This window comes from Haliotis cracherodii, unplaced genomic scaffold (genome assembly GCF_022045235.1).
Source record: "Haliotis cracherodii isolate W230 unplaced genomic scaffold, xgHalCrac1.p SCAF_10, whole genome shotgun sequence".
NCBI lineage: Eukaryota > Metazoa > Mollusca > Gastropoda > Lepetellida > Haliotidae > Haliotis > Haliotis cracherodii.
In genome coordinates, this window is record NW_027266265.1 from 51,252,798 (window position 1) to 51,396,976 (window position 144,179).

General features: G+C 40.4%; 9 protein-coding genes and 1 pseudogene across 11 annotated transcripts; 7 read left to right on the forward strand and 3 right to left on the reverse strand.

Annotated features, from left to right (window-relative positions):
• LOC139452156 (methyltransferase-like protein 27) overlaps window positions 1-1,338 on the forward strand; it is a 16,695-nt pseudogene extending 15,357 nt beyond the window's left edge.
• A 932-nt stretch (window positions 1,339-2,270) lies between these two features.
• LOC139453881 (piggyBac transposable element-derived protein 2-like) lies at window positions 2,271-3,214 on the forward strand. Its single transcript, XM_071235330.1, has 2 exons — window positions 2,271-2,370; window positions 2,469-3,214. The coding sequence occupies exons 1-2, from the start codon at window positions 2,271-2,273 to the stop codon at window positions 3,212-3,214; spliced, it is 846 nt and encodes a 281-aa protein (XP_071091431.1).
• Window positions 3,215-19,821: 16,607 nt separating this feature from the next.
• LOC139452177 (DNA-directed RNA polymerase II subunit RPB3-like) lies at window positions 19,822-33,836 on the reverse strand. Its single transcript, XM_071233541.1, has 8 exons — window positions 33,680-33,836; window positions 32,892-32,941; window positions 31,827-31,948; window positions 30,669-30,797; window positions 23,596-23,644; window positions 22,219-22,387; window positions 20,754-20,791; window positions 19,822-20,080 (listed from the first exon to the last, which is right to left on the reverse strand). Exons 1-8 carry the CDS (start codon window positions 33,763-33,765, stop codon window positions 19,899-19,901), a joined length of 825 nt encoding a protein of 274 aa, XP_071089642.1. The 5' UTR covers window positions 33,766-33,836; the 3' UTR covers window positions 19,822-19,898.
• Window positions 23,891-28,048, forward strand: LOC139452171 (serine/threonine-protein kinase Nek6-like). The gene is made up of 4 exons (XM_071233529.1): window positions 23,891-23,967; window positions 25,588-25,720; window positions 26,846-27,017; window positions 27,429-28,048. Exons 1-4 carry the CDS (start codon window positions 23,891-23,893, stop codon window positions 28,046-28,048), a joined length of 1,002 nt encoding a protein of 333 aa, XP_071089630.1.
• A 307-nt stretch (window positions 33,837-34,143) lies between the features above and the next one.
• LOC139452186 (regulation of nuclear pre-mRNA domain-containing protein 1B-like) lies at window positions 34,144-46,694 on the forward strand. 3 transcript variants are annotated; one of them, XM_071233554.1, is made up of 7 exons: window positions 34,144-34,303; window positions 39,407-39,536; window positions 40,147-40,262; window positions 41,217-41,341; window positions 42,140-42,275; window positions 43,727-43,902; window positions 44,902-46,694. In XM_071233554.1, exons 1-7 carry the CDS (start codon window positions 34,153-34,155, stop codon window positions 45,046-45,048), a joined length of 981 nt encoding a protein of 326 aa, XP_071089655.1. In that variant the 5' UTR covers window positions 34,144-34,152; the 3' UTR covers window positions 45,049-46,694. The 3 variants fall into 3 exon arrangements, with proteins under 3 accessions (XP_071089655.1, XP_071089672.1, XP_071089664.1); XM_071233571.1 differs by having other exon boundaries at window positions 42,140-42,266; XM_071233563.1 differs by having other exon boundaries at window positions 40,147-40,256.
• Window positions 46,695-55,752: 9,058 nt separating this feature from the next.
• LOC139454505 (alanine--tRNA ligase, cytoplasmic-like) lies at window positions 55,753-81,412 on the forward strand. The gene is made up of 23 exons (XM_071236257.1): window positions 55,753-55,811; window positions 56,199-56,251; window positions 57,051-57,216; window positions 57,717-57,905; window positions 58,971-59,308; window positions 59,616-59,760; window positions 60,520-60,665; window positions 61,477-61,585; window positions 62,481-62,519; window positions 63,104-63,215; window positions 63,841-63,965; window positions 65,427-65,571; window positions 70,572-70,741; window positions 71,751-71,864; window positions 72,226-72,363; window positions 72,991-73,131; window positions 73,717-73,829; window positions 75,210-75,318; window positions 76,604-76,729; window positions 77,252-77,371; window positions 78,145-78,231; window positions 79,114-79,227; window positions 79,838-81,412. The coding sequence occupies exons 3-23, from the start codon at window positions 57,073-57,075 to the stop codon at window positions 80,009-80,011; spliced, it is 2,898 nt and encodes a 965-aa protein (XP_071092358.1). The 5' UTR covers window positions 55,753-55,811; window positions 56,199-56,251; window positions 57,051-57,072; the 3' UTR covers window positions 80,012-81,412.
• A 2,834-nt stretch (window positions 81,413-84,246) lies between these two features.
• Window positions 84,247-88,557, reverse strand: LOC139452200 (large ribosomal subunit protein mL52-like). Its single transcript, XM_071233584.1, has 5 exons — window positions 88,489-88,557; window positions 88,070-88,148; window positions 86,900-86,967; window positions 85,863-85,927; window positions 84,247-85,115 (listed from the first exon to the last, which is right to left on the reverse strand). Exons 1-5 carry the CDS (start codon window positions 88,538-88,540, stop codon window positions 84,987-84,989), a joined length of 393 nt encoding a protein of 130 aa, XP_071089685.1. The 5' UTR covers window positions 88,541-88,557; the 3' UTR covers window positions 84,247-84,986.
• Window positions 88,558-94,097: 5,540 nt separating this feature from the next.
• Window positions 94,098-121,092, forward strand: LOC139453882 (ankyrin repeat and SAM domain-containing protein 6-like). Its single transcript, XM_071235331.1, has 17 exons — window positions 94,098-94,937; window positions 101,440-101,484; window positions 102,473-102,680; window positions 103,101-103,198; window positions 103,650-103,779; window positions 104,889-104,919; window positions 105,454-105,597; window positions 107,127-107,255; window positions 107,628-107,798; window positions 110,130-110,379; window positions 114,301-114,379; window positions 116,059-116,239; window positions 117,310-117,364; window positions 117,741-117,808; window positions 118,693-118,809; window positions 120,224-120,299; window positions 120,548-121,092. The coding sequence occupies exons 1-17, from the start codon at window positions 94,244-94,246 to the stop codon at window positions 120,631-120,633; spliced, it is 2,562 nt and encodes an 853-aa protein (XP_071091432.1). The 5' UTR covers window positions 94,098-94,243; the 3' UTR covers window positions 120,634-121,092.
• A 16,749-nt stretch (window positions 121,093-137,841) lies between these two features.
• LOC139452207 (uncharacterized) lies at window positions 137,842-143,695 on the forward strand. The gene is made up of 3 exons (XM_071233598.1): window positions 137,842-137,961; window positions 140,039-141,030; window positions 142,460-143,695. The coding sequence occupies exons 2-3, from the start codon at window positions 140,082-140,084 to the stop codon at window positions 142,645-142,647; spliced, it is 1,137 nt and encodes a 378-aa protein (XP_071089699.1). The 5' UTR covers window positions 137,842-137,961; window positions 140,039-140,081; the 3' UTR covers window positions 142,648-143,695.
• LOC139453883 (serine-rich adhesin for platelets-like) lies at window positions 138,063-139,124 on the reverse strand. Its single transcript, XM_071235332.1, has one exon. It carries the CDS (start codon window positions 139,122-139,124, stop codon window positions 138,063-138,065), a length of 1,062 nt encoding a protein of 353 aa, XP_071091433.1.
• Window positions 143,696-144,179: the final 484 nt, after the last annotated feature.

Sequence of the window (144,179 nt, forward strand, 5' to 3'; positions counted from 1 at the left end):
CCTCCCGCACCAGTGTCATGTGTACAGTGGAATCCGGATTTCTATCAATACAAGACCACTACTTCCATAAATATTTTTTTCTTCCATCTTTACCTTTATGTCCTATTTCTTTATTTCCAGCTATAATCTCACTAATCCGAATCCCTGTCTAAACCGGATTGACCTCTTTTTTTTGTGTGTTCATCCCCACACAAGTCCGGTTTAGTGATTCTGATGTAGCGTCAGATATGGGTAGATAAGGTATCAATTATTTTTGGTTTCATCTGTTTCAGACACGTACGACGCAATCACGATTTGCGCATTGAACGAATCGGTTATGAAGAGACTGCCCATCAAGGCATACGAAGAAATGATCAGGGTGGTCAGAAAAGGTAGGTGCATTCACATGCAATGAAAACTTGTTATGTTCGTGTTCGCGAACACCCTGTGTCATCTCTGCTTTTCAGGGATCCGTTCTTATAATTTTCACCACAATTTTGCCTTTTACGCCCAATGGAATCTGTTTCGTCTGTAAATCTATTTTTTATCTATTAATGCTTGGGGACTTCCTTTACTGATTGCATATATTAGATTATTTTTGCAGTCACTGCCAAAAGACAAAGTATTTTTTCTGGAAAATATTATTCTTTTGTTTAAAAGGTCCCACGTCCAATCCGCCGACTATTAGATTTTCTGTCCCTCAATATTTTTGAAAGTAATATAATATTGGAATAATTTTGTCATCTTAACTTGAAAAAGAATTTTCGCTGGACAAAAAAATGAAAGGATGTTCTAAATGAAATGCGTTAAACTTAAATTGTCCGTTTTCCACCTTCAGAAAATAACTGTATATCTCGAATATTATTGTTTGTGTATGTAACAAAACTCTCAGAACGACAGCAATCATATTTTTAATATCTCTACATGTTGTAACAATATTTAAAACTAACTCGGAATCAGATACTCAAGTGGCGCTTTTTGTTGTGTTTCTTCCAGGAGGATATATTATTTGGGTCAGTCACTACCACGTGTTTACTGATGCCGACCCCGAACGGGAAGACATGATGAGACACGTCACGAGTTTGGAAGCAAAAGGAAAATGGAAACGAGTGGAACTACGTAAGTTCCTAAACTTTTTGCGAGGAAGTGACGGTGACATTTCAGTCCATGAGATCTGCTAGTTTTTCGGCTGCATTGATCTTCATAGATGTTTTGTCTGCTCTATGGCAATACTAGTATTTGAAATAGACATTTCCACTACACGCCCATATATTATATATTTGACCAACTGCATGCTTCATTCATGCTCAACGCATTGCAATCACTGAACAATGACGTCACCTGTCAGTCGCGCAGCTCCATACATACCCACATGTATCAGTTATAACAGAGTTTTGTTTTATGCTCAACATTGTGAACCTTCAATTGTTAACCTGCATACCTTATACAAGTGAAGCCTAACTGTATAGTGCAGTGCATTGCCGTCAATAACTGAAACGACTGTGCTTCAATAAAACAAATGAAACCTTTGATTGCTTACTTATTTATTTACTGATTATAACCACATGCATGCACACACGCACGCACGCGCGCACCTCGAAAGGTGAGTGAGTGAGTTGGGTTTAACGCCGCTTTTAACAGCATTCCAGTCATATCACGGCGTGTCAGCTTAACCCTCTAGTAACCAGCGTATCACCAGTGATACACAGATTCTAAATTCTTCTGAGTCAGCTTAATAAACATATGAGATGTAAACAAATCCTTCTGTAGTTTCACAAGTTGATATATTTTCAGATCATATTTCATTTTGTAGTGAAGTCCTAATTTTAAATCTAACTTGGCACTTCCTGTTTTGGTCTTCTTGACATGTGCTCATGGTGCCAAAAAGGGTATGTCGTCAATCCATCAACATCCAGGTAAAGGCAACTTAAATGTGTATATAAAGTATTGTTTTCGATTCTTGAATAGTTTTGTTTATAAGTAGATGTCATTATTTGGTGAAAATAATTGTATTTTGTGACATACAACCAAATAAAAAACATCTGTATCACCAGTGATACAATGGGACATGTTATTTTTCTTTGTATCAGCAGTGATACATTTTGGATATTTAAAGAATCTTAGATTTATTTGCTTCGAAGCTACGTCCGTGGCTGGAGGCCTTGAAAGAGAGATGTAAGGAGATCCCACAAGAAGAACATAGTGCTGTGGATGAAGTTATGATCCCGTTCAAAGGGAAGTCCTCGGTGAAACAATACATGAGGAACAAACCTCACAAGTGGGGGTTCAAGATGTGGGGCAGAGCTGGGGCCTCAGGAATACTGTATCAATTTGAGGTGTACCAAGGAGCAGCCATGAATGTTACGGAACGCTCCCCACTTGGCATGACAGGTGAGGTAGTCATACGTATGACATCAACAATTCCTGAAGGTCTAAACTACAAGGTTTTTGCAGACAACCTTTTCACTTCCCTAGATTTGGTGGACCAGTTGAACAAGCGTGGAATCCTCTATGTTGGAACAGGCTGAAAGGGTGTAAACTGAAAGACCAGAAGACCCTAAAGAAAGAAGGTCGTGGAAGTATGGACTCCAAAGTAGAGTTCAACACTGGTGTGATTGCACTGAGGTGGTATGACAACCGCACAGTTGATCTGGTTTCATCCTATGTTGGACAGGAACCTGTGCGTGAAGTGAAGCGCTTTGACAGAAAGGAGAAGAAGAATATCATGGTCACCTGTCCCAAGATAGTACAGGAATATAACACATTCTTTGGAGGAATAGACCTGCTGGATTCTCTGACATTTCTGTACAAACCTGGAGTCAAATCAAGGAGATGGTACATGTACATCTGGTTTCATACCCTCCACATTGCATTGGTTAATGCCTGGCTTCGCTACTGCAGACACAGCAAACTTCTTGGTGTCCCCCATCACATGAAGATATGTACATTTCAAGGACGCATAGCTGGCAGTTTGGTGTCCAGGAAGCAGACCGTTGGCCGTCCTCGAGCTACTGACTTCAGTCCTCCACCATCACGCACAGTAAGACGTGGTCTCTTGCCTGCAGAAGTCTGTTTGGACCAAGTGTCTCACCATCCTGAGTGGGCTGTCAAACGTGGACGATGCAAGAACAGGAACTGTGCACCCCTCACATATGTGATGTGCTCTAAATGCAGAGAGTATGCAGGCTTTGTCAAAGAGAGGAACACTTCCACATTTGTAAAGAGACTCTTGTAATTGATCAAAGGAACTTGTTTCAGTGAGAGAAATAACCTGCATGAGTTTTGTTACTGTTTGGAGTCAGTCAGTGACTGTCTTTGTGCTTCTGCAAAGTGTTTTAGGATTTGTCGTTAATCACTGAAAGTGATTATACAGTTTGTATTTCATTCAATTATTTCACTGTATTTATTTTTCATGTTGCTCAGGATTTCTAGAGGAAAAATGGTTGTGTTCATAAAAATAGAAAATGATAGAATAATAAGCCAAAATAATCTCTTATCTATGTTTTAGTTGTTATTATTTAGATGTTTGGCCTGAGTGCTGAGTTCCAGTACGTATCACAGGTGATACATGGCAAACCCAAAACACTAATACCCATCGTATCACTTGTGATACAAACAATATTTTGTAAACAATTGAACAAACAGTGGAAATCAACACATCTCTGTCTTAGTTTGAACACAGGTGTGTCAAATTAGGATTTTAAGAATTTTTGGACAACTAGAAATAGTTCTGGTTACTAGAGGGTTAATGTGGGAGGAAAGCCCGAAGTGATGCAGACGTTTACCACTTCGGTGAAACCCACGAGCACGGGTATGGTGCTGACAAACCTAGAAACATAAATGGGAAGAACCGGGATTGGAACCCACAATCATAGGTTTCTGGCGTGCCCAAGGGACGCAACTCTGCACAGCGAATCGCGGCGCCTGAGACGACTGGGCCACCCGTGCCCCCTCGAGACATATTGTTTTTCCCAGTTATTTCCAGTTCCCATCGGCGTCGGCGTTGCCACCCTATTAAATCAATTTTGACTTAGTCCCAAACCTTTCAACATTTTTCGAAGAAACTTGGCATATGGATTGCTCATTAGCCTAACCCGTGCCTCTTTCTTGTTTATTTTTTTTCTAAATTCTATTTTTTATGTTTCCACGGAAACAATTTGGACTCCAGGCTTTGTTTTCGAGCAATAACTATCAAACCAATTTTCCTTTCTTTTTTTCATGGAAATAATTAATAAGTCCCAAATAAGTCTCAAATAAGTAGCTTTTGTTTCTACAGCTGATGTGTGAGTGAGTGAGTTGGCAGCGTTAGAAATTGGCACTAGTCCAATAGTCCTTGCCAAATTATCAAAAGGACTAGTAGAAATTTGCCATTTGTAAAGGTTTTGCTACATGTTATCATTATAAGGACTAGTTGACTAAAAATGTTAGTTTCTTTCGCTGGTTGGGTTAAACGCCGCTTTTAACAGTATTCCAGTTATATCACGGCGTGTCAGCTTAATGTGGAAGGAAAGCACAAATTGATGCAGGTCTCAGACGTTTGCCACTTCGGTGAAAGCCATGAGAACAGATATGGTGCTGACAAACCTAGAAATATAATTGGGGCGAACCGGAATTCGAACACACAATCATAGGTTTCTGGCGTGCCCAAGAGACGCAACTCTGCACTGCGAATCGCGGCGCCATATACGACTTGGCCACCTGTGCCCCCTACAGCTGATGAATATTTCTGGAGGAAACTATTATTTTTCCAGACAAAAATGTGCTATTATTGTTATTCAGACTTAGTAACCACTTGAACTAATGGAATGAACCAAAGGAGGGGAGAGACAAGTTTTTTCGTTAATTAATAATCTCGATATTTCGTGATTCTGTTTCACTTGGCGAGGACTATATCGCGATATATTGTCTCTCGTCGCTTGCAGTTTACGCCGCTCGATTAGTTGTTAATGTGTTCTTAAAAGCCGACCATTTGATAATCTGTTCCCAAAAATGTTTTAAAAACTCATGTGTTGCGTGTCTCTAAAAATGGACTCCATTTTTTATGAAAAATAAATTGTATGTTTGGGTATATGCATAGAGGTGAGGTGAAATTGGGTTTAACGTCGCGTCCAATTAAGATTATTGCACTTATAAAGAGACGTGCATGCATGTGTGTGTGTTTGTGTGGCTGCTTGTACTAGTCCGGCCTGATGCCGATTTATAGTGCTAGCACACTTGGATACCATGCCGCAGTTTTAACATGAATACCCCACTCGGACACAATATACTGACTCCGAGCTGACCAGTCCTTGTTTTAGCCCCTTAATGCCGAGCGCCAGGATAACAACAAGTACCATCTTTAAACGTCTTTTGGTATGACGCGGTCGGGGATCGAACCCCGGACCTTCCGCTCTCCAGGCGGACGCTCTACCACTAGACCACGGAGGCGGTCGTATATGCATAGAACTGCACCCATCTTCATACCATCACACATTATTTTATATTTATCTTGCAGTGTGTGGGGAGTGTTAAAGTGAGTGAGTGAGAGGGTTGGGTTTAACGCCGCTTTTAACAGTTCAGTTATAACACGGCGTGTCAGCTTAATGTGGGAGGAAAGCCCGAAGTGATGCAGGTCTAAGACGTTTACCTCTTCGGTGAAACCCACGAGCACGGGTATGGTGCTGACAAACCTAGAAACATAATCGGGGCGAACCGGGATTCGAACCCACAATCATAGGTTTCTGGCGTGCCCAAGGGACGCAACTCTGCACAGCGAATCGCGGCGCCTTAGACGACTGGGCCACCCGTGCCCCCGGGGAGTGTTAAAGAGTGAGATTCAGGCTGTGGCGAAAAAAGATTGAGCCTCGCCACGACTGAGCGGTCCTTTTTGTCAGCTGACACTTAAAAATAGTTGAACGCAAGCAGTATTCCATGACGAATATTCTTCTGACGTCACAATATTGATACGATCGCACGAGATCGTCATAAGCCACAGTTAGAATAGCCATGAATATATCTCATAAACTAGTGCTGTTGTCGGTTTCTAAATGTGAAAAAATTAAGTTTACAAAAGTGGAATTACATCCCGCGACTACATCAAGGTAGAAAGTTACTGGTGACGTCATATGTCTGTGACGTCACAACAATAAGAACAACCGAAGTCACGCAGTGAAAAAGGTAAGCCTGCGTCTCGTTTTGTTTCAGCAAACGCCACACTACACCAATACATAACCAATCGTTGATAGCATGCAGCAGGCACGTAGATTGATCTGATTGATATGATACAATGACTTTTAAAATGAGTAACCCAAGTCTGATTAACATGACTAGCAGTTCTAACAAGACTTTATATTTAGCCTGTGTATTGTTTTGCGCCACCGTTAGCAAAATTAAAGATGTTTCACCGCGGTCTGTAAATAATCAAATGTGGGCCATACTAACTAGTGGTTGATATTATGAACGACCTCCTTCGCCAGACGACTAACTCCATATTAGCCGTGAAGATCCGGGTAGAGACTAGGTCGATCTTCAGTGACCCAGGTTAACCCATCCTAAAGAGTCGACTATGCTTGTCGTAAGAGGCCACAAACGGGATCGGGTGGTCAGGCTCGCTGACTTGGTTGACTTGCATGTTATCGTATCCCAATTTCGTAGATCGACGCTCATGATGTCAATCACTGGATTGTCTGGTCCATACTCGATTATTTTACAGACCGCCGTCAAATAGCTGGAATACTGCTCAGTGCGGCGTTAAACAACAAACAAACAAAACATATTAGTCCCCATTACGACAAGCAGAGCTTGCTCGAACATGAGCTCTTAGAAAATTCGGTACAAGTGCAGGGCCTGGATCCACAAAGAAATCTTAGCGCTACGACTGCCGTAAGCCGATGTTAAAATATGGGAGTTACGATCACCTTGGCGCTATTAAAGATCTCTTTGTGGAACGGGACCCTGTTTATGATTTTCAACACCCACTCCCACCCTACCCCACCCCACCCAAAGAAGTACGAGAATCTGTACTTTACTCAGAAAGTGTTATCCCAAATATACGATTTGTTACATTTGAGCACTTTCTAAATGGCATTGTGTGTTCATATATAGACTTTGCCTTATTTGCGGCTCATGGCGACAAAACGTGTTTTGGACACAAACATGCAAAGGGCGCTTTTCTGAGATGTACTTATCGAATCGCAATAGAAACATAAAAAGGAGGATGTTTCTGCCTTTTAAAATTGTTTTCATCAATCTTTTGTTTGTTAACGCTCACACTTTTCAACTGATTGTAAGACAAAGGAATGACCATTCGTTTGTTTAACGCCACACTCAGCAATATTCCAGCTATTTCAAATTCAAAATGGGCAAAGAAGTGGTCAATTACCAGTCAGCCTTACATCTAATCTTCATGGCAAATTCTGGGAGGTTTTTCCTTTTCAGTGGTTTCACAACCGTCGTATTATGGTTATTATTCGGGGACAAAAACAGGAAATGTCGTGTCCGAATGTGTGTTTATTTGTTGTTTAACGCCGCACTCGGCAATATTCCAGCTATATGACGCCGGTCTGTAGCTGGACCAGTCACTCTGGTGATTGATACCATGAGCATCTACACAATTTGGATACGGTGATATGTATCAACCATGTCAGCGAGCCTGACCACCCGATCCCGAAAGTCGCCTCTTACGACAAGCATAGTCGCCTTTTACGGCAAGCATCGGTTGCTGAAGGCCTATTCTTCCCCGCCTCTTCACGGGTCTGGAATATGGCAAGTATTGGTCTAGGTCTATATGGACTCGGGAGTATGTAATTATACAAACTCACAGAGTTTGAATGATAAATACATTAAGTGTCCGTGGCCTGTTTCGAAGAATACAAAGGTTTCAAAGTGTTATGTGTTCGTTTGAAATGAAATGAATGTACATACTACATTATAACTGAAAACGTCGTGTCCACGATGCCTGATAGAAAAAAATATATTTAAGCCGCATTTCCTGATAATGTTGATGTATACGGCGAAAGAAACTATCCAGTTCCAACAGAAAGTGTGTTGTGAGGTTACGGGTGACAGTCGGGCGCTGTGGAGGAGTTTTCGAGATCTCCGCGAACGGGTATCGCTATGAGGAGCCTATTACGGAGCTCCGCGAACTATCGCTGTGAGGAGCTGGATCTCTTGTCTTGTTTTCATCATGATCGTCTGCTTTGCGAAAGTGTCGACATGAACAGATGAAGCTACTTCTAAAGTATATGAAAAACAGCCAGATCGGCCAAAAAGGTAACTAGATATATATGTCAGTTTTTTAAAAGTGACAAATTTTAACCGCCAAGATCACGTTGCATATGTGGTACCAGAGATCATATATTATATATATATATATAATATATAGAAAGCGAGAGTCCGCACACGTTTTCGATGAGGAATTTCAACATTAGTTCAATGTAAATGTATGTTGGCCAGTCGCGGTCTTGCAAATGCCGTAAATCATTGAATAGACGCTAGGCCCAGTGCATCTATTTATTTCAGAGAAGTCTTCTTACACCCCACGCCTTTTCAATGGACAGTCGACCCAAAAGAGCCGGGGTAGAATAGGTCTTCAGCAACCCATGCTTGCCGTAAAAGGCAACTATGTTTGTCGTAAAAGGCGACTAACGGGATCTGGTGGTCAGGCACGCTGACTGGTTGATGCATGTCATCGATCCCAATTGCGTGGATCGATGCTCATGATATCAATCACTGGATTGTCTGGTCCAGGCTCGATAATTTACAGACCGCTGTCATATAGCTGGAATATTGCTGAGTTCAGCGTAAAACAACAAACTAACCAACCAATCAATGACAGTCTGCCCCCAACCTGTTGAGGCTAGATCTACTAGACTCTAGATAGCTTATCTTTTCTCTCACAGGTACTTCTTTGTAAAAACAATAAAAGCAAAAACCCTAACATGATATTTAGTAGAGTTTAGTGTATCTTATATAGACTATTCAGTCAGTCTATTCAAGGATTTACGGTACATACTGTTTGATTCGATCTTACTAATGCTTGGCATCACTGTTGCCATGCTAAAAGTCTCATGGCGGCCACACATACTAGATCTAAAAGGCTATACGTATTGTCTAATGGCAGTCATAATGCTATTTTGTCACACACAGATATTTCACAAAATATAAGTCTTGCAACTGGTGTGAACTATCATAATGAAAATGTCAGTCTTGTGGTGTAGAAGCCCTTGCATCTCATAAATCACGCACTGATATCATAAATTCAGTTTTTAGACTTCAATAAATGAATTTATGATATCTAAAAATGTGTTTTAATATATTACTTAAACAATATAATTTGTTATATCAATTATTCATTCTGTTGCTATCAATTATTCATTCTGTTGCTATCAATTATTCATTCTGTGCCTTCCCATTTTGTGAATAGATAGTATCAGAAATATATTTGTCACCGATCCGATTTAGTGATATCAATAATTCATAGCTTAACCTATTGCAGCTGTCTATGCCAGAGTCTATTTCAATTCTGTTTTGTCTAGTAAACTCAGGTAATAATAGTCCATATTTAAAACTATACACACTCACTCACTCTAATATCACTGTTGCGTTTCTTATTTTGCAGAGTATGTATGATAGATTATTGTGTTTATAAAAAATGTGCTCAACAGAAAAAGAAAACAAACATTAAGCAAAACTGAAAAAGATTATGGCATGATATCAAACTCAAACATTCACTTGAAATCTCAAGCAATTTCAAATACATTGCAACAGCAACAAATATTATTTTAAACGACCCACTGCTAAGTGTATAAAGACAAAAAAGACAGAAAACTGTTTCATATTCATACTCTAAAGACAAGTTTTGAAACATATCTGTAAATCTAATATAACATTAAAAAATCGAAAGTTTGGCCAAAGGCTATTTTAATTTATTTTTTTTCAACTTAAAATACAAGAAATTTAATTTCCAGCTTTGGTACCCAGAAGACTGGTTCTTTTATAACCAGCAATACATGTGAAATATTCAAGCACAACATGCTCAAGAGAAGACACATCCTCGACTATCCAGTGTATCATACATGTATCTCCATTCTGTTATGATAAATACCCAGGATCCATTTGCTAGAATAACTTTGCTTTCACTACAGTTATTGGGCATGATTCTAAGCTTAGTTGTGCAATGCAATTACAGACAAATCAAATATAATGATATGTGCTGCTTAATCTAAAACTCAGTGCCAATAAATAAAATAGTTGTCAAATTTCCTGCATCATATGAAGCATACTCAGTTATCCATTAAATAAAATACTTAGCAACTGGCCGATTATATTAAAGGGCCAAGTTCAATGTTTGCCCAGTTGTGTTTGTTGGTATTCTTGGCAGGAAGAAATGAAAAGTTTTCCTCTCCACCTCTTTTGTTGTCAATAAAAAAATTTTTTAAGTCCAACCGGTCCATTCACTTTTGAGAAAACTGTGCCCAAGAAACATTTAAAATGTGTTTGTGGTTGTGTGAGGCTAAGCGGTGTCATCTGCCCCCCCCCCCCCCCCCCCCCCCCCACACACACACACACACATAAAAAAGCCAAACATAAAAAGGCGTCAAAGTAAACATCCTCCTTTATGTCTCTCCCTGACACTACTACTACTACTGACACCAGACTACCTACCACCCCGAAGACTAGGGGTGTGCGACTTCATGGAGGTGATCTTGCGATACGTTTGTCTGCAATACATTTATCGCAATTACAACCCTTGTGTATCAATATTTTCAATACAGTCACAGAAGAATTAATATGTACATGTAATTATAGAAATTATATCTACTATTTTGGGGCATTCCTATCTCAACCATGTAAAGACCACATGCTTAAATCTGTTTACATTAACATTCTATATTAAGCATAATAAGTAGTTTCATTTGTCCATACTACCCATCTTGCAATCTGATGTCTGGATTATTGAATAAAGAAGTACCATTTAAACAGTACAAATATATATAACTTGGGCCCCAATACGTTTTGCACTATGTATCGCAATACCGATACTTTGCTATACGATTTGTCTGCCAATACGCCAACCCTAGTGAAGACATCCCTAACTGCAGCATGTTGGAGCAGCTATTTGCACAACAAAAGTCTGTTATGGAATCGCAGTTTAATTCCTGCCTCTCAGCTTTATTGACGTAATTGGAACAACTGAAGAAAGTCTCAGACTCAGGTTCAGAATAATCCCCCGGCCAAGAGGCGCATGGGGGAACGCATCCTGCAGAGCCTCATCCTTCTATCAGCTAGGTCCTCCTCCATATGGTCATTGGATGGAGACAGCTGAATCAACCAATCAGCAGGGCAGTGGCGACCATGCCTTACCTTTATGGGACACCCAACCGTCACGGTCTCCACTCCATACACACTGATCAAGCCAGAGTTATCCACAGTCTCCTCAACACATTTATCCATGTGCAGGAAAACTTACTCTCCACACAAGCCTGGAAGTCATCACAAATTCTCTTGATGCAACACCAACAGCACTTAGCACAGATAAGATCCAAATGAAATGAGGATTTTTCCACCTTTGCACACGAAACAGCTGTATGCTACAAGGGCTAGGAGGAAAACAACAGTTTACTGATAATGTATAGTTGACAGTGAAAAGGACTTCTGTTTGAAATTTGAAAAATCTAGTTATGGTATGATTGCAGCCAAAATACAGGATTTTTGGCAATGATGTAACAGAGGTAAGTATTCTTAGAATTATTAACAATGATAACTTTTGTTTTGATTTTTGAACATAATCATTTATTCAGGCAATATGTAACCAATGTTACTGCTGTGTGGTTTTGAAACCATGTGTACCATATTTGGCATAGAGAACAGCCAGACTCATCTCACACTCGTTTTATAGTAAATTCTTATCACAAATTGATTCAATAGTAATAACTTCTCAGATTGCTCATTTAATCCTTAACAGAAATAAAAGTGTAGTCAAAGATGCAAAATTAGTGACATTGTTAAGCCCAATAATGCAACACAAGCCCTGCCAACTCTAGTTTCAGCCAATCAGGCAACAGTGGGTGTGGCCTATTATTTTTTTATGGAAACATAAACATGAAAACATTTGCTTATTTAGCCAATCAAATGCCATGGAATCACTTGCAGTTTATTATACTAGAGTGTCAAACAAATATAATGATCATGTTCATAATAACATTTGCTGAATATTCTATTCAATGAAAGATTTTTCTTTCTTTGCAATATCAAAATGTTAAAAAAACCTCATTGGTCGTTATAATAGCATCCATATTCAATTTCAAAATTAATGACATATATTCTCATATTACAACAAACCTAAAAATACAAACACTACAAACAAGGGCAAGGCTGAAGTTATATTACGTTTCAGAAATTATTTGGAAAATGAAATAAGCCAGACATCTGTGTCATCTACTATGTGGGATAGAACATACCGGTAATCAGCAATTTCAGATGTTAGGGTAAGTTTAATTATCAAATTGTTGTAGGTTAAGCATGGTAAATTAAACTCAGTTCAATCTGCTCTGCTTTGTGAGGTGAACATGTTAACATACCTGAGTTGGCCCTCTGTGGAGTACCACCTGACGTGATGACCTCCATCGCCTTGTCCTCAAGGTCATCCTGTGTCCGTGACACGCGTGTTTAACATGCCGCAGTTTAACATGAATACCCCACTCAGACACAGTATACTGACTCCGAGACGACCAGTCCTTGTTTTAGCCCCTTTATGCCGAGCGACAGACAGGGTAACAACAAGTACCATCTTTTAACGTCTTTTGGTATGACGCGGCCGGGGATCGAACCCCGGACCTTCCGCTCTCCGGGCGGACGCTCTATCACTAGACCAGGGAGGCGGTGTGTATTCCATAGCTGCTCTCTGTTGGTTTTCATTGGTAGGGCAGACTGTGCAAGTTGATACTTGTAACTGCAAGAAAATATGCATTAAAACGTGTGTAGATTTGGTATTCAGAGGACCCTCGTGATTGCAAATCAGGTACAGTTGAATTTAAATGTCTCAAGCGCATTGGTCCAAATTACAATAAAAGGTAACTAATCTACAGTTAGACTACCTCAAATGTCAAACACAGTTGGGTCATCTCCATTCTACCATGACAACAAGAGTGCTTTGAAAACGGTGCTCTCTTGGAACCCGTATTCACATGGGCAAATAGGACACTCGAAAATTGGGTCACAGATAGTTACACACATTTTCCTATTACTCAAGTTCAAGATTAATTACCAGTTCAAAATAATGGTTACAAAATACATAGTTTTTCAAAAAGAATTGATGAAGTAGCCCTCTGTAGATACATCTTTAAGTAAGTTCATCGCAACCCCCTTCATATTTGCACTGCTTGGACTGAACCAACTAATTTCTTGGAAATCAACATGGCATCTTCCATTGTAGGGGGGACAGGCTATTGAAAAAGTGTAAAAGAATATATATATATATATATATATATAAAACTGATATATTTCTCAAATAAATCACAGTGCTTTAGTTATTTTCATGTTGTACTTACGACTAGTTGGTTTGAAACAATTTCTTAGTAACAGCAGAGACCATAAAACAGAATTATAAAACAGAATTTTATGGTTCTCTGGTAACAGTGATACATACTTTAGAATGACTATCTCTCCACCCTGAACATAAGCACAGCTGAATTTGACCTACTCTCGTTTCTCTTCATTGTACATAGCTGCCAAAATAGGTGTTCATGGTGACAGTGCTGTTTAGAATGGACACAGAGGACAACCTCCATCTGTTCATTTTGTTCACCATTAGCGATGATTTACTGGTAGAAATGCGCCTGCTGGCACCTCATTGCCAATGGAATCACCCTGACGTATGTCTAAATAGCACTGTTTTTAACTGACGACAATGAGCCATTGTATGACTCAAGAGAAAGTCGAAGAGACTGCTCAATATTTTTATGGATGATTGCGTGGTCCTGGCACAGTGGTTGTGATTAGTGTTGGTTGGTTTGTTGTTTTATGCTGCACTCAGCAATATTCCAGCTATACGACGGTGGTCTGTAAATAATCGAGTCTGGACCAGACAATGCAGTGATTGATATTATGAGCATCGATCCACGCAGTTGGGATCGATGACATGCATCAACCAAGTCAGCGAGCCTGACCACCCGATCCCATTAGTCGCCTTTTACGACAAGCATAGTCACCTTTTACGGCAAGCATGGGTTGCTGATGACCTATTCTACCCCAGATGGTGATTATGTGTATTCTGAAATAGATTTCATCAGGTTTGATAAGCTGTTATCAATGTTATCGATATTATTGATCATTCTGATATCAAATGTATAAAATTCTAATGGGTTATCTGCAGACATTATTATATGTATCTATGTGTAGGCTATCAATACATCCATGCTTGCATATGCAAGGTTTTTGTGTTTTTGTGTTTTTGTTTGTTTGTTGTTTAAAGTTGCACTCAGCAATGTTCCAGCAATATGATGGCGATTTGTTAATAATCGAGTCTGCACCGGAAAAACCAGTGATTGACATCATGAGCATCGATCCACGTCAACCAAGTCAGCAAGCCTGACCACCTGATCCCGTTAGTTGCCTCTTTGGTTTTTGTGTGAAAAGGCATGTTAATTTTGAGGCATGGAATACCTGATATTAATCTTATTTGTACTATTCAGAATCAAGTATTCTCCAGTGACATGGTAAAATTGAGGTTATCAAAAGTCACACAAGCATGGGGATTCGAGGTTAGAACAGGTCCTCAGCAACCTATCTTGGTCGAAAGAGACAACCAAATGGATCAGATAGTCAGGCTCAGTGACTTTGTTGATTGCGTGTCATCATACCCAGTACACATAGATCATTGCTCAGAATATCAATCGCTGAAAAGGTCTGACCCAGACCAGATTATTTACAGGCCACCATCATATAACTCGAATACTGCCAAGTCAGCATTAAACAACAATCAAACAAACAACACAAAAGTCAAAACTGATTATAGGGTGTTTGTGATCAGTTGAATATCCTATTTTGTCAACCACATGCTTACTGTACTTGTCAGAGTTAACATACTCTTAGAGCAATCAGGAACCTAACGTATTGTAAAGTGATTATCAGGCATATGAGTAATTTTTTATGCTTCTGACTTGACATGATATTCGCCAAAGTAGGTATACTTGACTTCCCAGAAAGGTTATAGTGAAGTCAATCCTAATGCAGAGATAGTAGATGTGTATGAATACCAAAAAGCGATATGTTCATCGAACCTCCCAATTAGTTGGTTTCAGTGTTACAGCATTCTGGTGACATGTGACGACCCAGTAACATGTTTCAGCCCTAACAGCATCAAGTACCTTGTGGTTTTAGAGATGTGGAAAATGTAAGGATTCTACCGTGTGTTTACAATCAATTCAATTCACCACCTTGTGGTTTTAGAGATGTGGAAAATGTAAGGATTCTACCGTGTGTTTACAATCAATTCAATTCACCACCTTGTGGTTTTAGAGATGTGGAAAATGTAAGGATTCTACCGTGTGTTTACAATCAATTCAATTCACCACCTTGTGGTTTTAGAGATGTGGAAAATGTAAGGATTCTACCGTGTGTTTACAATCAATTCAATTCACCACCTTGTGGTTTTAGAGATGTGGAAAATGTAAGGATTCTACCGTGTGTTTACAATCAATTCAATTCACCACCTTGTGGTTTTAGAGATGTGGAAAATGTAAGGATTCTACCATGTGTTTACAATCAATTCAATTCACCACCTTGTGGTTTTAGAGATGTGGAAAATGTAAGGATTCTACCGTGTGTTTACAATCAATTCAATTCACCACCTTGTGGTTTTAGAGATGTGAAAAATGTAAGGATTCTACCGTGTGTTTACAATCAATTCAATTCACCACCTTGTGGTTTTAGAGATGTGGAAAATGTAAGGATTCTACCGTGTGTTTACAATCAATTCAATTCACCACCTTGTGGTTTTAGAGATGTGGAAAATGTAAGGATTCTACCGTGTGTTTACAATCAATTCAATTCACCACCTTGTGGTTTTAGAGATGTGGAAAATGTAAGGATTCTACCGTGTGTTTACAATCAATTCATTTCACCACCTTGTGGTTTTAGAGATGTGGAAAATGTAAGGATTCTACCGTGTGTTTACAATCAATTCAATTCACCACCTTGTGGTTTTAGAGATGTGGAAAATGTAAGGATTCTACCGTGTGTTTACAATCAATTCAATTCAGTAAAGCTAAAAGTGTTATGAGAATGCGAACCTTTGCTGATTAATATCACATCCAAAATTATATAGACATACAATCCATTATATAACTCTAATAATCATGATAATGAATCAAGAAACTATCAAATATGATACTCACTGTAGATCTGCTGCAAACAACTCCCTGTCCTATTTTTTTGTGTTTTTGCTGGAATGTGTCAGGTCGGGCATAAAACAGTGGGATACACCTGTTAATAATTCAATAACCAGGATCCGAAATTGCCTACAAACCGGTTTTTAAAAGTAGATAGTCAAGGTTGGGTAGCCATTATCAGTGTAGTTGAAATTTTATTTGGAAAAGAAAATCATGGTCAGTATGTTGTGGAACAAGTAAAGAAAAGATATAATTCAGATTTTAAGCTTAACCCTGACTGACCGTCAGAGGAAACCTGTATGCCTTGAAGCAGGAACAGTAAATATTCTGTCTGTTAACAAAAATCTCAGCCATTAGTTCTTTTGCCATGCTCATCAGCAATCAGATTGATCTGTTTTAATTAATGATGTAATGTTCTATGTTTAGAACATCCCAAGTACCCATATGGCAGACAAAACATTGGCCTTGGCTGTAGTCATCGTGTTGGGTATATGTAGGAATGCAGTGATTTTGACACAAAAGGCTGTATATAGGTCAATGACTTGGACCCAAGAAATGTAATAAATCAATGGCAAAACTCAATAAGTCAAATAAACAAAATTGGCGGATGAACCATAAAAACAAATCAATGCAATACCGTTTGTGATTGGATGAAAATATACAATCTGGCATTAAACATCTCCAAGTCACGTTAGCTCCTGACAGTGTTTCCCAATTATACAGAAAGTATGATGTAAAGACACACGCTGCTCAGAATTTCATTATAATTTTGATGGCTGCGCATTTTTGTATTTTTAATCCAGTGATAAACCTAGGATTTTTTAAGGTCGGCCCTAGGGCCCATAGACCTTGAAAAGTGTTGGCCCTTCCATGAATGTTGTGGGGCAGGTAGTAAATGGAACGCCTGTAAACATAAAAACATAAAAATGCTGCAAAATGTATTTGTTCAAACATCACATTAAAAAATTAAGTAAACTTCTGTGCATCTGTCAGTGTGGCATACTGCAGTAAAAATTCAAGCTAAATAAGTACAAAATCGGACATAGCTTTGGCACACCCAGCTACACGCCAGGCCTAGGAGCAATACTGCCTTGAACTTCACATTGTAACTGTTCTACATAGTTTTCTCCTTGAGGTGAGGTGAAATGGGGTTGTACATTGCCTTCAAGACTATTGCATTTACATATGAATGTGCATGTGTGTGCATGCGTCTCTGCTTTTACTAGTCGTGTCTAGTGCCAGTTTTATAGTGCCAGTTCACTAACATATTAGGCTGCAGTTTGTACATGGATACCCAGTATAACATTATACACCGAGCCTACCAGTCCTTATTTTATTCCCTTAATGCCAAGCACCAGGCAGGGTAACAACAAGTATCATCTTTAACCTCTTTTGGCATGATGCAGCAGAGGATCGAAACCATGAACCTTCCGCTCCACCTGGGGCGACGCTCTATCCACTTGACCACAGCAAGTCCATGAACAAGTGAAGGTTGCAGACAAGGATCATAATCAGATTGAATCTGCTTTTTTAAACTATGGGCAGCAGATCCTGGCACTGCTTAGGAAACAACTCTGCATAGTGATTTTGGGTTCCTCAGAATGAGACCAGCGTTAGAAATTGCCACTTGTCCTGTAGTCCTTGTTAAATAGTTAACATAACATAAGGACTAGTAGATATTTGCCATTTTTAAGGGCTTTTCTATATGTTATCGTAAGGACTAGTGTACTAAAACTGTTCGTTTCTACCGCTGCAGGGCTATCCATACACCCTATATGACTGAAATATTATGCTGTATAATGCCAAATACATCTTGCCCTGACACTAGAATCTCTCGGATAAAACCAATAGCATATATTTCTGCAGACTCCAAGATCAATGTCATTTTGACAATATCTGTCCTATCAAACCATCATGATGACGTCATGCTATTCTTGTTGCAGTTGATTGTGAGCCAGGAATACACTGGCCTGACCTACTGACAGTTTTATTACAAAACAAAATACTTCTATAATGGGACATTTTCAGCGAATTGCACTGGAGTATATCTTAATTTTTGTCAGGAGTTAATGGGGCACCTGAAATCTCCATGAGGAAGTTGCTGTATTAAGCGTCCTGCTCCACTGACCAACTTGTTGTCCAATCTGTAAGTTATCATAATAAGCACTCCCTACTAACATAAAACATTTACATGGCAATGCAGATTTTCTTGCCTTATATCACATACTTATTTGAGAGAAAATAGAAAAGAGATATATACTTGCCAAGTAATTATAAGTTTAAATTTGTTCATTATCATCTCTGTGTATGGTTTTAATAATGAGTGAGTGAGTTGGGTTTAACACCGCTTTTAACAATACATGTATTACAGTTATATCACGGTGTGCTGAAAAACCTAGAAACATAATTGGGGCGAACCGGGATTTGAACCCACAATCCTAGGTTTCTGGCATGCCCAAGGGACGGAACTCTGCACAGCAAATCGTGGCGCCTTAGACGACTGGGCCACCAGTGCCCCCTATGGTTTTAATAAGTGCCAAGGAGCTTATTATGGTGAATATGATGTAAGAAGGAAGAAAAACATACTTTATAAAATGCTTTATTGTACAAATGGAAATATTTATTTTACAAGACATGTCCCAAAACATCTACATACAAATATGAGGATGAAATTATTTTTTTATGATTCAATGGTTCAATTTTTAATAACATCCTTATTCTGTTCACAAACCAAAGGTTTACAAATCAACAATTCTTCATGGGTATACAATGAAACTGTTATTGTTCATGTACATCATCTAACATGTCTAAAAAGACATAAAAAACATAATTTACATATCCTTGTGAGAAAATGAGGTTTAATGTCAGTCAGCAATATCTCAGCCATGAAGACAAACTGGGCCAACCAATGGTCAATAGTGTGAGCAGCATGTCATGCTGTTTTGAGCACTGAGTGTGGATTATTTCAGTTATGTAATGTGGCAACAACACACAGTGACAAAGGTCGTAGATTATATCACTTCGTTGAAACACAAGCAGGGGGCAGGGTGCTGACAAGGATCATACTCCGGACAACAAGGGCCTGCTTATCCTTGTATTGGCTACATTTGGGCTCCTAAGAGCATGACAACTGGTCAACGGTGCACCCTGTTAGACTGAAATATTTAGATGCACAGCACAATGCAAAATACATCTCGAAGATGGATGTCATTGTGACGACATACAAATTGTCCAAGACCACATCCAGGAATATGAGGAATGTCACATCATATGGCGTCTTTTCTTTGCTACCTTATGTCATGTCGGGGTTGTTCATTGATACTTGTTTCAATGAAAGACCTTTATTCATAACAGTTTGGCTATTATTGCAAACTGTTTACTGCTATTTCAATTGATGGTTCTTTTACGGAATGGCCGCCCGTAGGCCAAAACAAATTAACACATCCATGGATGATCAGAATATTTTATGAAACCAACAGTTCTCATATGATCTTCAGATGATCACAGGTTGAAAATGATGATGATGTTGCAAAAATGTCTGCCAGAGCCCTAGCTGATGGTGAGAACATCATTCTGTATCTCATGACTCAGTTGTGTCTGTAGGTCGCTCAACTTCTTCTTGATGATCGAAAGGGCAGAGAATATGACAGTTTCTGGCTTGAGGGAGCCACACACTTCAACATTGAAGTAGAACTTGTTAGGCCTTGCATTCACATCAAAAGCACCTTGAGCTGCAATCAGAGAAAACATGGATGTAAGTTATATAAGCTTACACAGTATGAGCAGAAAGTGGCTTAAACTTGAACCCATAATTTAAAGGATTACTAGGCCGGATGGATTTAGTTTAACAAGCTCTATAAATGTGAAGTTGGATGAACTGACTGGTTTCTCATGGTTTACTCCCATGGTGTTCGTTTTCTGTTAATACATCAAAAGGTTTCTAATAGTCTGAGGAAATAACTCAAAAGATATTACTAAGAAAAAAAACAAAAATTTGAAAACCTCAAATTTTAATGCGTTATCATAATTAAATTTCACATAACATCGTCATACATGCAAAACTGACAATGTGTTGACACAAATAAGACGTGTTATAGACAGCCATGTGATTGGCAGAGGTTATGAGAGCTGAGGTTCACAATATTCCAAACTGGAAATTTCACTGTATTTATGATTATACTTGGGAAAGGTGCTCCAAATAATCAATGATCTTTGAAATATGTTGGAGAATATACCATGTATACTAGTAAGGTCGGACTGAGTGTTTGAATCATTACTTGACCACCTACAATATCACTTGCCATGGAATAAGAGAGAGGGCTGTGAAATACAGGGAATCCCTTACAAAGTGAAAAGTTAAATGAGTGAATATTGTTTAATGTTGCAGTCGGCTTGTTTACTTACTCTGATCTTCATCAATTTCTGAATATTCACTTTTAGGCCTGAAAAATAATACACAAGCATAATGATAACAGTTAACAAAGCACAAAGTAGAAATCAAAGATTGAATGAAACATAAATACAGATCATGATGCACACCCTGAAATGGCAATCATTAGTTGTCATGATTATATGTTTACAAAGTTCTATCACTGCCAACATAATCAGCTTACTATACATCGTGAAAATTGTAATCATTCTATGAACAAGAGTTAACCAACTCTATGTACAGGTAAATACTTTCCTACCTGTTTGTGTGATTAGAAGAATCATAATTAGGAAGTTTGGAATCTCAGGAAGACAAACTAAACTTGATGAACATCATTTAAAAAAAGGATTCCTTTAACACAAAAAACATAAACATAAACCTTTGACATCGGAATTCATTACCCTATATGATAAGTGAAGTAATAATATTTTCTTTAAAACATATCTAATTTTACCAAGAACAAATCTTATGATATCAGATCTCAAACTGTCAAGATTTGACAAACCCTCGAGAGGAAGTCATGTCACATAAACTTTGACCGCCAAATAAAAAAAACAGTGACTGTAGCCACTAGCCTGATGGCCAAGTCTGGTAAAATTCTGTTTGGTCTAGTAAGCTAAGGTAATAATAGTCCACATAATAACACTAAAATCAACTTAAAAACGGCTAAATGTTCATAAATAGAAAGAGATCTTACGAGAGCAAGACTCCATTCAAGATGGCTACGCCAGGCCAGTGATTGATTTGGTGTGGCCAGGGTAACATATTACAATTGGTAAATAATGGTCTATGTGATAGTACATATGACGTAAGGGAGGAAAGTTGTTGGGGGGATGACATTAGTCTGGTTCAGAGTGCTGCTATGTGTGTACATACATGTCTTGTTATCACATATGTAACGAATAAACAACCTCGACTAAAGATACCATCGTTGTGTCATCTGGGCCATATTTCGATCAAACATAGCCATTTAGATGTCAGCCTTCTAACTGGGGGCCATGGGTGGAGCTTTAAAGGTAGTTTTAATTATGTTTGGTGAAAGAAATGTGATGCCACAGCTTAGGGATAGTCTATGTCTATGATTGCAAGACGTGACTGAAACAACAGGGTGTGAAACATCCACAACATTGTGTGGCCATTACCATTCTCCTTTCTCAATTCCCAGCTGATGGTCGTTTTCAAGATACAGAAGTCTGATATGCTCTCCAAAATGCTTTGCTCACGAGCACCAAATAGTTTAGAAGTTCACCTGACACTACCTCATGCAGAGGATTTGTCAGATCTTGAGTGGAGAGAGTTATTAGATCGTATCAAGAGAACTAATTTTAGTATCATTCACCAAATATAACTATTTCTGATTCATTCATATTTGCTGGAAATATATATCAGTTCACTGGTTGCCCTATTAAAAATGTCAATGATGATTAGCATCAGACTCACCATTCCTCCGGTTTGGGATAGAGTGTGTGCCTCATGGTATTGTCAGGGTCGTACTCAAATGCTACACCTGCAGTAGGATTCCATTTGGCATGTTCTTTGGCGAAACCTTTCCTGGCGAATGCTCGAATCTTTAACTCTTGCCCTTTGCGTAGCTTGGCAATCAGAATGTCTGAAATTCAGTAACTACACTGAAGGAACCTGAAGTTGACCATATGTGTGATCACTCGGTTATCATATATTTAGATAAATAACCTTCCATTTGGTCAATCATTTAAGCTCACAAATAATTTACCATCTCATCAGCAATATTTCAGCCATATGGTCAAAAGCCATAAACAACGGTGATCGTTATTAATCATCAGGAAATGACTAAACTAATTTTTCTGATCAATGAATGAATAAATAGTCTGAGTGAGTGAGTGAGTGAGTTGGGTTTTATACAGCTTTTTGCAATATTCCAGCAATATCACTGCGGGGGACACCACAAATGGGCTTCACACATTGTAGCCATGTGGGGAATCGAACCCGGCACTTGGCGTAATAAACAAACACTTTTACCACTAAGCTACCCCACTGCCCCATGAAGAGTCTGAAATGTTAAATGTCATCATCATCCAAAACTGGCTCCCACAGGAGATATCGCTTGGGTGAGATCAAGCGATATCTACACTGTAGACATCACTGCAATGAAATTGCATCACAATGCTTTGCAGACCATTGTGATGTCATTGGTCACCATGACATCACAATCAAATGACATCATTAATTGCTCTGCAACTGAAGCTGTTAGCAGTACTTTTTTTACACTTAAGACACTGCTTATTACTGTCTACAAACTGAAAAAGTTGGAAGAATGATGTTGGATGATAAAATCAAATCTCGACCTCGTGTCTTTTGATATCAAATATATCAACACTCGTTGAGAAAATTTGAAAAAATCCTCAGCAAGCCTCGGGAGTTTTCCCTTTTTTATCAACTTGTGTTGATATATTTGATATCAAAAGACACTCGGGTGAGATTCTCTATTTATTTAATCATACAACATCTAATCAGTTAATAGAGATTGAGAGAATTTGGGGTACTAGAACAACACTTCACTTATCACCTGTCAGCTTGATTTTCCATGAAAGAACAAAGTGCCATGGATCATAGACATTACCACTTTGGGGTAACTCACAAGCACCGTTTTGACAAACCACGGGTCATAATCAGGGAGAATCTATGACACAACCAGGTGACATGTCAATCCCAGCTAAGAGACATACCTCTGCACAACAAATAGTTGCATCATAGGCGACTGGGCCTCAAATTATTAATAAGAAAAACATTGACCTCCACAGATCTGAAAGTCTAACATCAGGACAGAGGTCAACCTACCATCTGTGTCCTCATATTCACTTGCCTCTTCTCTGTGCCGTGACGTCACCTGTAACCATGGCAACAATTTTTTTTTAGTATGCATCAGGTGTACAAATTGGCACTAGTCTGTGTCACTTTGTCTATTGTCAAAGGTATCCAAAGGACATGTAGAATTTCAGCCCTTTCTCAAGCTAGTAAATGATTCAGGGTTATTTGTTTCGCAGCACATACTTTGCATGATCGTGAAGACGTGAGACTACCCATCAGATGATTATTCCTTGTTGTTGCAGGTATTAAATAGCAATGGATATACATGCTATTCTCAAACTCAATCAACAACATCCTAACTTGTGCTGAGAAATCAAGTTCGAGACAAGAAAAAAATCAAAGGTCAGAGCTCCATATAAGCTTTTGGTGTTGTGGGTATTTTACCCATGCATTTAAAATTATTGGGTATCAGTAATTCTATTGGAGTATTCAAATTTCTGTTACCCATTAGTTTTTTACGCATGTGGGTATTTAAGTTAAATATTTAAAAACACTATTCATCTAGTCCCTGCAAACTGGTGTCGTGTGGGTTCGAGAGCTTTGTGGGACTAAAAAATACCACGATACTTCCACAAGAAAGTGTGATGGCAAATGATCATGATGTACCTGTCATCGTGGAGTTTGACAAGGTTGACGGAATGCCCGTTTATAATTTCAAAATAAGTTGCTGATTTGCGAATCAAATATGCAGGGTTACTTCACAATATTTTGATGATACGCACAAGTTTTATTTTTGTAGCGTATCTGTAATGTTCGTTGCGTGTTTGATACGCTTGGATTTTATTTCACTGCGTATTTCTGATGCGTATTTTACGCAGATACGCAGCTTATCTGGAGCTCTGAAGGTACAAGAATCTGAATGTGATCAAATATGTACATCGCCAATGACAGATTTGATGTTCCCAACAATAAAGACATGTAACAGCAGTCTGTGATAGTTCAATGATCAGACTATCATGACTATAGGATGCTTGGTACCATGAACTATTACCAACATTGATAATCATTATAGTTCACAAGCAGCCAATCCGAATTCAAACTGGCTGTCAGAACATGCACTTGCATGTCGGGGTGAAAAAATACATCAATCTTGAGCGTTCATGCAATGATACAATACACAATGTTTTTTTCTGTATCAATACAAGACGATACTCTTGCTAAAATAAGTTACTTACTACTCGTTTAATGACACACAGCATTTCCTTCAGTCAAATATCGCGAAATGTGTTGTAAATAGGGTTTCACGTTCACTACAAAAAATAGCCACTATGAATAGCTAGTTTTACCTTTTGAACCTGCTCTGAAATAACTAGTCAAGAGGTTTCCATGTGACTTGAACCAAATATGTGTATTGCGATACTTATTGTATCATGATACATATCGTATTCGGACCTTGTTGTATCGTTTCACCCCTACCTGCTTGCACCCAAATCCTGAAAGAAGTGCAACAGACAGACCTATTTCAGAGAGAACTTTGATTCTTTACCACTAAGCAACGTTAAAACTTGCTAATTGTTTGGGTTTTACATCCCTCGATATTTCCCTGGCACCCTATTGCTGGTCAAGTGTGTCATAAGAGACAACTGAATTGGATCAGATGTAGACTAACATCTGGTCTCTGAAATGAACACATCATACCGAAAAAAACAGTTGTTCAGTTATCTTAATAAAAATATAATAAAAGGGAGCCCGGAGACTCTCTACATTTTCAGATACAGCCGTAATCTAGACTTGCCAAACATTATAGACTTGCATGGGCTGGATTTGATATATTTGTATCAGGGTCTGTAAGACAGACTAGATTGGAGGGTGAAGTTTGGTGACCTGGTTGATTGCCTCATATCTCAACAGTGTCGGACATAACTCAAAATATCAATCACTTTGCCTAGCCCAGACTCGCTTATCTACAAGGACTAGTGCCAATTTCTAACGCTGCTGATTGCATGATTGACTCTGTTGCAGAACTATGCGCCACTCCTTCAACCCAATCACCCAGACTGTGATCCAACTTCACAGCAACACATGTTGTCCCACCCTCAACCACTGGTGCAGGAACACCATCCTACAGTCCGTCACACTCAAGCGTGTCGACCAGGTAACACATGTCTATATACTCTCTTCAACAACATTGCCTCAAAACTTGTCAGTATGTTACATACTCTTGCACAAGTAGAATCCAAGTTGATCTATATTTGCATTCAAGACATACTTGCCCTCATGCTCAATTCCCCAGTGTATCAGGTGTATTGCTGCATTACATCCCTATTCTTCTATGATAAATACTGGAGCCATTTGCCACTACAGCTTTGTTTTGAGCCTGATTTGACAGACATCACACAACAAAAAACTGTCCACACAGGTCATACCCATGAGCAAGTTTTCTGAGCTTAGTCAGTGATAAAAGATATGTAGATGAGATCATTTCCAAAACAAAGCTATAGTGATGAATAGGTTCAGGGTATTTATTACAATAGAATGGAGATATAGTACCCTGGATAATCGAGGATGATTTGACCTCTCATAGGCCGTAATGCATGTGTCGAGGTCACAATTGTCTCTAATTTTCGTAAATTCCATATGTTATTACAGAAAACAATGTTTATAACAATCGCACTCATAACAAACTGATGGACATAACTGATTTTTGGTCCCGGCTATTTGCTGTATATATGCTGTATACATGCTCATAACAAACTACGATTGTAAGGAAACAAAACTAGTGGTCCCGTTGAGTTCGTGATAACCGTAGTTTACTGTAGTTTTCCCTAACACCACACAATATTTGACTATGACATGTTCATGCTTGGACTCATTTTACAGACTATATTTTCTAAAAGAAAATAAGAAGCAAAAAAGACATGTATAACTAGATCAAAAGAGAGCTCATTTCAAATCATTGTTTTCATTTATATTTGAAACAATTGTTAGAGAGCACATACCATGATTCCTGTGAGTCAATTGGAACTTTCAACACAAAATCTTCAGTCGTTAACTTAACTTAGGTTTATCATATTTATCTTGATTATTGACATCCTCAATAACTTCTACTGACTACTGTTGGTCCTCCCTTCATATTTTAACACTTCATCACAGACAAATCGTAAAACGAAAATTCATTGTTCTGTTTTCGTGAAATCCACAACTGTAAAATGACTTAATTATCACACATACATATGTAGTTTCATATGATAAGTACTTTGACAAAACCATTTTTCCCTAGATGCTGACACTACCTGTGCCAAGTAAAATTGCAAACAACATCAGCAAGATCGGACTCAGTGATTTCCTCATCGACCCTGCCTCCCTGAACGGTTCCAACCACCTGAACAGGACATACCCAGCAACCTGTCTGTTTGACAACAGTAAAGTCATCCTCAAGATACAGCCATCCGGTAAAAGCAGGATCTGCTTCATAGTGAACCCATCATACTTTAGTAATAATCACAATAATAATAGTCATATTACCGGTACTAGTGACATCCGTTTCCATTTTATCACTAATTACAATAATATAACAGTTCTATTACTAATGACAGTTCTGTTTCTACTTTATCACTAACCATGCTAATTATGATAAGACTATGGTATTATTACTACCGGTATGGATGAAATCCATTTCCATTATCTAACTAGTTGTGATAATCAATTCTATCTTATCATTAACTACGACTTTTACCAGCTTACAATATAACATTTCTGTTTTTCTGTTTCATCACTATTCCTGTTTCATCGGTAAATATGATAACCATTTTTTCGCCACTACTTAGGACAACTCTTTAAATATCTAACTGTTCTGCTTCAAGGATCTCAGATCAACACAAGCCATCCTAGTTTCCTCGCCTCGTTTGAAGAAGGGGAATACCAGTGTTCCATCTACCAAAAAACAGAAAATTTGCAAGACATCATTGAAGCCTGCAAGCAGAACGGCACTCGCATCAGTGACGAAGTTTCATGGAAGGTTGTGTGTGAATTCTGTCGCTGGGTCCTCATTAATGCTTCCGGTTTTTCTGGCAAGCTAAGCACAGCCGTTATCAACTTCACATGTGACGGCAGGATCTTCTTTGACTTAACCGAAAGTCAGCCAGATGAACAGGACATCACTGCCCTCAACATGGGCACGCCATTACCAGTCTATGAAGCCCCGGAGATTCTTACGCGGAACAACCCCGACGAACAAGCATTTGTCTGGTCACTTGGCTGCGTCGTTTATGAAATGCTTGCCCTAGAGCCAGCCTACTTTGATTCAGATGGCTCCAACCCCTTTGCTGTCTACATGAAGATCATCCAGGGGGAACTACCCCCCGACATTTTGAGAGGGGGACAGGCTCTCATGGACCTGGTGTGGTTGTGCCTTGTGGTGGATCCAACAGGCAGGCCCACTATCAAGGACATTCTCAACATGGCGGAGTTAAAAGTAGGATAATGTTATCATTAGCTACTCAGCTGGTCAATATGGATACTGAACTATGCTACCCAAACTCGATTTCTCATTTGTTAATGCTATGTACGCTGTAGTTTACATAGATGTGTTCTGCATGTTAAATCATATATGTTTTTGATAATTGTTATTTTTCTGAAAGCTATTTTTGCAACATTTACATTGAAACCAATTTTATCATTATCGTTCCCTAAGCTATTTTTGCAACATTTACATTGAAACCAATTTTATCCTGATCATGCTTTTTTCAATATATATATTTTTTTCATTTTAAGACATATTTCTATATCATTATATATTTGTGATCAGATTCTTCCTAACTTAATTGTTATTCACATTTTTACAAGTCATGTTACAACTATAACATTTCCTGGGCCCGGGGACATCTTACTTCATGCACAACTGTTGCATCACATTTACATTTGTTACAAGAATAAACTATTTTTTTTTTTACAAAACCTGTTTTGTTTTTATTTTTCAGATCTCACCTTAAATGAATTATTGGATTTTTTACTTTTCAGATCTCACCTAAATGAGTTATTAGATGATCATTTTTGCAATTTCATGTCTTGAATAACATTGAAACAGTCTGGGTTAACAATAGGGGTCAATACTCTCAAACATATCGGGGTTGGTAGGGGTAAACATCGTAAATTATTCATCATGACCTTATGTTTGAAAATTTCCAGTTGGATTTGTTTGTTTGTTTGTTGTTTAGCGCCACACTCAGCAATATTCCAGCTATATGACGGCAGTCTGTAAATAATCGAGTCTGGACAAGACAATCCAGTGATTGACCTTATGAGCAACAACCCACAGAATTTGGATATGATGACATGCATCAAGCAATGATACTGATTGCTTTTTTAGTTTATGGCAATTCTGTGTGATTTTCATCTGACAAAATGATCTATGAACAAATTCATGTTGCATCAACAGGAGTCAGGTTTTTCTCTACAGCCATTAAAAGAAGTCTATTGGCAGGCCTAACTAGATTGATTTAAGTCATTCAAACATCAACTTGGTGAGGTGAGGTGAGGTGAGGTGAGGTGAGGTGAGGTGAGGTGAAATGGGGTTGAACGTCGCGTTCAAGATTATTGCACTTATATAGCAACGTGCATGCACGTGTGTGTGAGTAAGAGGCTGCTTTTACTAGTCCGGACTGATGCCGATTTATAGTGCTAGCTCACTGAGATACCATGCCGCAGTTTAACATGAATACCCCACTCAGACACAGTATACTGACTCTGAGCCGACCAGTCCTTGTTTTAGCCCGTTTTTTAACATTATTCCAGTTATATCACGGCATGTCAGCTTAATGTGGGAGGAAAGCCTGGAGTGATTGAGATCTCAGACATTTACCACTTTGGTGAAAGCCACGAGCATGGGTATTGTGCTGACAAACCTAGAAACATAATCGGGGCGAACCAGGATTTGAACCCACAATCATAGGTTTCTGTCGTGCCCAAGGGACGCACCTCTGCACAGCGAATCGCAGCGCCTTAGATGACTGGGCCACCTGTGCCCCCTTGACACCAGTATAGGAAAGTGAATGTTGTTAAATGCCTTAGTCAACAATATTCAAGCTACATCACAGCAGCCTGTAAATAACCTGGACCAGGCAACATGAGCAACAATCCACGCCAATTAGCCCAGTCAGAATCTGAGCACCTCTAGTCGCCTCTTACAATGGGAGAATGGGTCTCTATGGGGTCACATATATATAATGTAGTAGGCAACCAGATCACCTGATTAAACCAAAGGGAGACAACTAATCCTGGACAGTCTTTGCATGACACCTTTACAATCATGGGGTCACATATGGTAAAATGAACCAACAAAGTATGCAACTGCTCTTGGACAGCCTTTGCATGACACCTTACAGCCTTCGGTTCACATATTATATAATAATTGTACATATTGTAATAATACAACCTGAACACTTGAGGGGCGGTCGGGTAGCCTGGTGGTTTAAGCGTTCGCTCGTCACGCCGAAGACCCAGGTTCAATTCCCGACATGGGTACAATGTGTGAAGCCCATTTCTGGTGTCCCCCGCCGTGATAATTGGTGGAATATTGCTAAAAGCGGCGTAAAACCATACTAACTCACTCACTCACACTCACTGAACACTTGAGATATTGAAAGGGAGACAACTAATCTTGGACAGTCTAACATGGGGTCACATATATAATGAACCATTGAAGTATGCAAGAAAATCACCTGACTTAATCAAAGGGAGACAAGTAATCTTGGACAGTATTTGAATGACACTTTTCTAACCAAACGTCTAACAGTAACAGCATGAAGATATAAGGATTGAACGAGTGAGTGAGTGAGTGAGTGAGTATGGTTTTACTCTGCTTTAGCAATGTTCCAGCAAATATCGTGTCGCAGGGACACCAGAAATGGGCCCATTGTACCCATGTGGAAATTAAACCTGGGTCTCAGCGTGATGAGTGAATGCTTTAACCCTTAGGCAACCCTACCATCCCATGATTGATGAAAAATGATGAGTTTATATGATATATGAGCATTTTCTTCAATTCAACTACAAATTAAACTTATATCTTGAGATATCTTGATCGTACACAGTGACAAACTTACAGGAACAACTTTGTTGTTTGAGGAGTGAAGGTCTGCACTGGTGACATGGCGAGTCTGGTCATCTAGACATTTCACCTCCAGTTGAAACTCCACAGCACACTCTGGACAGAACTCCTCACAGGTACAGTCCTGAAATATGCATCACACATTCCAGAAGATAACATTACAGAGTGGGTAACTTGGTTGGTTGGTTGGTTTGTTACTTAACGCGTCACTCAGCAATATTCCAGCCATATGAAGGCGGTCTGTAATCCAATGATTAATATCATGAGCATCGATCCACACAATTGGGATACGAGGACATGCATCAAACAAGTCAGCAAGCCTGACCACCCGATCCCGTTATTTGCCTCTTACGACAAGCATAGTTACCTGTTACGGCAAGCATGGGTTGCTGAAGAGCTATTCTACCCCGGATCTTCACAGGTCGCAACTTAAGTGTATTACTGCTCTTTGGATAGCATTTCAGTAAAATCACCACATGTCAGCTTCATGTGGGAGGAAAGCCCAAAGTGGAGCAGGTCTTAGGATGTTTTCCACATATACATTATACATATACAGTATACATTGTGCTAACAAACAAAGGATCATGATTAGGAACAAACCCATGATCAAATGATCCTGGCATGTCTAAGGGATACAACTCTGGAGTCTCCGTACAGTGAATTGCAGCACCCTGGGGGAGTCAACCACCCATGCCTCAGACAAAACCATAACTCAAATTTAAGATTTTTTTTGTTTGTTTGTTGTTTAACGCCGCACTCAGGAAATATTCCAGCTATATGACGGCGGTCTGTAAATCGAGTCTGGACCAGACAATCCAGTGATTGACATCATGAGCATCAAAAGTAGATCTTTATTCTGTATATGATCATATGATAATCCTATAACAAGTTTCACAGCTGTCAGTTCAAAACACATCAAATTATCAGACCAAACACATTGTAGCTTGAGTCTCAGGCTGTATCGTGTATTAAAGGGCTAAACATAATGTAACATTCAGTCATTTATATTACCACTTACAATACTTTATTCAAATACCAAAGAGGTTTTTCTTCTTACATGTTCTGAAGAAATACTGGTTGTTGCTTGTAAATAACACTATCATCAAAAGACTAAGCAACTCATATTCAATGTAACAGTCGGACACATGCTTACCCTGCAGTACTGTAACTTGTCAACCACCTCATCACTAGTGAGTGGAATCAGCCCAAGTCGATGTGAAATAAACTCATCAAACAGAACTGTGGAGTTGGCTTCCATCTGGACCCAGTCAATGGCTAAAACAGCAACATGGAACAAATTGTATACACAAAATCATTAATGAAGAAATAGTGTGCCCTGTTGCTGCAACAATGAAAGAAATACCTGAGGGTCAATAAATTCTGCAATGGCCAAAAAAAAGAAGTATCTATTTCAAAATATTTTTTTCATTTATTCTGTTTCAATATGAATACAAATGTTTATGTGTATGAACATAACCAGGGTGAAGTAGTTGCACGGTTAACGACAGGACATCTTGAGTGGGTGAGTTTGGTTTAACACCACTTTGATCAGTAGTTATATCATAGCATGTCAGCTTGACGTGGGGGGGAGTCCTGAGTGATGGAGGCCTTGGACAGTTACAGCTTTGGAGCAAAGGAACAATCAGGGCAAACCAGGATTCAAACCCATAATCAAAGGTGTCTCATACACTTAAAGGATGCAACTCAGCAGAACAAATCACAGTGTTGAGTCGTCTGGGTCACCCATGCTCCCAACATAAACAAAAATCTGTCATTTAAGGAGCCATATAGGTCAGTGAATTTTTAAAACACAGACTTTTTTTTGTTTTTGTTTCTTTGTTTAACGCCGCACTCAGCAATATTCCAGCTATATGACGGCAGTCTGTAAATAATCGAGTCTTGATCAGACAATCCAGTGATTGACAACATGAGCATCGATCCACGCAATTGGGACCAATGACATGCATCAACGAAGTCACCGAGCCTGACCACCCGATCCTCTTACGACAAGCTTAGTCGCCTTTTACGGCAAGCATGGGTTGCTGAAGACCTATTCTACCCCGGATCTTCACAGGCCAAAACACAGACAATGTAAATGACTGACACAGACATGCTAGAGAAGGTCTGATGGGTGCTCCATGCTACAACGGGAGGTCAGCAATGTTTGGTGATGACATGGGGTGAATAAAAAGATTTACGAAACATTACAGATACTGACCTATGGTAGGTACCTCAGCAATGCACACTCTTCGTAAACTATTCGCAACACTGTGAACAGAAGCATATATTGCTGTAAAATTAATTGTAAACTATTTCACGAAATATTCAAATTTTGTTGACATTCATTTAACAGAGGGTACAGTCTGCAACTTAAGCCACCTGTTGGAAGCCAAGTGTCTGCTATAATTTCATTTGGTCTCATAAGCAGCGTATATTGTAACTCAGACATCTACAGAGCTTGATGTCCGGTGACAAGAGTAGTCTGTGTCAACTGTGTCTACTTTCCTGAAATTGTCTCAGTGGATTGTAGGTTGTTAATATATATGGACTAATACCAAAACAAAATTTGACTCAACTCAAAGGTGCAGAAGTTGGCAGGATGCTTACATTACCATGTAAACAATGTCTTATAACATAAACATTCTAGAGTAAATCTGACTATATTAGCTTAACCTGCTAGAAAGGAACTAAACATTCTTATAGTGAATTTGCTCAACAGCGATGAAAGAGTGAGGACGTAAAAATAATAATTGTAATGTTAATTTTACGAAAGGGTACTTCGGGATGCTGTGTTGTTCAACCATGGAAATCAAAAGAAAGCACCCGCGTTTCCACTACGGTACTCAAATATAACGAATATAGCTGCACCTATTGATTTTTCAAACGCCCAGATGCTAACAATATATTTGGTTTGTTGCATGGCTATTGTTTAGAAAGTCTTCTGCAACTACTGTGTTATGTCAACCCACTGATTACGCATTTGGGTGACATTTCCAAGCTGATCACCTTAAATCAGTGTCCTCAAGAATAAACTTTATGTTTTCATCTGTGAGTTGTGTGATTGAAACTGTTGGCTGGTTGGCGTACGGCATGTTTATCAAAGAGAAGTAATTCTGTCACTGTCTGAGCTGCGCTTTCCCTTCGGTTTTAGTTCATGCCGGGCTTTATTCCACGGAAGTGAAACAGCGCATGTCTGGCCAAGGTTTCATTTTTCCTGTCTCACTCTAGGGGTGGTGGAGATGATTGATCTTTACCAATGTTCGCTTAAGAAGACGTTTATATAATTATTCCTGTATTCAAAGGATTTAACATTATAATCTTATCACGTGTGATTACTAAAGTAATCAAAATCTTATATGCATTGTATTTATCGTAAATAAAGGGTCCTGTATTATCCTATGTTTATGTTTTGGAATCGCCCACTCAACTTCCGTTTCAGGGAGCATTTATTGCATTAGAATACCCATCTATCAAACAACATGTCGTCTTTTTCTGATTCTAACTTCTCCAAAAAGCTTTTTGAATTGAACAACACACAACAGAGCATCCAGACGCTGTCCTTATGGCTGATTCATCACCGGAAACACTCGAAAACAATTGTACAAGTGTGGCACCGAGAGATTACGAAAGGTGATGTAAACAGCTGGAAAAGCAGTCACTGGCACTGTCCAATGCTGCCGAGAGCAAAATGTTGGGCATCAAGAACAGATAATATTTAAATGCCTAGTAATCATTTAATTTTTTTTATTTACAAGCAATCTAAGAGGCGTGTTTTTGTTTTTTGAATAATGTTTTTTATCTGTCGTTTTTCATTTAGCTAATAACTGTGGATATTTTATTTATGAGACGACAATATTGTTTTTATGAAAAAGGACTATGCCTACCGTTGGCTACATAAGAATAGATATTAATTTTGGTCCACCAAACAACTGTTAATTTTTTCAAACTCATGATTTTGTTAATGTGAAAAATACTTATTCGCCCAAAGATAGTGCTTGCAATGCCTGACATGCATGACCTACGGTGAAACTCGGCTCCAAAACGTATCGTGTGGTGTATTTAGTTTGGTATAAGAACTTAGTTATTTTCACATTTCAGTTTTATACTTTATACTTTGGCAGCTTATATTCTATTGCGACATGCCATGATATGAATGAAAGTCAACGTACTAATATGTTTCAAAGTTGTATGTGTGTCTCTGTTCAGACATAGCAAAATTTCCTTGTCTGAGGTGGCGAGTGTCTCTTAGTCAATACAGTGATGTATATCCATTGATCAATAATCAGGACTAATTACAGTGATTAATCATGAGCAGTTCTGGAAGACCCAAGACTAGTTTTATGGACATATTCTAATTATGCTTTAATGTTGGAAGGATTCTCTACTGCATAAACCTTGTCAATCCAGCCCTAACTGTAACATCTTCATATAGACATCATGCTGACAGATCCTGACTCTCTTGGCTTCTTGAGATGTTATTAAATATAGAAAACATGACATTTTCACAAGAGCTAATTATGAATTGTTGATAATAAAATGTCCCAGTCTTCTCAAATATAGAAACCCATTGTTTGTGTTGTTATACATGTTGTTTGATATCCTTTTGATTTAACATCATGCCCCTAGTCATGTCGTCAGCATTGTGTCCCACAAAGAAGAACAGTATCACCATGTTCCCAGAGAAGAGAGTTTTACACCCTATTCATTAGGGCTGGGATGAGCCCAAATTTACTATCCAGGTACCCTGCCCCCTAATTACCCGACCCTACCTGGGTACCCACTGTTGGTCTCAAGAGATACAAAATGTCAGACTGGGAATTTGTTTACCATAGCCCTGGCAAAATGTATTTAGATACATGTATTAAACAATCTGGTCATGCATACACTGAAGTTGAAGTTATACCTTTATTCAACCATATGAAAAGTCAGAAAGAATGGGTGCATAGTCAGAAAGAAATGCAAACATTAGTGACTTGTAGTGTAGTCATCGAGTTTGAGATAATTTTTGTCATTAAACAATACATCACGTGACTAACCATGGATCCGGGTAGTCCTGTGGGTAGCTGGGTCCTACTTGGCACCTACCCGACCCAGGTACCCGAGTTTCCCGTCCAAGCCCTACTATTCATTATCATGTTTAATACAAATAATTATGCACATGATGGCAACGTTCATGTTTCCAGCAACAGACGTAATTTTTTTGTAAGTTGAGTATGTGCCATTGATTTGAGAATCTGTACTGGATAAGTAAATGACGTCATACAAAAATTGACTTCTAAATCTGCCTTGAATGAGAAAATCAACTGTGAATGTGAGTCTTACATATGCAATGTTCCTGTTTACCGGTAATTACCTTTCTTTTACCGGTAAAATTAGGTTTGGACTGGTAATTCATAAGAAAGTACCTTATAAATCTTTGTTTTTGAACAAAACATTGGCTATATTCATATAAGTATAGTTTCGATTGAAGGCAGCTTGTCTGTTACCATCAGGGTTTCCCCTTATCTATTTTTAGTGCAAGCAAATTACATATCGCTTTGCTACAAGGTTAACTATATATTTGTACAAACTTCGGCTTGAAATATTATCCCCCCAATAAAAGAGAAAAATGTGACAACTTTATGTAAATGACATGTATATTTAACGAAGTTACTTCAGAGATGACGTCAATGCATTGAACATGATGTTAAAAGAATTAAAACCAAGTAATTTTAATACTTTTTTTATTTGCTAAAAATTGAGACTGACAAAAATTAGGGGGGGATCATAACGTTTAGTGTTGCCAGTCCTGGTAGTTTCAAAAGTAAACGGGACCACTGCATCTGTACAATAGGATTTAACGTCATTGCTTTTGGGACCAACACCATCAAGTATCAGGATAGCATCTGTTGTACAAAAGCAGTATTATCGGGATTACACTAACAGTGTTGCTGGAGAGATAAAATCATTATTTCATTCATATATATATGTTCATTAACTCAGGGGCAGTGGGTAGCCTCGTGATCAGAGTGATCGCTCGTCATGCCAAAGGCCTGGGTTCGTTCCCCTTCCATGATCCAAATTTCTGAAACCAAGGTCATCAATTGTCTAAGATATTCTAAGATTTATTTGTCCCATAATCGTCCTGATCTTGATAGAGATTTAAATCAAACCGAAGCTCTCTTTGTTGAAGTGAGATGACCAAAAGACATTAATTAACCTCCTTTTAAAAATTGACTTTCACTTTGTGCGAGTTCATTGGAGTATGAACCTTCATAGAATGAGGGCCCAACTGTATGAACGTCGTCACTAGCTTATAATTTTTAATCACAATTTATTACCTCATAGGATGCAGGCCTAGATCTATACACAATTTTATTTAGTACGTGTGACTTCATGTTTGTAAACACAGACAGCCATACAGCAACCAGAGCTGTATCGCGGAAGAAAATAGTTCTTCAAACAGAGAGGTGACATGATAGTATGTATGCACAACATGCTCTTCAGAAACATCTGACACAACACATGTATTCAAATAGTATCACCATAACATGAGAAAGGTCTGTTAAGAACTACCTCAGTAAGTCAGTCACAAAGACAACGCATTGTAATAAATTTACATCAAGTACAAGATGTCAAAATGGCCAACACGATAAACGTGACAGGAGAGATTTCCAAAGTTGTTAATGAACCTATGGCAGTTAGGCCTACATGTGAAGATCCGGGGTAGAATAGGTCTTTAGCAACCCATCCTTGCCGTAAAAGGCGACTATGCTTGTCGTAAAAGGTGACTAACGGGATTGGGTGGTCAGACTCGCTAACTTGGTTGATGCATGTCATCGTATCCCAATTGCGTGGATCGATGCTCATGATGTCAATCACTGGATTGTCTGGTCCAGACTCAATTATTTACAGACAGCTGACATTTTGCTGTGTGTGGTGCTAAATAACTAACAAACAAAAATGTTTTAGTCATCTTTGATCATTTGGTCGATCATTGAAGAATGATTAAATATGTGTCAAACAGACACTAAGGTAAATGCATAGATTGCTGTAGACTTCAACTTTCTGTCAAGACACGGATCGAGTCGCAAAACCTTTAAGATGGGCCAATTTCTACTAGTCCTTAGGATACCTTTACTATTGGGCACTTTGGTAAGGACTATAGGACTAGTGCCAATTTCTAACGCTGCCTATTGAACCATCAACATGGAATTGTTTTCAAATTAATTTACAGCAGAAGAGAGGTGTGCAGTATAACCGGTATACCAAAATTTGAAATACTAATAAATACGTATAACAACGCTTGGAACATACTGGTACATTGCGTTTTTCAAAGTTATGCATATTTTTTTCTTGTTAGCAAAGTTTGCACAAGTGACAAGTCTTACATTGTATTGTTAGTTGTTGAATGTGTTTTGTCTGTCTGGGAACTGTCAACTTTCAGCACAGAACGATAGACAAAAGTCATTTGTGTTGTTTATATTTGGGTTCATAATAAATTACAGATGAAAGAATGCATGCAATATATTGTGGTTATGTATTGCAATATATGAATTATTGCAGTAATTTGTTATAAAAAGTCAGGCCAATGCAAATCACTAGATTTTGATGACCCTAAAATGATGAAAAGTAGGTAAAATTACATCTTCCCGAGGCAAGAGAGTGAACTGACTTAAAAAGTCCAGTTTCCACCCTTGCCGAACTAGGCTGGAATTACTGGGCTCGATCGTAGCGCCACCAGTGGCTATTACGAGTTATGTCTTTTCTATGCCTCTCCTATTGACCAATCAGATTCAACCTCTCGTATCACTTGCATTTGCTTCAAACAAAACGGTGGCGCCCAGTCAAGACGATCTGATCGATAATCAAGATCTATATTGTGATAAAACGAGTTTTTCATCGCGAAGTGCATCAAATCACGTGAGCGCCTTGATTAAAAACATGAAAAGATTTAGAAAATATCTGTTGACAACGAGTTAGGGGTGCACATGCTTTGCAAATCTTGCAGTCGACCAAAATCTGCATGACAGTTTACTGGAAACTGGACTTTTATAGTCAGTTAACTCACTTGCCTCAGGAAGATGGTAAAATTAATATGAAAAGCATTTTATTAGTCCACTGAATGCAAACTTTCAATGTTCTCAACAAACTGGACTTAAGATCATTATGATAAGGTGAACAGCAAGACAATAGGTTCTGCTAGGTTAAGCTGCGACACAAGCTCAACAAACACTGCACAATGGCAACATATTCAGTTCACCTTTTTAGCAGGTTTCAGAACCAAAAGAATAATCTGAAATGTTTTTACTTTTTTAAACCACCTACCAATTAGGTTTTATTTTCACTGAAATCAGAGAGTCTTGTGGTTAAGGCATTCGCTTGTCACACCAATGACCTGGTTCGATTCCCCACATGGGAAAATTGTGTAAAGCCCATTTCTGGTGTCCCCCGCCGCTATATTGCTGTAATATTGCTATCAATCAATCAATCAATCAATAGAGCAGGAAACAAATGAACCCTGCCTTAGTGAGTCAGTATGGTTATACACCGCTTTTAGCAATATTCCAGCTATATCATGGTGGGGGACACAAGAAATGGGCTTCACACATTGTACCCATGTCGGGAATCGAACCTGGATCTTTCAGCGTGGCAACAGAACGCTTTAACCACAAGGCTACCCGACCGCCCCGAATCATGATGAGTGCTATGTAGTGAAGGTATTCAATGTGTGCTGTACTGTATGATCCACAGGGAAGACTAGTAAGAAGCTGACATTCTTCTATTTGGCCAATGACGTCATCCAGAACAGTAAAAAGAAGGGGCCAGAGTTCACCAGAGACTTTGCTACAGTCCTCCCTGATGCTGTCAGAATTGCATCAAAGTATGTGTTTTCTCTATTTATTAAGGTATTTTCTTCGTGTATTTTATGTATTTATTCTATTGATGTATTTTCAACATTTATTGATGTATTTTATGTATTTATTAATGTGGTCATAATGGCTAAGTTGGTATTGAAATAATACACTCACACATTTGATTGGGTGTCATTGTGCCGAGACAGCATGGGATGTTATTTAATATATCAATCACTGGTTTGTCTGGTCCATCCCCAATTATCTACAGACCACCATCATGTAGCTAGAATATTGTTGAGTGGGACACTAAACAACAAACAAACAAACTCAGTCTGGTTCAGGTCTGAACAACACATTTTGTTATTGCCTTGCACAGGAATTAAAAACAATATATTTAGGAATTTAAGAAGGTAAGCGATCAATACGATATAGTTAACATCATAAAGCTTAGACACTGCTTGGAAAGGAGGGTTTCCTGATATCAAGGGTTTCACTTTATCTGGATATGAATAATGGAGGCTGACAGACTGCTGAGCAAGCTACGTAGACGTTTCAGAATACACCTGGGAAACTTCCCGAAGAGCTCACTGAAAATACTGAATACATTGGAGAATATCATGGTTACTTTTCTTTCAGAGATGCTGATGACAAGACGAAGAGGTCACTTGAACGAGTGTTGAACATATGGCAGGAGAGGGGTGTTTATGTCAAAGAGTTCATCAGGTCCATGAAACACCAGTTAACAAGTAAGAGTAAGAGATTTTGTTTTTCTGTTTAAATTTCCACAAAGACTCCTTAGCTGTTATAAATCTTATGTTAAGGTATGGGAGACAAGTGACAGTCATAGCACAGGTATGGTGCTGGAAAACCTAGAAACATATTCAGGGCAAAGTAGCATTCGATACCATGATCATAGGTTTCTGGCGTGCCCAGGGGACACAACTCTGCACAACAAATTGTTGTGCTTCAGATGACTGGGTCACTTCTGCCCCTAAAATTACACAGATGCCTTGAATCTCGAATCTCATAACACTAATGTTAAAAGTTAAAAATGCAGTAGATCCTCAGATTCAAATACTATAGCTTCAAACCTCAAGAACCGTAGGACCCCCTCTCTTCCACATCACTATCTAGCCCACAATAAATATTATAAATTGCAAATCTTCTGAAACATGAGGAATGTCATGTTTTCTGTCTTTATCATTTTTGAAGCAAATTGTTCAAGGCATCTGCATAATTTGGGGGCACAGGTGGCCCAGTCGTAATAAGGCACCATAATTTGCTGTGCAGAGTTGCGACTATTGGTCACAAACCTATGATCGTATCAAATCCTGGTTAGCCCTGATTGTTTCCAGGTTTTTCAGCACCATACCCTTGCTAGTGGGCTTCACGAACATCATCACTTCGGGCTTTTTTCCCTTATTTACTGACACTACATAAAATAACTGGAATACGGTTCAGAGCTGCATTAAACCCAACTCACTCACTCACTCACTCACTCTGAGTAATTTCGCAATGGTTGTCATTCACACAAAGCATAATTGTTTGGTAAGACTCCATGTTTTTTCTTATAGCAAATTTCTTCTTCTGTAGATACTTTGGGACAGTGAAATGATGTGAGGTCGTGGTAGTGTGGACGGGGATGGAAATCTGATGTATATGTTATTTATGGCTTTATATGTGCATGTTTTGTGTGACGTTTGAAGGCACCCCCACTGTGGTCCAGCCTGAACCGGTTCAACCGGCGGTGAAGAAGAAGAAGCACGATCAGCACTTCCTGTCTCTCCGGGAGGAAGTGGAAGCCATGGAGCCCCTCCCCATCCCTCCTGATGTAAGTGAGAGAGTCCGCGGACTCAACCCCACATGGCATATCAGTCCATGGCCTGACAGCTTAACGTAGTTGTAAATCCTGAAGCGATGCAGATTGTAGATAGAACATGGAATGGATACTAACATACATATCAACACAGACTGGTATTATTTTGCTCAAACAGTAGATGTGATCGCTCGTTCGTCATGCCAAAGACCCGGGTCCAATCCCCCACATGGGCATAGTATGTGAAGCCCAATTTTAGTGTCCCCCACTCTGATAATGCTGGAATAGTACTTGTCAGTGGAATCAACTGATTGAAGTACTATTAAAACGTGCAGGTTGGATGTCTATCTGAAAATACTAAAACTTTCGAAATATACAGTTTGTCTATGATTGCACTTATGCTTGTACTGGTTGTTGGATGTGTGAGTGAGAGTGGTTTTATGCCTCTTTTAGCAACATTCCATCAATTTCACCATGGGGGACACCAGATATGGGCTTCACACATTGTACCCATGTGGGGAATTGAACCCGGGCCTTCAACATGACAAGCAAACGTTTTAACCACTAGGCTACCTCACCATCCCCATGTTGTTGGATGAGAATTTGCAGCTGACCTCAAAGTGCTACCCATTCAGACCATGGGATCAGATGGTCTCAATGCTGGACATGTCTCATTGTACATTGAGAGGAATGGTTAATTAACTGGTTCACTTGACCGGACTTGTAGTGTTGGCGTAAAACAACATTCACTCAGTCCCTGACAAGTTTCTCTGGAAGATGCCTACTGATGCCTAACTATTATGTCTGTTCCAGGCTGATAATCTCATCAAACGTTTGTCAGACCTGGAGAGTTCAGCTTCCAGTGACGCTGCAGTCAGAGAAAAGATTGCGGCCTTGCCCCAGGAGGTCTCCGACATTTCTCACCTTGACAAAATTCAAGGTAAACAAGGTGACAGGACATAGGGTTTTTTTCATTTCTAACACTGTAGTTAGCTGACCTCTAATCCAACAGGTGTTTTAAGTGTATTCTCAAGCCATGTTTAGGTAGACAAATGTTTTGGGGCGTTTTCTTTTCAGATTGTCTTGGTCAAAATGCAGGAGGCAAAATTATACAAATGTCCACTACATAGTTATTAATTCTTGAAAGAAATATACCAACCAAACATTAAATGATGTTCGAAGCATTTTTTGTTTGTGTATATTTTTTAATCTCATCCATAAAGCCAGAAATTTATTTGCCTGGTCTTAACACGCTTTTATTGGTTGTTGGATTTCATTTTTTCTTTTTCCTAATTTGCGGGGTGGTCAGGTAGCCTAGTGGTTAAAGCGTTGGCTCATCACGCCAAAGATCCGGGTTCGATTCCCAACATTGGTACAATGTGTGAAGCCCATTTCTGGTGTCCCCCGCCGTGATATTTCTGGAATATTGCTAAAAGCAGCGAAAAATCAAAACTCACTCACTCATTTTCCTAATTTGCTCCTTTTTGCCAATTATGTTTTTGATAGAAGCAATAGGTTTATATATGTATATTCAATAACAGCAAGGATAATTGTAACAGTAATGTCAAGATGATACAGTCGGAATATTGCTAACTTTGGCATAAAACAACGTTTACACACTTTCCATCCCCTGATCCCTGTGTATAGCCAACCAATGACCTGTTGCAAGGCCCAGACTTTATTATTTACAGGCTGCTGTGATACAACTGAAATATTGCTGACTGCGGCATGTTTTAGTTATTCTCATGTAAAGTAATTCAGCCCATGGCGGAAATACTAGTTCTCATCATTATGACTTATTGAGTAAAGAAGACAATCGGTAGCATGTCATATACTCATGGACGAAAATAATGTGACAGGAAGCGTTATGTGCGGATCTCAAACATCATTCAGTTTGTTGATGAAGTGAACATTATTTTTAGCTTTTTTTATTAATATGTCTGGGTTTTTTTCTTCTTTCAATGTGATGATACAACTGTCATAAATTTTAATCATGCACTACTTACAAAAACTGCATAGAGTGTATAGGCTTGTAAGGTCTGCTGTAAATTGCAAAAGGTCACCCTGAGGTACTTTGGCAGTGTCACACAATACCAACTTTTCACTTCATTTCTTTTTTTAAGCATCTGGTTTGAACCAAGAAGGAAACTGATAGGTGTGCCCTTATTTTATTCTATGAGTATATTTCAGTTAACTAACGGGATCGGGTGGTCAGACTTGCTGACTTGGTTGATGCATGTCATCGTATCCCAATTGCGTGGATCGATGCCCATGCTATCAATCACTGGATTGTCTGGTCCAGACTCGATTATTGATGGACACATTTGTCATATAACTGGAATATTGCTAAGTGCGGCATTAAACAACAAACAAACAAACATTCATGTCACTGTTTTACAGACAAGGAATCAGCAGATCGTCTGTCGAAGCAGGTAGAGAGTGCGTGTATGTTGCTGTCGGACTACAACCAGAGACTCAACTCAGAGCTGGAGGAGAGGAAGAAAGTTGCCCGGATGCTTCACGACTTTATACAGCATCAGAGAGAATGTCTCACCGAAGCAGAAAACAGGATGACGGTAACGGGTTCTCATTTCTTGCATTAACTCATCACAACGATGAAGGAATATTGCCCAAACTGGTGATAGATATTGCTATCATACCTACCCAACACCATGATATGACTGGAATACTGTTAAAAGCGGCGTTTAACACAACTCACTCACTCACTCACTAAATCTCACTGACTCACTCACTCACTCATACCTACCCACAACGTGTTTCATCATATACTAAGAATATATTTGTGCGCATGTTACATGCCCCGCAGTATTTATGGCAGGCTCATCATTAAACAAAGAGACCCGGGTCTGTTTCACAAAGCGATCTTCCCGCTACGACTATTGTAAGCCTATCTTAAAGTATGGGAGTTATGATCACCTAAGTGCTAAGATCGCTTTGTGGAACAGGACCCTGGCCATCTTCCTGAGACAAGGGTGTGAACTGACTCCAAGATTAAGTTTCAACCCTTGCCAAACTACGCTTGATTTTTCGTGGCTCAATCCCTTCTATGCCCCTTCTATGTCCCTCCTATTCACCAATCAGATTCCACCTCTCATATCACTTGCATTTGCTTCAAACAAAATGGCGGTGCCCAGTCAAGACGATATGATCAATAATCAAGATCAAGGTTGTAATAATATACAACTTACCTCGAGAAGTACATCAATTCATTTGAACACCTTGATTAAAAATGTGAAACAAATTTGGAAAATATCTGTCGGCGCTCAGTTGACAGTACACATGCTTTACAAATCAGGCCGTCGACTGAAATCTGCAGGTTGAAAACCATATTGTTTATGAACAGGATGTCTAGTTCGTTGCACAAATTTGATTGGACTATGCATAGACTCTCTAGTCCAGCCAAAATGTAACTCCGGAATTCAAGTTCGGCAAGGGAAAAACTGGACTTTTACAGTCAGTTAACTCCCTTGCCTTAGGAAGATGGGCCCTGGCTTAAATTCTTCGTCAATTAAATTGCTGATGCAGTATAGTTATTCTTCGTTTCTGTTTTACAGGAATATAAAGGCAAACTAGCGAAAGTGACGACAGTACGTCAAGAGCTGAAGTCTCACCTGCAGAACCTCCCCGATCTCACTCTCCTCCCTGACGTCACAGGGGGACTTGCCCCCCTCCCATCTGCGGGGGACCTCTTCAGTTTATGATAGTCATGTGACTACTAGACACACTTGGAAACATTTGGCTGATATCAATTGTAAAGAAATAAACTGATGATATTGAAGGTATTGATCCAGAATAATTGAAGTTTAGGGCAAATGTTTCAAATTTAAACATAACAGGGCTGGCAGAATGGTGTATTGAGTTGTCTGATTGCGATTTTAAGTGAATGGAAGAATTTTGGTTAAAACGTGGTAGTTCACAGCTGCCTCATAGTGATTTGTCATCTCTGAGGCCAATCTATTGTCTTGTACAGATACCTTGGTCAATGTGCCAAGAAAGAAGAGGCAAATTAGGAACAGTTTAGACTGTTTTCAGGGTTGGTTCAAGGTAAATTTAACAAAACAATTGTAGCAAGGATGCATCTTAACCTGAAACATCTACTAGTCAGACTGTGATGATGTATAAGGACACCCCCTTTAAAAAGACAGTACGTCGACGGTTCTGTGTGTTTTATATTATGCTTGAAATAATCCCTGAGTGTGATGTCACATGCCCGATTCAGTTGTCAAACCAAGACACTAGAGCTCCACACAGTGAAGCCGACAATACAAGTGCGGCGCAGAGTAAACTAGTTTCGGTAATGTTTTTTTAATTAGAGGCAAATTTAAGTGAAAGCTTGTGTGTTTTTCTGATGGATGAGTCACTAAATACTAATTGCCAGCGTGATTAGATCAGAAGCAAGTGTTTATCAAAGCCTAGATTACAATACAGATTTGCCTCGGTCGTATGAACCTAATCACTGTCCTTGTGGCCAGCTGCTCTATACTGCTGTCAAAAAGAGAAGAACCATCTGATTCGTTCATATTGCAATTGTTGATTGTTTTGGCATGACAGATTAACTATAGTAAAATATGAAAGAATCGGGTGATCCTTTACTATTGTTAGTAGTATATATGCTTTAACAAACGTTTTGGTGTGCTCATCTAAAAAACAAGGAAACAAGGCCTACTGAATAAGAGATGCTGGTATTGTGTGTGCAGCATCTGTTTCCATTAGTTACAAATGAAAGGATGTTGTCCTGGGCTGTATTTGAAGCAGGGAGGTAAACACGTTAAACACAGTATCAGTACTGGAAACAGGGGTCCGGAAACGATCATATGCGGGATCTCAAATGTCCGATTTAAAATATTGCTTACCGGACATTTAAATTTTTCTCTCCGAAGCGCTCAATAACGAGGGAACACTTACAACTTGTAATGTGTGTGAAAAGTCGTACGAAAATACGCTATTTGAAGGGGGCCTGGCCTAAATGCAAATGTCCGATTGGGATTTTAAATTTTCCGGACCCCTGACTGGAAAGTAATGTTAAGGGTTCAGTTTTGGTTTTAAACTTTTATATGTTTTTTTAATGTCCTTTTTAGAATGTCATCCATTATTTGTTTAAGTATTTCCTTATAATGTTAATCAGGAAATGTATCAGTAACTATGAATGAATTTCATGTGTAATGCTCTCAATACTTAGTCAAGTTGCAAATATGCAGTTCTCACCCTTTGATTGCAAAATACAAACCATATTTTTAAAGATTGACTGATCTCTAAAAACGATTGGAAGAAAGACATTTAAGCAACATTTAAAAGGAGACTTTGTTTGGGGTGTCAGTCCCAGCACAGAGACAATATACTCATTATGATTACACCCCCAGGAGTGGGGGGGTGGGGGGGGGGGGCAGATTTTATATAGAAAACAGTTTTATTTGAATCAAGTTGTGGACAAGTGATACTTGTACAAATATTTGCCCCCCTGTCAAAAAAGTTAACTACGTCCATGGTATCTGAATGGGGATAGGAGTTTATTTTCATGTCAAAGAGATCCTTGATGCCCAATACAAGTTGTCTGATCATGTTTGACCATGCCACACAAAATGATTTAAGTTGTACATGTATTCAGAGGCATGTTTGATCCTTTCCTTATGATTTCATTTGAGGTGTTGCATGTTCTGCAGTTGAAATTGGTATGTTCATCTTTGCATTTATGACTAAGTCCACAAATCAAACTGTTATGTGTGTCGTAATCTTGTTTTGTCATGTCAGCTTGTGCTGTTGTATCAATATGATACGAGTCTTCCATACGAACATTCTCTATTAACATGGACTCGGCATGGGTCTTTTACTTCACCAGGGTCTGAGGTCTGAGGATCCACAACGGGTTTGAATCCCAGAATTCCCTTGACTATGATCTTTGATCACCCACATACTAGTTCTTGAATGGATGAGAGAGTTGTGTTTAACGCCACTTCGAGCAGTATTTCAGTTAAATCATGGCGTGTCAGCTTAAAGCAGAGGAAAGCCTTAAGTAATAAATGTCTCAGACGTTAATCACTTCCATGAAACCCACAAGCTATGGTGCTGACAAACCCAGAAACAATCAGGGCGAACCAGGATTTGAACCCACGACCATAGGTTTCTGGCATGCCTAAGGGACACAACACTGCCAAACAAATTGCAACACAAGAGATTTAGCCACCTGTTTCTGTACCAGTTCCTGAGAATTGTTCACAAGAGACTAATCATCTATGACTGGAATAACTTTGCCGTTAACGGTGACACAGAGCGATATATTGAAATACATTTAGAGCAGTCCCATTAGATCAGGTCTTTTACCTGATTTGATACCTGTCTTCGTCTACGATCTGAAACAAAACTCCAACTCACTCACTCTCCCTATATATTGAAATGTATTAACATTTATTAGATATTGGATCATTCCCATGATACAGCAATCACTATCCCCATCACGAGTTGAGTGGTATGGTAATTATTTACCCAGTTTACACTTGTGGGTGTAACTTAAATTGTCAATGCTCATTGCAGGCATTTGATTGGCTGTTTGATGGTTCATGGACAAGCATTAGGTTGGTTCTTCAGTTATTGACAAGAAGCAGTTGTGACAAATGTTCAAGGGGTATTTTGGTAATAGGGTAAGTGAGTGAGTTGGATATACGAAACTTATTTCAGTCCTATCGTAGGGGTTGGTAGACACCAGTAATGGGATTCACTCACTGTGCAGAATCAAACCTGGTACTTAATTTTGCTGAATGAGCCAAACCTATAACCTGTCTGCCCCACCATCGATCGACATTTGGTGCAGTGTGAGCGCATGAAAACAGATGCTTGAGTGAGTGTCAGTCAGATATCAGAGGATTGATATGGATGGTATGCTTTTATCTTTGATAGCCTTAATTATAGCTTAGTATCACAATGAATATGTACCAGCGATCATGCTTTTGTGACTGAAGGATTATTGCCTTTCAGAAACCTTGAGATGTAGCCATAAATAACTGTGACATTAGATGTTTACATTTTTGGAGAAAAAACAAATTTTAATGGTTGCATATGGATACAAATAAAAGACTGAATTTCATTTTTGTCATTTGAAAATCAAACCCAATATTTACAATTAATCAGAAATAACGATTGGTTGTTGGTTTGGTTTGTTGTTTAGCGCCGCGCTCAACAATATTCCAGCTATATGACGGCAGTCTGTAAATAATCGAGTCTGGACCAGACAATCCAGTGATTCATATCATGAGCATCAATCCCTGCAATTGGGATACGATGACATGCATCAACGAAGTCAGCTAGCCTGACCACCCAATCCCGTTAGTCGCCTCTTACAACAAGCATAGTCGCCTTTTATGACAAGCATGGGTTGCTGAAGACCTATTCTTCCCCGGATCTTCATGGGTAAGAAATAATGATTTGGAATCATTGCGACCTTTCTGTGTGATAATACTTGTACAAAGTATCTGCACTAAATGTGTAAAAATATACCAAAAATTGCATCGAATTAAATTGAAACACAGAATTCTATTTTTTATACCAAAATCAAACCCAATGTATATAATTAACCAGAAATAGTGAGATCAGAATCAAAGAGGCCGCTGTATAATATGAAGTATATGCATGACTAAATGTGCCCCCATCTGTTCAGCGTTTGAAGCAGTCTTGTCTGGACGTTTTCTGTTTGTTTTTTTCAACAAGTCCCATAGTGGTGTGTGTTGTTCATTGTAAATATGTGTTTTATTTGAATACCAGCTTCCCGTCTCATGTTCCAAGTTTGCTGCTGAGTTGTGTTCGTTCAAATGTATATCAGATTGTCATTGAATAATGGAAGAAGTGTGATCATGGTATACTATACTGAACCAAAAAGCTGTGGATCATGAATATTTGGGGGAATATCTTTTTTGTAGTGAAGACTATGCACACAATTTGCCAAAAATATCCCCCCAAAATATTCATGATCCCTAACTCCTTTTTTTCAGTATAGCATTGGTATGTTTAAATCTTGTGTTCCACGTTCCTACGTGTCACATGCCAACACTAAGCAAGGGCTGAGCTTTATTGAAGAGCGATTTAGTAATCAGTCCTTCACGATTGATTGGTGACCATAAACCTGTGCTATAAGGTAATTTAAATCATAAAAAAACCTGATTTGATAAAGAGCATATTTTCACTCCACAGAGCATTTCAGCATTCTTAGTTTTGCCAGATTTAGTGTCCATTAGGGCTGCAACGAATAGGCTATGAGGTGAATATGATACGTATCAAGAATATAGGGTAACGAATATGAATATTTATTCACGAATACAGTTACAGGTCAGTACCAGTTGATGTATTATTTATCATATTCAGTGAAACAATAACAAAAATAAATTGTTGACAGAGTTAATGATTTTTTAATTTATTATACATGCTATGTACTGCACTTATCCAGGTACCAGGATCTGCTAAAATGCGACAGTGACCACATTACTGTCAAATTAAATATAAATATCTTTGAAGAAATCTTTGTATGGATATAATTAGTTTTTATGGATATTTCTAGTTAAAAAAAACTCATTTTATTTTTTTCCTAAATTTTCAATTCTTGTGACCACGAATGACTAATTCAATTCATGAAGGGATACAGTTCGATTCACCAAATACATGTGTCCATACTTTTTCAATCATTTGTATGGCTCAGTTAATGATTCATTCTTTGGAACAAACCTATATTACTCAAAAGAAGTTAAAGAATTTTCTCAAATGACTAGAGTTAATCTGGCATGGCCATGACAGATTAACCATAGTCATATGAAAAATAAATAAATTGGGTGTTGTTTAACTTCTTTTGAGTAGCAAATTATGAATAGTTGTGGATTATGAAATTTTAACATTTCCTGAAGACAAGTGAACGTTGTAACACTGCATGTCAGTATATTTATATTTTGGTCTGTATATATAATAAACTATGATTGTTAAAGACACTGGTTACTCAGTCAAGGAGTTGGGGCGGTGAGGTAGCCCGTTATTAGCCTAGTGGTTAATGCATTCGTTCGTCAACCCAAAGACCTGGGTTCGATTCTCAACATGGGTACAATGTGTGTGTCCCCCGCTGTGACATTGTTGGAATTTGCTGAAAGCAGCTTAAATCCATACTCACTCACTCAAAGAGTCCCTTTAAGTTCACACGAGGCCATGCTGGATATTGAAATATGGCTGACACCCGGTGAGGAGGTGGTACATGTTTAGAGAGGTAATGTTCTTGGTTGATAATTCCCGAGTCTCATCAGTTTCACAAGTCTGTATAAGAGGCAACTAGTGTGCAGGTGATGAAGCACCCTCCTGTTGTATATATCTGGAATAAACTATGCAACATAGTAAACAGTCTTGTTTATTGTTTACAATGTTTTGTCAGCTGGACCCTAGGCCAGGGGCGGTGAGGTTTGTTTGTTTGTTTGTTTTTTGTTTAATGCCGCACTCAGCAATATTCTAGCTATATGACGGTGGTCTGTAAATAATCGCGTCTCGACCAGACAATCCAGTGATTAATGACATCGGGAGCATCGATCCAGGCAATTGGGATACGATGACATACATCAACCAAGTCGGTGAGTCTGATCCCATTAGTCACCTATTATGGCAAGCATGGGTTGCTGAAGACTTCATGGTTTGGTGGTGAGGTAGCCCAACTGTGGCCTTAAACCACAAACAAACCTTTCCAAACCCTTGAACTGTGTGGAAAGGAACCATGTTCCCAGTCACAGCCCTCAGGTTTAGGCAAAACATTGCATGTTTGCATCAACTCGCAGTTCTTTTCTCAACTAATACCAAGAGCCTATGAATAGGTTGACAATTGTGTTATGATATGTTTTACCGGTATATATCTTAAAATACAGAGTAAGTGGTACATTTGGTGGTGCATCTCCATCTTATTGTGTCCTTTGCTGACTGTACAGTGAGTGAGTGAGTTGGGTTTAACCTCGCTTTTAACAGTATTCCAGTTATATCACGGCATGTCAGCTTAATGTGGGAGTAAAGCCTGAAGTGATGCAGGTCTCAGACGTTTACCACTTTGGTGAAATCCACGAGCACAGGTATGGTGCTGACAAACCTAGAAACAATCGGGGTGAACCGGGATTCGAACCCACAATGATAGGTTTCTGGCGTGCCCAAGGGACGCAACTCTGCACAGCGAATTGCAGCACCTTAGACGACTGGGCCACCCGTGCCCCGCTGACTACAGAATTTAATCCGTGATTTGCTACGATGTCGACCCTAGATGTGTCAGGGCTTTCCTCATACAAATACAAACACCTACTTAACTAAAGAGTATACATCTCATGCACTATATATTCAGCCGCATCGTTAAGTTTCAGGAAGGGTACTAACAACAGAGTACAGATGCTAAGAGAAGGTTGGTATATGAGTCCATTTGGTGCACACCGCATATTGCCTCTGATGTAAAGCATCGTCACTTGGCACAGATGAGTGAGAGAGTGAGTGCAAATGTAGATGGTCGAGACTGGGTCAGACAAACCCGTGACTGAAAGTATAAGCATCGCGCTAGACCACCAGGGAAGTCACACAGTCTGGCCTACCAATCACCACTTTAGTTGGCTCTTAAATGCATGGGATCCTACATAGATGAAAAGCTTCATCGAGTTTACATTGTTTAGTTTGTCCAGGGTCAGGTCCGTCAAAAATAAACACTTTTTGCGTGTGCGTGTGTTTGTGTTTGTGTATAAACATATATGTGGGTACAGAAATGTGATTATCACACAAAACTAGTGAGGAATTTGTAAAGACAGATCAAGAAACTAAGTTGTACTTAAGGAGACTTCATTACTATCAAGATAACTGTAAATTGCTTCTGAGGAAAGTACGTACTCATCTGAAATCCGCGATCTTGAAACCATATCTACTCTGCAAAACAAACCCGTAAACGTAGTAATATCTGACAGTGTTGCCGACATCCCATCTTCCCGAGGCACCCTTGCCGAAATAGGCTGGTATTATGGAGTTACGTTTTGTCTGGACTAACGAGTCTATGCATAGTCCAATCAAAATCGCGCACCGAAATCGAAATCCGGTTCGTAAACTGCGTGCGCAGATTTCGATCGATTGCAGGATTTGCAAAGCATGTGCATCGCCAATTCGTTGTCAGCAGATATTTTCCAAATCCTTTCATGTTTTTAATCAAGGTGCTCACGTGATTTGATGCATTTCGCGATGTAAGACCCGTATTATGACAATGTAGATCTTGATTATCGATCAGATCGTCTTGACCGGGCGCCGCCATTTTGTGTGAAGCAAACGCAAGTGATACGAGAGGTGGAATCTGATTGGAGAGGCTTAGAAGGGACATAACTGGTAATAGTATCTAGAAATTTCATGATAGTATCTTGAAATTTCAACTTAGTTTCTTGAAAGTTCAACTTAGTATCTTGAAACTTTAAGATAGTATCGAAAACAATTTTTTTTTTTAAAATGACCCTAAAAGGCTTCCGTAGATAATGCAAATCAATGGCCATAGAAATGTGCAGAGTGTCAATAACTATTCATCAAATTTCTGAAGAGCAGCACAAACACATCAGTAAAGTAATTGACAGGCCTAGTGATTCTTGCTTTTCACAATCACTGCTCTGTGTTCCGACTTGCCAACCGTCGACCGTCTCTGCTCTATCCCAAACTTTCAATGGACAGCTAGCCAGTCCCGCACACTCAGCTCTATCTTCATTCACTGGGACGATTTCGTCTTGGACCAAGATATACACAACTTGAAGAATTCCCACTCAACGACCAGGGGTTGGTTTCGGATGACTTTTGGTCTGAATAGAATGACAATGATGTTACCGCTACCAAGCAGTCGGTAATACCTCCCAAAAAGTTTCACTCAAAGAAAAAGATAGGAAATGAAAATATGACGGCAGTCTACGAGCGTAGGTTTTCGAGGGCGTGTGAAGAAAAAGCCGACCCGATATCAAAAGTATTTTAGAACTTTTTCTATTTGTTTTTAAAATAGTTAATATATTTCATTTTATGCTACAATTGTATAACTATTTTAAATAAACAAATATACCAAATCTACTACGAACGCCACAGAAAACTACGATCCGGTAAATTACACAGGAACTCGGGAAGTGTGAAAATAACTCATCCAGACGGAAGGAAGACACTTGTAACAGATCACCTTATTCCCGATGTTCACAAAATATATATCCAGATTATCTTCATATCATATAATAATTAAATCCAGGTTAAATTTACTTGCCAAACTGCATGGTCACTGGTGTAAATGCTTGACTATTAGCCAGAAAAAAATTACGCCATATTAATTAGTGTCTTTATTTCAAGTAAATTCTCTCCTATTTTATAATCCTAATAGTTCCAATGAATTAAAAATACACATTAAACTACGAGCGTTGTTAAATGAATTTTCGATGTGTCCAGCAATACGTTTCGCAAGTAATCAAATGTTATTGGTTAATGCCTGTTTGGGGCTAGCAGTGATAATGTGGTTTGTCGGAGCGAGATATCTTTTTTTCAAAGGGAGGCTACTGTTAAATTCCAACGCAAAGAAGACGATTGTAATTTTATAATCGTTTTTTAATATTACCCGATTAGTTTCATATTTCAGCATACAAATAATTAGGTATTTCAGGTATAACAGTATAGCTTCAACAAGCATGGCACCAGACATATCATAGTATATCGTAACCTGTAGCTACGTTTGTAGTTTTCTAAATTGTTTCATCGTGGTTTTCTATTCATATCCGATCAATCAAAAACAAACTTTAAAATCTAACCTGGAACAAGGCATGCAACTATTACTATCAAACTAATACATCGGGGGAAAAGACAGATACCAACTGGAATGGTTTGTCCTTGTTTTTTGCACAGGCATGTTTGCATACATGAATGTAATGCGGGGAATCATCACGTTGTTAAGTATTGTATACAATTTCCTTGTAATTCGTTCATCATAATCATATTAAATTGTGTAGTTACTGTGATAAGATTTAATACCAGTAACTTTAAAAGTTACAATTAACCTGTTTGTATACTTGTTAAATTCTCTCTTTGCCTTTTTAACAGACAGCTTTCCCATACCATCAGTGGTATGGCAGTTACGATACACTGTATGAAAGACATTCTGAATCGATTTAGAGAGAGAAAGGCACCAGAAATAGATGCACATTTTGTGCACTTGTGGAGAATGGAACTTTGGTTCTCCGGATTGCCGAGCTTGGTACCTAACCAGGAACGAGGCATGCAACTATTACAATTAAAACAAAACAAAACATCACAGTTTGACATTTCCTACTCTGACATATGTATATGTATTTATCATAGAGAAGGACAACAGACCATCTATTTACTTTACTGAATGACACCTTCGACCGTGTTGTCTCGATATTAATTCTCTCCCGACGACTGCCGATATAACCCTTCTTGTGTCTTGGCATTTACAAAGCAAATGATAATTTCATAATACAAATATTTCATCAAACGGATTTTTTTTTTTGTATGATGTTTTGATTGTTGTGAAAATACACAAAGTAAGTAGAACCTTCATCATATTTACCTCATTGTGATTGTGTTTATTATGTGTTCTCTGCCCAACGTCATAACGTGATATTTTGTCTTGATACTTTGTGTTGTTATCCTGACTTATTATGTATCTGTTTATATAGTTTATAGAATATTCTCACTGTTTCAACTTGTAATGTTTGCGCAATATAATCTTGTATCTTTCAATTGTATCTTATATATCTATATTGTATAAAGGACATATGTTCCGATTGGGAATCTCTGCACAGGGTGCAAATTAACGCACCGATATTCATTTGTTCGAAGGTTTATGTGTGTGTTATGCGTTGAAATGAAATGTGTATCACTCATATGTGTATACCTTTTGACAATGTCTTTGATGTACGGGGTGTGTGTTCAATGAATGTCAGGGAAGCGTGACTGGCCGGAGTCAGGCTGGATGGCGCCCGGGAAACTCCTCTCTTCTCTTTTCTCATTTTGCTCGTTATATTTATTTTTTCAAATTCATAGAGACTAGGGAACAAAATTTACCCTTAATCACGATCATGACAATGGGTATTATTTTTAAACGACCCTGGACTCTGGAACCTCAGATAACTTTCATACGAAACTACTTCTCTTCCTAAGACAGCTCTGGTTGTTTTATGCGGCGGTGTCAACTATAAATGCCTCCCCAAAACATTTGACTCACAATAGTTGCACAAAATTGGCATATCTGCGTGATAATTCCATCTATATCTCAGACGGAAGGTAATAATATACAATATATTGACTATTAATCTTCTAAAAGTAACATGACATTGTGCCTACATTACAATTTTAGATGGAAATTATGAAAACATAAGACATTTTATTTATAGGATGCAAATTTGTCACACACCCATGAACACGTTGGGCGACTGAATAATAACATCTTTCACTTTTCAAGCAGATTGTAAGTATGATACGTGGTTAGGTCAATTGTTACAAACAGGTCATGTTAACAAACCATACCTTATCTCCTACAAGCTACTATTTCATTTGGATAAGCAATTCTGCCACGGTAAATACCTGTAAACACCGCTTGCCGTCTATCACGAACGGTTGCATCATTTTCATCGACACCCCAACCAAACCGGGAAGAAGGAGTGCACATAAAGTCTGTATTGACCATATGACGGAAGCGACGAACTGACCCTATACCTTGTCCTACATTTTTGACTATTTCAAACAGTGATAAAGGATTGCAACATCTGTGAACGGGATTTTCTTTGCGTGATGATATAAATAAACCACACTGCCCAGTCTTGTTTTATTTCCAACCTCTTTCATTTTCAATCAGAAGACGTCATTTTGCTGACATAATCGTGACACTTGACAGTTTACAAAACAACGGTACGTTCGCAGCGTTTCCTTTTGTTTTGCAATTTTCAATGAAATCAGAGACCATAAAATATTTTATGGCCTCTGCTGGAATGAACTCTTTCTTTGAATAGTTTGTTGGATGGTCAAGTTGACTTGAAAATGTTGAGAAATATCTCCACAGAAATAATGTAACTGTTGCATGTTTGCTTATGGCATGTTTCTGATCGAGACTGAGCATTAACGTCAAGAGTCCCGTGCCATATCTCTGATGTTGAGAGTTGAGCATTTAGAATTGTTTGTCATGTTTAGAGGGTGCCTATATCTACTACCATACCATAGAAGACCTTAATTTTGAACACTGTTTGTTCAGTTTCATGATTTGCATAGGAGAATAGGACTTCAGCAGCCCATGCTGGCCGTAAAAGGCGACTATGCTTGTCGTAAGAGGCGACTAACGGGATCGGGTGGTCAGGCTCGCTGACTTGGTTTATGCATGTCATCGTATCCCATTTGCGTGGATCAATGATCACGATGTCAAGCACTGGATTGTCTGGTCCAGACTGGATCTTTTACAGAATATAACTGGAATTTTGCTTAATGTGGTGTTAGACAGCAAACAAAGAAAGCATAATATATTTTTGCAACACATTCGACAATTGACCGAGCATAATTCATATGGCTATTGACTTAACATATTAATATGATTCTTATTTATATTATGGTTTTTGAAAGTTCAATGCTCCTGTAGTTTTTACACATTAAGGATTTGGTCACATTTGGCTCAAGAATATTTATTACAGTGATACATTGTTTCCATTTCTTTACGCAGTTGAGGACAGATATACTCCAAGATGGATAGCAGTTTAACGTGTGCTCAGATTAGGAAGATATTCATTGACTTCTTCAAAGAGCAAGAGCACACCTATGTCCACTCGTCATCTACCATCCCTCTCGATGACCCCACACTACTCTTCGCAAATGCTGGAATGAACCAGGTACATTGTCCTAATGATTTCATTTACATCATGGTATTCATCTAACATTTGTGACAAAAGTAAATTTTTCAAAAAGTTTAATAATATTATGCTAGTATTGTTTCTGGAAGATCTTGGTGGCTTTTTTAATTGTGTTAACATGGTTAAGTGGTTAATCTCACGAAAAAATAAATTTTACAGTCAAATTCCTGCTTGGGATAACTGCTAATTTAACTAAAATGATGTTCTAATGGAAATATTATTATCATTACCTTGTCATCCTAATAGAAATATATGATCACAAGCAACACTCCGTGGGGCAGCCTAGTGGTTGGAGAGTACGCTTGTTTGATTCCTGACATGGGTACAATGTGTGAAGCCCATTTCTGGTGTCCCCTGTCGTGATATTGCTGGAATGTTGCTAAAAGTGGTGTAAAACCATACTCACTCATTCACTCAGTCTACTGACCGTCAACATGGTTAATCATGTAAATATAGATGCTACAATGCTGGTGTTTCAGTTCAAGCCCATCTTCCTGGGAAGTGTGGATCCCAACAGTGACATGGCCAAGCTGGTCCGCGCAGCCAACTCACAGAAATGTATCCGTGCCGGCGGAAAACACAACGATCTGGACGATGTGGGTAAAGATGTCTACCATCACACCTTCTTCGAGATGTTGGGCAACTGGTCCTTTGGAGATTACTACAAGGTAGGCTTATATAATGTGCCTCTCCTTCATTGCCTCATGCTACACAACATTACCCCCGTGAAGATCTGGGTTAAAACAGACCTTCAGCAACAATGCTTGTCGTAAGAGGCGACTAACAGGATCGGGTGGTCAGGCTTGCTGACTTGGTTGATGCATGTCACTGTATCTCAATTTCATAGAACGATGCTCATGATATCATTCACTGGATTGTCTGGTCCATACTCTATTATTTACAGACCACCATCATATAATTTGAATATTGCTGAGTGCTGCGTTAAACAAAGAAGTATAACTTTCAGCATGTACTTGTGAAGGCAGCCAGAACTGATACATGCTGCACAAGACTGATTCTAAAAAAAACAGGTCTTCAGTTGCAGTCACCTACAACCTTAGTGGGTGTTATTTTGATCATACCATCGTCCAGGGATAGAAATGTACCTGGTCCCTTTTGTGCAACAGGGGCGGTCGGGTAGCCTAGTGGTTAAAGCGTTCGCTCGTCACGCCGAAGACCCGGGTTCGATTCCAGACATGGGTACAATGTGTGAAGCCCATTTCTGGTGTCCCCCGCCGTGATATTGCTGGAATATTGCTAAAAGCGGCGTAAAACCAAACTCTCTCTCTTTTGTGCCGTGGGGCACTTATTAAAACATTTGGGTGTGCCTCTTGAGAGTGACAATATATACTTTTCATTCAAAATAAAAAATGTTTTAGGTTTGTCCAGTCTCCTTGTACAAAAATACCTTTATCACTGAATTCACAAAATAAACACATACCCTTAAAGCACCAGGGTGATGTACAAAGTGATCTTAGCGCTAAGGTTATCAAAACTCCCATACCTTAACATAGATGTAAGACAGTTAGCGCTAAGGTTGTTTTGAAAAACAGCTCCCATGTACTTATTGCAACATTGATTTTCACCATGCCATTGGGACTCTTAATTCAAATCAATCTCTGAAATATGTTTATGAAACAGTTTGAGAAAATCGATGGATTATTTACCTTTGAAAAAAAAGCCATGGGTCGCAGATAAGCCCGTTCTTAATAAGTTGGTCTCCCTCTGTGCAGAAAGAGGTGTGTGCCTGGGCGTGGGAGCTGCTGACGGAGAGGCTGAAGCTGGAGAAGGACAGACTATATGTTTCCTACTTCGGAGGGGACGAGGCCAAGGGATTAGAACCTGACAACGAGGCCAGGGACATCTGGATCAAGCTTGGCATTCCCCCAGAGCGTGTGCTGCCCTTTGACATGAGAGACAATTTCTGGGAGATGGGGGAGACAGGGCCATGTGGACCGTGCTCGGAGATCCATTACGACAGAATCGGAAACCGTGATGCTAAACATCTGGTCAATATGGATGATCCTGATGTGTTGGAGATTTGGAATCTTGTGTTTATACAGTACAACAGGTAACCATGGTAACCTCCTGCTCTTTGTTAAAAGTCTAGCTGTCTTGTTCTTGTCAAGACACTGTTTGACAGTTTGCTGGTTGCCATCCGACACAACATCATAATGTCTGATGTCATGTGACTTGCTCACAAGACCACAAGTGACTGTTCTCACTGTGAAAGTGAAATTAAAGTTTTCCCCCTTGCTGAATAAATGTAAATTTTTTACTTATCCTATCTCCACTATGCATTTCTTATTCTTCTTTCGATCCCAGGTGGAAACTTTTACTCTTTTAGGTTTTATGCAGACAAAAATCCTTTGTTACAGAGTGTCTAAGACAGAGTTACGGCCCCTGCCCCGCAAGCACATTGACTGCGGGATGGGTCTGGAGAGGCTGGTGTCGGTGATCCAGGGGAAGCGCTCCAATTATGACACTGACATCTTTGTGCCACTGTTTGATGCCATTCAGAAGGTATTGGCCTATGTGCTGTTGTACCCGGGGGTTCTTCCATAGAACTTGACATCAGAACTGCTGTAATTTAAAATGCCAGTTAACATTGTTTAGCCTGCTCATCCATCACAGTTTTGGACATAACTATGTCCGATTTACAATGTGAATATGTTGATGAGATGTAAAGGATGTCAAAAGGAAATTGATGCAACCTTTTTCTTTGTTTTCTATTTTTAGTAATTGGGAAAACAGTTTGATTTCACAATTCATGTTTGAAATTCTTTTTGAGTCACTACAAATTATTAAATAAATCAAAATCGCTGATGTGGTGTTACTGTTAACCAGTATTCACACTCTCCTTCACTTTTCAACTGATATTACCATAATCAACGTAATAAGCGCCCCGCTCTAATAAGTGCCCACGGCGACATTTGCTAATATATTGGCTAGTGAACAATCCCAATTAGCTCCCCTTCCGATTGATCAATGTACACAAGACTTATTTATTTGTGTATTATACGCACTCATGTGTTATATGCACCCTTAATTATGGGCAATTCAATTCTGAAAAAATATATGTCGTATTTAAACGTTTCAGGCTGTTGGCATAAACCAAGAATTTTATCTTTCAACTAGAATGTTATTTTGGTGTTATTTTCACCCAAATAACATTCTAATAAGAGCCCCCTATTTCTAATTTTGAGAGCGCCCTGGGCGCTTATTACGTCGAAGACGGTAACCACACAGGTATTGCTGACATATTTGTGTGACTGCTTCCAGGCCACAGGGACTCGGCCGTACGCAGGAACGTTAGGCAAAGAGGATGCTGATGGTGTCGACATGGCGTACCGAGTGTTGGCAGACCATGCTCGTACCCTCACGATCGCCCTATCTGACGGCGGGCGCCCAGACAACTCAGGAAGAGGGTGAGAAGGAAGTTCAGTACACACCAGTGAGGAAGACATCTGGCGTACAGATAATTAGAGAATACTAGTTATAAAATGAATACCATGGGACAACTTTGTAGCAAACTCAATAGAACAATCTCAATTTAAGCACCCTCAATATTAACAAAGGATCACTATGATACATTTTCCTCATTTTCATGTATATACAGGAACTACAAGTCATTATCACATGTCAGTGAAAAATCTGTGGAAATATGATGGACTTTTGCCGTAAAAAATGACTATGCTTGTCGTAAGAGTTGACTACATTTGTCGTAAGAGGCGACTAACGAGATCAGGTGGACAGGCTCGCTGACTTGGTGGAAGCATGTCATTGTATCCCACTTGTGTGGATAGATGCTCATGATGTTAATCACTGGATTGTCTGGTCCAGACTCAATTAATTACAGACTGCCGTCATATAGCTGAAATAAACAAATAGATTGGGGCATGGGCGGCACAGTCGTCTAGGTCAGCACAATTCGCTGTGCATAGTTGTGTCTCTTGGACACACAAGAAACCTATGACCATGGCTTCGAATTCCAGTTTGCCCCGATTATGGTTTTTGGTTTGTCAGCACCATACCTATGCTTGTGGGTTTCATCACAATGGTAAACGTCAGACCTGCATCAGACCTGTATTCCTCCCACAGTAAGCTGACACGCCGTGATATAACTGGAATACTGTTTGAAGTGGTGTTAAACCTAACTCACTTATTTATAGACAATATTTTGTGATGGGATCCAAACCAATTTCCAGCACTAAACGCTGATTATGATCTGTCTCTTAGGTATGTTTTGAGACGTGTACTGAGGAGAGCCGTACGTTATGGCACTGAAAAGTTGAACGGGAAACCAGGGATGTTTGCTTCACTCGTTGACACCGTCGTCCAACTGCTGGTAATATTTTTTAATTCGGTGACAAAAAAATTATTAATGTATCTTGCCGAATCCTAGGCAGAGTGTCCCCCTTCCTCACTTCTGACACGAGGCTGACATGCCGTGATATAACGGACATACTGTAAGAAGTGATGTCAATCCAACTCACTGGCTTGTTCACCTGCCTCGTGGGCCTTGCTCTAGGCATTAAGGGGCTGAAACAAGGACTGGTTGGTATACTGTGTCTAAGTGGGGTATTCGTGTTAAAATGAGTCATGGCATCTAACTGGGTTAGCACTTTAAAACCGGCATTAGTCCGGACTAGTACGAGCAGCCACATATACACGTGCATGTACGTCGCTATTCAAGTGAAATATGTGCAATCATTTTTAACGTGACATTAAACCACGATTCACCTCAGTAGTTATCACCAGGCTTTATCATTATCCATGGATCCCACCTGTCTTCCCTTGTGACAGATAGAATCCTACCAATTCTGTCTATTCTCATGATTCTGCCAACCCGAGAAGATCCCAGTAAAGAATAGGTCTTCAGCAACCCATGCTAGCTGTAAAAGGTGACAATGCTTGTTGTAAGAGGTGACTAACAGGATTGGGTGGTCAGACTTGTTGACTCTGTTGATGCATGTTATTGTATCCCAATTGCGTAGATCGATGCTCATGATATCGATCATTGGATTGTCTGATCCAAATTCGATTATTTTACAGACTGCCGTCATATAGCTGGAATATTGCTGAGTGCGGCGTTGAACAACAAGCAAGCAAGCAACATGTATATTCTGCCATGAAGACTATTGTATATCAATCAGACAAACGTGTTGTTTTCGGCACATTAATAAAACCCTATTTTACCCCATCAATAGTTACAGCTCAGTTTTCCTTCATATTGTCTGTAGGGTGATGCCTTCCCTGAGGTCACCAAGGACCCTGAAACTGTAAGTATGCAAAGATTGAACTGTCTGTCAATTGTACGATTCAGAAAACCACTATACGCTGGGCATGATGCGATGCATATCTAGCAGGGCTATTCGATCCCGGGTAGAATAGGTCTTCAGTAACCCTTGCTTGCTGTAAAAGGCAACTATGCTTGTCTTTAGAGGCGACTAACAGGATCAGGTGGTCAGGCTCGCTGACTTGTTGATGCATGTCAACGTATCTCAATTGCGTAAATCAATGCTTATGATGTCAATCACAGGATTGTCTGGTCCAGACTCGCTCTCATATAGCTTGAATATTGCTGACTGCTGCGTTAAACAACAAGCAAACAAAAGACATTTCCGGTGTCACTTCAATATGTCTAGAATATTTCTAAAAATGGCATAAGACCAATGCGCACTCCTTTTGATTGTTATAAACAAATATTTTCTCAGAAATATGTGAGTGAGTTAAACTTAAACGTTGCATCGGCATTATCACAGGAGTGAATAAGAGTTGTATCGACAAAGTTTCAGATGGTTTTCAAGCTGTATATTTGTGTTTTTATCAAAATGATCGCATCAACACTGATCACATTGTCCAGGTGAAGGAGATTATTAACGAGGAAGAGGCTCAGTTTCTGAAGACGTTGACCCGTGGACGCAAGCTCCTGGAGAGGACAATCGGAAAACTAGGTGACACCAATGTCCTACCAGGTATGTGATGTCATTGGCTCTCCCATCATCACCCATAGCTTGTATTCCTGTCTTACATATCAGGTGCTATTTAGTTCCTCTGAGTCACCTACTTGGGGTTGCCAAGTCTTAAACCAGTGGGAAATACCGGGTAAAAATATACGCCCCCAGCAACATATGCTGTTTGTGAGAGGTGACTAAATGGATTGGGAGATCAGACTTTGTGTGTTTTTTGAATGCATATCATCATATCCCAATTAAGAGGCAATGATGCTTGTCGTAAGAGGCAATGATGCTTGTCGTAAGAGGCGACTAACGGGATCGGTTGGTCAGGTTCTCTGACTTGGTTGATGCATGACATCATATCCCTACTGTATGGATCGATGGTGTCAATCACTGGATTGTCTGGTCCAGACTCGATTATTTACAGACCGCCGTCATATAGCTGGAATATTGCTGAGGGCTGCGTTAAACAAACAAACAAACAAACTGGGATTACTAGGGACTGTTCAGTGAAACCAGTGACTCTCCATTTATATCTATATTCACTTGGATGTAGTGTTAAAATTTCCATGTTTTCATATAACTTATGTCTCTTTTTCTCTAATAAGAAACCAAGGATATGCAAATGAGCCCCATGTTCCAGGTGATGTTGCCTGGCGACTGTATGACACGTACGGCTTCCCGGTCGATCTCACCTGTCTCATGGCGGAGGAGAAGGGGATGTCGATTGACATGAAGGCTTTTGATGAGGCCAAGCAGCATTCCCTGGTGTGTTGTTTGTTCACATCTTTGTAGGTTGTTAGGTAAACTTGGACTACTATTTTGACTTGGGATTCAGGGTTCGAAAAGGTCCCGACAACCCCTGATTGTCTTAGAGGTGTCTAACTGGATCAGGTGCTCTTAGTCCATGGCTGAGAGGTGTCTAACTGGATCAGGTGCTCTTAGTCCATGGCTTAGAGGTGTCTTAGAGGTGTCTAACTGGATCAGGTGCTCTTAGTCCATGACTTAGAGGTGTCTAACTGGATCAGGTGCTCTTAGTCCATGACTTAGAGGTGTCTAACTTGATCAGGTGCTCTTAGTCCATGGCTTAGAGGTGTCTTAGAGGTGTCTAACTGGATCAAGTGCTCTTAGTCCATGACTTAGAGGTGTTTAACTGGATCAGGTGCTCTTAGTCCATGACTTAGAGGTGTCTAACTGGATCAGGTGCTCTTAGTCCATGACTCAGAGGTGTCTAACTGGATCAGGTGCTCTTAGTCCATGACTTAGAGGTGTTTAACTGGATCAGGTGCTCTTAGTCCATGACTTAGAGGTGTCTAACTGGATCAGGTGCTCTTAGTCCATGACTTAGAGGTGTCTTAGAGGTGTCTAACTGGATCAGGTGCTCTTAGTCCATGACTTAGAGGTGTTTAACTGGATCAGGTGTTCTTAGTCCTTGACTTAGAGGTGTCTGACTGGATCAGGTGCTCTTAGTCCATGACTTAGAGGTGTCTAACTGGATCAGGTGCTCTTAGTCCATGACTTAGTTCATCACGATTGTCATGGCTCATGTATCTATCACTGGTTTGTCTGGTCCAGACCTATTTACAGTTCAGGCCATCAGTGATCATGAAGATGTAGTATTTTGGTTTATTGTTCAACACCTCACTGCAATATTCCAGCTATATCACAGCGTAGCTGTATTGTCCTGAGTGCAACTTTAACACAAATAAAGCCAAGATAATGCAGGACTGCAGTATGTTTACTATATACAATGTGTTTGCATTCTGTGTGAAACCAAAACAGAAAATAGATTCATGATAATGCCTATTGCGTGATTTGGTTTTGGCAAAGGGAGATCACTCTAATCATATATTGGACTTAGTTATTTCAGTATGTTCAATAAATATATATAAATATAAATAATATAGAGAATAAGCTGATTGATAATGTTTGAAATTTTGTTAAAAGATAGACACAACTTTGACTTTCAGTTATGCAGGTTTAGTCTCTTCTTGAACAAGTAATAATATTTTGTGGAACATTTCTTGATATGATTCTACTCCATCCTAATAACTACTGTAGTGTCCGCTCTCTTTGTGGATATATATATCTTGCTGAATAGTTAACCACACCCTGTGCTGACGATGATAGGAGCAATAATTCCCAAATACACGAACCGCGGAAATAGCTGACTTGTCTGATAGAACTATGTGAGGCTTGTATGTAAGGTTACATTGTTTGTACTTGAAGGTCATGTCTCAAGCAGCTGGCAGTGCAGTGGCAGAACAGATTAACCTGGACGTCCATGCATTAACAGACTTACAGGAAAAGGGGGTGCCCCCCACTGATGACTCACCAAAGTATGGCTACACTGCCGACGTAGAGGGCAACTACAGTAGGTGTTGATGAAGTTGTTACAACCCTGTGGGGACAAAATAGACACCTGGTGTCCATTCTTGTTGTAAGAGGGGTCACGGATGGCCCAGTCGTCTAAGGCGCCGCGATTCACTGTGCAGAGTTGCGTCCCTTGGGCACGCCAGAAACCTATGATTGTGGGTTCGAATCCAGGTTCGCCCCAATTATGTTTCTGGGTTTGTCAGCACCATACCCATGCTCGTGGGTTTCGCTGAAGTTGTAAACGTCTGAGATCTCAATCATTTGGGCTTTCCTCCCACAATAAGCTGACATGCCGCGATATAACTGTAATACTGTTAAAAGCGGTGTTAAACCCAACTCTCTCACTCACTCTTGTTGTAAGACCCAAATAATGAGGAACTGGTGGTCTCACTGCTAATTCCTTGTCAGAGAGCCTAGATTACTGCGGCAGGTTTTGTTGAAGCTACTACTGCTACAATCATGTTCGGATTCCATGGCAAAACGTCCCATGCCCATCCTTGTCGTAACACTAATGTGATGGTCATCATGTGAGATTGTGTGTCACTGCACGTGGACGGCGTTAAGCAATATTCACTCACTCACTCACTGCACGTGGTACACATGGATCACTGCTCATACCACCCCCTACTAGTTTTTCTGGCTCGGACTTGACTATTTACAGACTAGGTTGGAATTTCCAGGCTCAATCGTAGTGCCACCAGTGGCTATTATGAGTTATGTCCCTTCTATGTCCCTCATATTGACCAATCAGATTTCATCTCTCATATCACTTGCATTTGCTTCAAACAAAATGGCAGCGCCCAGTCAAGACGATCTGATCACAAATCAATATCTATGTTGTAATAAAACGGGTCTTACCCTGTGAAGTGCATGAAATCACTTGAGCACCTTGATTAACACCATGAAAAGATTTGCAAAATATCTTTTGACGCCAAGTTGGCTGTACACATGTTTTGCAAATCCTGCAGTCAATCAAAATCTGCATGTTGAAATCCATTATGTTTACAAACCAGATGTCTTGTTCATAACACTATTTTGATTGGACTATGCATAGACTCATTAGTCCAGCCAAAATGTAACTCCGGAATTCCAGCCTAGTTCGGTAAAGGTGGAAACTGGACTTCTGTCGTCAGTTAACGCCATTGCCTTGGGAAGATGAAGTACAATTCAAGTGAACCTCCATTTCTGATCTTATATCTGTACAGTCATTTTCACAAATAAGTGATCATTTGACCCATAAATAACCAAGTATGAAGATCAGCATGGTGACACAGTCGTGTTAGGCAATGCAATTCGATGTGCAGAGTTGTGTCCCTTTGGCAGGCCAGAATCTTATGATCATGTGTTCGATCCCAGCACAATATCAGCACCAGTACCGTTCTCATGCTAGTGGGTTTCACCAAAGCGGTAAGCATCCCAAACCTGCCTCTATTTTGACTTTCTTCCCACGTCAAGCCGTCATATAACTAAAATACTGTTCAAGCCGGTGTTAACGACAAATCACTCTCTCAAGTATATGGGTCATTCTCAAAAAAAGTGAGTTTTTTAGTCCGAGTTGAATAACAATTAAAATATTTATTTTAGATATGTTTAAACACAAGTGTTTTTTGTAGAACATACCATGGTGTCTGAAAGTTAAGTTTCAGTATTTCTTATTAGGTATTTTATTTTAATTAAAACTGCTTAATCGCGGTTAAATTGAGCTGAAGGGTGTGTCCGTAACCCTATGTTTGCACATCAACATTGTTTAATGTTGCTAAAAATAAAAAATATTATGTAAATAATGTTTATATATTGTACATTACCTTTCTAACTCATGATATAAAATTATCTTTTGAAGATACACTCTTTTATTTATATTGGTTTTTGGTAAGAAACACTTGTACATAAAAAAGTGTCTGTCCTGTTACCAAGATGGATCAAAACTGAAAAATAAATAATCCTTCAAGATTCCCATAATTCAAAATAACAGAAATACAGCTTACTTCCTGTACTATCATGGCAGCAGTGTCCTTCAAGTGAGAGAAGACCTTGGATAATTCTGCTTGACAGGGAAGTTTATTCCTATCATGAATACCCTTTTCTTATGTCTGTGCTGTTACTGCTCATTTTTGCCCAAACAAATATTTTTTTCTAAAACCATTTTTTCAGAATATTAGAAAATATGAACTGTTCACAATGCCATGTGGTCTCAACATTTCAAGGGAGGTCTCATTAAAAAAAACTGTAATTAATGTCAATTTGTCTATGCTGTTACTGTCTGTGCTGTTACCTTCAAACATGTAACAGGACAGACATTCCGTGGTAACAGCACAGACTTATCATCATCTTAAACTGTCTTTCCTTGTTTAACCAATCAATAATATAATTACCATAATAACTCAAATAATTCCTTTTGAAATAACACAGACATTCAAAAGGCTATAGTTGTACAAATCTTCCAAGCTGAATAAAAACAAGTTGCTCAAGACTTAAAAGTAACAGCAGAGACAAATATTGGTAACAGCACAGACATTTGGTCAGCTTTTTCTAACTATTCTTGTCCAATCACTCAATATTCAAATTTTATGAAACATTAAGACATATGTTTTGAAATTTATCACAGTTTAGAAGAAAACATATTCATAAAAAATAGACTACTTTGTTGAAGATAGTTATCTGATGATAAAGTAACAGGACAGACATTCCGTGGTAACAGCACAGACTTATCATCACCTTAAACTGTCTTTCCTAGTATAACCAATCAATAATATAATTACCATATTAACACAAATAATTCTTTTGAAATAACACAGGCATTCAAGAGGCTATGGCTGAACAAATCTTCCAAGCTAAATAAAAAAAATGGTTAAGACTTAAAAGTACATGTAACAGCACAGACATTTGGTCATCTTTATCTAATGTTTCTTATCCAATCACTAAATATTCTAATTTTATGAAACATTAAGAGATATGTTTTCAAATTTATCACAGTTTAGAAGAAAACATATATACATAAAAAAATAGACTACTTTGTTGAAGATAGTTATCTGATGGAAAAACAACAGAAGGGTGGAGAAGACAGGTGGTGTGGTGGAAAAGGGTGAGGTTGTGAAAAGTGTGGAGAGGACAGATGGTGTGGTGGAGAAGGGTGAGGGTGAGAAAAAGGTGGAGAGGACAGGTGGTGTGGTGGAGAAGGGTGAGGGTGAGAAAAAGGTGGAGAGGACAGGTGGTGTGGTGGAGAAGGGTGAGGTTGAGAAAAGTGTGGAGAGGACAGGTGGTGTGGTGGAGAAGGGTGAGGTTGAGAAAAGTGAGAGTGACATTTTACTATCCGTTCCAGATGATACAGAAGAGTGTCTTGGAAAATGTGTGGTTGTGTTATATGATGGTTTTCCATATCCTGGATACATAGATGTTTCTACCTATGATATATATGTGGAATGCATGCACAAGCCTGGCAAAAAAATTGGATCAAAAATGATTCTTTTGGCCAAGACTCCTGCTGGACAAATGCTGGTACAAGCACGAGGACATTATTACCATCATTCCTGAACGAAAGGAGATTGAAGGCACTGCTTCCCACTTCAGTGTTGAAAACATTTACTGGGAAGCTATTACAGATATGATAAAACAGAAACAATAAACAACCTGTGGTTTCTGGGTGAATGAAAGGCACCATTTAATTCTGGCACTAATCAAATAATCATAGATACAAGTGAATTGTACTTTTAAGGAAACTATAATTCACCTTTTCAGACCGTTTATTTGAGTATTTGCGAATACAATTGCAAAAGAATACAGCTTCAACAGGAAATCTTCTGACAAGTTTTTTTTCTCCAGATTATGTTGATGTTTGACATGGATAAAGTTGGTTATTGTGTTGTTGCTTCATGACAAAAACTGTCACATGACTATTTAGTGTAAATTTAAATCAATTTAAATTCTTTGTAATTCTAGGGATTAACCCAAAATGCAAAAGTTATTGTCTTTGGCGTTACTTCCATCTGTGCTGTTACCTACCAGTATCCTACATTCAGATTACATAGAAGAACATTCAGTTAATAACATCCATATGATCAGATACTGTTAATTAAGCAAAACATTTTCTTATTTGTCAGAGTTCAAAACTTTGAACTTCTGAACAGGATAGTTGACTGCAAACATAAGTTTGTCCGTCCTGTTACTTTCAGTTGTCCGTCCTGTTACCGACCGGTTTCTATAGTTCAGATTACATACAAGAATATTCAGTTAATTACACCTTATATGTTCAGGTGTAATCAATTGCACATACTTTTTTCGTATTTGTCAGATATTTCAAAATCTTGAAACTCCTGAATATTATAGTTATCTGCAATCAAAGCCGATTGTCCGTCCTGTTACTTTCAATTGTCCGTCCTGTTACTACGTTGTCTGTCCTGTTACCAGCACTTAAAATAGAAATATACTGATTATTTATTTTTCTTTTTCAGAAGAACATATTTGAATTCAAACATATATCATCTAATGAAGTATATGTGTCAAATATAAGATGCAATAATCAGGGTATGTTTGTCATATTGGATTTGAATGAATTCAAATGTTTTCATTTGACTCAAATGCTGGACAAATCTGTCCATAAAATAATGTATCCAATCTCTTTTTAATTGTACTCATTGAAATATTAAACAATACATTTAAAAACAAGAACTGACATGATTTGTGTTGAACTTTGAAAAATATTGTTACAGAAAATATAATTGTTAAAATGGTAACAGGACAGACATATTTTTCCTATTCAGTGTTAATTAATTATCATAATTAGGACATCATTGATTATTAAGGTGTCATTTTGCTTAACATTATTATTCAGAAGTTACTTTGTGTACTGAGTCAATAAAAAAGGAATTTTACAAAAGACAATTTTGATGTTTTTGCTTAGTTGAAATTCTGACATTTTTTGAGAATGACCCATATATGAAGTATTCCATTATCTGTGTGCAACAAGGGACCCTTCACCGTGATGCTGTTCGTGTAATTCAGAGTTCGAGTCTGCTGCGGCTAAGGTGATCGGGCTCCGCTACAACAAGGCGTTCGTGCAGGAGGTGACGACAGGCCAGGACTGTGGTGTCCTCCTGGACAGAACCAGCTTCTACGCCGAGCAGGGCGGTCAGATTTACGACGAGGGATTCATCGTCAAGGAGGATGATGAGGTATGTACAAGTAAAAACACATCATGATTTAGGTCATACCCAATGTATTTTTTGTTTGTATAAATCGTACGAATTTAATGCTTTCTTTGTTGATGTGGGGGGGCACGAATGGCCCAGTCGTCTAAGGCGCCGCGATTCGCTGTGCAGAGTTGCGTCCCTTGGTCGCACCAGAAACCTATGATTGTGGGTTCAACTTACAGACATGTACATGCCCACACAGCAGCACTCTCAACAAGACTAACATCTAGCAGCCCTCCCCCAAGCATACTACCTCAGTTATGTCACATGTACAATCACACAAAACTTTACGTACCAGTACAAGTTATTCTGGAAACATCAAACACAATCACTCGTTGGACACCCCCATCTTGAAGGAGGCCTGGCTCTCATGAGATCTTGAAATATATTTACACAATTTCATTAACATTTAACATATCTTTGCTCCAAATGTTTATGCTCATCTTTGCTCCAAATTTTTGTGCTCCCAACCATAGCTCAAAATGAACCCTGATAGGATTCGTTGCCATTGTCATAGATGCAACGTAGCTTGGAACCTTTCTGGACCCGAATAACGATCACATACCCCTAAAAGGCCTGAGATTCCTACTAGTCCTCTGGATACAATCAACATCAGACTAACATTCTCCAGTTAGCAGGCTAGCCCCAAATTCCACCCATACCTTTAAGAAAAATGACTTAAAGAAAGCAACTGCCACCAGTTCCTCATTGGTACCCCCGAAAACGTTATGGCCTTACAGCAGCCAATGATTTCAGTGTCGTGTCTATTATTTGGTTGGAATATGTCCCCAAACGGATCAAGTAGTCAGACTTGGTTACTTCCTTGGTTGTGTGTCCTGGTATACTGACGGAGTGGATCGTTCTTCATAATATCAATCACTGGATTGTCTAGTCCAGACTTGATTATTATATAAAGACTGCCATCATCATGATCATATAGCTGATTGTAGCTATAATCTAAGTAACAAAAGCTACCATGTTTGTTGGCCAGGATGTGGAGTTCCGTGTGAAGAATGTGCAGGTCCGGGGCGGCTACGTCTTGCACATAGGTACGATCGAAGGCACCCTCAGAGTCGGCGATGCTGTCAAACTTGCCATAGATGAAGTATGTATGATGCGATCTTTTATCAACAAGCAACATTCAACATGTCTTCTCAGATGAAAGCTTTAATAGTATATGTATTTGAATTTATAGAGAATTTATGCCTGTCCACTTCTTTATTTCGTGGAACACGTTTAGGAGTACATACACTTACTCCTTCATCAGGTCAGAAATTCTCTTCCTTATGTGTATCACTTCTAAATGCCTTTCAAAGACCTCAACTAAGATATACTTACATACCAGGTAAACAAATCCAGCCAAGATCTTCCATGGATAATGTGCAGAATCTGAAATGATTTTCAAATTATTCCAATTCTTATTTCCCAATATGAAACATATATTAATCAGTGAGTTTGCTGTTCAGGATCGTCGGTGTGCTGTGATGAAGAACCACACAGGCACACACATGCTGAACTTCGGCCTGCGGGCAGTACTGAAGGAAGCAGACCAGCGAGGCTCCCTTGTGGCTCCAGACAGGCTCCGCTTTGATTTCACTGCCAAGGTTAGTTCTGCGTCATTCAACTTACAGATTATTTTTTTCATGTTTTGAAGTTGTTTGGGTTTTGTATATTTACAGTCTGTTACATATTCATATTAACTTACCAGAACAGTCCAGAAAACTATGAGTGCTGGTTCGAATCGTGGTTCGCCCTGATTTATGTGGGTTTCGCCAAAATGGTAAAGGTGTGAGACCTGCATTAACTCAGTGAGCCTAAACTGGATGGTCGTTTCCCTGACTGATTAACGCAGGTTTACCTTCTCCACTTGTAGTTGTTTCAAAATTGATGTCGCACAACAAACTGTCGAAAACCGATGTTTAACAACAATGTTTAATCTGTCAGACTTCAACGCAGTGTCAGGCTCGCGCAGGGTCAAATTTTAACTGTCAAGTCATATATATACGTCACATGTACAACATCATGGATCACCCAGGGTGCAGCATTACTCAAGGAAACAATTCAAACACATCAATCCCCCACAATTGCACACAGCTCTGTTATTCCCAGTTTACAATCTGACCGCATGGCATTTTCCCCAAAGGACGTAACTCTAGTCCAAACTCTACCTCTAACTAAAAGCCTTATCAACATTACACCACAACTTAACTCGCTTCCTGTAATGTCTCTAGGGCGCCATGACAGTAGCAGAAGTGAAGAGTGTCGAGGAAGAAGTAAACAAGATGGCTGCCAAGAATGAAGTGGTCTATGCAAAAGAAGCCAGTCTGGCCGACGCCAAGTCTATCCAGGGTCTCCGCGCTGTGTTTGATGAGGTGAGGAACTGCTAGTATTTACTTTAGGGATTCACAGGTGGCCCAGTGGTCTAAGAAGCCGCCATTTCATCCCTTGATCTTACCCGAAACTGATGGTTGTGGGTTCAAATACCAGGTTTGCCAGGAATGTGACCGTATGTCTGAAAGCGAAAGAAACCCATGCAATGTTGCATGCTAGGGGGTAAATGTCAGCATTTGTCCCCCCACAGTAATCTGACACACTGTGATATATAACTGAAATATTGTAAAACTTTGTATTAAAGGCGACTAGGTTTGGACAAAATGGCAGTCAAAGCAAGCCTGATTAATGCTGTACAAGCACCATTGATTTTTAACTTATCTCTCCACGCCAGTAGTTGCATACTGTTGTGTCAGAATAAGAATGTAAATAAGGCAAATACTCTGATTGCCTTATATTTTTTGTTAACTCAAATCTTATCTTGTGTATCAATCCACCAGTCAATGATTATGATTCACAGAAATATGTTTCAACTTCTCACCTGGTACTGTGTTTCAAGGCCAGGCCTAGGCAGGATGAATATTGCCCTAGAAATGGTTTCAGCTATGGGTTCTGTTTGTTTCAAGGTGTACCCGGACCCCGTCAGGATCCTGTCAGTGGGGATCTCGGTGGAGGACCTTGTGGCTGACCCCATGGGACCTGGTGCCTCCATCACATCAGTCGAGTTCTGTGGTGGAACGTAAGAATTTACCGATCTTCCTTACCTTTGAACAGTGGGCACCCATATAGCACTCTAACATTGTGAGGCAGCAACATATGATCACAAAGTAGACACTTTATGGATAACTACTCCATTATTTTACTGTAATAGCGATGTTTTGGTGTAGATCCTTATACCGTTGTCAAGCAAGGCTGAATAATGAACATGGTACTGAATATAGTGAGTTGGGGGGGGGGGGTGTCTGTGTGTTTTTTCATTCTGTACCATTTTCATTATTCAGTCTTGCTTTACAACGGTCTACTTTGTCATGTTTGTCATCCGTCAACTTCTAAGAAATGCGTATCACACAATTCAACATGTCCTTATCTTGGTTGAATTCATGTTGTTGTACTCTGGCATTGCTTATAATATCAACCATGTTTTCATCGGACCCAAACTTCATTATTTCTTGAACAAACAGGCCCAACAATGTAGCTGGAATACTGCTGACTTAAGGGTGAAACAATACATCATTGTACTGGTGCATCGTGAGTTTTCATGCAACGATATGACACACAATGAGGTTTTTTTCTGTTTCAATATAGGACAGTACACTTGCTAAAATAAGGTACATTGTACTTACTCGTTTAATGACATCAGAGTTTTGTGGCAAGATTTCTTGTAATTAGCATTTCAAGTTCACTGCTACGAACATGTGGCTACAGCTAGCTTTCCTTTTGAACCTGGTCTGAAATATTTATAGTAAGAAGTTACCACACGATTTGACATAAATATGTGTATCACGCTACGTATCATATTGTGACCGATGTATCATGATACGCATCGTGTCATGACCTTACTGTATCATTTTACCCCTACGCTGTCTGCGGCTTAAACAAACAACAAGTATCGTTATTCGTACTGGATCATGAGCAAGGTATCGTGATAAGTATCGAATCACTCAGTTGGTGTATCGTCCCAGCGCTAATAACCATGGCGCTAATATTGGTTTGTTGAACAGAGACCAGGAGTTCTTGACTGTCGCCAGGCCGATTGTCTGTTATTTCACACTGATGGATGTCTATCACTGTCCTCAGAAGGTGAAGAGTGTTGCTCAGACTACTGACCAGTGGTTTTCCTGGCTCAGGTGTAACCTTGGTAACGCAAAGCCTGCTGGGATATGGCTGTAGTGCGAACCCAAACCACGTTTAGGTCCAAAATATGAAAATCCTCTCTCATTGGGTGGATGGGGGTGGGGATTGTCTACACATATACTACATTTGGTTTTCAAAAGGGGAGGGTGCCCTTTCCTGTCACTGAGTTACAAGGACCACATTCTTTGTCACATGGACACAAACAGTTGTTGAATGTCTTCGAGAGTTGTTTCTGATTTCTTACCCCCAACTATACAATGTCCAGGCATCTGCGGAGATCCGGACACGTCGGTCAGTTCGTCATACAGACGGAGGAGGCCATCGCCAAGGGAATCAGGAGGATCATTGCTCTCACAGGGACAGAGGCTGCCAAGGTGAGGGTCATAGTGGCCATCTTGGTTTCGGTTTCTCGATATGTGTAACACTTTTTTGCCTTTATCACTATTTCAAATCGGACATTATGCACTCACCATTGGACAAGTCCGGCGTACAGACCGGTTTCGGTTTCTGGATCCCTGCTTTAATGACAGAAGTATACACGATAGTGATATATTGATATTTTCATGAAAAGGAAAGTTTGTGGTATCAGACTGTGGCAGATGTGAACAATTGATGTATCCAGAATCAGTTGCCACTGACTTCTAATCAGTTTGACGGGCTGTCGCGTAGCCTAGTGGTTAAAGTGTTCGCTCGTCACACCGAGGACCCAGGTTCGATTCCTGACACATTCATATGATGTGTGAAGCCCATTTCTGGTGTCCCCTGCCGTGATATTGCTGGAATATTGCTAAAAGTGGTGTAAAACACACACAGACACAGACAAAACAAACTGAATTATATTTTTTTATTTTTAAATTGATTTCTAGTTGATATAGGAAACAAATCACATGGTTAGGTGACTTAAACATCTAGCTCCTCATTGGCAGCCTGAGTTGTATATTCCCTAGGGAGCTGAGAAAGAAAATCGAGTTACACTGATCCATTGACCAGGGTAATGATGGTGTTAGTGCTTTGACATGTGTCAGTGGATAGCCTAGAGTGCATCACAAATATCCATTTATCATTTAATTATTATATCGAAAAAATAAGGCATTAATTACCTTGTCACATAGAAACATTGAGTTTTGGCAATATGGGAAGCCAAAGTGGCAATCAGGAAAACATCATTCAGTGGAATAGATTGCAAGAGGTATCTGCTACTACACATCATAAAAGTGATGCAGCACAAGTACATCCTGAAACCAGTCTGTGCAAAAATGGTTTAGTGTTATGCTGTATGTACAAATCAAATTCTGCACAGTGGAGCTTGGGGTATAATCTTGTGTGCAGTTTTGTCCTGATTATATGTATTTAGTAGAAATGTTTAAGGTACGCCAGTGAACATCCGGGTAAGAATAGGTCTTTTAGCAACCCAGTTTGCCATAAGGGATGACTATGCTTCTTGTAAGAGGCAACTAAAAGGAACAGGTGGTCAGACTCGCTGACTTGGTTGATGCTCATGATGTCAATCACTTGATGGTCTGGTCCAGACTCGATTATTTACAAACCGTCATCATATAGCTGGAATATTGCTGATTGTGGCGTTAAGCAAAAAAACCACAAATGTTTAAAGATAAGTGTATTTGTGGTTGTAAGTAAGTCTGTCTACGATGGTTTCAGGCGACACACCGGAGTGAGATGCTGGAGAAGTCTCTCGGGGAACTGAAGGCCAAGGTGGAACGAAACCCCAAGACAATGGAGGCGACCGAGAGGGAACTCAGCTCCCTCATCGTACAGCTGGACAATGTATGTACCATGATGTACATAATAATAATCATGTACCCCTACATAACGCACATCATACAGAGCTGTTTGTCACAGCTTTCTTTCTGAATACAGGCCATATACTTCCAGGCCCCCATGTTTGTTGTAATATTGACGAGGGTCAAGTGAAACCGTGAACCGTGGCTGATTGTAACCTTCCCACAATGGCATGAACGTTGCTCATGCTATCAACCACTATTTTACCTCGCCCAGGCTTGATTATTCAGCAGGTCGTCTTGACACAGCTGGAATAGTTCTGACTTTGGCGTGAAACAATTTTAACTTCTCATTTAAAAAATAGTTAAACTGGAATGACCAGTGATTTGAAGCCATAGCACACACAATCAAACAGGAGGCTACCATTCACAGTGTAGAGTTACATCCCTTTGCTGTCACGCCAGGATCTGCTTGTCATGACCTTGTCTGGCTCCTTAATTAAGCCACATTCTGAAATACCGAAGTGATGAGAGTGTCATTAATCCCAAACTTTGGAACCCTTGACAGGACGTGTCCCAGTCTAGCATCTCGTACTGGAAGCGGGACAGTCTGAGGTCAGAGTTGAAGGGGCTCAAGAAGAAGATGGACGACCTCGACAAGGCCAGGAAAGCTGCTGTGATGACCGAGGTGAGAGAATGTCAGAATAGAATATATTTAAAGAAGAGTTCTATGTGTCTGTTACAAAGGAACTCTCATGCTGTTGGAGGTTACGAAAGCAAGTTGTTCCACACACACTCAGACTGTTACAAGGTGATGTCCAAATTGACAGCTGAGATTGGCCGAGAAATCAAAATGCACAGAATCAATTTGTGAAATCTGTGAAACATCACACTAGATCAGTGAATGATTCATAAAATATTTACACACACACACAGTTTTAGGTTAACAATCAAAAGGGCAAGACAGTAGATCAAATAGTGGCAGCAACCATGAGTAACAGGCTATAGGGGAGGGATGGGGGGGTCGTTGTCCAGGGCATCCCTCTCCATTTTAAAATGAAATGTATGTTGTAGGTAGTAAAATTATATAGGGAAAGGATTTTTTATATTTCGGACCCCTCCCTTTTGAAAATGCTAGGTCCACCTTTGCAGGCCCTGGAATTAATGTTAGTACACTCACGCATATTATCCCTGTCGACTGTCTTGAAACATGCCTGTGTCCATTCTATCATTTGCTGCAACTGATAATTGCTAAAACTATATTTACATCCTTTTCTACTGCCACATACATTACTTGTACATAACAACACACATACATTACCACCTTGACTGCCACAGGAAATGGTGGCCTTGGTTTGGTGGTGGCTGCATTTGGGAGGTTTTCTCAAGACTTGAGATTCATCGTAACACCTGTTGAAATCATGGACCTGCTGACACACTTACTGTTTCCTTATCCTGTAGGTTGTGGAACAAGCTAAGCAGATGATTGAAACCAACCCAAACATCAAATACATCGTCCATGAATTCAAGGCAGGATCTAATGCCAAGGTCAGTTCAATCTCATAAAAATCAGATCTTAGTGCTCTCCACTGCTATACATAGATCCGAGGACATTCCATTTAAGGTAACGTCAGAAAGACTTTTCATTCGACCAGTTGTGAAAGTGAAAGTCCAAAATGTCTTCTAATAATGCAAACTTGAAAAATTCAGTTAGTGGCTGAACGACCCATTCCATCAAAATCAGCGTCCATCTCGCTTCAAAGGGATAAACATTTGTAATGGAAGAGACTTTCCATAACCCATGGGAAGTACCGGTACTGCCATACAATCTCAGCTAATCGAGAACTTGCTAGTGTTGACTTCCTGTCAGTCATTTCATTGGTTGGTTGTTCTGACATGACCTGTAATGGGATGTCCTCAGTTCTTTGGTAACGAGCAAGGAGACCAAAATTGTATGCACATCCCATTCTGTCAGCATTCATCCCTGACTTGAGTCATCGCAAGACGGTGTTTAAGATCAAGGATGGCCCTGACTTCCATGAAGATTGCTGCATGAGGATTTGAATCTAGGACCTCGAAATCTCTCATTTGTAACACAAAGCTTATAACAAAAGTCCTTGACTTGCATACTTTATTTCGAACTACACAGTCTTCTCAAAGCTTACCTCAAGTTAAGAAAGGTTATTGCATCTGTAAAATGCATGGATTGAATACTGTAAATCTTGATATTAATGCGAGCATGAATTAAATGCGAAAAATGGGGGGTGGGGGTCGCATTCATATTGAGTTGCATTTTTGGCTAGGGGCCAGCGGTCGCATTCTTTTGGAGATGCATTGATTTCAAGTTTTACAGTATTTACATGCCAGGAAGTAATCTAAGCTGACTGTCCAGTTGATGGATGCGGTAATGTTTCCGCCATGTTGTTCCAGGCCCTTGACGCTGCAATGAAACAATACAAGGCTTCAAGTCCGGAGACTGCCGCCATGTTCTTCTCCACGGACGAGGAGTCCGGCAAGATCCTGTGTATGTCCTGTGTTCCCAAGGTATGTGCCTGGTGAATAGTTCGCATTCAGTAAACGTGTTATTGTGTTGAAACTATATCACTTCATGAGATGATCAGAATATTGATTTATTTTGACTTTTTGGGTACCCAGTCAGCTTTAAGATTTTTGAATGTTTAAACGTACATCAACCACAGTGATTGGTCAGGTAGTGAGTGAGTGAGTGGGTGTTGGGGTTAGTGAGAGTGAGTGAGTGAGGGAGAGAGCAAGTGCTGTCAGCAGTATTAACCTATAAACACCTGTCAGTCATGTTGGTATTTGAACACGCTGTCGGGCTCTAATAATGTGCAAGCGACCAATTCCTCAAGTCTGACTGATACAGTTAAGTGGCATCTTGTGACAAACAGTAGCTAGGGTACACTTACGTTTCCCCAAATTCAGTAGTCACCACTTTAAGTAACAGCAAAATCTCAAAACAGAAAGCGAGTTATCTGATCTGGTCAATCTGTGATATGTTAATCCCCAGTTGTAAGTATTGTTAGATCTTCTGTTAAAGTCAATGTCTTTAGATTTCACATATTATGTCTTCAGAAATATAAAATGATAATCGTTTTAGAACCTGTCTACAAATATACCAATTATTTTTTCCCAGAATGTTGCATCAAATGGCTTGACCGCAAAGGCGTGGGTTGACCACGTCGTGCCCACAATCAAGGGCAAAGGTGGAGGCAAAGATGTGTCCGCACAGGCCACGGGATCTAACGTCGGGGCCCTGCAGGAAGCCTTGAAACTGGCAACAGAGTTCGCGCAGCTGAAACTGTGTTGAACAGGAAGGACCATAATGCATTCTGCTCAAGTGCTCTTTATCTACACACCACGCAAATGTTGAACTGAACACCTCGTTTTTTGTGCTTACAGAACAGTCACCCCCCAACTACAGTTGAAAAACATTGAAGATTTCTTTTTATTGTTACTAAAGTTTCTTATTTAGTGACCTTTATGATACGACAAGTGTAGGTTTAAGCCGAAACTGAACTTTCGGTGCACTGTGAAGAACGGTTATGAGTTCATGTGTAATCCTTGTCTTGTAACGTACAAAAGTGATGTTTTGAAAGTGTACAAAGTGATTCTTGACCAACATTGACGTTGACTTCTGACCTCTGACCCTGGTTGCATTGCAGTGACATCTGGTGGTTGAAAGTGCCGCTGGTTAGGTTATCTTGTATTAAATCTGTAGTGATCTCAGGTTTAGGTACATATGAATATTTCCTTGCATCTTACGTGCAGTTAGAATGCTAGTGTTTTTGTCTCTTGCCAGTAGCCATTGTGTTCGGTTGTAGAACTGAATGACGTATATACATCTAAATATGTCTTTGTAGAACTTAAGCAGTAGCAGCAATATTCAACACTGCTTCAACAATATTCTTAATAATCCTTTCTTTTGATTTATTTTTCTAGATGCACCATGGCAGTACTAGTAGTATATATTTAGAGGTACCTGCTGTAAATTAGCTTGTAGGAATTTGCTTTTGTGTATTGGCATTGGTGTTAAGAGATGTACAGAAAAAACATAAAAAGTTAACAAATTATTTATGAAAATACAAGATGTTGTGAACTTTGGTGGGTGGGTCACACAATTGATGTCATACAGGACACCAGGTTTGGTGCCACAGAGACATAAAACACAATGTTTTAGAAACCTTTGTTAGAAACAGTATAAAAAATACCCCAATGAAATTCTTTTGTTTTATGAAAATATGACCTTCTGAATCCTGTGTTCTGCTCACGAGTCAGTTGGCTGATATTATTATTGCCTTTAATACCGGGTAGTAATAACATTTTTTTTGTTTAACTGTCGGTTCAGGCTAAAGTATCCAATTTCGATGCCTTTTGTTCTAAAGTTTGATAACTTACAAATTCCATTTTATAGTGTTTATGAAACCAGAGTAGCTTCCCTTTTTCTAGCCTTACCACAGTATTAGCCTCCGTCACACAGGGGTCAGTTGCTAGTGCTCACAGGTCCAGGGTTAAGTGGACATTGGTGATACAAGGTGATGCAATTAGCTGTGCACAGTTGTGTCCTTTCGTTGTGCAGGGATCTGCTGATGATGGGTTCAAATCCTTTGAATTGGCCTTTTTTTTATCATTGGTTTGTCAGCACCATACCATGCTTGTGGGTTGCACCGAGGTGGTACATGTCTCCTACCTGCTTCCCTCTTGTTGTTTACCACTTAAGCAGAAAAAACTTTATTTCTCACACCTGGGTTGTTAATGTGCATGTAAATCCTTGATCTTGTAAACAATTCAGTAACCATGGCAACTTCAATTTTATTTGATGCTTGCATATTCTCACCATGATTATGTAAACCTTAGATCTTTCATGTGGCACAGGGCATCTGTTAATATATCACTGTACACAGAATGATGTGTGTATACTACTTGGCGACAACTGATAATAGTGGTGAAACTGTGTGGACATCCATTGGTCAATACTTGAAAAGAAGTACAAATATGCACCTCATGAAGTGTTGTGTCATTGGGACACAACCTGACTCCTCGGTATATTTATACTTTCTGAACATGGTAAATGCAATCGCGTGGAATGTCAAAAAAACGTTTTTTTTCACTCAAGTAATGGCAATTCTTGACTTCAGAAAGCAACTAATTGTGCTGTTTTATGATGCCCAGCTTCATATTGATGTCAATGCTCGTGGGTCAGGTGGAGGTTACCTGGGTCAGAGGATCAATATTGCTGACCAATAGAGACCCATCGGTCAGTGTCAGTGACTACTGGCTATCTTCCAGTTGTCTCCCCTTTCAGTTGTCTCCCCTTCCAGCTTATGTTTGAATCATTCCGTACACACGATGATTGCTTTCCCAAAGGCCTGTCACAAACGCATTTCAGTCAGGCCTTGAAGCTTGCATGATTGAGGTATTCTCTTGAACAGTAAGATGTCTGACAACTCTACCTGGTGTTGTACAGAATGTATGCGGAAATATGAATGTTTTGTTATGAAATGTAACTCCCAACTTGTGTGTGTATTTCGTTGAGCAAAATGTGAGAGATTAGCAAAGTCATGGATGACTGCAATAATGTTCTGAACTTGTCTGATTTTCAACACAAATATCAAAATCTGGTTTTCTGTCAAAAGAATGTCACCGAGTAGATTTTACCTTGGTTACAGTAGTTGCATCACAAAGCTGAATAAGCATGTTAAAAACTCCTCAAAGTTAACAATTCTTTCAAAAGCTTTGACCAAATTGCCTTTTCATTTGTTGATTCTTCAAATCTGAATATGTATTTCTGTTTTCGATTTTCATCAGAAATTCTTGAAATATGGAGATAAGCTGCATAATGTTGGTTTATTCCGACCCTTATGAGTGAAGTGATAGAGTGGATGTGAGCTTCACAGCTGCCGCATCCTGAAGTACGGTTGGCTGGCCGACGAGTTAATTCATAGAGATCGATAATCGCTGACTAAATCTTGATCAATTATCGGAGAAGGAAAACCAAATATGCAAAAGAGGTCCTGAAAGAAATCAACATATTTCACACCACTGGTGAGCAGCGACACATTTTTGCATGGATTACTTTGTTGACATTTGAAAAAGTTTCTTTCCATCTTGGACAATTGACATTATTGACCATAGCAAGTCTGTTTCGGTAAATCTAAACTTTATTTCATCACAGTAATTTGTGGGAGTTGTTATCAGGCATCAGTTTCATATCCTTAACATTTCTTTCCATTGACGGTTATCGATCTTTTCAACAAGCCCTATCGTGAAGTAGTCTCAGTATTGGTCAATGCCACATCGGCAGTGATGATATCATTGTGTTCAGGTTTACTAGGGGCGGTCGGGTAGCCTAGTGGTTAAAGCGTTCGCTCGTCACGCCGAAGACTCGGGTTCGATTCCCGACATGGGTACAATGTGTGAAGCCCATCTCTGGTGTCCCCCGCCGTGATATTGCTGGAATATTGCTAAAAGCGGCGTAAAATCAAACTCACTCACTCAGGTTTACTATATGCCAGTAAGTGTTCTGTCGGCCACTTATGAAGCTTTTGGTCTATGGAAATTGACAATTTTTGAGGAGTGAAGATGTGTTGAATGAGAATATAGGACTACAGTTTATGATCCTGCAAGTCGTCTCTCTATTGCTCCATCTTGGGCTGATTTAATCAGTCTGTCATGTCATTTTCAATATTGACATTAAACCATCTCATAAACTTGTGGTCTTGTTTTCATCCATACCATATTCAAAAGTTCAAAAGTAATCTGTTCGACACCACATGGGGAATCCAAGATGACATTGGTCCAGTATTCCAGCTACATGACAACAGCCTGTAAATTATCAGGATCAGACAATCCATTGACAATGGAATGTCCCACCATCGGGGTACAAGTATAATCAACCAAGTCTGACAACTTGATCTATTGAGTCGCCGCTATCACCAGCATAGGCTGTTGGAGATAATTGCTACCTGGAATCCCCATGGGCAATACTTTCAAATCGGTTGATCAATTCAGTCCTAGTTTGGGGATACGGCAAACCTCAACACTTATGCATGTTGTCACAGTCTCAGCCAGACAGGTGGCTCTGTTATTGCACAGCACAAAGCATTGTGCCATTTGTAATTTCAGTCAGGTTTTGTTTGTTTGTTGTTTAACGCCACACTCAGCAATATTCCAGCTATATGACGGCGGTCTGTAAATAATCGAGTTTGGACCAGACAATCCAGTGATTGACATCATGAGCATCGATCTATGAAATTGGGATACAATGACATGCATCAACAAAGTATTCAAGCCTAACCACTGATCCCGTTAGTCGCCTCTTTTGACAAGCATAGTCGACTTTTACGGCAAGCATGGGTTGCCAAAGACCTATTCTACCCCTGGTCTTGAAAAGGTTATAAATGCAGTCAATTTATTCAAAGTGTGTTTCTATCTTTGGGATTAAAGTGAAATGTGTTGGGTGCATGGAGTCTGAATTGAAAGATATCAAATGTATTTTAAACACCTTTAATTCAAGCATTTACATATGAGTGGGAGAATTTAATATGGCTGCACTTGATTTATAATTTTGTGCAGACATAACAATCCTCACATGCCACAAGAAGCGAGTCCAGGAGCCGTTGTGTTTAGGCACCATGTCGATGGCTCTCATCAAGGTGTTCTTGTGCTCCATCGCACACAGATAACATCTCAAACATTTGAAGTTGAATAATGATTTTACTTCCACTTCATACAGAGAATGTCTGGCAGAGACTTGGCGTATGGCCAACTGAGCCACTCGGTTCACATCCACAAACTAGTGAGTGAGTTGGGTTTAGCGCCGCTTTCAACAATATTTCAATTATATCACGGCATTAGCTTGATGTGGGAGGAAGCCCAAAGTGATGCAGGTCTTGGATGTTTACCACTTTGATGAGCATCCAATTGGGATATGATGACATGCATCAACCAAGTCGGTGAGTCTGACCACCCGATCCTGTTAGTCGCCTCTTATGGCAAGCATGGGTTGCTGAAGACTAAGTCTAACATCTTCGCAGGTTGAAACCGACAAGCACAGGTATGGTGCTGACAAACCTAGAAACATGATCAAAAGGAAACGGGATTCAAACCCATCACCATAGGTCTTGACATGTGAAAGGGACACAACTCTGCACATCAAATTGCAGTGCCTTCGACAACTTGAACACCTCTTCACACCTCAAACACACACATCTACTGATGATATCACTGATGTCAAGCAAATCAACGGATGATATCACTGATGACACGCAAATCAACGGATGATATCACTGATCTGTCTTCGGCTTGAGTCTTCTCTTCACAGCTTCGTCCTTTTGTTTCACCTCCTCCTCCTGTTTCATCGCATATTTCTCTCGAGCTTCGTTCATTTCCCCAACTAGTAACTTAATCCTATTCTGAAATTTGAAGACATTAAGATCAGAAGTTTTCAAATTCCACCATTAATGAGTTTAGCTTAACGCTTCTTTGAACAATGTTTCCATTATAATATGGCATAACAGTTAACACTGGGAGGTAAGCCTATAGTGACTCAAAAAAGGGGATCCGAAACCATGATCATCAGATTCTGTCACAACAAGGGGATGCAACTCTGTAAAGTAAATTGTCGCATCTTGGGCCACTTGGCCACCTGTGAGTCAGTCACTTGACAGTAAAGGACAGGAAGTTTGAGACATGTAATCAATAAATTTTAATCATTTTTAAGTCTTGTAGGCCCAAACAATGTCTGATCACATGTTGTCCTTTGTAGTTTGTAGGGAGCTTTTATTTGTCAATTTCTACTGGTCTCCCTGTCTATTATTGGTCACACATAGAACCTCCACAGACGTCTAAAGACCAACATCAGTAAGACCCATATACAGTGAAACCATGTTAATCCACACTGTCCTGTTCAATGTGAAATTGTATGTACAGTGTATTTATTTCCTATGGTTACATCCCTGTACCAACATCCCCTTAACATCATCCAGGAGGCGTTTTTTTCCAGATTAATGAGGTCTTACTATACACACCATCATTGAAAATGTCCTAATTATTTTTTATATATTTGGTAACTGTTTAAAGACCTATCAACACTACTAATTCATGAAATGTCCTAATGACAATTGTCTCGAGACAATCAGGCAGGGGAGCTCTACACTTACCGCTATTCCAATCCTCCTCCGCCTCCTCTTAATCTGACCTTTACTGAGTGGGGTTGGCCGGCCATCTGGGGACACAAACATAGCATCAATGTCATGTCATCCTCTCCACTGTCGATCTTCCCTGACGATTCCCTGGTAACATTGCCTCGCAATCAAAGGAATTAAGATTATTCTTATTTTTCAAAATGTGAAGACTGGAAACTTCTACCATCTGACATCTCATAAGGATGCTTCTTGTCAGATGTCTGACATATAAAGACGTGATCATCAATAAGTTATCATAGCTTAACATTAAGCCACAACAAATTAATGATCAAACTTTGTCCTTTTGTTCTTAAAGATGCTGTTGGGGTCGTTGTTGGCACAGGTAACCATAGAATTGTACCCAGATACCATTCTGAAAACACTAATGTACCTTAGATTGGCAAAACAAATTACACTAATAATTTAAGGAAGAGAGGAGCACACCGTTTCGGAGAATATACTTACTTCTTCACCTGAAACAGATTTGTGCATTGAGAAAATGGACAGCGCTGTACGTATATGGTCACTCTAGACTACAGAAAGGTTGGTTGGTTGGTTGGTTTGTTGTTTAACGCTGCACTCAGCAATATTCCATCTATATGACGGCGGTCTGTAAATAATCGAGTCTGGACCAGACAATCCAGTGATTAATATCATGAGCATCGATCCACGCAATTGGAATCGATGACATGCATCAACCAAGTCAGCGAGCCTTACCACCCGATCCCGTTAGTCGCCTTTTACGACAAGCATAGTCACCTTTTATGGCAAGCATGGGTTGCTGAAGACCTATTCTACCCCGGAATCTTCACGGGTCAGAACAGAAAGGTACCAGGGGTATGTTTTCTTAACTTCCTGCACTCACAATGACCCAAAGCGTGTTAATGGGAGGCAAAACAAACTTTTCATATTTTTCACAAGCTAGTTGGACCCCTCATATTCTAAAATGACGCAAGTTTTTCTGGTGAATCAACAGATATATAGAACCCTGGTGCATTTGTGAAACTGCTTACCAAGAAATGAGTAGTCTGGCCGGTCAGTCAGGGGCCCATAACGGGTGTTGTTAGCTGCTTGACCCTCCCTGAAAACACAGAGTGAGTGAGTGACGTATGTACTACATGTAGTATCTAGCCGGTTTTGCCAACATTACAAAGGTGGACTGTGAAGATCAAGAGCGGACCACAGAAACCACAATGCCTGAAACCGGTCAACCAACTCCAGGGGAGGTGAGGTGAGGTGAAGTGGGGTTTAACGTCGCGTCCAAGATTATTGCACTTATATAGCGACTTGCATGCACGTGTGTGTGTGTGTGGCTGCTTGTACTAGTCCGGACTGATGCCAATTTATAGTGCTAGCTCACTGAGATACCATGCTGCAGTTTAACATGAATACCCCACTCAGGCACAGTGTACTGACTCCGAGCCGACCAGTCCTTGTTTTAGCCCCTTAATGCAGAGCACCAGACAGGGTAATCAGTCTGGGATCGAACACCGGACCTTCCGCTCTCCGGGCAGACGCTCTACCACTAGACCACGATTGTAAACAAGAATAATGTCTGAAAACATATGATACATCTATATATATATCGATATATATATATGTAACATATATATATATATATATCGATATATATATAGACGTATCATATGTTTTCAGACATTATTCTTGTTTACAATGTTATCAACAACAATGGGTATCGGATGGTCAGGCATGTGGGACACACGGGTGGCCCAGTCGTCTAAGGTGCGGTGATTCACTGTGCACAGTTGCGTCCCTTGGGCATGCCAGAAACCTGTGATTGTGGGTTCGAATCCCGGTTGCCTTGATTATGTTTCTAGGTTTGTCAGCATCATACCCGTGCTCGTGGTTTTCACCGAAGTGGTAAACGTCTGAGACCTGCATCACTTCGGGCTTTCCTCCCACATTAAGCTGACACGCCGTGATATAACTGGAATACTGTTAAAAGCGGCGTTAATCCCAACTCACTCACTCTGTGACATGTATCAGTGTACTCATTCACTGATGGCGGGGATGGTTTTCAATCATGTTTTCAGACACTGATTGGACTGGTTCATACTGGCCACGACGTCATAGCTGGAATATACATTCCTTTCACATGTAAAGTTCTCCAAGATTCAACATCCAGTAGCCTTTTTATGATGCCAAAGTTGAAGTACACCTACTCTAATCTCCACTGTTGTCCGGCTGTGACTGGAACCGACGTCTGAAACCAACGAAGTCCGGTAGCATTCCAGAAGGAGCCTAAAATCACAAGTGGTCTTATCACAAAGTGTCACCTGCCACACGCATTTTTCAAAACTATATCAACATCTTACACCAAGCCCTTGGTAAAACTCCCGCCGTACCCTGCTTCGATTTGGGGTTTTAAAATGCTAACCCCTGGATCGAAGTATTGAAAAATGTCACGCTAAACATGAAGTGCAACAACACGACACAACAAGCCAAAAATGAAAAATATAAAAGGTTATAATCAAAATTTGAAGCAGGGGTTCGTGATGAAATCTTTCCAAGTCATTCACTGTGTCACATAAGGAAAACAGAACGCGTGACATAAGCGTTCATGCAAATCACGTCACTCTACCTTGAACACCCTTGCAGACTTGCAATAAACTCGCACATTTCAGGCACGCCATCTTTTTTTAACATGCCTGCCACAATATGATTTAGAGTTACTTCCCCTTGACCATGATGTTGCATCCCTTGCGGTAGCGTGCCCGTACAGTTTTATCCCCACAAAATGATACTAAACATGTTTTTTTTAAATGGTCACCGATGTGAGAAAGGTACAAAGGGTATGAAACTTTATCATTTGAAAACAGGACTTATTTCAATTGAAAGGACCAAGTCGAAGATTAGCTGCACGCCCTTTTAATCTGCCTAATGTAGGAATCAGAGGAGGTGGGTGAGGTGAAATGGGGTTTAACGTCGCGTCCAAGATTATTGCACTTTTATAGCAACATGCATGTACGTGTGTGTGTTTGTGTGGCTGCTTGTATTAGTCCGGACTGATGCCGATTTATAGTGCTACCCCAATGAGATACCATTCCGCAGTTTAACATGGATACCCCACTCAGACACAGAATACTGACTCCGAGCCGACCAGTCCTTGTTTCAGCCCCTTGATGTCGAGCGCCAGACAGGATACCAACAAGTACCATCTTTTAATGTCTTTTGGTATGACGCGACCTGGGATCGAACCCTGGACCTTCCCCTCTCCGGGCGGACGCCTTCCTTGATAACGGTGATCGCAATACCAGACCGAAGTATTTATCACATAAAGCTCTCGAAATACTTGTTTTTGTTCGATCTTGTTGAAATTTGTCAAATTGGAAAACGATGTTCGGCTAACTCCACGTGCATGTAGATATAATTGTGGCCATTAGTTTGGTGGTCGTTATCTCACAACGGGGTTTGCAGGTTAGGTGCCTTAAGCATGTTCATCAGGTGTCTAGAAACTGAAACACGTTCATCATATGAGTCATCTGTCATTGTTGACAAACACGACTATCTCACATTCTTTTCAACAACAAGGAGTCGATATATGTTCCTGTCAATGGTCAATAGATACGACGCCAAAGGACAAGCTAACCGAACACGTCCAACAGTCACGTGATCTATTAGCACGCGGGTACAAGTCTGGTCAACAAACATTTATGGACCGGTCATTTATTATTATGGGTGACTGAGTTGGGTTTAACGCCGCTTTGAACAGTATTCCAGTTATATCACGGCGTGTCAGCTTAATGTGGGAGGAAAGCCCGAAGTGATGCAGGTCTCAGACGTTTACCACTTCGGTGAAACCCACAAGCACGGGTATGGTGCTGACGAACCTAGAAACATAATCGGGGCGAACCGGGATTCGAACCCACAATCATAGGTTTCAGGCGTGCCCAAGGGACGCAACTCTGCACAGCGAATCGCGGCGCCTTAGACGACTGGGCCACCCGTGCCCCCATTTATTGTTATGATGGAAAAGGGGGATCCAGAAGGAAGGGGGGGGGGGGGGGGGGGTCACCCAAAAATAGGACATTCTCTAGGGGAGTGTCATAACAATAAAAAACATAATCGAGGAGGTTTGTGAAAGAATGGCCGGTTTCTGATAAAATATAGTGTTTTTGCATCTTGTCTTTTTTTCCGGGAGGGCCATGAACATAATGCATACGGACATAGGGAGGACCATCTAAGCGTAAGTGGGGGGTGGGGGTGGGGGTGGGGGTGGGGTCATTATGTTCTGTACATTACAGCATTAACCATCCCTGACCCACCCGCCCCTGTAATAAATGACCGGTCCCTTTTCACAACGAAATCCCAATAGTGAATGCTCTATTTTAGCACGATAACTGAAGATTAACTTGTCCACGACGTCCAATAGCTCAGTCCAACAGTGTGTGGTCTATCAATGTTTCCGAGGAATCGCGGAAACATAATTAAATGTCATGACTGTTTCTACAACTTTAATTTATTTGCTGGCTCATGTCGAGATGTCTTAAACACAACCATGTCAAGCAGAGTTTTATCAAAACGCACAACTTGGCTTCCAATATGAATATAAGTTAGGAATTGATGCAAATAATTTACTTTGTCCCGTGGGACACAAACAAGTGTACCATGGCTGTTTGAATAATTAAATTTCAGAGAGAGAAAAAAAAGTGTACCGACTGACTCGAGGTCAGTGCACTACATACATATTTTTTATTCCCACGTTGTTTTCCTACTGTGCGTCCATGCGTCTATAATCTTATGAATTCATACGGTTTTCTATATATATATTGCTTGCTATACATTTCATTACATATTAACGATTTAGTACAAAGGTAAATTTATTTCTTTGCACAATAACATACACGCATTTTAGTCTCGTGTTGATACAAATAACGCTGATACTGCTTTCAGAACAATAGCAGCTCACAGAAACCAGAAACCTTTCATACTCGATGAAATTGTGGCGTAGAATTTATGTGTGCCCCACCCTTGCTAGCAAACAAAAGTAGCGTCTATTCCCAGACACCAGACCTTGTTCTCTGAAAATACATGCTCTCCGTGATGTGAGATAATGACGTAATGCACTTCTGATGAGAACCCTCACCGTTCCGCTACGACCCCGGTGATGTGTGTGTGTGTGTGTGTGTATGTTTGTGTGTGTGTGTGTGTGTGTGTGTATGTTTGTGTGTGTGTGTGTGCATGTGTCTGTTTGTGTATGTGTGTTTGTGTCTGTGAGTCTCTGTGAGTCTCTGTGTGTGTGTGTGTGTGTGTGTGTGTGTGTAAAACCTGAGAAAGCAGCTTTCTCGAGCTTTACGACACTCGTTTCAGCCTGGCGACTTCCATTTCAGACTACGCTGGAAAAATATGTTGACACAGTTCTCGATTAAAATTTTGAAAACTGAACAAACGAACACTCCAGAATGTCTAATATATGGTTGCGATTGAATGGTAGAGATTTCCACGTACTGTGCAACTCCTCCTCCGTTCAAATGTTTATTCCACGGAAGCGAGAGACAGATGATAATTTTGACCCAACACCCCATCCGATAATATATTACCAGTTCCTAAATAATGTTCAAATCTATAAATTATCCATTCGAAAATATAGAACCGTGTCATATTTTCATGTCCCCCTCCCCTAATATATATATATATATAAATAAATTTTGATGAATCCCGCCCCTCCTCTTTCTTTCAGTGTCATTTTTTCTCACGACCCCCCAAAATATCAAAATGTAACCCCATTCCCCAAAAATAAACTACCAGCCCCTTTTCAGCTGGTACGATTATCTGGTATATTACGTTTCTAGTCTATCATGATTCGGCGTAATAGAAATGCATATATGAGGCCATACAATAATATGTGACGGTCTGGCCATATGTTTTTCACACTGGCAGCTACAGGTCCCTGCTACAGCTGTACTATTCTATTGCCTGAACGCCGTGACCCGTGAAGATCCGGGGTAGAATAGATCTTCATCAACCCATGCTTGCTGTAAAAGGCGACTACACTTGTCGTACAAGTCGACTAACGGGATCGGGTGGTCAGCCTCGGTGACTTGGTTGATGCATGTCATCGTATCACAATTACTAGGATCGATGCTCATGATATCAATCACTATATTGTCTGGTCCAGACTCGATTATTTACAGACCGCTGTCATATAGCTTGAGTATTGCTGAGTGCGGCGTTCAACAACAAACAAACAAAACTTGAACGTCGTATTTTGAACATGCCAAGAAAACACTTGTTTATCTTCACTATCAATGATTTATTTATCAGCCATGTGGTAGGATTGCCATTTCCGCCTTGCCAGCCCCGCGTCAATCAATGGTTACTTCCCGAGCTGTATGTTTGTTTCAACGCAATAGAAGATCGAAGACAAGGGCTGGGGAACGGTGCGCACATTACTCATCCGACTTGTACCAGCTGAACTTGTCTAGGGCAGAAACACAAGAACTGGGATCAGTCTAGTTGAATACAACTCAGTTGATCCACTCGTTTTGGCGGAATGTGCCGAACTGACCCCGAGCGGATAAACCAGAAATGCTTCTCGGAATTCCCCGTGCAATCTTGCCTGAACCGGCTCTCGGCCTAACCCGCTAATGCAACATCAGGCAAATCAGCAACTCCTGCGATGAAACTTACACATACAATGTATCGGCCCTAACACTTCCTGAAACTAACGGTAAATAGAAACTACGATGTGTTTTAGACGATTGGTCTTGTTGAAAATAAAACTCCAGAGTGCTTAACGTTGTAAACAGAGCTTTTAAAGCATTAATTTGAATATATTTTCACAATTACGAACGATTAATATTTCTAAGGAATCGTGTATACAGTACATGTGCACTGTTAGTTACGTAATTCTCGGTATAACTACAACAATAAAATCTCTGATCAGGACAATATCTAATTGTCATGCTTTGCTATTTGGTATAAATTTCTATATCACATCGTACAGTACTGGTATTTTTACGAGATTAATAAGGATTATATTCAAAGCCCAAGTTTCTCCTGAAATAGATTTGCTTGTCTTGTTTGTTGTTTAAAGCCGCAATATTCAAACTATATGACGGCGATTAAATAATCCACTCTGAATGTTGCGTTTTGATCCATACAATTGGGACACGGAGACATTCTGTCAGACCCATACCCTTACTAGGAGCCCCGCGAACGTGTTGTGTTGGAAGAAACTCTCTCTCTCTCTCTCTCTCTCTCTCTCTCTCTCTCTCTCTCTCTCTCTCTCTCTCTCTCTCTCTCTCTCTCTCTCTCTCTCTGAGTGAAATACTGTTAATAGTGAAGTAGCCCGGATTAACGTGAAAATAATTACATGTAGTCTTAAATTTGTTTGTTTGTTCCTTAACTCCACACTTAGCAATATTCCAGCTATATGACGTAGGTCTGGAACAGACAATCCAGTGATTGATATCTTGAGCATCGATCCACACCATAGGGATACGATATCATGCATCAACCAAGTCAGTGAGCCTGAACACCCGATCCCGTTAGTCGCCTCTTACAACAAACATAGTCACCACTTACAGAAGCGAAATTTTACAGATGTGGAAGCAAATTTCAAAATGACGAATTGTTGAATCTAATCGAGGTCTCTGGCACCTATGGTTTAACGCCTGTTTTATAGTACTAGCCCACTGAGATACCATATACGTAGTTTAACATGCATACCCCTCTCAGACACAGCGTACTGACTCCGAGCCGACCAGTCCTAGTGTTATCCCATTAATTATGAGTGCAAGGCAGGGTAACAACAAGCACCATCTTTTAACGTCTTTTGGTATGACGCAACCGGGGTTCGAACCGCTGATCTGCCGCTCTCCGGGCAGCCGCTCTATCAACTAAACCACTGAGACGCTTCCATGCGCACTAGACGTTATCACCTCGAAGCCGGTACCTAAATAACAGAATACGAGTTGTCAGGAAGTCTATAATGTTTGGCAAGTCTAGATCACTGCAGTATCAGGAAAATGAAGAGAGTCACTGGGCTCCTTTTTATTATATTTTTATCAAGATAACTGAACAACTGTTTTTTAAGTACGATATGTTCATTTCAGAGACTATATGTTAGTCTATAGAGAATCCACAAAGACCGCGATCTCATTCACAACACATCGCCGGTTAGAAGCATGTTGCAGTTCCTTGTTTGGTCGTACACTGGTTTAGTAGAAATTCCATCCAAGATGGCGACGTAGAGACGGGTGATGCTGCTAAGTGTCCAAATAATGACAGTTCTCCGCCAGTAACAACAGTTGGATAATTAAAATGAAGTCGAACGGTACATGTTTCGCTGTGTATTCAACCATCCGATGGTAAATATGATTTGACATTCTGAAATGGAGCGCACCCGTCAGCTGTTCATTGCTTGTGAACAGGGGGATGTTGTTTCTGTGCGAACGCTTCTTGACGATGTTGAGGTCGACAGTGTTGATGATGACGGTAACACACCGTTACAGGTTGCAGCAGCTAATGGCCACGAGAGCGTTGTCAGGGAGCTGATTATGAAAGGGGCAGCCTTGGACAAGCCTAACGTCTTTGGTTGGACGCCTTTAATGCAAGCCTGTCGGTATGGACACTCTAATGTAGTCGGGACGCTACTTCAGAATCAAGCGGATATTAACGCCAATAACAGATACGGTGCCTCAGCGTTGACTCTGGCAGGTAGAGGTGGACATGTGGCGACAGTCGGGATGTTGGTGGATTACGGAATCGATCTGAATGGTTCGGGGGGAGTATGTGAATTTACCCCCTTGCTGGCGGCAGCTCAGCATGGTCATGACACTGTGGTGAGGTTTGTCATAGACAGAGGGTGTGATGTGAATTACAGGACTCCGTCCACGGGGCTGACGCCTCTTATGCTGGCGGCTTTGAACGGTCACATGACTACCTCACAGATCTTGATAGAGCAAGGCGGGGACCCCAATCTTGTGAATGTAAACAATAAGACCGCGTTAGCTATTGCCACGATACGGAGGAAGAGAGAGGTTCGAGGATACCTGGACAGGAAAACCACAAATAAACCAGAAGTTGGTAAGTTGGAGAAGATTTTATTAAGAGAGGTTAATTATTAAATGATGGAGTGTGGAAGCGAACTCGGGTCTGTGATATGGAAAGCAACCAACACTTTCACCCCTCTCTTTTAAAGGGAAAAGGTTGCATTTGTGTCCCTGTTGTTTAAGGAGATGCAATTTGCTGTAAAGAGTTGTGTCCCCTTAGCTATGCCAGGATTTTGATGATCATGGGTTTTAAATCACCAAATTTCCCTGGTTATGATTCTTGGACTTTAAGCACCAGGCAAGAGTTTTGTCAAAGCAGTAAACATCTAGGACGTGTCAGTTTTTGCTTTTCTCCAACATTAAGCTGACACTAAGTGATATATATATGTTCAAATAAAAATGGAACGAAACCCAACTCACTGCCTCAGGCAATTTTATGATTTCAATGTGTTAAATAATGTTGTATGGGGTGACTGATGGGATTGGGTGGTCAGACTCGCTGACTTGATTGATGCATGTCATCGTATCCATATTTCGTGGATCGATGCTCATGATGCCAATCACTGGATTGTCTGGTCCAGAGTCGATTATTTACAGACCGCCATCATATAGCTGGAATATTGCTGAGTGCAGTGTTAAACAACAAACAAACATTATGATAATAGTTCTTAATGCCTGCTTGCCCTCCTCAGCATGTTCAATTGAAATTATATTACATTGTTTATTTTAGGGCATATTAAAATGGAAATAGAACCTGATGGTTTTTTTTAAACAGAAAATCTGTTCTGCTTGTACGGTTACAATGCATTTGTAAACAATGTATTTATATGTTGAAATAGATCCAGTGATGTAGGAATATGTAGGGAACAATGTTTCATTTAGTAAACTTTCTTATGATACATTGACTGTATAGATTTGTCACAAACAACAACAAATGTGCCACATTGTTGCCCATGCAGTGGTGTATAACATTTGTATCATGAATGTACAAGGTTTGTCTAGCCAGTTTCCAGATGCCATTGTGTGTTTGTTGTTTAATGTTTTTCTAATTTTACTCAGCAATATTCCAGCTATGTGGTCTGTCAATGGGATACGATGACATGCAATCAACCATTTCATCGAGCCTGACCATACAATCCACCTATTCACCTTTTATAACAAACATAGGGGCAGTCGGGTAGCCTAGTGGTTACAGCGTTCACTCGTCTTTGATTCCTGAAATGGGTACAATGTGTGAAGCCCATTTCTGGTGTCCCCCACCATGATATTGCTGGAATATTGCTTAAAGCAGCGTAAAACAACACTCACTCACTATCACAAACATAGGTTTTTGGGGACCTGTATTCCTCAGGGGAATCCCCAGGGTGAGACAAGCTGGAGACCTATATTCTTACCCGGAATCCTCATGGGTATAGGTCAAATTGGTGTTAAAATATCCAAATAAATATAGTAAGATAACTTGTATTTCATGGATAAAAGGTTTACAAAGAAACAGGCTTTGAAACTTCACTATAGATACCATAATTCAATGCATTGCATTTTTAGAAAATGAGTCCTTTAAACACAATTCCAATTTGGACAAAGTATTTTTGTCTAGTTTGACTGCAAAGGGCTGAACTATTGCAGTATGTAACAAATATATGCAAATGTACACCTTTTCACAAGAAAAATGGCCCAAGCTCAAATCTAAAGCAGGATTTTACCTTGACTTACAAAAGTGGGCATCCAGGAGACCCCAATAATTAATTTGTAGGGTCCTTTCTTGCAATATGAGAGTCCTGTAAAGTAATGTAATTGTGTAGTGTACTGTACATTTTGATAGTTACTTTAGAGCCTGGAATGAATCAATGATTTGGCCTTTGGCGTGATGGGCAAACACTTTAACCACTAGGCTACCCCACCGCCCCTTGATCTCCACCACAGTGATATGGCTGGAATATTGCTAAAATGGGGTAAGACAATACTCACTCACGCACATGATTTCCAAGAACTGTATACTGATGTCATACCAATCTTTATGCCTAGGATCCACACGTAGAGTGCTATTTCTGCGGTGACAAAAGTTATTGCACATTGGAAGTTTTCTGGTGTAGGCCTGGTGACTGAACTCATTGAAGGACTTGTTTCTGTGGATTTCTATGAAATGAATATTGCATTTCCCATCCCTAATCTCAGCATATTCAAGTGGGATGACAGGACCAAAATTTAGACATCTACTCAGCTACTTTGCTGAAGTTTAAATAGATAGTGCATATTTCCAAAATTTGGTTTCAATCTCAACTTGATGTATTGTTTCACTCATAATTGATGCTTCGTCAGTTGGATAGTCTTGTGGTTAAAGTGTTCACTCATCACACTGAAGGCCAGGGTTCAATTCCCCACATGGGTACAATGTGGGAAGCCCATTTCTGGTGTCCCCATCGTCATGTTGCTGGTATATTGCCAAAAGCGGCATAAAACCTCACTCACTCACTCACTCACTCACTCACTCACTCACTCACTCACTCACTCACTCACTCACTCACTCACTCACTCACTCACTCACTCACTCACTCACTCACTCACTCACTCACTCACTCAGGATCATGTAAATTAAAAAGCTTAAAAGGAGTTTAAGAAATTGAGCTGTATGTTTTAGTATGTATCGGGTTTCCAAATATTTCCCATATATTGGTAGTTATGACTAACGGTAATCTAGCCCCTCCATGGTAAAAAAATAAATATATTATCTGGGCCTTTTTACATCAGGGATTTGTAAATGGCATATACATGATTATTAAACAATGAATAAACTGAAATGAAAAAAGACGTAGAGCTGTATTTGTGATAGAATGAGGAAGGTTTTCCATGACCTGTCAGTTTTCATCTACAGCCGTGACCTCTACGATGTTGTCATGAAAATATCATCTCATTGTGTCCAAAATGTTTACATACACTGATTAAATCTATGAAAGCAACGATTATTCTCAACATGACAAAAAGCCTCCTCCCTCATAACAATGGTGGCAATTTGGCCCAGGGGGTTGGTGTTTGGACGACTGCTTCTCAACTTTCTGGAAGTTAAGCCCCCTTATTGTCGTCTTGGCCGTCTTACAGTGTGATAATAACAGTATCCATCTGTCATAGACCAATATAACAATAGGCTGGTGTTATTCAGCGTTATACACTGGTTGTTCTTACCTAGGCTCGGAGATAATGGGAAGAGATAATGATTTTACTTGGCAGGAAGGCTTGTATTGAACATATTTCAAGTCAGCATTTATCATGTTCATGACATACTTTACTTAGTTTGTTTAATGAAGGATAAACGTGATGCTTGTTTCCTGTTTTGCTTCTGGCATCATGGTTGTGGTAAACATGGCTAAAGTTTATGACTGTTTGTTTGTTTATTGTTTAACGCCGCACTCAGCGATATTCCAGTTGTATGAAGGCGGTCTGTAAATAATTGAGTCTGGACCAGACATTTCAGTGATTGAATTCATGAGCAGCGATCTAAACAATTAGGATACGATGACATGCATCAACCAAGTCAGTGAGCCTGGCCACCCGATCCTGTTAGTCATCTCTTACAACAAGCATGGGTTGCTGAAGAATTATTCCTTTTCTGTTAAACAATAAAGAAACAAATCATGGGTTTCACTACAGTTGTTAATGTCTGAGACCTGCATCACTTCGGGTCCTCATCACACATGAAGCTGACACAGCATGATATAACTGGAATACTGTTCAAACTGGCATTATATCTCACTCACTCACTCAGGGGCGGTCGGGTAGCCTAGTGGTTAAAGTGTTCGCTCTTCACGCCGAAGACCCGGGTTCGAATCCCGACATGGGTACAATGTGAAGAGCCCATTTCTGGTGTCCCCCGCCGTGATATTGCTGGAATATTGCTAAAAGCGGCATAAAACCATACTCACTCACTCTGCCATAGACCAGAAGGTCGTGAGTTCGATCCTCATCCGTGTCATACCAAAAGATGGTAAAAGATGGTACTTGTTGTTACCCTGCCTGGCATTCGGCATAAGGGGCTGAAACAAGGACTGGTCAGTTCGGAATCAGTATACTGTCTGAGTAGGATGTTCTTTTTAAAATGCAGCATGGAATCTCAGTGAGCTAGCACTATAAAATCTGCATATTTTTCCAATTTTGATATTTTTTGGATCGGTGGATCTGCAAATCAACAAACAATATTGTCTCATAATAACCATGATTACTAGAAATGTATTAAGAATATGAAAATCTGGTTGACTTTCTGATAAACACAAACTCATCTTGTGTTGGCCTCCCCTTTGTTAATTCCGTTTAGATCATTGTTGTATAGATGGTATATATTGTTGTCCTGGATGGTATAGAAGATAATGCTGGCATGACGAATGCATTGTCTTTGTATTCCTGATTGTGTGGAGACCTACAAGGGTCAGGGGGTTTGTTGTTAGGGGTTAATCTTCATGCTGACAATGTGCTGTGTCAGCGATATACTGTCCATTGTATGTTTAAGGCTTTGTCGTGTTGATGCTTCGTCATGGTTCTTGTATTTTAAAGGGGGACTGCACTCTATGGTCTGGTCCTTTTTTGTGATTTTTCTCAAACTGAGACATTAATTGTCACTATATGATTATGGTAATCGCAAACTTCTATTTTGATAAATTGATAAAATTGAGTCTATATATAAAAAAAACTGTTGACTTGACATGAATGACATGAATCACTAAACATGTATAAGCTGGGTGAGCCAGTTAGCCTAAGTCTTTTCCACCTTTCGCATCGTTAAAGAGTACACCCGTGAAGATCTAGGTTAGAATAGGCCTTCAGCAACCTAGCTTGCCATAAGAGGTGACTAACAGGATCGGGTGGTCAGGCTTGCTGGCTTGGTTGATGCATGTCATTGTATCCCAATTGCGTAGATGGATGCTTATGATATCAGTCACTAGATTGTCTGCTCCAGACTCGATTATTCACAGACCGCCATCAAAAAGCTGGAATATTGCTGTATGCGGTGTTAAATAATAAACAAACAAATTTTCGAGCACATGTAATTATTTTCAGCTGGAATATCTTCTGTGGAGATGAGATGTGATGGATGTTGTTTAGCATCTGATTATCATGCTGATATAAAATGTTTGCTCAAAAGGCAAATGTAACTTGGATGTAACATATTGATAACTGAAAATTAATGATAATCGTGATCCTGCAGAACTCCAGATAACTTTTTGAGCAATGAGTTTTAAATCTAGGGTATCTATTTTAATTGGGTTATTACATTTTTCATTGGGTAACCAATATTTTTTCACTCATCTATTCATCACTCCATTGGGTATTTCCCCAAATTAGTGAACATTTTAAGATTTAAAAAAAAAGAAATAATGATTTAGATGTATATAACTGTTCAAGTATATAGGCTTGACTCGGAAAGTAACATGGTAACTGAGCTCTTAATTGTGTTTCGGAAATTAGCTCCTTTGTACGCATGCTGATAAAGCTTCAGTGGGTATTTATGCATGCTGTTTTTATACATTTATGTTTTTCATTTAATGCATGCATTTCTGTATGTAAGTTAATTGAAAGTAATTGGTTTTTAAAATATTTTTGGGGGGTATTTTACGCAAATATGCTGCTTATCTGTACCTCTGTCTGTAGTACAATTGATCACTATTTTAACTGTGTAAACAGTGGTGAAATTTGGCTTAGGGATATGATAATTACCTATTTGATCCCTCTTCAGCACAATTAAATACCAGTTATTTTTTATTTATATGCTTTTATTTTTTTTAAACTTTAAAACTCACAATATGAAAAATAAGAACATTAATATACCCACCTTTTTTAGTTTGCCAATCAGAATTAATTTATGTTTGTTCAATTCTTGTGGGGGTTTATGAGTTTGTTAAATACCTAGGATATATTTCATTATTGCCTTGCTTGTTTGTATAGTACCATTAACATTGTTAGTGTTGACAGCAGGGCTGTTTGTGAGTGTGGAGCCTCGGCATGTTATCATGGTTATATTGCGTGTGCGTGTGTGTGGTATAATGTACGTATGGTGCGTGCGTGCGTGCGTGCGTGCGTGCGTGCGTGTATTTGTGTGTGCGCGTATTTGTGTGTGCGTGTGTGTGGTATAATGTACGTATGATGTGTGTGTGAGTGCATGCGTGTGTGTGTGTGTGTGGTGGGGTGGGTGTGGGGTGGGTGTGTGGATATCTACGTGTTTGTGTATGATTGCGTGCATGTTCTTTATAATTAATAAAATAGGTGTGTGCGTGCGTGCGCGCGTGCGTGTTCATAACCCAATCTTAACTTTAAACATTGTGTTAGTATGTGTCTTATTTTACCTTATCCAGATCATGACGTTATAATTTGCTTTTATATCTAAGTGTCTCATAGGCCATACCTGGTCGGATGTTATATTTTATTGTTAGTGTACGTGTTTTAGTATGAAGTGTATATAACATGTGACACTATAATAAACATTATTGTCTCTCTCTCTCTTTCTATATTTGTACGACAAATGTATCTGTATCTACTATTGTTGTTTCCAGCTCCTGATGAGGTTAAGCCAGACATCATTGATGCATCCAAACATGGTACGTAGCAGTCACATGCATAAAAGGTGCATGATCAGCAAGTTCTCCAAGCTTGAAGTTATTTCTTTTTGTGTTCTATTTTATGAGTTAACTCTTGGTCATGATTAATGGTTACCAAAAAAGTCCTAAACTTTTTCAAAAATGAGAATGATATGCTGTTATAGAAACATTTTCCATCTGATTGTGTCATACAAATGTTTTGAAATGTCCTAATGTCTTTTGTCTTGTGAAAGAGAATGGAAAGGGATATCCATAACGTAAAAAATCAAAAGGACTCGCATAACCTTTCAAAAATAAGTAAAACTCAATTTACCATCTATGCAGTAAATTATTAATAGACACGGTCGAACATGATATTTATTGTCTAACTTGAAAATCGGAATCTTTAAGCATTTTCAGATTTTGTTCTAGATGGTTTATCAAGTTGTGAGAGTTATGTCCCTTTATCGACACGAAACACGTTGTTAATGTAGACCGTCAATGAAGGTTGAAAGGTTATTTAAGATCACCATGATATCCCCATGCAGATTTGTGACTAATAACCTGTTCGTAGTCAATTACAGAGTTTTGTCGGTTTAATATGATACAAAAAACATTTGCTGTATTTTAAGTTCATCTTTCATAGAGATATCAGTAATGAAGTAACAAAACCTTTAGGAAATAATTTGAAGAAATACTAGTAAGTATAGACATATAACTATAGTTACTAGTATTTCACTCAGACTACCAAAGAGCCCTTTAAACTAAGTTTTTCACAAAATATAGGTATTTGGTGATGTAAGCGAATTGCACTCTCACAATTATTTTCATTTTAATGTTAAGTCCCGTAGCACTGTAATGTATGACTGGTCCCTTCCCACTGTAATAAATGACTGGTCACGTTCCGCTGTAATAAATGACTGGTCACGTTCCGCTGTAATAAATGACTGGTCCCTTACTGCTTTAATCAATGACTGGCCCCTTACTTCTCAATGCCATTGCTATGCAGGTGATATGACCCGTATCCGAGAGATCCTGGACATTGACTTGAGCCAGAGAGATGCTTCAGCACCACAAGATGGCGCCACCCCTTTGATGTTTGCGGCAATGACAGGCCGGCTGGACATTGCAGAGTTGTTGGTGGTTCGGGGGTGTGACATCAACAAGCAGGACACCATCAGCGGTTGGACAGCTCTCATGCAGGCCACATACCATGGGTAGGTCATCCAACACGAGGGCAGATCCAGCATATTTTATCTCTCAGATAATTTTACTGCCTACAACATACTACAGTTGGTTTTCAAAGGGGGGAGGACCCTGGACCCCCCTCTGGATCCACGTATGTTACACACACCTAGTCTTTAACCCACTGGGGGCGGTCGGGTAGCATAGTGGTTGAAGCGTTAGCTTGTCACAGCGAAGACTCGGGTTCATCGATGCATATCATCGATCCCAATTGGATGGATCGATGCTCAGGATGTCAATCACTGGATTGTCTGGTCCAGAGTTGATTTTTTTTGCCATCATATAGCTGGAACACTGCTGAGTTCGGCGTTAAACAACAACAAACATACACTGTATGTTAACTAGGCTAGACATTATTATGATTATAAGTTTCACGTTTGTGTTGTTGACAGGAAGAAGAACGTGGCCATGTATCTGCTGAACTGTGGTGCTGATGTCACTATTCAAGCCAAGAATGGATGTACTGCCTTTGACATGGCCTCCCTCATAGGTAAAGTAGGAGTCTACTGAGGCTCTTTGGTCTGAGTCCATCTACTTTCAGGTTTCATGATGTACAGCCTTTGACATGGCCTCCCTCATAGGTAAAGTAGGAGTAAACAATGGTGACAGACAGCTCAGGGATGGTCCACTTGTCTTAGGCGACACAATTCTCCGTGTAGAGTTGCCTCCCTTAAGTGTGCCAGGATCACATGTTTTATGGTTTGAATCCCAGTTAATGATTCTTTCTGTCAGCACCATACCTGTGCTTTAGGGTTGCATCATCGTGGGGAACATCTACGACCTGCATCCTTTCAAGCTTTCCATTCATGTTGAGCTCTTATATAACTAAAATACTCCTGAAATGGGTGTCAACAAAACAAAACACCATTTGCTGACTTTAACGCCAACCCCATACACTCTCCCACTCACACAACATCATCCCTTGAACATCGATGTTGCAGATGACGTGGACACAGAGTTACTGCGGCAGCTGGCAGCGAAGGCCATGCAGGTGTGTAAGGCTGACAGAGGCAAGAAGAACTGGGCCAAGCAGAACGGCAATGTTGCAGCGACACTTCCACCGGACTTCAGGTAACATACAGTGCAGACAGGCAGCAGACATTTCTTGTAGGATTTGTTAGTATTGATGATGTCAGTATGTGTAGTTGATGGTTAGTGAGATTAGATGGTGATTGAGTGGATGGATGGATGGATGATGGATGGATGGATGATGGATGGATGATGAAGCACTGAATGGATGGATGGATGGAAGGATGGATGGATGAAGTACTGTATGGATGGATGGAAGGAAGGATGGATGGATGATGAAGTACTGAATGGATGGATGGAAGGAAGGATGGATGGATGGATGGATGAAGTACTGAATGGATGGATGGATGGATGAAGTACTGAATGGATGGAAGGATGGATGATAGATGGATGGATGGATGGATGACATACTGGATGGATGGATGGATGAAGTACTGAATGGATGGATGGAAGGAAGGATGGATGGATGGATGGATGGATGAAGTACTGAATGGATGGATGAATTGATTAAGTAATTGATGATTTACTGGTCAGATGGATGGATCGCTGAATGGGGGTCCAGGGTTTCAGACTCTGACCCCTTTGAAAACCAAATGTAGCATGTTGTAGGTAGTAAAATTATCAGAGAGAGATGTTTTTGTTTTTTTTGGACCCCTCCCTTTTAAGAAAGCTGGATCCGCCTTTGTGAATGGTCAATGGATGGATGAATTTCGTGATTGATGACTCAATGGATGCTGGAGCCAGTGATGATTGAATAGGATTATAGGTTCATTGTTTGTGTTCAAAAATTCACTTGTTGTTTATTTGTTGTTTATCCCTGCACACAGCAATATTCCAGCTATTTGATGGCGGTTTGTAACTAATGGCATCTGGATCAGACAATCCAGTGGTTGTCATCATGAGCATCAATATATGCAATTTTGATACGATGACGTGCATCAACCAAGTCAGCAAGCCTGACCACCCGATCCCATTAGTCGCCCCTTACGACAAGCATGGGTTGCTGAAGACCTATTCTAAGCTGGATCTTCATAGGGGTGGTTTACTTTTCATGCTGATACAAACATTGCAAGACACCAATAACTATTGTTTCATACATCAAGATTATTATTTGCATCAGTTCTACTATAAACTGTACCACTCTATTTCAGCCTTGAAGATCATCCTAAGAGTGGCCTCAAGGTAAGATGAAGAACCGCTTGACACTTGTCAATGTGTCCATAGTGTGTTAATATGTATAAAATGTAGCATTAATACGTTATAGTAAAGAAAGCATTCATATCATGGAGGGACGAATCCAACTTATCATAGGGGCGGTCGGGTAGCCTAGTGGTTAAAGCGTTCGCTCGTGATGCCGAAGACCCGGGTTCGATTCCCGACATGGGTACAATGTGTGAAACCCATTTCTGGTGTCCCCCACCGTGATATTGCTGGAATATTGCTAAAAGCGGCGTAAAACCATACTCACTCACTCACTCAACTTATCATACCTCAAAGCCATTCCTTCTGAGTATATAGTAAACTATGTTTATTACAAACACGCTTATAACGAGCTGACAGACATTATTTTTTGGTCCCTGCCATTGGCTGTATATATGATGTATATATGCTTATAACGAACTATGGTTATAACAAACTAAAATTAGTGGTCCCTTTGAGTTTGTTATAACCGTAGTTTGCTGTATACGATTAAAACACTTATTTTATTACTTGCAGGCATGGTGGAATCGTTTATCCAACAGGTTTCGGAATCTCAAACTGGGCCGCACATTCAACATGTCCAACCGATTGGCTCCAATGCCACTTCAACACACTACGTCCATGCAGGATTTGTCAACAAAGACGCCAAGGTCACCAGAGGTAATATGTTCAATATGAGCGATGATACGCCAAGACAGGGGATTCTGGGTGTACCTATAATGGCTGCCTAGAAACAATGTATTCATAACTGCTTGATGAGGTCTGGTATCTGCTTAGTGAAGAATTTGGAGTTGTCAAGCTTTAAAACCCATAATGGGTGGACAGAAGGATTCAAACCATGCGAAACATTGCAAACATTTGCGCAAAAGCACCGCTTGTTCAGGTGTGGTGGAGGGGCGGTTGGGTAGCCTAGTGGTTAAAGCGTTCGCTCATCACACCGAAGACCCTGGTGTGATTCCCGACATGGGTACAATGTATGAAGCCCATTTCTGGTGTCCCCTGCAATGATATTGCTGGAATATTTCTAAAAGCGGCATAAAACCATACTCACTCACTCACTCACTCACTCACTCACTCACTCAGGTGTGGTGGTGCTCTGGACAGCAGCATGTGGCTCAGTGGGCGGCATGTGGCTCAGTGGGCGGCATGTGGCTCAATGGGTGGCATGTGGCTCAGTGGGCAGCATGTGGATCAGTGGGCGGTGGGCGGCATATGGCTCAGTGGGCGGCATGTGGCTCAGTGGGCGGCATGTGGCTCAGTGGGCGGCATGTGGCTCAGTGGGTGGCATGTGGCTCAGTAGGCGGCATGTGGCTCAGTGGGCGGCATGTGGCTCAGTGGTGGCATGTGGCTCAGTGGGCGGCATGTGGCTCAGTGGGCGGCATGTGGCTCAGTAGGCGGCATGTGGCTCAGTAGGCGGCATGTGGCTCAGTGGGCGGCATGTGGCTCAGTGAGCGGCATGTGGCTCAGTGGGTTTTCATGTGGCTCAGTGGGCGGCATGTGGCTCAGTGGGCGGCATGTGGCTCAGTGGGCGGCATGTGGCTCAGTGGGCAGCAGTGAACTTAGTCCCTGGGCTTGTCACTTTTTAGTCATGCTTTGATAGAGAGCAGCCTCGTTGTCGGTGGCTGCCTCTAGCATTGTCAAATCAGGTACAATTGCATAAAAATTATAAAGTCAAATAAGGACTTTAATACAGCCATTCCCCACATGGGTACATGATGTGAAGCTCAGGTTTTTTTTATAGTCAAATAACATGAATAAGGTGAGTGAGTGAGTTGGGTTTAACGCCATTTTTGACAGTATTATAGTTATATCGTGGCATGTCAGCTTGACGTGGGAGGAAAGCCTGAAGTGATGCAGGTCTCAGACGTTTACCACTTTGGTGAAACCCATGAGTACGGGTATGGTGCTGACAAACATAGAAACTAAATCGGTGGGAACCGGGATTCGAACCCTTAATTGTTGTTGAATTAGTTTTAAGACTTTCACAGCGTAGCAAAAATTCGGGTTAGCCTAATTATTGAAGCATTCACTCGTCATGCCAGTGATCGTGGTTTGATTCCCAGTGTTTGTTAAACCAATTCTTTGTGTCACCTGTGGTGATACATCTGGAATATTGGTAAACATGACATCAAACGTCACTCATGGACACTTTAACTCTATTTGCAAAACGAAGGAACATCTGTTTCCAGCACCAGCAGATCCAGACGGCACGGGTGGAGACCCAGAAGCTCCTTGACCCCACCCAGACGGCGCTGTCAATGACCAGCTACAAGTCCATGCTCCTCGAAACCAAGAAGAGTGCCGCCTTGTACACACTGGTACGACTAACACACATCGTACTCAGTGCTCAGGCCGCCCGCTTTTCATTTTCTCATTCACCTTTAAGTTGATTTAGTTCATTCCTTTTGATACTTTGTTTTTCAATCCTTTTTTCTTTTGAAGCAGATGACATTTTTATTCATATGTTCTGTTGTTCAAGGACAGATCCAGCATTTTTAAAGGGGAGGGGTCCAAAATATCAAAATCCTCTCTAATAATTACAGCCTACAACATAGTACATTTGGTTTTCAAAAGGGGGGACCCCGGACCCCCTGGACCTTCCTCATGGATCTGCCTACGGTTGTCCCCGGTGATCAGAGCCTGACAGTCATGTTTGTCTTATCTTCATTATCAACTTTGTCTCCCATCAGGACATCAACCCACCTCGCTCCAACCTGACCAGCGAGTCACTGAAACCCGTGATTCCCCCCATCCTGCCGGCGCCGAGCTTCTGTCTGGACAACTCCCCGGACGATGCCCGCCATGCAGCTAGTCACTGGCACACAACCAAGTCCATTGAGGAGGACGGCAGTAGCACATTGGTAGGTGGGGTCCTGGCTTAGCTTAGTCAGTGTGAGTTCAAGGACAATAGTAGGTGGTTGCCTTAGCCGTCAAGTCAGTGTGAGTTCAAGGACAACAGTAGGTGGTTGCCTTAGCCGTCAAGTCAGTGTGAGTTCAAGGACAACAGTAGGTCGTTGCCTTAGCCGTCAAGTCAGCGTGAGTGGATGGACAATAGTAGGTGGGGTCATGGCTTAGCCATCAAGTCAGTGTGAGTGGATGGACAATACTAGGTGGGGACCTGGCTTAGCCGTCAAGTCAGTGTGAGTGGAAGGACAATAGTAGGTGGGGTCCTGGCTTAGCTGTCAAGTCAGTGTGAGTGGATGGACAATAGTAAGTGGTTGCCTTAGCTGTCAAGTCAGTGTGAGTTCAAGGACAACAGTAGGTGGTTGCCTTAGCCGTCAAGTCAGTGTGAGTTCAAGGACAACAGTAGGTCGTTGCCTTAGCCGTCAAGTCAGTGTGAGTTCAAGGACAACAGTAGGTGGTTGCCTTAGCCGTCAAGTCAGTGTGAGTTCAAGGACAACAGTAGGTGGTTGCCTTAGCCGTCAAGTCAGTGTGAGTTCAAGGACAACAGTAGGTGGTTGCCTTAGCTGTCAAGTCAGTGTGAGTTCAAGGACAACAGTAGGTGGTTGCCTTAGCCGTCAAGTCAGTGTGAGTTCAAGGACAACAGTAGGTGGTTGCCTTAGCCGTCAAGTCAGTGTGAGTTCAAGGACAACAGTAGGTGGTTGCCTTAGCTGTCAAGTCAGTGTGAGTTCAAGGACAACAGTAGGTGGTTGCCTTAGCCGTCAAGTCAGTGTGAGTTCAAGGACAACAGTAGGTGGTTGCCTTAGCCGTCAAGTCAGTGTGAGTTCAAGGACAACAGTAGGTGGTTGCCTTAGCCGTCAAGTCAGTGTGAGTTCAAGGACAACAGTAGGTGGTTGCCTTAGCCGTCAAGTCAGTGTGAGTTCAAGGACAACAGTAGGTCGTTGCCTTAGCCGTCAAGTCAGTGTGAGTGGATGGACAATAGTAGGTGGGGTCATGGCTTAGCCGTCAAGTCAGTGTGAGTGGAAGGACAATAGTAGGCGGGGACCTGGCTTAGCCGTCAAGTCAGTGTGAGTGGAAGGACAATAGTAGGTGGGGTCCTGGCTTAGCCGTCAAGTCAGTGTGAGTGGATGGACAATAGTAGGTGGGGACCTGGCTTAGCCGTCAAGTCAGTGTGAGTGGAAGGACAATACTAGGTGGGGACCTGGCTTAGCCGTCAAGTCAGTGTGAGTGGATGGACAATAGTAGGTGGGGACCTGGCTTAGCCGTCAAGTCAGTGTGAGTGGAAGGACAATAGTAGGTGGGGTCCTGGCTTAGCCGTCAAGTCAGTGTGAGTTCAAGGACAATAGTAGGTGGGGTCCTGGCTTAGCCGTCAAGTCAGTGTGAGTGGAAGGACAATAGTAGGTGGGGTCCTGGCTTAGCCGTCAAGTCATTGTGAGTGGAAGGACAATAGTAGGTGGGGACCTGGCTTAGCCGTCAAGTCAGTGTGAGTGGAAGGACAATAGTAGGTGGGGTCCTGGCTTAGCCGTCAAGTCATTGTGAGTGGAAGGACAATAGTAGATGGGGACCTGGCTTAGCCGTCAAGTCATTGTGAGTGGAAGGACAATAGTAGGTGGGGACCTGGCTTAGCCGTCAAGTCAGTGTGAGTGGAAGGACAATAGTAGGTGGGGACCTGGCTTAGCCGTCAAGTCAGTGTGAGTGGAAGGACAATAGTAGGTGGGGTCCTGGCTTAGCCATCAAGTCAGTATGAGTCGATGGACAATGAAACCATTCATAGTCATTGTTAGGCAATGTTTTATGTTCTCAAACCAATTGCTGAGCTGTTGCAGACAGTGTGAAGTGGACAAGTGGAACACAACCACATGAACATTATCCCCATGTTCCAAACGGGATAACAATAAATACGCTGGCAAGGCCTTGCTGATCAGATACCATGTTATTTCATATACTTTGATGAGGTGGTCCAATAATCACTTATACATAATCAGAATTCCTGTTTATCTGAATTGAAGACTTTTGAAAACATTGCATGTATACACTGCTGTGGACAGTATTTTAGTTACACCACAGCATGTCAGCTTGCTGTGGGAGGAAATCACAAAGATGCAGATCGTAGACGTTTGGTAAAACCCAAGAGCACGGTATTGTGCTGAAAAACCAAGTATCATAGGATCCTGTCACACCAAGGGGATGCAACTCTGTGCAGCTGCTGTGGCACTATAAATGACTGAGCCACCTGTAACCCCCCTTTTCTACAAATATATTCTTCATCATTCTGTATCTCCTTCTTGCAGAACTCCCGTAGAGCAGTGAGCAGCCCGATGAAATTTCTCGGCAACCGTTCCCCAGGTAACATCCGGCGCCATTACGCAGCTAACGCCCTCTCTCCTCACCTGCCTACTAAAACCATTAGTCATGCCTCCTTCAACGGGGCGACTAGTCCCACCATTAACATTAACCCTGCTGCTGATGCTGTAGCTACCGAGTGTGTGTTGGATGCTCAGAGTGAACCCCTGCCTGCCCCTACCAACCTCACCAAGCCAGGTTAGACCCATACAAGCTGACTGGGGCTCGGGACTGCCACTTGCCTTCCTTCTGCTGGACAGTCGTACTTACGCCAGTACTTCTGTACTACTATAGTGACAACTTATAGTGTTAAAGAGTATTCTAATTGTCATCATTTTGATTTTGATTTAGACAAAATGTCCCATTCATTCACTTGCGTAAACCCAGTTTATTTTCTGTTTTTGTATTTTTTCTTTCTCAGCCAATATGCCCTGGAAACGGAAATTCGTCAGGGTTGATGAGGGATTAATTCTCTTCAGAAGAACCCACATTAAATATTATTGTAAACAGATATACAATCAAAAAGATGATAAAAAGCATGGTTATTGATTTTTATGTTTTTTTACTTTTGTTTTTGCAAAATGGATGGAAGGCCAAACAGGTCAAGTTTTTTAGTATCCTTCCAAGTCGTATATGCAACTATTACCATGCTGATAAAAAAGGGCCCCTCAACCCTTTTCTGGAACTCTCTTACTAGTGTTACACAATGACTTGATAAGTGCCCTTATCCTAGATGGCATCGCAGTAGATGTCCCTTTCGAATGAGGCTTTGTTAGGGTGGCAGTTACAGTATTTATACAGTTGTTTGTGATTGATGCATTAACTGCTTCATTGTAAATAAAACTACAAGTCTCCTCTTAGACTAGCATTGTCCGAAGCAAGGAAGACAAGGAGGTGTTGTTGCCATGGCAATCCTGGTTCCCAGTCTGTTGTTGTCTGGTGTTGAGTGTTGTCAAAGGACACCTGTCTCCACTGCACCCAGACACCTGTCTCCACTACCCAGACACCTGCCTCCGCTACCCAGATACCTGTCGCCACTACCCAGACACCTGTCCCCACTGCACCCAGACACCTGTCTGCACTCCTCAGACACCTGTCTCCACTGCACCCAGACACCTGTCTCCTCTACCCAGACACCTGTCTCCACTACCCAGACACCTGTCTACACCTGTCTACACTGCACGGAGATAACTGTCTACACCAGTCTACACTGCACCAAGACACCTGTCTACACCAGTCTACACTACCCAGACACCTGTCGCGCTACCCACACACCTGTCGCCACTACCCAGACACCTGTCCACACTACCCAGACACCTGTCTACATTGCACGGAGACACCTGTCTACACTGTACCCAGACACCTGTCCACACTACCCAGACACCTGTCTCCACCACCAAGACACCTGTCTCCACCACCCAGACACCTGTCTCCACTACCCAGACACCTGTCTCCACCACCCAGACACCTGTCTCCACTACCCAGACACCTGTCGCCACTACCCAGACACCTGTCGCCACTACCCAGACGCCTGTCCAAACTACCCAGACACCTGTCCACACCAGTCTACACTACCCAGACACCAGTCTCCACTACCCGGACACGTCCACACTACCCATACACCTGTCTCCACTACCCAGACACCTGTCCACACAACCCAGACACCTGTCTCCACTGCACGGAGATAACTGTCTACACCAGTCTACACTGCACCAAGACACCTGTCTACACCAGTCTACACTACCCAGACACCCGTCGCGCTACCCACACACCTGTCGCCACTACCCAGACACCTGTCCACACTACCCAGACACCTGTCTACATTGCACGGAGACACCTGTCTACACTGTACCCAGACACCTGTCCACACTACCCAGACACCTGTCTCCACCACCAAGACACCTGTCTCCACTACCCAGACACCTGTCTCCACCACCCAGACACCTGTCTCCACTACCCAGACACCTGTCGCCACTACCCAGACACCTGTCCACACTACCCAGACGCCTGTCCAAACTACCCAGACACCAGTCTCCACTACCCAGACACGTCCACACTACCCATACACCTGTCTCCACTACCCAGACACATGTCCACACAACCCAGACACCTGCCTCCACTACCCAGACACCTGTCTCCACTACCCAGACACCTGTCTCCACTGCACCCAGACACCTGTCTTCACTACCCAGACACCTGTCTGCACTACCCAGACACCTGTCTCCACTACCGAGACATCTGTCTCCACTACCCAGACGCCTGTCTAAACTACCCAGACACCTGTCCACACCAGTCTACACTACCCAGACACTAGTCTCCACTACCCAGACACGTCCACACTACCCATACACCTGTCTCCACTACCCAGACACCTGTCCACACAACCCAGACACCTGTCTCCACTGCACCCAGACACCTGTCTCCACTACCCAGACACCTGTCTCCACTGCACCCAGACACCTGTCTCCACTACCCAGACACCTGCCTCCGCTACCCAGATACCTGTCGCCACTACCCAGATACCTGTCGCCACTCCCCAGACACCTGTCTCCACTGCACCCAGACACCTGTCTCCACTACCCAGACACCTGTCTCCACTACCCAGACACCTGTCTACACCTGTCTACACTGCACGGAGATAACTGTCTACACCAGTTTACACTGCACCAAGACACCTGTCTACACCAGTCTACACTACCCAGACACCTGTCGCCGCTACCCACACACCTGTCGCCACTACCCAGACACCTGTCCACACTCCCCAGACACCTGTCTACATTGCACGGAGACACCTGTCTCCACCACCCAGACACATGTCCACACTACCCAGACACCTGTCTCCACCACCCAGACACCTGTCTCCACCACCCAGACACATGTCCACACTACCCAGACACCTGTCTCCACTACCCAGACACCTGTCTCCACTACCCAGACACCTGTCTCCACCACCCAGACACATGTCCACACTACCCAGACACCTGTCTCCACCACCCAGACACCTGTCTCCACCACCCAGACACCTGTCTCCACTACCCAGACACCTGTCGCCACTACCCAGACACCTGTCCACACTACCCAGACACCTGTCTACACTTCATGGAGACACCTGTCTACACTGTACCCAGACACCTGTCTACACCACCCAGACACCTGTCGACTACCTGTCTAAACCACTCAGACACCTGTCCACATTGTTTGGTTGCATGTCATGTTATTGACCATGCTTGTGTTCCTTTCTTTCAATCATTCTCCGGGTGGTTTAGTTTGCACGTCTCACTACCCGTCAGTCTGTGTAGCACTGCATGTCAAACTAACGCTGTTGTTTTCATTCTTCTAGAATCACCTGGATTAAAAACCAGTACTCGCTATTACTGTTCATGGAACTAAACCTTTATGTTCCATTGATAAGATTAATGTCATTATTTAAAGGGCAACAATACTCCAACTCTCAAGTTAAAAACTATTGATTGTTGATGACACTATTATATGTTATATTTGGTCATTGTATATAATAAATATAGTCAACTCTCTCTTATTGTTCTTTATCGTATCCTACAGCGACTGGTCTGCTTTGTTTCTGAAGGGTCAGCTTATTGCCCCTCTAATCACTGGTGCAACACTCTGTTTGGATAACACTGTAGACGAAACAGACAGATGAAAGTGGGTGCACCCAATTTAACCAGTTGAGATTATAGTCCATAATAACAAATTTTGAATTTGCAAAGAAATAGCCGTTCATATTTTGATACTTTCAAAGTTTGAGTGTTCTTGCCCTTTAAGTCACTGGTACATCCATATTTGGATATTGATGTTTTGATTTATACATTAAAATTAAACATTAGTCAGCTTTTTTAAATAAATAAATAATGAACAAAAAGAAAGTTATAACCATGATGAATTATACATTTCTGAATGTGAAGGAAGATATTGTTTTACAGCCAAACTAAAATTTGGATAATGTTTGCTTTTCAAAGAAATTGATTGTACTGCAAACAAATAAACATGTTTACTGATATTTCCAGAAGGTTGCTTGACTCTCAGCTTGTGTGTGTTGATGTTGTGTCACATGACGAATTTGGTGGAGTCACATGACTAATGTTTGTACTGATTATTCAGGTGACTTGTTTACGCCCAGCCCTAACATTCCTCGAAGTCAGTACAGCAGTCAACACCAGACACGTCTCTTCATGCCCAGGTCAGTGATTCCAGCTGAGTGAGTTAGTGACTGAGTGAGAGATTGAGAGATGTTTTATGTCGCTTTAAGCAATATTCCAGCAATATCACAGCAGGGGACCCCAGAAATGGGCTTCACACATTGTATCTAAGGGAGAATCAAATCCAGGTCTTCGGTGTGACAAGTGAACACTTTTAACCTCTGGGCTTTCCATCCCCTAGTATTTTTTTGAATATATTACAATATTTGGACCATGTTTCTGCCTTGTTTCTTCTTGGTTTGAAATATTTCTAAATTCACACTTGGTCAAACATTTTGTAAGCCCAGTAAGTTCTTGTATGGTTGCACTGCAAGGGCGGATCCAGCATTTATAGAAGGGAGGGGTCTGGATTTTAGTCTGGATCCACCTATGCACTGATACAACCCAATAAAAGCGTAACTTGTTAGATAGGCATTACTTAGAAGTTGATCAAGGCTATTTCATCCCATCCGCCTACTATGAACTCATCAAACAATAATCACCTGTTTATTGGCTTCATGCCCCATTGGCTTCTAGCTATGTGTTTTCTGTCCATCGTGTTGTGATAGCATCATCCTTTGTTGTCACACCTACCTATGTTATCCCACTCTTGTATGCCCTTGTTGTTACTGTTAATCCTCTACTGTTAATCCTCCACTTGCTATATATATTCTGCACTATGTCCCTCATTCAGTCTAGCTTGACAACGGTATAAGGATCTATACCGAAACGTCGCTTTTCACAGTATTAAAGAAGTTCTTATCCATAAAAATTGTGTCTATCTTGCCAATAAAAGCTTTAGAACAAGTGTCCAATTTTGTCTTTTTGTGTCCGAGTCCTATTCATCTAGATTATGGACTTCTTCTTTGACTATGCTCAGGGGTTTTACCAAAGCTGTAAGTGTCACAGAGTATCTGTTCTTGTAGTGAAATAGTTCCGTGGTACTATATTTCTCAAGGAGAACTATTTCCATGGAACTGTTTTTGCTATGAATTGTTTTCCACGATACATTTACACTGGTAATAATTGTTCCCTGTGGAACTGATCATCATTTACACAGACGTCAGTCTTTGCCCACAGCTCGGTTGTAAATACCTGCCACATTGGTCACTTGGGATGTTCGTCATTAAATGGGACGGTCGGGTAGCCTAGTGGTTAAAGCATTCGCTTGTCACGCCGATGACCCAGGTTCAATTCCCGACATTGGTACAATGTGTGAAGCCAATTTCTGGTGTCCCCCGCCGTGATGTTGGTGGAATATTGCTAAAAGAGGCGTAAAACCATACTCACTCACTCACTCTTCATTAAACTGACTTGCCAAAACTCACTCACTAACCAAAGCATGGTATTTATGACGGTAATAGTTCTGATACATTATGAAAAAGGGTGCTGAACTTTTGGAATCCATGCAATCATGATCTTATTCTCTGGTAGTCGTCCTAGGTGACGTAATTCACTGTTAAGACTTATGTCCCTTAAGTGGAGCCAGAAACCTCTAAATCTCAGATTGTCACTGATTAAGTGTCTAGGTTTGCTTGTGGGTTTTAAGAAAGTGGTAATGTCAACAACCTGCATCACTTTGGGCTTTCTTCCCACAAGGTGTGACATAACTGATATATTATTCAAAACAGCATTAAACCCAACTCACTCATTCACTAAATAGGATCCACTATGTTTTCAGACGCAAGTCTTCAACGGTGCCAACAGGATTCCGTACCATGTCCAACACCACCTCCCCCAACAGCTCAACTAGCGGCAGTTCCTCTATCACCCCACAGAGGTCCTCGCATGGGAAGAGTCCATCTTCCAAGGGGAGCACCACCTCCACACTAACCCCATCACCTTCACCCACCCCTGGAAAGGTAATGAACTGATCCCCAGGGAGAAAAGGGCATTCTCAACATTGTTATTAGCTGAACTTAATTTCTAAGAATAGATTTAGTAAAGTCACAGTGACATGATTGTATTGTGTTGAGATTGTTATTTTGAGATATTGTTGTCTTAACTACTATGTCATTTCTTTGGGCAATCTCATTAAAATCAGATCCTTGTTTTCGCTACCGCTAAACAAAGATCTGAAGACGTCCCATTAGGGGTCACGTCAGAACGACCTTTCATCCGCTCAATCAGTGCGTCTCTTACCAGATTATGAAAGTGACTGTCGCATGATGAGATTTCTAATCATGCAGTCTCGAAAACTTTAACATGGGGTATTCCGAACGATAGTTACGGGTTAAACGACTAAATCCTTACATTCTAGACCATCTATTAGTCATTCCAGAATGTTTTTTTGTTCAGGTTTCAAATTTGTAATCGAGAATTTGTCAATATATGTTTCGAAGCATAGTCGCCAATTTGAAATTTGTGCCATAAAGTTTAAGCAAGAGAAAGCTGGTTTCTGAATGGCCATTCCATTGGTCGGTCAAAGTTCTCGCAAGGTCGGTCTGACGTGACCCGTTATGAGATGTCCTCAGATCTTTGTTTTGTTGTAGCAAGAACTAAGGTCTGATTTGGATGAGAACGTTTCATTGGGTCATGTAATTCATTTTAGAGGCGAGACAATTTCAGGGTATATGAGTCTAGAACTTTGGACCTGTTACCCTCGAATGATGTCAAATATATATTTCCTCATGGAAGAAATGTATCTCGGTTGCATAGATCCATGCTCATGACGTCAATCACTTGATTGCCTTGCCCAGAACTGATTATTTACAGACCACTGTCATTTGGCCGGAATATGTGTGAGTGTGGCATTAAACAAATGATAAACATAGAAGTCTTAGACAAAGCCACAATGGGTTCTGTATTAGAACAATTAATTTTCCTAATTACTGGTTATTAAATGTTAAAGGAGTTTTTACTGATGCTGGGAACTTCTTTATGACACACTGTTATAATCATGATGATGAAGACACTGTTACCATGGTTTCAGAACAGCGATGATGCAGGCCCCATGCTGGATTCACTCCAGGAATCTGCTCAAAATGGTGAGATTTTCTCGAACATCCTTCATGACCTTCGGGGGGCGGTCGGGTAGCCTAGTGGTTAAAGCGTTAGCTCGTCATGCCGAAGATCCGGGTTCGATTCCCGACATGGGTACAATGTGTGAAGCCCATTTCTGGTGTCACCCACCGTGATATTGCTGGAATATTGCTAAAAGCGGCGTAAAAACCATACTCACTCACTCACTCATGACCTTCGGGATTCTTGGGAAGAGAAGATCCAATGACATTTGAGCTTGTGGGAACAGATTACAAAACTAGGTTCAGAGTCATGATGGTAGCAAACTGAATCAACTGTTGTCTGCACGAACAGACATGTGTTTAGTTGTTTGCTGAAACGATTGTTTGAATTCTTCCTCAGATGAAGTGTCGGGGATCCTCAAGAAGCTGTCTCTGGAAAAGTACCACCCCATCTTTGAAGAGCAGGAGGTAGGAGATGACAGAAGGGCTGGGAGGACGATAAGTTGGCCAGACATTCAACATGTAACATGGGCTGCTCTCCCCCAAGGGTTAGACTGTGCTAGTCGTAAAAGGCAACATGGATTGGTGGTCAGACTCAGCGATTTGTTATCACTGTAAATGGCAGCGATGACTGTTGCTCGTAATGTCAATCATTGGATTGTCTGGTCCAGACAGTATTATTTACAGGCTGCTGTCATGTAGCTGGAATATTTCTGAGTGCAGTGTTAAACAAACAAACAAAAACATGCTGTTCTTCTATCAGTTCTTTTGTGTAGAAACCCCCACTTCTGTGACAAGTAATCAGGTCACTATTTCATCACCATTCAGAATTAACTTGTTTGGAAAGGCCTGTTAACATTATAACTTAAAGAGTGAAAACAACTTGTTTCAATAGAAAAGCTCGGACATCTCATGCAGATGTTCAGGATGAAAATGACTTATCCTGTTTAGGACTATGTGACACGATATGAGTGAGATATACCGTATTCGACGTAATAAGTGCCCAGGGCTCTCTCAAAATTAGAAATAGGAGGCTCTTATTAAAATACTATTTTGAAAAATAAATTTCGTGGTTTATATACGACAGATGTATTTTTCCAGAATTAATTGCCCATAATTAAGGGTGCATAAATAAGTCTTCAATCGGAAGGGGTGCTGATTGGGATTGTTCACTAGCCAATATATTAGCAAATATCCCTGTGGGCGCTTAATAGATTTCTTCTATTTTTATTGATATTGATTGTCTTATATTTAATGATCCAATGTCAGACATATGTACTCTTGACCTGTGTAAGAACACAGTGAGTCTTCAGAGTTACCTCCCTTCTTTCAATGTGTTTTACAATATGCAGGTTGACATGGAGGCCTTCCTGACGCTGACGGATGACGATCTGAAGGAACTGGGAATCTCCAACAACGAATCTCGGCGTCAGATTCTGACTGCCATCACTGAGCTGAATACAGGGAAGGTATGTATCATCTCTTCACGGGAATGTTGACCGCTGAAGATGATAAAACTTTCAACGAGGAAACAAACAATTTCTGGAATATTTGTTGGATACGAAAGACAGCCGTACGCAGTAAACTCTGAATGTAAACAAACAGAAGGTGCCAAGTACACCTTCCAAAGACATTTTGTGCATGGACTGAAAATGAGTTGAAGGTCCACAATAATTGTACACAAACACTTTCAGAAGCAAGCAGTTTGTGTGAAACACCACCGGCGATATGGAAGTAACACACACTATGCCAGTAACTTCGAGTTCGCGTTATACATATTCATATGCGTTATACATACAGGTCACGTCAGAACAACCTTTCGCGAACTATGACCTACCAAAGAAATGACAAACAGGAAGTCGACCTTAGCCACTTAGAAAGCAGCTTTCTTAAGCTTTAGGTACCAGTGTCGTAGTTGCGACTTCCATTCCAGACTAGACTTTTTAAAGTATTCTGAATAAGTCATACAGTCCGTAAAGTTTGTTTTGTGTTTAATTTTAGAGGTTGCTTGATTAGAAAACATAATCCGCCAACAATGTAACATAACAATATGAATATTTATTTTATATTTTTTATTACATGTTTGAAACTTATCTATCGTGTAGTTGTCCGATTTTGATCACGAACGTTGATACTACTAAATTTTGTTTATCCGACATACTCGTTTATCTGCATATGATATGAAACCATCGATGTCCGATTAACGGGACTTGACTGTATGTTCTGGTCATTTGTTTCTGATATATTGTTTACTTGCAATGCTCCCAGAAGCTGGATCCACACTTGCTTTGCACATAAATACACAAAACAACAAAACAATACATAGGGACACCGGTGCATCATGAGTTTTCATGCTACGCTACGATACTGAATACGTTTGGTTTCTGTATCGATATAAGACAATACATTTACTTACTGCCTGTTTAATGCTCTCTCTCTCCCCCCCGAGCCTAGTGGTTAAAGCGTTCGCTCGTCGGGCCGAAGACCCAGGTTCGAATCCTGTCATGGGTACAATGTGTGAAGCCCATTTCTGGTGTCCCCCGCCGTGATATTGCTGGAATATTGCTAAAAGCGGCGTAAAACCAAACTCACTCACTCACTCACTCTCCCCTCCCCCCATGTTTTTATCATTCAAATATTGCAAAATGTATTGTAATTAGTGTTTCAAGTTCACTAATACAAATAGCCACTACAACATGTGTCTGTAGCTTTTTTTTACTTGTGAACCTGCTATGAAATATTAAAAGTCAAGAAGCTTCCACGCAATTTAATGTAAATATTGGTATCATCATGACCTATGTATCATGATACGTATCGTATCGTGACCTTGCAGTATCGTTTCACCCCTGCAAAGAAGTCACTGAGTCTTGTTGATTTTACCAGGGCAGAGAACGGCAGCAGTTCGTGGACACCATGGCCAGTTTCCAGTCTACGCTGAGGGAGCGAAACATATCGGATGGTAGGACAACATGACATTCATATCTGTTTCGTATTACTGGTAGTCCATTTTACTTCTTCAAACATCTCTTCTCAACAAATGGGAATTTTTCATTTCAAGGTATGGTCATAACAATTAATGTAAGCAAAATCATGAAAAACCTGATCAGCGTAAGCCTTATTGGAGGTCACTTGATTAAGATGGTTGACAGGAAGTAAGAGGAGTTTGTCATTTGAGAGAAACTGGTGATACGGTGTTCTTCTTTGCAGGAGCTGAGATCAGAAACCTGATGGGATGGGCCATGTCTGAAGACAGAGATCCGCATATACCATCTGCAAAATCACGGTCGTCATAGCAACTGCTTTACATCATCAGTCATGGTCGTCATAGCAACTGCCATTTCTGAAGACAGATCCACATATACCATCTGCAAAATCATGGTCGTCATAGCAACTGCTTTACATCAACAAAGACAGAGATGAGCATATACCATCTAAAAAATCATGGTCGTCATAGCAACTGCTTTACATCGGCAAAGTCATTGTTGTCATAGCAACTGCCATGTCTGTGAACAAAAATCCACATGTGCCATCTGCAAAATCATGGTCGTCATAGCAACTGCTTTACCCTGATGTCTAAAGACAGTGCTCCACATATACAATCAGCAAACTCATGGTCGTCATAGCAACTGCCATGTCTAAAGACCCAGATCCACATGTACTAACTGCAAAATCACGATCGTCATAGCAACTGCTTTCAAATGATGGAATGGGCCATGTCTGAAGACAGGGATCCACACATAACATCAGCAAAGTCACAGTCGTCATAGCAACTGCTTTGAAATGATGGAATGGGCCATGTCTGAAGACAGGGATCCACACATAACATCAGCAAAGTCACAGTCGTCATAGCAACTGCTTTGAAATGATGGAATGGGCCATGTCTGAAGACAGGGATCCACACATAACATCAGCAAAGTCACAGTTGTCATAGCAACTGCTTTAAGCTGATATGAATGGCCATGTCTCAAGGCAGGGATCCACATATGCCAATGGCAAATTCATGGTCGTCATAGCAACATTGTCACATTGTTATCATTTCATCACAGGAGGAGTGAATGTGTTCCGATGGATGCCAGCCAAGTTATGGTGCAAATTCTTTATATCTGTTTGTGTACATATTGTGAATATTGTACATATTGCATATGGAAATGTGTTTTGTTGAATTGTCCAGATTTTATTGGTGTTTACAGAGGGTTTGTTTTAGATTGATTAGGTGCTTTTCCGTCCTTAACACTGATTTATTCAGATGAGTTTGTTTCTCATTATCATCGGTTTTATTTCATATGTATGGAAGGTTCTGTATCTGGTGCCATTTGGACTTCTCAGTCTCAGAGGGAATCAGGGAGGGTCATCAAAGTAATACCCATATTTGGGGAGGGTCTTGAAAAGTAGGAAAATATCAAGTGCTTTTGCATTTTGCCTTATCAGGGAGGGCCATCCAAAAATTTGAAAAGCTTGAATATATTTTGCCAAATTATTTTCACTGAGACATATTGCAATCATGGGTTAATAAACCACAGGCACCTGTGTCAAAATATTGAAATCGCTGCTTTGTATGTAAACCTTTGACATTGTTCATTAAACAAAGGTAGGATTCTGTTAGAGCAACCCTGATTATCCAGTGTATGACACCTCCACTGTATTCTGATCAATACCTTGGAACCATTCGCCACCATAGCTTGGTTTTGAGTTTGGTCCAAATGACACAATGCTCAAAGTCATTTAACAAATGGCTATATGACCAATATTGAGTCAAATACAACCAAAACGTCTTGTAACATCAGGAGTTCCCTCCCCTGTCTTTGTACTCAGGAAGACATCTGTTCCGCGTGAAAGACCATTTGCAACAGGCTTTTGATCCATTAGAATATATTGAGGACTCGCTCAGAAAACGCTGTTATTTTGAAAGTAGGTCTATGCCAAAATATCATTCAGAAGATGCAGTTTGATAGGTTGTTGATTTCAAGGTTATCAGCTATTGCACCGGATTCGCATGTGAAACAAAGCTGTAGTGGTGAATGGTTATAAGGATATAATTATATGTGATGTTATACACTGGGTAATCAAGCGTCTGCCAAGGAGTTACTTGTGTGAATATGTCTACACTCCACATGACCCAGTGGCAATCTCTCATAGGACACAATGTCTCTCTGTGCTTTAATGAAAGTTCATCTTCCTGAGGCAACAGGGTTAACTGAAGCGTCCAGTTACCAAATTAGGGTTTAGTTTCATGGCTTGATCGTAGTCACCTGTGGCTATTATGAGTTATGTCCCTTCTATGTCCCTCATATTGAACAATCAGATTCCACCTCTCAAATCACTTACATTTGCTTCAAACAAAATGGCACCCCCCGACTCAACACAATCTGATTGATAATCAAGATCTATATTGTGATACAATGGTGTTACCTTGCGAGGTGCATCACATCACTTGAGCACCTTGACTAAAGAGATGAAATTTTTTTGAAAACATGTCAATGCCCAGTGGAGGGTACACATTCTTGCAAATCCAGTAATTCAAAGAAATCTGCACGGCAGTCATCGTGTTGTTTATGAACCGGATGGCAGTTTCTATGCCGCGATTTTTATTTGATTATGCATAGGCTCATTAGTCCAGCAAAAATATGACTCCCGAAATTCCAGCCAAGTTCAGCAAGGGTGGAAACTAAACTTTAATAGTCTGTTAAGTGCCTTGCCTCAGGAAGATGTGAAATATGCACCAAGTGCCTGTAGATACACTCATGGTGTTTACATGGCCAAATTGGTAGAATCACATTGTTTATTTCCACTTACTGTATTCATGTAATAAGCGCTCAGGGCGCTGTCTAAATTAGAAATAGGGGGCTTTTATTAGAATATCATTTTGGTGAGAAAAAAAACAGTTGAAAGACAGCCTGAAATGTTTATATACAAGAGATATATTTTTCCAGAATTTAATTGCCCATAATTAAGGGTGCATATAACACATGAGTGTGTATTATACACGAATATAGTCTTGTGTACATTGATCAATTGGAAGGGGTGCTAATTTGGATTGTTCACTAGCCAATACATCAGCAAATATGCCATGGGCGCTTATTAGAATGGGGAGCTTATTACGTCAAATACGGTAATATTAATAAGTGTACAGAATATAAGTATTTGCATGTTTTGTATACTGTTCCCACCTTATTTGTGTCCATTACCTGCCAGGAATAGACCGATCCAGCCTGTCAACCAAAATTGGCGCATGCGTCAGTTTGTGCCAATCAGAAGGCAGAGCGCTCATTGCGGATTTGTCAGACTTATTTTCGGGGTCGGGACTGGATCGGTCTATTGTAGCAGGTCTGATCAGTACAGTGTACATAAAGTGGACATGTATTTATTCATATCAATTGTTTTGCAAGTATACTACTCAAAAGAAGTTAAAGTTATTCCTGGTTGTCTCCCATGCCATGACAGATAGTAAATAATAAAGCTGGGTGTTTAACTTCTTTTGAGTAGTATATATTACATATTTGTATGTATAACTGTCTCATAAAAAATACATTGATATTTGCTGGAACGAAACACCAAGGTTAAATATGACATGATTTTGGATGGATTTCTTTTACATAAGATACATATCACAACATAAGATTGGCTAATTTTTTTTAACTATAAATAGCAGAAAATTTTGGTTGGATAATATTGTGTAGTATCAGTGAATCGTTTCCGCCTCAGTACATATGTTTACATATACCATGAAGAGTATTTCAACTTACCAGTCTGTTTTGTTTCATAATAGATCTACAGACATGCACATATAAAAATGAAATTTGTGAATTCATAGTCCAGTAAGCCAGGAAGATGAGGTGTTGTTAACAATAGTGTGCTGCAGAAATATCGCCATGATATTTTGCTGATTATGGCATTGAACAATCACTCACTCCCATGTAGAAATATTTATATGTATCATCATAGTACAATCAAAACCCAATCAGCCAAGTCTGAGAGCCTGACCATCTGATTCCTGATTAATAGCTGGTGACTTTTTCTGAACTGGAAATGGGGGGGGGGGGTGGGTAGGGCACAAGTGGCCCAGTCGTCTAAGGCGGCGCAAACCTTTGATTGTTGGTTCGAATCCCAGTTCATCCCGATTGTTTCTAAGTTTGTCAGCACCATACCCATGCTTGTGGGTTTCACCATTTCACAAGTCTCAGACCTGTGTCACTTCGGGCTTTCTTCCCACATTAAGTTGACAGGCTGTGATGTTACTGGAATACTATTAAAAGCGGCGTTAAACCCAACTCACTCACTGAACTGGAATCCGCACTGAACTGGAACTCCCACCGGGTAATACGACTACTGACTGGAAGGAGGACCCTATGTTTTGTTAATGAAGATCACTGGAAATGTGGGTTTCAAGGGATCAGGGTTAGGCTTGTGTGATCAATGTGCTTTAAATGTTGAATATGATATTGTGATAATAACATGAACCACTGATTCAGAGCAATATTCTGTAACGTTACAACTATGAAAGTCATTCACTCGGTGTCTACTTGTTTTAACCATTCTTGTCCAAAGTATCCGTCCATTGTTGAACTTTGTCGGAAATGTCTGTGATTTTGATGTATCCATACCAGTTTTATTAGCTTCTGTGTTAAACCTGAATATTTTACCATGTTATGAAAAACGTTTTTCAACCACATTTTTGTAATTGTTTATGTTGAAAAGTACTTTCAGCTAAGAAGCAGCACTTTTCAATCAAGAACACCCATATTTATTTTGGGGAGAGATTATTTTCAAAGATGTTACCATGATGGTATCTTCCTACTGTTACACACCTGAAGCAACATAGGGCATGGATGAATGCACAACTTATCCACCATCCTCTCACCCTGCGGTTAGCGCTTCTTTTATCTCATTCACACTGATCGTTTTCATTTCTATCTGTTAATAAGAATTATTATAATATATATATATATATATATATATATATATTTGACATAAGACAAGACAGATTATATTGCATTAAAAAAAAGCAGGGTAAAAATAAACTTGATGTTGTCAGTTGTTATTTTCCAAACATAAAAAGTGTTTTGTGCAAAGAAAAATCATGTACAAAATATTATCATTTTGATTTTGTGAATGAAGAATGGCCTGACATAGCTTTATACAGTTCATGATAACAGCACAGTATCAAAACTAGAAAGATCCAAAAAGAGGAAAAGAAAGTGATTACCGTATTCGACGTAATAAGCGCCCGGGGCGCTCTCAAAATTAGAAATAGGGGGCTCTTATTAGAATTATTTTTAGAGTTAAAAAATTGTAAATTTTGTAGTTTATGCTGACAGTCTGAAATGATACAAAAGAAAAGTATGGGCATATCATACATGACAGATTTATTTTCCCGAATTTAATTGCCCGTAATTAAGGGTGCATAGAACACACGAGTGCGTATTGTACACGAATAAATAAGTCTTGTGTACATTGATCAATTGGAAGGGTTGCTAACTGGGATTGTTCACCAGCCAATATATTAGCAAATATCGCCGTGGGCGCTTATTACGTCGAATACGGTAATCACTTTCTTTTCCTGTTTTTGGATCTTTCTAGTTTTGATACTGTGCTATGCATTATCAAATCCCTCAATAAGAGGAAACTGTCACTTCAAACTAAGTACATGAATATCATGGTATTCAGGTAATCTCCACAAATCCAAAATAAGATTGTTTTCATCTACCCATGACACAACTTTGTACACACAGTGACTAGGGGCACCAGCTTCTGTCAAGGTAAGTTTAATCTACCAATAGTGACAGCATTCATCTTAAATTGCCTATAAACTGTTATGTAAGTTTAACATGTTTATATGTAGTAGACCAAAAAAACCTTTCTGGATTTTGAACTGTGCATAAATTCACATAGCGACAGATTGAATATTATCCAATGATCAAAGATTTTTACCTAAGGATAACATTGTTTGAACATGTTGAAACACCTCTTATGTGCCATGCATTATAGTGCTTTATTTCATCCGTCCATGGTTTTCACCATCCAGCTGTCTACAGCCAGACTTCATGTTGCAGGAGGTTTAGATTTTATTGCTTATATGCATTTACATTGTTGTTAGTTGTTCTAGTCTCAATATTTGAATACAGACATACATGTCAATTGCTGCTCTGTACATAAAAGTTTTGAATAAATCTTTAAGGAATCAACATGGAACTTCACTTTTTCTTAGAGTGAGAATGGTTTTAATCTGCTTTTAGCAAAATTCCAGCAATATCACAGCGGGGGATACCAGAAATAGGCTTCACCACTGTACCCATGTGGGGATTCAAACCTGGTTCTTTGTTGTGACACAACGCTTTAACCACTAGGCTACCCCACTACCCCTTTAAAAGTTTACTTGATTTTGATTGGTGCCATATCAACTGTAATCTTGTTCAAAGGGAACGGACAGGATACTCCCTCAAATGGTGACAACAAATGGCAAGTTGTTTTTTTGTTATTTACATGTACCGCGCCACTTGATAAATAATATTACAACTACATGATGACAACCTACAAAAAATCAAGTCTGGGCCAGACAAACCATTATTATCGGCAATGATCCACGCCATCAGTGAGTGAGTGAGTTGGGTTTTAACGCCGCTTTTAACATTATTCCAGTTATATCACGGCGTGTCAGCTTAATGTGGGAGGAAAGCCCGGAGTGATGCAGGTCTCAGACGTTTACCACTTCGGTGAAACCCACGAGCACGGGTATGGTGCTGACAAACCTAGAAACATAATTGGGGCGAACCGGGATTCGAACCCACAATCATAGGTTTCTGGCGTGCCAAAGGGACGCAACTCTGCACAGCGAATCGCGGCGCCTTAGACGACTGGGCCACCCGTGCCCCCTCCACGCCATCAGCTTATGATCAACTAAATCACTGAGTCTGACCATCCATTCTATGGAGTCGTCTTGGACGACAAGCATATCGGTAGGTAGTTGGGAATCAAATCAAACCTGGAATCAGCATGATCAGCAAGGTAGTCATGGTGGTTAATCAAGATGGGTCATAAACAAACCAATGCATGCTAACAAAATTGTTTATTCATAATCATGATAATGAAAATAAACACAAAGTTGTAGTTGAGACTATTCAGTAAAGTATTGTTGTACATTGAGAGAGTAAGACAACAATGAGGTGTCAGCAGCCCATAAACCTAACCATGAACTTATGACAAGAAATGCTTCACTGGTTATGTGACAAATAGAATGAATATACATAAATGTACAAACAGAAATATGTCAATCAGAGATTAACAAATACATTATATGATCATAAATCTATTACCATGGTTACCAACTGCCGTGTTTTCAGCATTTTACCCAAACAAAAACACCTAACCGTTCCAAAATTTTCGATTTCTGCTTCTCTCCACAATGAAAATCAAGGACTGTGGACAGACATGATTTTTTTTCACAAACATGATTATGACAGTGTCGATCAACAACAGTCCCTTGCTGCCTTGTCGACACTTCCTGAAGGGTAAGGTCATCAAGCAAGTCTTTCAACATGTTTAGTCTTTGTACTGGGGTGTTTTCACAAATCACATGACTGGCTTTGGCTGTTGTGTTGGGAGGATGCCGAACCGCTTCTTGATTGTGACTCTGTGCCTGGAATATTTGTCATCAGGAGAGAATTTGGCAGGATGAGCTGACACTGTTGGTTTTCCTGTGGGGTCATTTTTCTGCAATGATGACAAAGGTGCTTATGAACTATTCCATGCACATCAACATGATGAAATTGGTACATCATAAATTATTTTAATAATTATAATAATATTTACAGTCCCCTCTATGTGATAGGATGTAATTAAGTCACTAAGTACTGATCAGTATGATACGCTTTATATGTGGTCAGTAGCTTCTAAACCATGCTAAAGCAGTCTGCTGAGTCGAACTGTCTGCACTTTAGCCACAAGTGCAAAGCCTGACTCGAACAAAATTCTGTGGTCTGGTAAGCCCAGAAATATACATACTACTTTTACTAGTCCAGAATTAATCCCACTAACTAGTCGTGTTACTTGGATGTCAACTTACATTAACGATGTTTTAAAATGCTAAAGAGTTTGAATACGGGGCCACCTAAGTGATTGTGTGGATCACATCTTACACTGATGTAGGCTAGTATGTACGCGCAAAGACTCGGACCTAAAACTTGCATGTCTTATAAACATGACGTCGGGTTGATTTGTAACCTCTCTGTGCCATTAGTCAGTATGATCACTTTACCTGGAGGGTGTACACCCTTTCACCTTCCTCGTTCAGAAAATACATAAGGAACATTGTCGACGAATGTAACAACACAACGTTTTCCAAAACACGTGTAGCTAAACAGGAAATGCAGATTACTACTCTAGCATTGTGGGATAAACTGAAACTCGTTTATCCAGACAAGAATCCAGATGGAAATCTAGACTTGCGCTGCGCTTTTCTCTACAATACCGACGCATCATAAAGTTAGGAAGAAATTGATTCTGAAAGACCTGTTTACCGGTGTAAGGGGACATCTTTTAAGATATCAAATAATCAAAGAAAGTCTGTGAATAATATTATGATTTTTATGCTGTGTTGAAATTACACGGCTACAGCATAGTATAATCATATTCGTCTGGGTGTATTTTACTTTTGTATATCTAGTTTGTTGTATAATTGTATCTGTGGGATTTAACTAGATGTTTCCCCGAGAAAATTAATGTTATCGACGAAGGTGAGATTTTATTTGTCCAAATTCGCATCGATTCCAATATATTATATATCAATTTTATCATAAAATATTACACAAGATAATCGAGAATACTGACCCATCTCTATATCCTCGCCCTGTGTGTCAGGGCAGGTCCCCAGGGTATCCTCTCATTTGTCCCACGCCAGATTGTTTTGAGTATTTTTATTTGTGTTCTAATTCATCACTATATTATATAACATAAACTTCAATATTCATATACAGTGGCGTGCAGCATTATTGTACAATTTTAAGATGTGTATTATTTCATCACTATTCAATCGACCCAGTTCGGGATTACGTAGTCGCTGAAGGCCTACGTTCATGCTTCTGCTGTATATGTGTCTTTAGAAGGCTGAACAAGCTACGACGATTTCACTCTGACGATCAGGGAAGAGTATGTATTACATGGGCGGATAAAGCTTTTTTGAAAAGGGGTGTGTGTGTGCACAATTAAGATCTATTTATTGTCTTTGGTGGTAATTTATACAGAAATAAAGACACCCCCCCCCCCCCCCCCCCCCCAATACCTGCGTGTGATGTTGGCATGACTACAGTGAGGATTAGGTGATAACAAATTTGTTACCTGGCCTATTGGGTATCATCGTGGCCCGAAAGCGCTGATAGTTGCTCGTGCTGGAAATTTCAGGTCTACAGACCCCCGTGGTATATATCTTTATAGCACTGACTGCGGCGGGAAACAGCTTTCACCCCGCTGTTCCGCTCATAGTTGTAGGAGCGAATTTGACATCGAGGAATACGAATTGAATGCATTTTTTAAAACTTATCTAAACGCATCCCAGTCAAAGTTGAATATCACGAAATGTTTTACTTGTTTTATTCTTATTTTGTAATTTCACCAAGCAACATAAATAATATTATATATATCATACAAGTTTATATATTTCGATGTTGTCGATATCATTCTAGATTCGTGTATCCCATCTTCAAAATCAATATTTCCAATTCGAGCGCTATCCCCAGGGAGTTTGTCACCTGGTAATAAATATGACGCGAAAGCATTTCTCTACGGTCACATTGCACTTGATTATTTTCTTGTTTACGACAATTCAAATCAGAGCGGCACGTAAAAATAGACGTTTTTAATCTATTTACCGATTGCTCTGCATAACTACTAAACTGGGTTGGTTGGTTGTTGTTTAACGCCGCACTCAGCAATATTCTAGCTCAATGACGGCGGTCTGGACCAGGCTATCCAGTGATTGATATCGTGAGCAATTGGGATCAACGACATGCGTCAACCAAGTCAGCGAGCCTGACCACCCGATCCCGTTAGTCGCCTTTTACGACAAGCATAGTCGCCTTTTACGACAAGAATAGGTTGCTTAAGACGGGTATACTAAACTGGGAGAAGTTAGGCGCGATGTTTACAGGATCACACCATCATGATATCAACCACTGGTTTGCCTCTTCGAGACTCGACACTCTACAGGTCGTTGTGCTATAAATAGGATATTGCTGAGTACGGCGTGAAACAACCTTACAAACAAACAAATTACATATCAGACAGGAATGAGTTGAGCTGTTACACAGGAATACCAGTTCTTATTATGATAATATAATTGTGTGTCTGTATAACTTTTCAGACACCCTCTCTATATAACCAAGTGTGTTTCAATGTGAAAAGGACATACAATGTAATCAGAATGGGCATGGTTTCTCCTGTCGTCTCAGGCGCCACAATTCGCTGTGAAGAGTTGCGTCCCTTTGTTACGCCAGAACCCTATGAATTCCGGTTCGCCCCAATAGTTTCTGGGTTTGTCATAACCATACCTGTGCTATATGGGTTTCACCAAAGTGGTAAACGTCTAAGACCTGCTTCTTTTTAGACCTTTCACCCACAATCAGCCGACACGCTTTGTTCGAGGTGGAATACTTTTAAAAGCAACTCACTCACTCACTGAATCAGAATGAGGGATTCCTTTTGGCTGACATTGCCACGCTAGCAAATGCTTAGAATGTGGACAGCTGTTCAAGTGCACGCGGTGAAGGTGGGACTGTACTGACAACACTTGAACAGCTCTGGGTATTTTATTTCCTTTGAAACTTTATCATTGTCCCCAGGTCTGTAACTAGATTTATCACAACTATAGGGCATGAACACATGACACAGTTATATTTTTTCAAACATTTTTTTAATGTATAAGTTTAACATTATTTAGGGACTGCTCCTTATGGTCACTCTAAATTGGAAATACACGATGACAAATTCACGTCGATCACCCCGAGAGATGGATTTGACATTATTTAACTTGTGATACATATATACTATAAGTCTATTATTATCCAGTTGAAATAGCTAGCCTTTCTAATATATAACCTACAAAACTCTCATATATAACACTAACATGTTGATATTTTCTAAACAAATGTTCTCCATGAATACAAAAATGATGATATGTGCTGAATATGTTGAAACTAATTAGGCGATGCGTTCCTTATGGTGTCTTTAAACGAGTCTATCACTTTTACTCTTCTCCGAAGTACGACACAAATCCCTGCGATGGACATTAGCACTAGATACACAAGACAACACACTGTGACGACTATCGGTATCCATAGAGGAATCTTGTCTTTACAGATATCATCCTCGTCTAGAGTCGCTACAGCCCTGTTCCGCATATCGTCCGGACTGAAACACGTCACACTGTCAATATGTTCAATGTTCTTCACCGAACCTGCCTTCCCCTCGATTATCCAGTCATAGAGATGAGATATCTCGCACCGGCAGTTCCAGCGGTTGTTATGGATACGGACTAGTTTCAGTCGCTTCAAAAGAGAAACCTCTTGGCTTGAGACACGGGCCAACTCGTTGTTTTCAAGAAATAAGTACTCGAGTTTTCTTGCTGAATTCCGCGACAAGAACTGTTTGTTGATAGACGTGATGGCGTTGAAGCTGGCGTCGAGGTGACTCACACTGGTCATGTACTGTTTATATTCCAACGTGGTCAGTTTGTTTCGTGAAATATTTAGAGTGATTAAACTGCAGTTGGGAAGACGGTCCGGGAAGACACGGAGACCTCTGGTGGAACAGTCAACATGCATGGCGTCTGTCACCACTGAGCAGGTACAGGCAGGGGGACACCCACTTACGTTGACGGGACAAACGTTTCCTCCAGCAACACCTGCAGCCATTATCGCCAGGACCATCACGTTACAACGACTGCACAGTATTATATTTAGATGATATACAAAACGCCCGGAACCCCCCTTCCTCATTATACTGGTATGCTGGCTGAGAGGTTTGAAAGCTGTTTTAGCAATACCGAAGTACTGTCACGGCGGTGGACACGAAGAATGAGCTTCACCCATTTGGGGAAATCGAACCTCGGTCTTTGGTGTGCCGAGGTTACTCCACCGCCAATATGTAGAGGAGCATCTGAAGGTTCACATCAGCTGTCTGGAGAGTTTCGGGTCCTTGTTGTCGCACCTGGAAGACAATGCTTATAATTATCATATAAATGAAGCAAGTTCATTAAATTCGAATCTGGGTATACATACATTGTCTTCAGAATGTGAGGGTGACCATTGCCCTGGATGGCCATCCTCCTCATTTAACGGAAAAGGTGAAATAAAATGTATAAAACAAAAAAAATATTCGAATTTGGTGTTAAGATTCGCTCCCTCTCTCCAAAAATGGGCAAAAGGTCTGATAGCGATGAGATTGTGAAATGAAGTACATGTTTATCAGGTGAGGTGAAGTGAAATTGGGTTTAACGTCGCGTCCAAGATTATTGCACTTATATAGCGACGTGCATGCACGTGTATGTGTGTGTGTGGCTGCTTGTACTAGACCGGACTGATGCCGATTTATAGTGCTAGCCCAATGAGATAACATGCCGCAGTTTAACATGAATACCCCACTCAGACACAGTATACTGACTCTGAGCCGACCAGTCCTTGTTTTAGCCCCTTTATGCCGTACGACAGACAGGGTAACAACAAGTACCATCTTTTAACGTATTTTGGTATGACGCGGCCGGGGATCGAACCCTGGACCTTCCGCTCTCCGGGAGGACGCTCTACCACAAGACCACGGAGGCGGTCACATGTTTATCAGAATCAGTGGGGCGGTAGGGTAGCCTAGTGGGTAAAGCATTCGCTCGGAGGCCCGGGATAGATTCCCCACATGGGTACTATGTGTGAAGCCTTTTTCTGGTGTCCCCCGCGTGATATTGCTGGAATATTGCCAAAGGCGGTGTAAAAATATACTTACTCACCATAGATATAAACAATCCATTCGAACGATTATAACGAAATTATCTCCAAAATAATTAAACTAAACTATTTATGTCATCCATTGAGTGCAGCTATTTATCACCACAATTAAAATTATATATTCATTTCTGCTTGAAGGTAAACTATCATTATCATCGTGGAAAGACTTTAAAAAGCAACACACACGTAGCTTCAGTATGGATACGCCTGCATGTGTAGTATTTCTACCTATGCTTAAGCTTGTCGTATCTGATGCAGCTAAAAGAATATGGTGGTCAGGGTGTGAGGCTTGGTTGAATGCCTATCATCGTAACCCGACGGTATGGGGCGTTATTCATAATATGACCCGGTGGTGTGTCTGGCCTGGCCTCCTTTACTTACAGGCCGCCGTGATATTACTGGAATATTGCTGCGACGTTAAAAACATACAAAACAATTAAACACATGGTATTAATTATAATACGTGTAAAAAGACGTGTATCGTACACGACAAAACGCATTACTCGTTTTCGAATCAAGTGATCTGATTGGTAAAAAAAGTCGGCTGGCCGCGTGTACTGACATCATGACGTCATAGTGTTTGATGTGACGTCCCTGCTTGGTACGTCACAACTGACCCAGATCGCACTTAGAGTTACCCGTATTGAGAGTCAGAGGTAAGGTGGGGTGAAATATAGTTTAACGTCGCGTTCAAGATTATTGCACTTAAAGAGATACATGCAGGTGTATTTGAATATATCAAAATGTTACACAAATGACACGAAATGTTTCACTCCACATAGTATTGGTCACTTGTGAACACGTATAGTAGCTGCAGGTCCGGTATTTTACGAGCTCATGGTGTACAAAGCCATCCCCAACTACTATATATATACCATGTTCATTATTCAGCCTTGCTTGACAACCCTATAAGGATTTATACCGAAACGTCACATTTACAGCAAATAAAGAAGTCGTTATCCATAAATTGTGTCTACTTTGAAAGCCATTCATCTCGTGATTGTTTGTTTTGTTGTTTAAGGCCACACTCAGCAATATTCCAGCTTTATGACGGCGGTCTGTAAATAATCGAGTCTGGACAAGACAATCCAGTGATTGATATCATGAGCATCGATCCACGCAACTGGGATCGATGACATGCATCAACCAAGTCAGCGATCCTGACCACCCGATCCCGTTAGTCGCCTCATACGGCAAGCATAGTCGCCTTTTAGGGGAACCATGGGTTTCTGAAGACCTATTCTACCCCGAATCTTCACGGGTCTGAACTTGCCTCCACCCCGCTGCTGACGCGTGTACCTCACGCCGTGGAACTGTACTGTACTGTACTCTTCCCGTACACACGTACAAATGGACATGGTTTGAAAACAATGGCACATCTCATCTCACTCACCTTCGACTGCAACTGACTGTTACTCCGAATACATGACCACAACAAGAAAAATACACACACTCATTGATCATAGCAATCAATGCTACATTGGCTCCTCAAGTGACCACGGTCAAGGCCGGTTGTATCGTACGCTATGGGAATCATCAAAACCGTGAATGGATAGCCTCTTGTGTTGTGTGGAAGAAACGTCGATTCACAGCATTGTCATTTTCAATGCTATACCACAATGTTTTCTTCAAATATTGTCCAGCCGTTTGGATCTGTCTCAAACAAGCAGTGCTATCCGACACGCCCCAATTCCCCAGAACATCAGCCTGAAATATTCTCCTCGGAATATGCGTGCTATAGACGTCAATAAAGTATTGATTGTGTTCAATAAAACATTCTCTTTTCTTTCGGGAGTTTTCATTGGATTATCTCCCTTTGCTGACACATTTTTACCGTTATGACTCAATGGTGCCCGTATTGATAAATTGTAAAACTGTTATACACGGGTTTATCGTGAGACGAAACACGAGTACAGATAGAAGTCAATGTATTAATTCAGTCTGTAAAATTGTATTGACAATAAATATGGTTAGTACAAATACCATTGTTGACATAGTGCAGGGACAATTGTTGACGTATTACAGAGACCATTGTTGACGTATTACAGAGACCATTGTTCACCGTAATGACCGCCAGGTTGTTATGTTTTATGATGTCACAATAATGATGACGCCAGGTATCATTGTTATCCTCATATGGCCACTGTGGGCTTCAAGGCTAGGTTTTCAATAACACGGACAATACGCATACACTACAGCTACATTTTGAAGTATTACACCCGTGTTAGTATTCTATTGATTTTACGAAACTCGAGAGTCAGAATTCATGAATACAAATCTTCTGACACTAGATTCGCAAGAAAAGTACCACACACACACACACACGCACGCTCACACGTACGTTTATGTAATGCTCCCTACAGTATATATAGCTACTAAGCAGATGAGCTTCTTTTTAAGACAAAACCCAAGTACAAGGAAATACGAAAAACAAATGAAAAACATTTTACAAATCATGTATCGACTGCTAGTGTAGATGAAGGGATCGACAGCATAATTGGAGCCTCAGTTACTTTTGTTTGTTTATCTGCTTCCATAGCAACAGCATTTATGTCCAGGATCCAGATCATTCTGTCTTTGACGACTTTGCCCCGAGAGATCACTGTAATAGAGTAAATGCGTGTTAATACAAGTTTCAGAGTACGTGAGGGTGATGATCTTTAATGCCGCTTTAAAAAGTATTTCAGATATACAAGTTGTGTCATCTTAAAGTGACGAAATCAACACAGGATTTTCATTTAGAAATGTAACTGCCTGTACAGAAAAGGCACTTGCATGATTTATTCAATGTCAATTTCGTTTCCGTTTACCAATGCAACATTTTAATGTTCGGGCTACGATATCCGCCATTATGGATTGGTCACCTCGCTTTCGGCATGCTGTCGGCTTGTTTAAATCAGAGACTCGCAGATCGCGTATTTTAGTCGCTGTTTATCATTATATATAATAAAATAATATTTATGAAAACGTTGCGAGATTTTTTAATATTGATTAGAAAAATTGGTCCGGCTAGTAAAATTGGTCCTCTACAGACGTTTATAGGTTTTAACACACCGACACTCTAGCATGGTGCAGGCGAGCCAGAGGTCATTATCGGGAGAAGCCGGGATTCGAAACAGTTTGATCATCTATACTGAACAAACAAAAGTTAGGGATCATGAATATCTTTGAGGATAAATTTTTGAAGTGACGACTGAGCACACAATTTCATACAAATATCCCCACAAACATTGATGATCCCAAACTTCTTTTTTCATTAAAGGTCAATACAGTAAAAAGCGATTACCCAAACTGTCAAAGTTTTTTTGGCCCAAGTTTTTATCATAGTTTTTGATAGTGTAACGGGGGCTTTACACAAACCGCAACGTCTAGACCAGCATTGAAACGGGGACCATACCACGACGCTTATCGCCCCGCACCAGTTTAGAGATAAGAGATAGTGAGTGAGTGAGTATGGTTTTACGCCGCTTTTAGCAATATTCCAGCAATATCACTTCACACATTGTACCCATGTCGGGAATTGAACCCGTGTCTTCGGCGTGACGAGCGAACGCTTTAACCACTAGGCCACCCGACAGATAAGCGATAGAGTCAGTAAGTGAGTTTAACGCCCCATTCAACGATATTTCAATCTAATCACGACATTTCGGCTTATTGGGGAGGAAAACCCGAAGTGATGCAAGTTTTAGACGTTTACCATTTTAATAAAACATTCGACCAAAGGTGTGTTGCTGACAAAAGCAATAGTCAGGGCGAATTTGGAAATTCGAACCGACTATCATAGGATTCTGCGGCGCTTAAAGGGACGCAACTCTGCACAGCCAAATTAGACGACTGCACCATCCGTGTATAGGGGACCAGATGCACTAGTAAAGAGCTCAGTTTATCCTTGTGGTAGCGACAAATAAATAAAGAAACCCAAATAAATCTTCCTTCCTCAGCAGCAGTTATGACCTTCCGATCCCCATTTCAGTTGATTCTTATGAGAATTATCGGTATTAAGGACTTGCTGTGCAGTGAATAATGTTTAACACTGCAGTGTGCAAAATCTGGTTATATCACCGTGTCTTGTAAATAATGAAGTCTGGGCCACGCAAGCCAGTGATTGAAGTCATGAGCAACGACACGCGCCATCGGGGCAGGATGACACGCAAGTCAACGGGCCTGACGTCACCAAAGAGGGATGAATGAAACACCGTGGTATCTCTCACGAAGACAATAGTATATAATGTTGCTTCAATAATCTGACGCTCCAAGCAGGGCATGTCTATATATGATAGCATGTCACCATTTCACCATATATGCATAACTTGTGTAAAGCCTATGGACTATTTAAAAATAAATGGGCCCAGTTACACTGTTGTAGATCGGAGCTGTGATATCGTTTGATGTTTTGGAAATGCTTCACACCAAACCAGTGTTAGGGCTCAAATACTGAGACGAGCCATTCACCAAGTCTAGATCATCGACGCAAAGGGAATCCCCAGCCTCGGTTTCGTCACACCTGAAGAAGTACGAAGTACATGCAATATTTTGTGGAACATGTTTGTGGAACGCCTTAATTAAACCGGCGATAAGAGGCACACCTGACAGCTGAATATATCGGTAGCTGCACCAGTTACCTACATTCATGCAATGGTAAGGTTGAAATCTAGATTGGACTAATAGTTTTCCTGCTGTTATTTTCAAGGTGTCCTCGGCTGGTTTAGCTAAAAAAAAAGCCGCAATGGGGCCATGTCTTAACTGTCGGCTTCCATCGTATGTTGGGTCATGTCTTGACTGCCGGACCCCATTGTATATAGGGTCATGGCTTGACTGCCGGACCCCATCGTATATAGGGTCATGTCTTGACTGCCGGAACCCATCGTATATGGGGTCATGGCTTGACTGCCGGACCCCATCATATATAGGGTCATGGCTTGACTGTCGGATCCCTTCGTATTTAGGGTCATGGCTTGACTGTCGGACCCAATCGTATATAGGGTCATGGCTTGACTGCCGGACCCCATCGTATGTTGGGTCATGTCTTGACTGCCGGACCCCATTGTATATAGGGTCATGGCTTGACTGCCGGACCCCATCGTATATAGGGTCATGTCTTGACTGCCGGAACCCATCGTATATGGGGTCATGGCTTGACTGCCGGACCCCATCTTAGATAGGGTCATGGCTTGACTGTCAGACCCCATCGTATATAGGGTCATGGCTTGACTGCCGGACCTCATCGTATATAGGGTCATGGCTTGACTGTCGGATCCCTTCGTACATAGGGTCATTGCTTGACTGTCAGACCCAATCGTATATAGGGTCATGGCTTGACTGCCGGACCCCATCGTATATAGGGTCATGGCTTGACTGCCGGACCCCATCGTATATAGGGTCATGGCTTGACTGTCGGAACCCATCGTATATAAGGTCATGGCTTGACTGCCAGACCCCATCGTATATAGGGTCATGGCTTGACTGCCGGACCCCATCGTATATGGGGTCATGGCTTGACTGCCGGACCCCATCGTATATAGGGTCATGTCTTGACTGCCGGACCCCATCTTATATAGGGTCATGTCTTGACTGCCGGACCCCATCGTATATAGGGTCATGGCTTGACTGCCGGACCCCATCGTATATAGGGTCATGTCTTGACTGCCGGACCCCATCTTATATAGGGTCATGGCTTGACTGCCGGACCCCATTGTATATTGGGTCATGGCTTGACTGCCGGACCCCATCGTATATAGGGTCATGTCTTGACTGCCGGACCCCATCGTATGTTTGGTCATGGCTTGACTGCCAGCCCCCATCGTATATAGGGTCATAGCTTGACTGCCGGGTTGACCAACAGTCAAGTTGTGACCCCTATGTAGGCTACGTGACACTGTATGAATCGTGGCCAGTGGGGTTGTCTGGCACAGGAACTCCTTATTGGTCAGTAAATAAAACTATATACCCCCTATATACAAGAGAATAGGGGGTATATATTTTATTTACTGACCCATTACGAGTTCCTGTGTAGCCTGGTGGTTTCAAGCACAGGAACACATTATCATTCAGTAAACAAAAATATATAAGCGTACCCCTTTATTTTTATTTACTGACCATTAAAGAGTTTAAAGGGACTCTAGAGAAAATGCCCCTTGCAAAAAGAGCTTCAACTTTTTTGTGAAAATGGCCAATTGTTTTTGTGAAATTGGCCCCATACAAAACAAATAAAAGTCTGTTGTGATTTACAGTCAAAGCTGCACTAAGGGTTTTATTCCCTCTAAGGTTTCCATTTTTGAGGTCTCAGCTGTGACTCATGTTGAGATTTGAAAAAAGAGAAAGATAAATTCTATCTTTATCACAAATTATTTTACTAGTTCTATTTTGCAATATGTTTTTTTAGGAAATTTAATAATTAATTATATTCAACAATGATAGGTATTATAAAAGCTGAATGTTCTCTTGTATCCGCAATCGGCCTATAATTGTCCATACGAAAACCAAACCAAAATCTTATTGAGGTTGATATACATGTTTATGCGCTTGCAGTATTGATATAAATATATACTACTCAAAAAGAGTTAAGGATCACCCTATTCTTTCATATTACTATAGTTAATCTGTCATGACATGACAAAGTAACTATAGTAATATGAAAGGATTGGGTGATTCTTAACTTTCTTTTAGTAATATATTAGAAACATCATTAACAAAAAAACAATTTCCTTACTTTCAGTTCATTCTTCAATAATCAGTTTCCACAGCTCAACCAATAAAATATGACAATGATACCCAGATTTCAACTGCTACTCTCAAGGATCAACTGTCATCATGGACAGCAGTGTGTCCTATACAATCTGGGGAAGACATTTCCCTCACAAAACTCTTCACATCCAGTAATGGCTACCTATACTACAACACAGTGCATTGAACGTACCAAACATACAGGTATGCAACCAAGGCTGCGGAAAGAGAACTGCATTCACGCCTCACAATTCAAAGTTGATGTAACGCAGAGGGTCTGGAGAGATTTCAGACGATTTTCCAGTACCAAAGAAGTGACTGTGGAGAAGAAACTGAGGCACTTAATGGACATGTGGGAGATGGAGAAAGCTGTCCAGTTATTAAGAGATTCTGTAGATGATGGAGTCATACCTCATCAGAACATTGTCCTCAATCTCCTCCAGCAGTTGGCAAATCTGGGTGAGACAGAATGTCTTCTTGACCTCCATGAATTCCTCACTGAGAAAAAACTGGTAACAGATGCTAAATTTTTCAACGCTTTAAAAGACGCTTATTATTACAGTGGGAGGCTTGACGAGGGCGTTGGTGTGCTGAGAATTCTTTTTCATCGAACTCGCAAGTTTCGTAATGTCGAGATTTTCTTCTGTTTACTGGCTGTGATGGTTATCCAACATTTCCCACATCGGATAGATCTAATTGAAGGGTTTGTGACTGATTTGAAAGAGTTTCAAACTCCTGTTATCGAACCTGTGGCATCGCTATGGAAGTGTTACATATTGACAGGAATGTTTGAAAAAGCTGATCAAGTTCTAGCAGAGAATGAAGAGATAAAATCTCACATACCGCAGATGGTGTCTGATATATGTTCAAGGTATAACAAGATCGAGGCAGACTATGACATAGCGCTTCACCATCTGAAAGACAGCCCTCTCATCTCATCCAGACTGAGAACGGCCTTGTTCACTGAACATGCGGAGGTATTATGTAAGTGATTTTGAATCATTTCTTAACAAATGAATTCAGCTGACAGCGTGTTTATTATGTAGAAAATTGAGCTTTGTGCTCATCTGAAATATATTTGCTTATTATTGAGCAAAGGGCCTTACTTAGTTTTCCAATGGGCAGTCACAATGGTACAATAAGTTGACGATCGAAGTTGTGCTGAATATCAAAATACACAGCATTACCGTACTTGACATAAGTTATAAGGCATATGTGCCATGTATTTAATGTATATCATACTTTACTCTTATACAGGCTGACATGGTTTGGTCATATGTACAGAAGACATTGTCAATGTTATCAGATCACAATTCTGAGAGCATGTTCTTGAGAATCCATTGTGGGGCCACCAAGATTTTGCCTAAAAGGCATTTTTAGGTGGTGTTGAAAATTTAGAACTTTGTGCCAAAGGTGTTGTTGAAAATCTAGTATTTTTTTTGTGCCAAAGGTGGTGTTAACAATTTAAGACTTTGCGCCAAAGGTGGTGTTAACAATTTAGTACTTTGTGCCAAAGGTGGTGTTAACAATTTAGTATTTTGTGCCAAAGGTGGTATTGAAAATTTAGTACTTTGTGGTGAAGGTGGTGTCGAAAATTTAGAACTTTGTGCAAAAGGTGGTTTTAAAAATTTATTACTTTGTGCCAAAGGTGGTGTTAAAAATTTAGTACTTTGTGCCAAAGGTTGTGTTAACAATTTAGGACTTTGTGCCAAAGGTGGTGTTAACAATTTAGTATTTTGGGCCAAAGGTGGTATTGAAAATTTAGTACTTTGTGGCAAAGGTGGTGATAAAAATTTAGAACTTTGTGACAAAGGTGGTGTTAATAATTGAGAACTTTGTGCCAAAGATCGTGTTAAAAATTAAGTACTTTGTGCTGAAAGTGGTGTTAAAAATTTAGAACATTGTGCCAAAGGTGATGTTGAAAATTTAGAACCTTGTGCCAAAGGTGGTGTTAAAATTTAGTACTTTGTGCTGAAGATGGTGTTAAAAATTTAGTATTTTGTGCCGAAGATGGTGTTAAACATTTAGTATTTTGTGCCAAAGGTGGTGTTAAAATTTAAGTACTCTGTGTCAAAGATGGTGTTAAAAATTTAGTATTTTGTGCCAAAGGTGGTGTTAACAATTTCGAACTTTGTGCCAGGTGAGATGTTGAAAATTTAGTACTTTGTGCCAGATTTAGAACTATATTAATGCTTTATGTAAGAGGCGACAAACAGGATGGGGTGGTCAGTCTCGCTGATTTGTCATGTCATTGTATCCCAATTGTGTAGATTGATGCTCATGATATCAATCACTGGATTGTCTGGTCCAGACTTGATTATTTACAGACAGCCCGAGTGCTGAGTGCGGCGTTAAACAAACAAAACACACAAAAGCATATGGTAATGCAAGATGGTGCACGCTTGTGTTGCAGGCAGCTTGGATAAACACGAGGAAGCGATGGATGTACTGAGTGAAGCAATGACCCAGGGTATGACCCCAGCCACGGGGAGACTGACCATCATCCTGGCCCAGCTGATGGAGCGAGTCCAAGACAAGGACAAGTCTGACAGGCTTGCCTCCTTGCTGCAGTGGTGTGATCAGCTGGAAGGCGCCAAGTGACTGCTTCTGGCACAAAATAATTAATAAGGAACTTGGCAGTGCCAGTTGAAGTTGGGAATCAAAGCAGGCTTAATTCAATGTGCTGGAACACCAATGTCTTTGTTAATTCAAATGTTATGATGTGTATTAATCAATCAGCTAATGATCATCATGCAGGAGAGGCGGTTGGGTAGCCTAGTGGTTAAAGCGTTCGCTCATCACGCCGAAGACCCGGGTTCGATTCCCGACATGGGTATAATGTGTGAAGCCCATTTCTGGTGTCCTGCGCCGTGATATTGCTGGAATATTGCTAAAAGCGGCGTAAAATCAAACTCACTCACTCACTCTAAATGATTATGATAATGTTGTCTTTACGTAATACAGGCTACCCGACCGCCCCCTTTTAGGGGAACAAACAATAAAATGCAAAGTCTCTTTGAAATATTCTGTATAGAATGTTTGAGACTGCCCAAGGTGTACCTGACATTGCAATGAAATTAATGATACTATATGTAGGACTGACTATGTATTTCTTATACAGTCAAACACTGTTGTGTCAAAGTTGAAGGGACGTGCAGAAATATTTTGAGTTATCCGAAAATAACGAATAAAAAAGAAATACACAAGAGAAAATGGAATGCTTTCGTTCTTCGTTTGTCTTGGTGACCCTCATGTACAATCTCTATGACCCTTTCTTGTTATGTTTGTGATTTCACAATAAGTTGACCTTCCAATCGATTCCTTCTGTATGACATGTAAGTTTGTTGGCTCATTTGCTTTGTGACATAAGCTCTTCCTGTCTGATGTCTTCAGCTGTGATGACTTCAAATTGTTCCAGATCTGGTCAGTTCAAGAGCTATTTGCATGGTTCTCTCCTGTTTGTCTGCACCAATAGTCTCTTCAATTGTCAAGCCTCTCGCAAGGATGTTCGTGCTATGAAGTTGACATACTGTTCTTTTGTCATCTCCTGCATGGGAACTTCAGCTCCTAGAGGTTGTGGATGTCTGGACATGTGCTCTGCTGGGTTGTTTGTTCTTTCCAGGCCATTTGATTGTCATCTTATAGTGTTGTAGCCTCAATCCCCATCGTTCTATGCGTGGTAGATGTTTTGATTTCAGCCAGATATCCTCAAAGGTGTGTGATGGCTGTGAAATGTTCTGAAATGAAATGCTTGCAGGCCCACAGTACAGCCTTTTTAAGTATTGCTTCTCTTTCTGTTTGACTGTATCTGTTAAAGCTCTGTATCTGTATGAGAGAACATGAAAGTCCTGTGTCAACATGGCTCCCAGTCCACATGGGCTAGCATCAACAATAATCTCTGTGTGCTTTTGGGGACCAAAGTATGTACTGACACAGTATTCCAAGAGTGTTTCCTTCAGGCTCTGGAACGCCCAGTCTTGTTCTGCTTTCCAGCTCCACACAGATTTTTTCCATGTGAGTCTCCTCAATGACTCTGTTAATGTTGCATAGTGTTTGATAAAGCGTCCACAGTAGTTGCTCATTCCAAGGAAGCTCTTACTTCAGGCATGTTTGTGGGCTTTTCTGTTTCTTTT

Excerpts from the sequence above, each read along its gene's own strand:
- LOC139453881 (XM_071235330.1), top strand. The coding sequence starts at position 2,271 with ATGTGGGGCAGAGCTGGGGCCTCAGGAATACTGTATCAATTTGAGGTG. Across the intron at positions 2,371-2,468 it reads CTCCCCACTTGGCATGACAG|TTGAACAAGCGTGGAATCCT; the intron begins GTGAGGTAGTCA and ends TTGGTGGACCAG.
- LOC139452171 (XM_071233529.1), top strand. The coding sequence starts at position 23,891 with ATGCTATTCTCAAACTCAATCAACAACATCCTAACTTGTGCTGAGAAA. Across the intron at positions 23,968-25,587 it reads AGACAAGAAAAAAATCAAAG|AACTATGCGCCACTCCTTCA; the intron begins GTCAGAGCTCCA and ends ACTCTGTTGCAG. Across the intron at positions 25,721-26,845 it reads CACTCAAGCGTGTCGACCAG|ATGCTGACACTACCTGTGCC; the intron begins GTAACACATGTC and ends ATTTTTCCCTAG.
- LOC139452177 (XM_071233541.1), bottom strand. The coding sequence starts at position 33,765 with ATGCCGTACGCCAACCAGCCAACAGTTTCAATCACACAACTCACAGAT. Across the intron at positions 32,942-33,679 it reads CTTGAGGACACTGATTTAAG|TGTTGCGAATAGTTTACGAA; the intron begins GTGATCAGCTTG and ends TTCTGTTCACAG. Across the intron at positions 20,081-20,753 it reads AGAAATTGATGAAGATCAGA|CTCAAGGTGCTTTTGATGTG; the intron begins GTAAGTAAACAA and ends CTCTGATTGCAG.
- LOC139452186 (XM_071233554.1), top strand. The coding sequence starts at position 34,153 with ATGTCGTCTTTTTCTGATTCTAACTTCTCCAAAAAGCTTTTTGAATTG. Across the intron at positions 34,304-39,406 it reads GCACCGAGAGATTACGAAAG|GGAAGACTAGTAAGAAGCTG; the intron begins GTGATGTAAACA and ends TATGATCCACAG. Across the intron at positions 40,263-41,216 it reads ACACCAGTTAACAAGTAAGA|GCACCCCCACTGTGGTCCAG; the intron begins GTAAGAGATTTT and ends TGACGTTTGAAG.
- LOC139454505 (XM_071236257.1), top strand. The coding sequence starts at position 57,073 with ATGGATAGCAGTTTAACGTGTGCTCAGATTAGGAAGATATTCATTGAC. Across the intron at positions 71,865-72,225 it reads TCAAACTTGCCATAGATGAA|GATCGTCGGTGTGCTGTGAT; the intron begins GTATGTATGATG and ends TTTGCTGTTCAG. Across the intron at positions 78,232-79,113 it reads AGGCAGGATCTAATGCCAAG|GCCCTTGACGCTGCAATGAA; the intron begins GTCAGTTCAATC and ends ATGTTGTTCCAG.
- LOC139452200 (XM_071233584.1), bottom strand. The coding sequence starts at position 88,540 with ATGGCGTGCCTGAAATGTGCGAGTTTATTGCAAGTCTGCAAGGGTGTT. Across the intron at positions 88,149-88,488 it reads AGTCTGCAAGGGTGTTCAAG|GCTCCTTCTGGAATGCTACC; the intron begins GTAGAGTGACGT and ends TTGTGATTTTAG. Across the intron at positions 85,116-85,862 it reads GGAGGAGGATTGGAATAGCG|AATAGGATTAAGTTACTAGT; the intron begins GTAAGTGTAGAG and ends TTCAAATTTCAG.
- LOC139453882 (XM_071235331.1), top strand. The coding sequence starts at position 94,244 with ATGGAGCGCACCCGTCAGCTGTTCATTGCTTGTGAACAGGGGGATGTT. Across the intron at positions 104,920-105,453 it reads ATCCTAAGAGTGGCCTCAAG|GCATGGTGGAATCGTTTATC; the intron begins GTAAGATGAAGA and ends TATTACTTGCAG. Across the intron at positions 118,810-120,223 it reads CTGAGCTGAATACAGGGAAG|GGCAGAGAACGGCAGCAGTT; the intron begins GTATGTATCATC and ends TGATTTTACCAG.
- LOC139453883 (XM_071235332.1), bottom strand. The coding sequence starts at position 139,124 with ATGGGGGCTGGCAGTCAAGCCATGACCAAACATACGATGGGGTCCGGC.
- LOC139452207 (XM_071233598.1), top strand. The coding sequence starts at position 140,082 with ATGACAATGATACCCAGATTTCAACTGCTACTCTCAAGGATCAACTGT. Across the intron at positions 141,031-142,459 it reads TGAACATGCGGAGGTATTAT|GCAGCTTGGATAAACACGAG; the intron begins GTAAGTGATTTT and ends CTTGTGTTGCAG.